This window comes from Panthera uncia, chromosome E1, assembly GCF_023721935.1.
Source record: "Panthera uncia isolate 11264 chromosome E1, Puncia_PCG_1.0, whole genome shotgun sequence".
In the NCBI taxonomy this organism is placed as follows: Eukaryota; Metazoa; Chordata; class Mammalia; order Carnivora; family Felidae; genus Panthera; species Panthera uncia.
The window spans coordinates 20,336,994-20,481,172 of NC_064814.1; the positions used below are offsets into that span (position 1 = coordinate 20,336,994).

The 144,179-nt window shown below is 42.7% G+C and overlaps 1 protein-coding gene across 3 annotated transcripts; it reads right to left on the reverse strand.

Annotated features, from left to right (window-relative positions):
- Positions 1–42,656: 42,656 nt before the first annotated feature.
- Positions 42,657–114,638, reverse strand: LOC125926702 (ABC-type organic anion transporter ABCA8-like). Of its 3 annotated transcripts, XM_049636411.1 has the most exons (39): positions 114,130–114,638; positions 107,084–107,185; positions 105,478–105,682; positions 102,013–102,177; positions 98,209–98,315; positions 97,079–97,305; positions 94,887–95,028; positions 94,396–94,581; positions 93,232–93,379; positions 90,139–90,307; positions 87,976–88,034; positions 86,883–86,993; positions 85,658–85,833; positions 85,093–85,212; positions 84,707–84,845; positions 83,805–83,895; positions 80,492–80,631; positions 77,053–77,172; positions 73,347–73,545; positions 72,471–72,637; positions 68,445–68,578; positions 67,527–67,664; positions 64,479–64,586; positions 60,038–60,211; positions 59,733–59,846; positions 57,364–57,486; positions 56,462–56,527; positions 55,920–56,011; positions 54,150–54,270; positions 53,388–53,505; positions 52,614–52,705; positions 49,415–49,575; positions 48,137–48,212; positions 47,968–48,062; positions 47,194–47,313; positions 46,854–46,994; positions 45,040–45,119; positions 43,210–43,265; positions 42,657–43,078 (listed from the first exon to the last, which is right to left on the reverse strand). In XM_049636411.1, the coding sequence occupies exons 2-39, from the start codon at positions 107,177–107,179 to the stop codon at positions 42,980–42,982; spliced, it is 4,875 nt and encodes a 1,624-aa protein (XP_049492368.1). In that variant the 5' UTR covers positions 107,180–107,185; positions 114,130–114,638; the 3' UTR covers positions 42,657–42,979. The 3 variants fall into 3 exon arrangements, with proteins under 3 accessions (XP_049492368.1, XP_049492369.1, XP_049492370.1); XM_049636412.1 differs by lacking the exon at positions 114,130–114,638 and having other exon boundaries at positions 107,084–109,950; XM_049636413.1 differs by lacking the exons at positions 98,209–98,315; positions 105,478–105,682; positions 107,084–107,185; positions 114,130–114,638 and having other exon boundaries at positions 102,013–102,100.
- Between the last annotated feature and the right edge of the window lie 29,541 nt (positions 114,639–144,179).

Here is a 144,179-nt window from a genome sequence, read left to right on the forward strand (position 1 = left end):
TGGGTGCCAGAACAGCCTGACGGATCGTGGTGTTCCAGCCGTTCGAAAGATACCACTTTCCAGCATCAGCTGTAAGTGTGCCTTCCAAGTCCAACCTATTTCAGATTCCAAACATGCTGTGACTTTTGTTCTGGTGAAAGCTGCTGGTCCCAGGAAAGAATGAAGCATGTTCAAGCATCCTTCTTTCCTTCGCTCCATCAAGATGTGCACCGCACAGGGAGTTCTGGGGGCATCCCAGGGCTGGTTTGGAGGGGCTCCGATCCGGGAGCCCCTCATATAGTGTCTCAGGATGCAAAGTCCTGGGCTCGACTCCTCAAGGATTCGGTCTTCCAGGAAGCTCGAGAAACCTGGTGGACACAGAGATGTCTCCCTCCTGGCTAAACCTGCTTTCTCTCGCCTCAGTGCCACCCTGGGAAGGCCGGAACGGATGATTTAATCTAGATTTTTTTCAACTTCAGGAAGAAACTTTGTTATTTTGGGGACCCTTTCACCCGGGTTCATTTTTCCTTGCCTTCTCTCCACGCACACTGGCTTGAATTAAGATGTGAGTCCAAAGAGGTCATTCGATCTTCTGACTTTTGGGCTCGGGGCAGCGGCACAAATGGAGTCCTGGTGGTTCCTATGTACGAAGGGTTTTACATAGGGGTTTGGACTCAAAGGCTGTGGTGGTAAATGACGGATTTTCTCTAGAATGGCTCTTCTGCATGTGTCCTGGGTCAACCTTCAGTCATAACAGAGATCGCAATAAAGTGAGTCAAATGAGTATTTTTGTTTCCCCGTGCATGAAAGTTATGTTTACACTATACTGTAGCCTATTAAGTGTAAATAGCATTATGTCTTAAAAAACCAATGCTTTATTTATTTATTTATTTATTTATAGTTTATTTATTTATTTTGAGAGAGAGAGAGCATGCATGCAACCATGGGAGGGGCAGAGAGAGGGAGAGAGAGAATCCCAAGCAGGCTCCACACTGTCAGCACAGAGCCCAACGTGGGGCTCGATCCCACAAACCGTGAGATCATGACCTGAGCCGAAATCAAGAGTCGGACATATCCAGCTGAGGCACCTGGGCGCCCCCCGATGCGCGTGTTTTCGTGAAAAAATACTTTATTGCCAAAAAATGCTAACTATCTGAGCTTTCAGTCAGCTGTAATCACTGATTACAGATCACTATAACGCATATTATGATGATGAAACATTTGAGATGTTGCGAGAATTACCAAAATATGACACAGAGACATGAAGTCAGCAGACGCTATTGGAGACATGTCACCAATAAACGTAGACAACGTAGCGTTGCCACAAACTTGCAATTTGTAAAAAATGCCCTATCTGCCAAAGCGCAATAAACAGAAGTGTAATAAAACAAGGTATGCCTGTAAATAGATGGGGAATTTCAGATTCTGGATCCCGGATCCCTGGATCTCTCCTTCTCAGGGACACAACAGTGGTTTTGAGTGGATAAGCCAAAAACAAATGGCTTATTCATCTGATGACGTTGGCAGCCGAGAGCATTTTAGAAGAGTCCCCGTTCAATTTCCCTTTCCAGAGGTTGCACCTACCTCTGAATTTAATGGGTAATTATTTTTCAGTAGGAACATGTACTTGCAAATAAATAAGCACTGAACTTTTGAAACTGTCCCATGGCTTAATTGGAATGCAGTTCAAGCTGTCATCAGCCAAGAGGCCAGAATTAAATTCTAGGGAGATAAGCATTTCCTGTCTGACTTCCCTCATGGAGTAGGCTTCGTGCTGTGGGAACTGCGGGAAGGAACGGGCAATGTTGGTTTCTATGTTTGACCAGGAGATGGCACCATCTGGAAACCTATCTCCACATCTCACTAGAAACAAGGAGTTTCTGTTTTTCACAGGGAGGTCGAAGATGCAAAGCAGAGCTGGAAAAAAACCAAATATCGTAAAAGACCATAATTCATACAGTGAAGATTCTTGCTGTCCCTGGGTGTATTTCTTTGGGAGTCCCGATTGGGGGTTGGGGGTGGGCAGGGGGAACAGGCAAAAAGAAATCTCGTATGAACATTCTGGGTATTGAAGAGACAGTTTCCCAAGTTCTTTTAGAGAAAGGTACAAAAAAACAAAATGCTCTTATGTTGTCGTAAATAACAGACTGGTGTAGGGAGTGGGGGAAGGACTTTTCATTCCTTTTCTAGAAAGAAACTGCTTCACGATTCCAGTTCCATGACCTTTCCTGCTGCCCCAGAGGAATGGAAACTTCCTGACTTGTACAATGAGACCACTTGATGGTTCTTACTCTCATGGTATTTAAGAACTGGGGAGGAGTTTTGAGAACATTCGGTCCAAGTTTTATCCAGCACAGGAATTGATCTCGTAAGTAGATAGTGGAAACACTGTCTATTTGCAAAGCTCACTGGGGTCGATGGTACATTCACACATCTGTCAGTTCATCGTCGGACCCGCAGGTCAGGTTGTTTTAGTTGGACTACGGCCAGCTAACACTCCTAATGCTGTTTCTTGAGTACTTTATTCATTCACAATCCATTCATTAAATGGATAGTCACTTATTTAATTGGTATTTACCCATGGCCAGGCACTGAAAGAAATAGGCTTATATCCCTTACCTTACTAAATGCTACAACCGACACCTGAGACACGTTCCATTATTTCCCGTTCACAGGTAAGGAAACTGAGATCAGGAAGATTAGGCAACTTGTCCAAGGGAACACAGCTAGTAAGTGATGGCGGTCATGGCAGGGAGCTTGCTTTGAACCGTCTGATGAACCCCGAGTTCATACACTGAACTACAACGTTCTCATGCTCCCAAAGTGCATGTGGGTGGCCCCTTAGGGATCCTGTCGTCTCACCCTGCCACCTAAGCATTTTTATTTGAACCCTGATGGGCACATCTGCCTTACAGGGCACTGGGACTGATCTTCAGCTCCTCAATCTCACGTCTGCCCCTTTGTCCACATGATAACCCTGCAAATGTTTGCGTGTTATGAGCCTATCCTAGTACTCGTTCTTAACAATTTTTTTTTAAGCGAAACAGACCCAGTTTTCTAACTTTTCCTTAAAAGAGATAACTTGTACCCTCTTATTACCCTGCTGGTTTTCTCGGTAAGCTCCTCCTTTGTCAATGTTTCTTTTTTTAAAAATGCCTAAAATGGCGTGACCGGGCTAGGACACAGTGGGTGTGATTGCTTTCCTTGGTCCGCACCGTGTTCTGTCCAGAGTGGGAGGATATGGGCTCTGATGATATGTCTAAAGCCAAACCAGCTACCATTTGACCCTGTGTAAACCATTTAATCCCCTCTGGATTCTGTTTCCTTATTTGTAGGTCTCTTCGCATCCGCTGCAACCTTCTGAGACTCTCCATTGTTCATTCATGGGATATCTGCCTTCCCCGTTAGTCTGTCTTCTGTGAGGGCAGAGGCCGGGGCCATTCTGTTCCACCCTTAAAGCCTTGCTCCGTTCCTGGCACCACCCAGCTGTTTAACTGGCAAAATAATGCATCTGCCACATGGGAGTAATTAAACCCTCTCTTCCTCCTTCACGGGATTGTTGTGCAAAACCAATGAGAGAATACACATAAAAGTAGTCTGCTAAAAACAATGCCACGCCCACTGCATACGCTTTGTGTCTGACTCCATTGCATACGCTTTTTGAAAAAGTCATGTGATTGCTTTGCAGGGAATACAAAACTCCCAGGGTATTTTTTTCCTTTCTCTATTCAGCTGTTCATTCATTCTTTCTTTTTTAAGACCCTACTAGGTGCTCAGACAGTGTATTTTAGTTCAAAGTACTATTTATAAAGTCAGTCAGAGAAAGACAGATATCCCATGTTTTCACTCATCTGTGGATCTTGAGCAACTTAACAGAAGACCGTGGGGGGAGGGGAGGGGGCAAAAAAAGAAATAGTGACGAACAGAGAGGGACGGAGGCAAACCATAAGGGACTCTTAAACACAGAGAACAAACTGAGGGCTGATGGGGGGTGACGGAGAGGGGAAAAGGGGTGATGGATTTGAGGAGGGCACTTGCTGGGATGGGCACTGGGTGTTGTAGGTAAGCGATGAACCACGGGAATCTACCCCCAAAACCAAGAGCACACTGTAGACACTGCATGTTGGCCAATTTGACAATAAATTATATGTAAAGAAAAAAGACAAAAAACCGAAGTACTATTTATAAGCTCAGCAAATTCCTTTCATCTCCTCGACTTGCGCTATTTTCCTCGTTTAATCCTGGTGGTCCTTCCATTGTTCCATTGACTTACATCACTTACATGTGTACAGTCTAAACCTATTACTGTTACTGCAGTGTGCAGTGACTGAGCTGGGTTTCTACTGCATTAGTTAGACACAAAAATTCCATGCGTTTGTTTCTTACTTATTTGCTGGAAAAATCATATGGGCAGAATGGGCTCTAGGCGCTGTTTCCAATATACGAAGGTGCTGACGTGTTTTAATTCATTTCTACTGATGGAATAAGAACAATAAAGCATGCCTTAAAGGGATTTAATTACACCAGGGAAAATTTTATCTTGATTGAAGGTTATCAAGTCCCTAGAGTAGCTTGCCCATTTTAGGCTGGAAGGACTCTACGAAGTAAGGAACTTAAGAGAAATTGATACCAGAGATAATAGTGTATTTTTCTTTTCCGCTAGAAGTCTTTTAAAGTCAGTGAAATTCCTTTTTACTTTGTAAGGTTTCCTACCAATGTGTTCCATGGAACTTTCTCTAATTAGATGCCTCACAAAAGACTTGTCCGTGACGAGCCCTTCTGGGAGATTTATAACGTACAGATGGGAGATTTATAACGTACAGAGAGAAACCAACATAACTTCGTTTAACCCAATCTTGTCCAATCTTGACTTTAGAATCCTTTGGTCACAGACCACCCTGTTTATCATCTTGGGAAATGCATGTGTGGAATAACATTGGACAGATCTGCCTCTAGTGGTCTCTGCCTTCTAGACGGTCTGCTTCATTTGTAGACATACGCTCTTTGCACAACCCTCAGCAAATACGAAAGAGTGGAAAAAAGTCTTTCCTTCCTGTAATTTCAGTTTGAGGTGCAAGTATCAGGTGAGGCCTCAGAATTCTCTTGCAATAATTCATAAAGGTCGGTGTAAGACCTGACCAGACTCCAAAGTCTTTCGGTGTCTCAGATACTCCAAGCACATCCCGTAGAGTTGTCTTTGAGCCACGAGGGCTCTATCCTTTATGCTGTGGCCAATATAGTCAAGGGAAAGCCAGCTATGCTGAGAGAAGTGTTCCTTCCATTCCAGACATTGGGCTTTGGTCCTCTCGGAGAGGGTATGGCGCTAGGTGCCATAACCGCCCAAGCCCCAAACCCTGGAGATCTCACTCTATCCAACACTCATGACATTTTAACTAAAGCATCTGGCCAGAGTCATGCCAAAGGAAAAGGGGACTTACCATTGCAATCTGCATCATCTTTGCTATGGGGAACTCTACGATTCTACCCTGCTTCTCCCTTAAGGGATTCTCCCAGCAGGGGCTGGTAGTCCTTTTTCCTGTCTTACAGACTACTCCAGTACCATGATTTTGAGACTCAGCCTACTTTGGGGGGATCTCTACTTCCCAGGTCCTTTTCCCTGCCTGTTGCACCATAGACCCAGGGTCACAGACTCACTCCCTAACTCCTCCAGGATCAGAGCCCAATTTTACCCATCAGCCGATAAGAAAGGTTTTCTTTTTGAGCACACACTGGTGGAAACCGGCTCTTCCTGCTCCTCAGCCAGCAGCCATACAGGTGTCGGTATAACCTTGTACTTAATGTTCCGTTTGAGGCAGATTTGCTAGGTCATGTGGTAACTCTGTGTTTGACATTTTGGGGATATGCCAAACTGTTTTTTACAGTGCCGAGAACTTTTGCATGCCGAACGGGAATGTATGAGGCTTCGGATATCTCCACATTGTCACCAGCACCTGTTACCTTCTGTTTGTTTGTTTCTTTGCCTTTTTAGCTGTAGACATCCTACTGGGTGTAAGGTGCTATCTCATTCTGGTTTTGACTTGCACGTCACTAATGCCTAATAACGTTGAGCATCTTTTTACGCGTCTATTGGCTATTCGTAGATCTTGTTCAGAGAAATGTCTCTTCAAATCTTTGCCTTATTTTAAACTTGGGCATTTTATCTTTTTATGTTGGGTTGCAAGATTTTTTAAATATATACTTTGGATACTAGACTTGTCATGTTTGATTTGCAAGAATTTTCTCCCTTTCTGTGAGTTATCTTTTTACTTTATTTTAATATAATTTTTCTAGCGTTGATTTATTTTTGAGAGAGAGAGAGAGACAGAGCACGAGTGGGAGAGGGGCAGAGAGAGAGAGGGAGACACAGAATCCGAAGCAGGGTCCAGGCTCTGAGCCGTCAGCACAGAACCTGATGTCAGGCTCGAACCCATGAACTGTGAGATTATGACCTGAGCTGAAGTCGGACACTTAACTGACTGAGCCACCCAGGCGTCCCTCTTTTTACTTTCTTGATAGTGTCTTTTGACACACAAAAGTTTTACATTTTGAAGTCCAAATTATTAGTTTTTCCTCACACTTTTTTGCATAGTATCTAAGAAATCATTGGCTGATCCAAAGTTGCTAAGATCTATAGCAAAGACACCTCATTTTATAGCTTTAGGTCTTGTCTTTGGTTTTTGATCCATTTTGGGTTCATTTTTGTATATGGCGTGAAGAAGGGGCCCAGTTTCATTCTTTTGCATGGGAATATCCTAGAATGTACTCTTGAACTTCTGTGTTGGGATAAGACCTAGTAAAGTCTCTGCAATTATGCAATTTCCAGATCAGGAGACTGGCTACTCGATTCCAGTTATGAGTATGTGTAACCGGAACTGTGATTTGGATGCCAACTGTTCGGGGCCAGAACCTCATTCTAACAAACCCCAAGGGACTCTTAAATTATCGTGCTGGCTTTTCTATGGAGAGTGTCTCTACAGACCCATGAGGCTTCAGATTATGTTCCAGTGAAGGGGACCATTTTCCAGGATGGAGACATCTTTTAGGCAGATGGAGATTTGGGTGGTGATAGCATTTGGTTAATGGCATTTGGCTTGCAGGGACCTTGCCACATTGAGTCCTGGGACTGAAGATGGATGACACAATGACAGTGTCAGTTCATGGCCCAATTTCAGGGAAGACAGCAGGATTTTTTCCCAGGGAGTGTTCGCTCTCTCTCTTTCTCTTTTTTTGTCCTGTATGCCATCGGCTTCTCAAAATATTAGACATAACAGGGGCGTCTCGATGGCTCAGTCGGTTAAGCGTCCAACTTCGGCTCAGGTAATGATCTTGCGGTCTGTGTGTTCGAGCCCAGTGTCGGGCTCTGAGCTGACAGCTCAGAGCCTGGAGCCTGCTTCGGATTCTGCATCGCCTTCTCTCTCTGCCCCTCCTCCACTCACTCACTGTCTCCCTCTCTCTCAAAAGTAAATAAACATTAAAAAAAAATATGAGACATACCAGACCCAGAAAAATGCTAAAAATCCCACCCTTTTCATAAAGGAGATTCAGAGACTAAAATGAGTATCATCAAGAATTAAAAATATTTCTTTTAATGTTTATTTATTTTCTAGAGAGAGAGAGAGAGAGCGAGAGAGAGAGACAGCGAGGGAGACAGAATCGGAAGCAGGCTCCAGGCTCTGAGCTGTCAGCACAGAGCCCAACACGGGGTTTGAACTCATGAACTGCGAGATCATGACCCGAGCTAAAGTCGGACGCTTAACCGACTGAACCACCCAGGTGCCCCTCAGCAAGAATTTTTATTTCTGCTCAGCAATGGATAAGCTAGCTTTTTTTTTTTTTTTTTTTTTTTTACCTTTAATGAAAAGTCAGGCTTTGTAATGCTTTCATTGCTGGAATTGGGGTGGGGTAGGTCCTCACTCTTTGAACCATCTCTCTACTCTTGGATTTGATTAATATTAAGTGTTCAGGGGCGCCTGGTTGGCTCAGTCGGTTGAGCGCCGGACTTCGGCTCAGGTCACCATCTCACAGCTCGTGAGTTCGAGCCCTGCGTCGGGCTCTGTGCTGATGGCTGAGCCTGGAGCCTGCTTTGGATTCTGTGTCTCCCTTTCTCTCTGCCCCTAACCCACTCGCATTCTGTCTCTGACTCTCTCAAAAATAAATAAACATTAAAAAAAAAATTAAAAAAAAATATTCAGTGTCCAAAATTTTAATTAGGATCAATGCTTGTGACAAGTTTCCCCAATCTCTCCCAATGAAACAATCACCACTGGAGAGCAATTAAAACGTGAGGCCGCCTTGACCCTGGGTTCAGGCAAAAAGGTCCCACACAGACAGATCGTTTGACTGGGTTCAGGGGTTATTTGGAGCTCAGAGTTGCTGTGTTTCTTGTGAAACAAGCATGGATTGTCATGGCCAGTGTCAAGGGTCTGGAATGGCATGTTGGTTCACCCCTCAGGAGTTGGGCTCCCGTCTGGTGAAGAGCGCCCATCTTTGACCAAAGGCCAGCTCTCAGGATGTAACCTTCCTAGAGAAGGGACGGCTTGTTCTCTTGGCACGAATAAAGCTCATGCTGTGTTTGTGTACCATCATGTGCCAGTTCCCAGCAGCGCAGAAGGGACTGAAACATACCACCGTAGGACAGAATCCAAGATGCCAAGGGCCAAAGTCATGTGACCATCCTGTGAATGCAATGGCTTTAAACACTGGGTGGAAAGGGGACAATAGAACGAAGAGCCAGAGATTGTTTTTTCACACAGGGCGAAAGGAAGCCCCATCCCTCTCAGATGAACTTGTCCCTGTGGCATGAGAACATTGTTTCTACTCTATTTATCTCGCTCACTTATTTGCTCTTTGCAAGTAGCTTAAGCAGAGTAAACATCTGAGTGGAATTTATTCTGATTACACTTTTGAATTCCTGGTGGAAAACACAGAATTATAGCTTTAAGAACCTCCCTGCCATGAAATACATATTCATGATCTTTATTCAAGTTACTGGGTCGTGACATGCAAACGCGCGAATGCTGGTCGCTCCACTGCTTGCCATTTAGAGCAGCAGGAATAATAGTTCTGTTCTCCAACTGAGTACGAACACAATAGCAATTTGGACTAAAACGTACATTCACCACCACCCTCCGCCCCAAAAAGCAAGGTGACTTAAGAAACAACCATGTTCTGAGAAAGGAACACATTCTTTTAGAAACAGGATACTCAGGGCACCCGGGTGGCTCAGTCGGTTAAGCATCCGACTTTGGCTCAGGTCATCATCTCGCGGTTCCTGGGTTCAAGCCCCGCGTCGGGCTCTGTGCTGCCAGCTCAGAGCCTGGACCCTGCTTTGGATTCTGTGTCTCCCTCTCTCTGCCCCACCCCCACTCACGCTCGGTCTCTGTCTCTCTCTCTCTCGAAAATAAGTACACGTTAAAAATTAACAAGAAATAGAAATAAGATACAGAGATAAAAATGTAGACACAGACCGATACTGTAGTTGACATGAAGCAAATCTTCACTGATCACATTAGACCTTTAATCCCCATTCCTGTTAGTTTTTTAACATACAAATCAGAGGGGGTCAGGTTTTTCTCATTTCTCTTTACGATTTAGACTTTTACATTCTGTGCTACAGTTTGCTGCTTTAGAGCTACTAAAGCTAACTAAGGTTAGGGCTAACTAAGATTTACAGTTTGCCCACTTTATTATGTACAGCTTGAAATGCCTGCCTCCCTTCCGTTTCTTCTATTTCCCTCTACTTAACTGAACTAGATTTATTAAATTAAATCAAGGCAAATTACAAGTAGCTGACAATGAAGAGATATAGTGGAGGCAGTCTGCAAGCAGTCATGTCTATGATGACGGTATGTCAACAGTAATGATGTTTCTGTAGTAAAAGCTTTTAAGTGTCCACAAATGGTCATGAATTGTTGTTTCAAATGTGGGGTGATGATGATGGTGGTGCTTTCTCTAACATTTACCGAGTTCTTCTGAGGATGCCAGTATGTGTTTGTAATAGGCTTTCTGCTCATTTCCTCACTTAATCATTGCAATTCGATAACGAGACGGGGGCTCTTATCAACCATTTATTCCACATGAGGAGACCGAGGCTTCATGGCCACAGGAACTTAACCCAAAAAAGCAAGGCAAGTCCGTCATCTGTGAAGGACTATGGCTAATGACAAGCCCCCACCAAGAACAAAGGTCCATGCCAACAGCCAGGGAAAATCCTAGTTCAGTCTTGCATTTGGGTTTAAAGATTTTAAAGCTTATGAACGGAAAGGATAAATGACTGGCAGAGACCATGTTCAAAGACGGGAATACATTTGACAGGGATTCAGACGGGAAATGGGGCTACTACATCGGACACAGTGAACTACAATTTGGTACAGGTGGGGACATTCCCTGTGGATTGAGTCGGTGTGCCTTCCAGTTTTAAAACTTTAAGTCCTATTTTCCTGGGAATCCTATGGCTCAAAAGAGATATCAGCTTATGTAATAACACTGCATGTGGGCCACTGGACCCTACGCTGCAAAGTGGATAATGAAGAAACGAGAAGAAATACTTTTTGGCTATTTATCTCCAAAGACGGCAAAGGTATCAACAGATGCATGAAATCAGCAGCTAATACCAGACCTCACACTTACCTGAAATGTTCAGGCTAGAATTGTGTCCTCAATACTAACTTCTCAGCTTGACGTAGAGAGCCTCGTGGCAAGATACAAAGAAAGTGGACTCGTTTGTGGGTTGCTGGCAAGTTTCTTGAGCTAGTCTTCCTGTGATAGGTAGGGCACATCATTCGTCATTTGTGATTAACATTTTTGAGATTCAGATGAGGCATGGAGCAGTAATACTTAATGTTTGGTGAAGCGAAAGGAAAGCCAACGGCTTCTGACTTTTTTCCATCTCGTCTCCCTCATTTCAAAACAAATATGCTAATATCGCTCCAAGATTTGTGGCAGATGATTGGGTAATGTGAGCCTGGGGGCTGGGGGGTGGAAATAGACTAATATCAGGAAGAAGAGGATTAGGGATTGCCATGCATGGGGAGCCCAGCGAGTGAGAAAACAAATAGGGAGCCCAGCGACGCAGAGGGGTTTAGAATTTATAAACATTGTTCATATTTTTTCTCACAAAGTCAGAAGGAGGGAAAGCGAAAAGCAGATGAAGTAAGGGGTCACGGCAGAGAGGAAAACACTCAAGAAAACGTCCAGTGCCTCATCTACTTGAAACTTACATATATGCCAATTGGAACACTCGGAATCCAAGCAAGAATAAGGAGCAAGGAAAACGCTTTTCCCATTTGCTGAGTGGTCATCAATAAAAGGATATATCTAATTTTGTATTGTTGTTTTCACAAGCATCGCGAACAGAAGGCTTTCATTTGTGAAGAGCAGGTCTGGAAGATTGTGTCTGTACTTCCCTCTTATTTGGTGGTTCCATAGACTGCGGGACAAATTTATCCTTTGGATGAACTCTTGATAAAGCTTGAATAAAAGTCAAAATTTCAGCCATATTCTCTGCTCTCTCTCTCTCTCCTTTCTCTCAGAAACCAGAGTTGACCAAAATCTGACCAAAACTCAGATTTTTAAAAATGTTTATTTATTGAGAAAGAGAGAGAGAGAGTAGGGGAAGAGGAGAGAGAGAGGGAATCCCAAGCAGGCTCTATGCTGTCAGCCCAGAGCCAGACGCAGGGCTGTGAGATCATGACCTGAGCCAAAACCAAGAGTCAGATATTTAACCAACTGAGCCATCCAGGCGCTCCCTCCAAATCATTCAGATTGACCAGAAAGCCAGAGCCTGGGGCTCCACCCGATAGGTCATCTGGCTCATAAATGAGATCCTAGTGTTGAAAGTCTATAGAGTTTAGCTAAAAAAGGAAGACCCCCAACAATGGGCTTGGAAAAGTTTTGGAAGTAAAAATGCTCCTTGACATCCAAAAAACAAAAAAGAAAAAAAAAATCCGAATGGAAAAAGCAAGAGAAAGCAGAAACATGAACAAGGCCATTCTAAGTCACTGGTCTTTGGGTGGATTTGGGTCAGGGTCACAGACCCAGTGGCCAGCCTTGGGCTGTTTGAGAAGTTTCAGGGCTTTGCAAGCAAGCCATTGTAGAAGAATGACTCACCGCTCGGTGAATCATTTGAAGCCTTCGGAACTAGAGATTAACCACCAGGAACCTGGCCCATGTTTGCAAGAAGTGGCCCAGGCCATCCAAACAGAACAGAACCACAACCTTCACCTCCACTGTGGGACATTCCATTTAGTACAGGCCATCACAACCCCTGGAATGTTCCTGTATTCTTTCCCACGGCTTACATAATTCAGGCTTCCACGGGTGAAGAATTTTATTCTGTACTATTTTACTATTTAAATTGAGAACTTTTTCTTGGATATGCTCGGTGGCCGGAAGAGAGCTCAGCGCTAAAGGCTGACAGAAGGGGGAACATTTGTAACTTTGAAATAACAAAAACCACAGTTTCCCCTTTAAATAGTAGAGCTTTGTTTATTTTTAAAAACAGCTCTTTCTACAGCTGCACAGAGCACCAGATGTTCTTGCTGTGAGGTTTGGGCATAGAATGCCCTTGGAGGCGCCAAGCTCACGTTTGTTTCCAGAACGCCCACCTACTCTCTCCCTTTCCATATTGTTTACAGGAAAAATCCATTATTCTTAACCACCAAGCAACTTGGAAGTCTGTTTAATCCCTTAAGGGTAGAGAAAATAAATGTGAGCAAGTTAGAAAGAAGATGGTAGAATAAAGTAGAAGCTGATCAATCCTAAAGCAGGAGAACGGACCTGGGAAGAAGCTGGAAAACAAGGTAGAGGAAATGATGACCTTTTGTGAAGATAATTGGCTGAAAAGTTAATAAAACAAAACAAAAAGACCCCAACTCTCCCAAACCCTAACTATTATGCCTCTTGTTTTCATTATGCAAAACATTGTTTGAGGGACTTTGTTTTTCCATCAGGACAAGTTATTTTCATGCTACAGATGCAAACACAAAGGGAAAATAATAAAATGATGAGGAATCCAAGTGTTAGGTCGTCACAAACTAATTTTTTTTATGTTTATTTATTTTTGAGGGGAAGAGAGAGAGGGAGAGAGAGACAGAACGTGCTGGGGAGGGGCAGAGAGAGAGAGAAAGAGAGAGAGAGAGAGAGAGAGAGACAGAGGACCCAAAGGGGGTTCTGCTCTGACAGCAGAAACTCCCATGCAGGGCTCGAACTCATGAACCTGAACCGTAAGATCACGACCTGAGCTGAAGTTGGACGCCTAATCAACTGAGCCACCCAGGCGCCCCTTGTCACAAACCGATCTTAACCGGTGTGGTTATTACAGGGATTAACTTTCTCCTGGTAAATAGTACAATGAAGACGCTGTCTTGGCCTGTGCCAAATCTGGCCGGTTTTTGTATGGCCCGTGAGCTAAGAATGATTTTTATATTTTTAAAAGGCTGTAGCAAAAAAGAAAGAAGGTGGAACTGAGACCTCATGTGGCCTGCAAAGCCTAGAATATTTATGATCTGATCCTTTACAGAAAGAATGTGTGACCAACAGAGTCCCAGGAACACCTAGTGCCCATACTCCTTTATCTTCCCTTGTCTTGTTGTATTTGATTTTTTGCTCTTATCATGATAATCCCAACCTAGTATCTATTGAGAACAACCATGTGTCAAGCACCATCCTAAAAATGTCTTCGTTAATCTGTTTAACGTTAACGAAATACCGTAAATAGGTATTATCGTTATCGCCATTTACTCAACTGGGAAGCGCTGCAGCGGGTATTGGAGCTCGAGGACCTGACTTTTGCCGACGTAAAATGTCATAGGATTTTTTCTGGTGTGATTTCGGACTTTTGCCACCTATATTCTGACAAATTTCCTGAAGGGCGCCAAGGGCAGGCTGCCCCAACATGGGCCACTTGGCCATACTTTGAAACTAAAAGTAATCGAAACCCAGCAGGTGCAGGAGAAGCTCTCTGCCTCCCCCTCAACTGCCGAAATCTGCACTGGAAAGGAGAGCCTGTGCCAGGAAGAGAGCTGTTAACAGAGACTCCCCTTTACTTAGGAAACTTACCAGCGAAATAGGGCAACGCTGGTTTTCAGACATCTCCTTTCCCCTTCCTGCTAATGGCCTTCCTCTCCTTTGTATCCTCAGGCCCTGCCCTTCTCCTGAGCTCATAGAAGCTTCACGTTGCCTCATTGCCTTTGGAATTTCCAGCCTGTGCGGATTCCCCGCAGGCAGGCCTATTACATTGGACTCTCTCTGTTAGTCTGTCTCACGTCAGTTTGATTCTACGTCCAGCTCAAAGGACAGAGGGAAGTCTGCCTCCCGACACTACATTCTAGTGGTTTGTAAAGCAGGCGCCGAGGCAGGGAGAGCAATTCATTTTCTAAAGCAAGTTAAGTATTTTATTCATTTGCATCTCGGTTGCTCTGCCCGGAAGTATCTTACCGGATGATTAAGTCAGCAGTTGGACAAATATTGATTAGGTGATGATTTTGTCTTAGGTTTTGGGAGCTGTTAGGCTGTTCTGAGAGAAAGAAAGAGAGAGAGAGAGAGAGAGAGAGAGAGAGAATCCTAAACAGGCTCTGTGCCGTCAACAGAGAGCCCGATACGGGGCTCAGACTCACAAACCATGAGATCATGACCTGAGCCGATATGGGAGTCAGACGCTTAACCCACTGAGCCACCTAGGCGCCCCCCAACGTTCTCTCTTCTAATAGACTCATCATTTGTGGGGGTTTTGTGTGTGCGTCTAGCTTTGTAATGAATGCGGGGGTTTTTATCCTGAAAAATACCAGGTGGGGGGTCGGTTTTTACTTTCTCGAGAACGTTTGAAATGAAACTCTGGCTCCAGACCATTTTCCCAGCACCATTTATCAACCATAGTATTTTGTTCCCACAAGCCAAGTGCTCTCATTTGTGTAGAAACGTGTGCGTGAGAAACCGTTCGGAACGGTTGCGTTTGCGGTAATAAAAGACGGACCTTGATTGAAATGTCCGTCACGACCTCGACGTGTTTTCTTGGTACGTGTGCCGCTTTGGCCTCGCGGAGGATCTTGACTCTGTAGCTTAACACTTTAGTCACTTTGGGAGAAATCTCTGTTTGTCTTTGTTCAAATAGTGCTCCTGTCCTCTTCGGTCCCTCCTTGCCTTCTGGGAATTCCAATCCTATGTATGTCAAGCCATTTGACTACCCTACACCTGCTTCTTGTGCTCTTTTCCACGTTTCCTTTCTTCTTCTCTTCCTGTGCTTTAGTTTGGGTATTTTCAGACGACTTGTCTGTGAGTTCCCTCATTCGCTAACAGAGGTGTTCACAAGCCCCTCTGCCTCGTCAGACTTGGCAGAGAGGGCGTGGCTGCTGAAATCCATGAGGAATTTAGTCGACTTCTGCTGTTCCCCACTAGATTTCTTGGAGTGTCCGTCTATACACAGCAGTTAAGGTACCCACCCCCTATTTCAGGACTATTTGTCTGTAGAATTTGGGGCTCACCCTTTGGGTGAGTTCCTTCCTCTCCAGGATTAATTTTCAGTCACTCTCACAGCCATGGATTCTGAATTCTGTCCCCTACATTCAATATGACCGTGACTTTCTGCTCAGCCTCTGTTCCTAGAATTAGAAAGTATTGGAAATTTCCCTGAGGGGGAAGAGCTGGCTAGATAGTGGAGCTTGTCTAATGTTCGTCCCTTTTTTTAAGGGTCACATCCTATGCAGTTTTTGTATGCTTTAATTGTTGTCCACCGCCTTTGAATATCACCCCCACCCCTCCAAGTTTCATAACTTTGTTATTATCGTCAGGAGAGTTACTTTGGCAAAACTCTTCTGTCCTGATTCCAACTGACACGGATAAGGATTTGCGTAACGTTATACATCGCCCTCAGAAGAGTAAGGCAGGACTTTAAAAGTTGACATGATAAATTATTTAGTGACTCAAATAAATGAGTAGAATGATAGGATTTGGGGTTGGCGTTAGCTTCAGATTTCAGGGTTGATGCCATTTTGAATATGTATGAGAGGCTAGAAAGCACATGACTCTTCTGGTTCCTTTAGCAGTAAAGAACAATACAGGGCGGCAAGCTGTCCCCGGCCCAGAGTCTAAGTGCATTTGTGAAACATATGTTGATGCTTAAAAGCTGCCTTCAAATCTGCAGGCATAACATTTTTGCAATCCTCATCCGTTGGAATGCATCTCCAGCCAGTGCTTGCCAAGAAGTTTGGGTCAGATTCTCGGAAGACGGAGACATATGATGCCACCCAGGTGGCTGGAAATAGAAAGCAAATATTTCTCTATTAGTGCAGGGCCGCTGAACAGTAAGCTTCTAGAAGCATTTTGCAATGGGGAGTCTGTGGATATTTCAAAATAGTACCAAAAGGTGGCACCCTTTGAAAATTTAGCTTGGTAAATGAGAAGAAAAAAAAAAATACAAGAAGTATTTATGTCAATTTCAGAAACGTAAGGCAGAGAAAAGAACATTTTATTAATGACCTTAAACAGCATCTTGATGATGGTTTGAGGGATTTTTGTTGTTGTTAAACCCTTTTCAGTTTTGAAAAGTTGGCACAGGAATCTCCTGTATTTTTCTGGGAAAGTTGGAGACATTTTACAATGTTCTAAAGAAAGCGCCAACAAAGCTTTTTTTGTTGATGTAAATAACAGGATGGAGTCTCAGGCTTTTTTTTTTTTTTTTTTTTTTTTTTTTTCTTTTTTTTTTTCGTTTTTTTTTTCTACTAAGTAATAATAGCTACTGGCTAAAGAGGCCGGAAGTAAAATAAGGCTCAAAGCCATGAGCCTTTCTGCACTGATGTTACATGTAGGTGTAGCGAATTGACTTTCTAATGCCTAGTGTGGTAGGGTCCCCTCCTTAAGGAAAGAAAAAACAAACAATCAAAAAACAAACAAACCTGGCTATGCGCGCAGGTAACAACATCCCTCTTGACCTTGTAACCTGAGACCACTTAATCAGACGGCATGTTTGTGTGGGTTACCATATATGGGAGACAAAGAAGAAGAAAATACATTTAAAAAACTGCTCCACATGGGGTTCGGGGCTCAGTTCCTTGGGTACCAACCCAACTGAGCTTGCCCGGCATGAATAAAGTTGCATCCTGGAAAGAAAAGCCTGGGTGTCTTGACCCTCTGTGCGAGAATCCTGCTACACTGGCATTAAGGTTAATTAGTTCTTGCCGTAGTGGGAATTTAATTAAACTCCTGCCACGGTTGGAAGTTGTAATGTGTGGGAATATCTTTTCTTCAGTTCTTTTTTATGAGGCATTCCCCCCAAAGTAGTAATGTTACACTAAGTAGAAGTGGGTTTTAGTTCATTAGCTAGAAGAGGAGGAGAAAAAGTGGTAACCCTGGGGAGCGTGGTGATTTTTTGGTTAGCAAGAAAGCGCTATGGGGAAGGCACCAACCTCCAGAGCACCTCGTGGGGAGACAGACGGGTGGGAAATACTTAGAGAAAGACAGGCAGTTGCCAAGAGAAGACATTGCCTTCTTGGCAGCTTTTCTCAGGGCTGGGTGTGTTTCCTTAATTGCTAAAGATTGGGTTTGTTCTACTCAATTTTTTAAAATTAATTTATTAAAAAAATTTTTTTTTCATGTTTACTTATTTTTGAGAGAAAGAGAGACAGAGCGTGAGCGGGGGAGGAGCAGGGAGAGAGAGGGAGACACAGAATCCGAAGCAGGCTCCGGGCTCTGAGCTGTCTGCACAGAGCCTGCCGCGGGGCTGGAATTCATGAACTGCGAGGTTGTGACCTGAGCCGAAGTCGGATGCTTAACCGACTGAGCCACCCAGGTGCCCCTGTTCTACGCAATTCTTAATCGTAGGAAATACTTTCAGTATCATTTCTTTTCCGTGGAGTATGTACTCACAAACATAAGTGGATGATGTGGATAGGTCTGTCTTTCTGGACACGACAATGATCTACTGTTCATTTGCTATGTTCTTGGAACACGCCTCTGCCCCCTGGGCAAATCGTTCCTGCCGTACCAGACCACAAAAGTTCTTGAATTTGCTCTGTGATTTTCTGCCTCTGCTCCTTACTTCCATCTGTCCTCATGCACCCATTATTCTGCACGTGGGGGTGCAGAGTCCATGAGGATGTTCCAGTTTAATTTTCACAAGACCTTATCCTGGCCTCGCTTTATTCAATCTTTTCTCCTGTAACTACCACCACATGACTCCTCTCCAATGTTCATAGCTTTTTCTTAAGAGTTCTAGACGGTTGTGCCTATAGCACCTGCCAACAAGTGCTAGTAAGATTTCTGATGAAATCTGTGCATTCCCAGCATCTGAGCACTAAGACAGTCTCAACCCCCCCGCCCCCCCCCCGCCATCCTACATAGCCTAGCAAAAGTAGGTCAAGTCCCAGTATAGACACTGGGATGAGATGATCTGATGGCCAATACAAGCAACAACATGGATGGAATTCAATAAAATTCAAAAATTAAATGGTTTAATTTTGGTTTGACTGATGGTTTGACTTGCTGAGCTAAATCTTATTAAAAGGGATCTTATTAGAAATATGTGCTTACTGGTTGCCTGGGTGGCTCAGTCGGTTAAGCATCCAACTTTGGCTCGTGTCGTGATCTCACGGTTTGTGAGTTCGAGTTGTGCTTTGGTGAGCTCAAGCCCTGCTTCGGGTGAGCATGAGCCCAGCTTCTCTCTCTCTTTCTCCCTCCCTCTCTCTCTCTCTCTGTCCCTCATGGGATTCTCTCTCTCTCTCTTTCCTTCTATCTGCCCCTCACTCACTGGCACCCTCTCTTTCAAAAAAAAAATATGTGCTAAAACTTGATCAGAATTCTTGATCTGTTTTATAATCAAAAACCTGTTGGGGCGCCTGGGTGGCTCAGTCGGTTGAGCGTCCGACTTCGGCTCAGGTCATGATCTCACAGCTCGTGGGTTCGAGCCCCGGGTCAGGCTCTGTGCTGATGGCTCGGAGCCTGGAGCCTGCTTCCGATTCTGTGTCTCCCTCTCTCTCTGCCCCTAACCCACTCGCATTCTGTCTCTGTCTTTCTCAAAAAATAAATACACGTTAAAAAAAAAATTAAAATAAAAAAGCCTGTTTATACTTGTATTTTCATCCCATGGGTTTTGAAAGTATTTTGTATTAATGCTGTTCTCATCTCAGTTGATAGACATTGACCTTTGTAAGAAGTTCCAGATGTTTTTAATGACTTTTTAGTGCGATAAAACTTCACTTGAGCACTACAAGGTTTAATTGCTATTACAGTGGTGGAAAATAGTTTGCAGGTCTATCCATTGATTTTGATGTATCATGTGTTAATTATATGCCGATTGCAAGCCCCGCTGTTTAACCACTGTTTCAATCCACAGGCACGGATGTACTTTTCACTATTCGGGAAGAGATCAAGCTTGGAAAAAAAGATGGATCCAGGAACTCTGAAATGCTACTTTGGGGGCTAGGGACTTGCCTAATTGTATTTGAGGTGGGGTGGGGGGGCTCTTTATACAAGATTTCGTGATTTTAGATGCCACCAGTAGCTACGTGCTCTGTCGGGGTTGGAGGTAAACTAGGGTGGCAGTGATCTGCAAAAGTAGATAAATAGGGGTGATTGCCAACTTCTCCCTGCTGGTCTTGAAGGGCCGTGTGTTCCCCCATCTACTTCCCACCACCAGCTAGTATAGTAGGAGTTAGATAGAAAGTTGAGATCAGAAAGTTGGAGAAGGGATTTCAAAGCATTTACAGTGGAGGGGATATATTAATGAGGGCAGGCTGGCGATTATAATACAGATACACAAATCACATTGATTTAACACTCAGGGATTAAGGCCCCTTCCACTTAGCACAGAGATCCTTAGTCAGAGGTCCACGGAACCAAAGAGTTCAGGGATACAATTCGGGGGTCCGTGGGCTTGAGCGAGGGGAAAAAAAATGGCATCTTTTTTTTTTTTTTTTTTTTTGGAATGACATCTTTATTTTTATCAATCCCGGTTAAAAATTAACCCGATTTTCCCAAATGAATGTGGTTTGTCGCCAGGGAGCAAAGAAACATTTGTTCATGGCCTGAAGAGCATGTTGTGGAGATGGTAAGTTATCTTAAGAAGAGACCAAAAAGGAAAGCCAGGCAGATGGTCCAACCTAGTTATTGATCCCCAAAGACAAGGATGGGAAGGGAAATGCAGTTATGAGATAAAAGAGTTCAACGGGTAAGAATGGAAGGCGGAGCTTGGAGGAATTCTCTGGGCTTCAGGAATGCCTTATAGGTTTTGTAAGATGCCTGGAGGCTTGCACAGCGGCAGGAACTTCTTAGGCTCTTGTCTGGCTCAAGGTGGGACGGTTAGAGCGTGACCACAAGATCATTTCACATCCATACTTTACCAGGGTTTATTGTCGAATAGGATTGGGAGGGGAATACGTTCTTTTCTTTCCCATGAATATCAGGCATTTTTCTGAGTCTTTAGTTATTGTCTAATGATTTCAAACTAATTTGACTCCGATCTCAAAGAAATTCAGTTGTCCATTCTGAGACTTGAAGTTATGCCCACTCCACGGGGAGAGAGCTCCTGTCAAAATCTACCCCGCACGCTGTCTCAGGGCTGGGACTCCCCGGGCGAGTTTGCTTCCCGCTCTGGGTGCAAGTGGGAGCACTGCAGACTCCTGCCTCCTCCTGTAATTGTCCTGACCTTAGCTCCTCACCTCTGCCTCCGCTGCTCCCTCGTTTCAGCCCCTCCGGCTGTCTTCTGTTCCTCGCACCTGCCAGGCAGCCTCCCACCCCCACACCCTCGCCCTGCCCTTGATTTTTCTGCCGGGAAGACTTTTCCGTTATGCTTACCTTCCTCACCGTCTTCAAGTCTTGGCCCAGATCACACCAGATGAGAGCTACTCAAACCTCTCTAGTGGAAAGAGCGATTGGGGCGCCTGGGTGGCTCAGCTGGTTGAGTATCCGACTCTTGACTTCGGCTCAGGTCTTGATCTCACGGTTCATGAGTTCGATCCCCGGGAGGCACTCTGTGCTGACAAAATGAGCCTGCTTGGGATTCTCCTTCTCTCTCTCACTCTCTGTCCCTTCCCCACTCGTGCCTGCTCTCTCTTTCAAAATAATACATAAATAAACATTAAAAAGAAAGCATCTGCCTTCGATTTGCCTTTCATTCTCTCTCCCTCTTCCTCCCCTTCATGTTTCCCCAGCAGGCACATCCCCATCTAGTTGTCCTTTACTGTGATTACTCATGGACCGAAATCATGCAAAAATGCTAGCAATAATTATTGTTCATTCCATTGGAAGTAATATTTTTAGGCCATGGGATAACCATTTTTGAAGTTCGTTCTTCTTGACTGTTTACAAGATGGCACAAGGATCCAAAGGGTTTTCCACAACAGAGGAACAGGAAAGGCGGTTCCTGAGTGTCCAGGATCTCTTTGTTATGGAAAACAGAACCTAAGGGTGGGAGCTGGAGAGAATGGTGACTCTCAACATTAAGCAAGCGAGTGTATTTTGGTCCAAGATCCAAAATCATCATCTAGCTTTGAACTGAAAGTGAACTTAGAGATAATGCTACGGTATCATAATTTTTAAAAATTAAGAGATCAGCATGATCCGTCCTCTGCGGTCACATGAGGCAACATGTAGCCTGTGCAACCAGCAGGGACTTTGGGACCGGCCTGTCCTGGGCCGGAATCCTGGCTCTGCTCTTACAAACCCTGTGCAGCGGCAACCGAGGGGACGAGGAGACGTCGCGCTCGCCTCCCAGTGGATTTTGCTTGCTACTGGCTCACAGCTACTCTTTCCTCCCAAGAATTGCCTGCCGTTGGCCGCGTGGGAGCCACCTCTCCACCCCCTGGGGCTGCCAACAATCAATGAGAGGCACTGACACACTGGCCTCCAATGTACCAACTCTTGTGCAATTCATTCTCCAGAGCCCCTCGTGGAAGAGGCTGACAACTATTCTCCAGCCCAGACCACTCCTTGCTTAGTTTCCTCCTCTTCTCTGCCCTACCTCCCTTGCTTCCTGTTGTGGGTCTGGCCAAGCTCCTCCGTGGCATTGCTGCCTTGGCATTGATTTTGTTTGGCCAAGCAGCCACACTGGCCCCCTCCTGCAAGCCAATGTCCTGGGGAATGGCCCGCAGACTCAGAAGCAAATGTGAGTTCCATTTTTAAATTAACATTGACTTATTTATTTTGAGAAAGAGAGAGAGAGAGAGAGAGAGAGAGAGAGAGAGAGAACATGAGCAGGGAGGGGCAAAGACAGGGAATCCCAACCAGGCTCTGTGCAACACTCGAGCCTGGAACTCACAAACCACAAGATTGTGACCTGAGCCCATATCAAGAGTTGGATGCTTAACTGACTGAGCCACCCAGGCGCCCTGCAGATATGAGTTCATAAATATGATTTCCCAACAGATCTTGTGATCAACTGTCTCTCCTGCCACCCAGGGCTTTCCCTTTGGACACCCCTTAGACGAGACATCTTGGAGCTTAACAAAATCCCACCCTTTTGGTCTGAGTCCACCAATCTGGCCTCAGATTGGGGCACTGCTTCTAGGAGCTGGTTTGAGGGGACATGGCTGTGTCTTCTGCCTGTTAATGCCCCACGGAGGATGAGTCCCCACCACGGGTGTTAGCTTTCGGATATATTCGCAGACGCTAAGCACTGACCCCACTGCTGTTGTCAGGTGAATTGGCTAACATTTTCTTAAGGTCTCCTTGCATCTTAGTTAACGCCTGGGACATACGATGCCAGCTCCTGCCCAAATGTGGGCTACCAGATAAAGGTGCTGGCCGGTGCACTTTGAAGGAAGAGACAAGACTCCCCTTTCCTGAGCACTGTGTTTATGGCAATGCCAAGACTCGAAGCCCCAACCTGTCGGATAGCGGCACCCTTGCTGGGGAGGTCAGGACTCCTCACGGTGGCGGCGGTGGCAGCCAAGATCTGCACTCCCTCTGTGGCTGCAGATCTCGCTGCTGTCACACCCTGTCGCCTGACCCTATGAAATATGTAGGGCTCAGCCCTGGCGTAGGGTGGCTTAAGATCTAATGGGCTGATATAAAAGTCTGAGCAGCTAGCACCAACGGCCTCTAAAACACCCAGGAAGTTAGCAAGCTCCTCTCTGAACGTAAAACACCGTAGATATGGCCTGGGCGTCGCTCAGCTCCGAAGTGTGCCGATATGCCGAAGGGTTAGGAGCCAGGCCCGGTGATCCTGCCCCCATCGTGCCAGTGGAGGCTGACCCCAATCCTAGTGAGGTCGATTGGGACATTCTGGACAGACATGCAGCTGCTGAGGAGTTCAGCCACTGAGGACATCCCCTGTAGATCTTCCCTTTTTTTTTTTTTTTTTTTTAATGTTTATTTATTCGGGAGGGAGAGAGAGACAGAGCGGGAGCAGGAGTGGGGTATAGAGAGAGAGGGAGACACTGAATCCGAAGCTGGCTCCAGGTTCCGAGCTGTCAGCACAGAGCCTGACTCGGGGCTCGAACTCACACACCGTGAGATCATGACCTGAGTCAAAGCTGGACGCTTAACCGACTGAGCCACCCAGGCGCCCCACCAAGTTTCATTTTATTTCTCGTTTTGTTTTGTTTTGTTTTCCCCCTGAGGCTCTCTGTGAGAGCTTTTTCACTTGACGCAACTATTTTCCATTGAAATTCATTCTGGAGACTGAAGTCTGAGTTGAGTATCCGTTAAAGTCGCTTGGGCTTTAGTGAGGGTCCTCTTCCCAGCTAGTTCAGTCATCTCTGCGTGTGCCCACATGGCCTTTTCTTGGCACCTGCTCGTGCAGGGAGAGAGAGAGAGAGATCTCTTCTTAAAAGGCCACCAGTCCTGTCTGATTAGGACCCCACCCTCATGACCTCATTTAAACTTAATTCCCTCCTAAAAGCCTTATCTCAAAATACTGGCGGTTAGAGCTTCCAATATGAATTGGGTGAGGGGAGACATAATTCAGCCCACAGCACTGTCTTTTATAATACATGCATTTGGAGATAATAGAGACAGTAAATATCTTGAAAAATAACACTATATTAATTTTGCTCACTTCTCTTAAATGGTGGTATAGATCTGCCAAGGGTCATTAGTTTGAAATTTGGCATACTTTGTGCTGAACTGTTTTTTTTTTCCCCCTTAAAGATCACAACTTCAGTTGTTCTTGAAATTTGCAACAGTAAAACTATATCATTGGCGGAGAGAATAATGCTTATCTTTGTGTTCGTTAGAGCAGAGGTCATGCGTTACAAGTTGCAACATCTGGGCGATGTCCGCAAATCCCAGGAAATGGGAAGGGATTTGAAATTGAATACGTATGTGGTTCTGTCGCTTTACTTTTGAGCATAGGGAAAAGGCTGATGAAACCTTGTTGAGCTGAGCCTCAGTTTACTCATCTTTAAAGGAGGAAAATTACTCTTGCTTATTGGGTGATGTCGGCAAAGTAATATTCGAACGCTCTTAACGTAATATAAAGTATATATCACTTGGTAGGAGTCAGAATCATCTTTCCTGTATCAAGAGGAACTAAAGAAAGTCTTCCACTTGTGTTGTGTTTCCTCACCTTTTTATAAGATTTTTGTCCCTTTCGATATTCAAACACAGAGGCTACATTGCTCTTTGGTATAAAGCTTTGTCACTCGGAAGGTTTAAAGACCAAGTTTCTGGGAACCGGGCCAGTAGCCTAGGCCAACTTTCTTGTACCATACTAGCTCTGTCAGTATTTGCTCAGAGTTTGAGAAGTGAAGAAAGAAATCCTTTTTTTTTTTTAAAGTTTCTTCAGATGCTATCTATATATATATGTATATATATATAATTTATTCAGATATAATTCACATGCTATGAGAGTCAGTGTAACTGCTACCACTGTATAATGTTAGACATTTGCATCACCTCAAAAACAGAGCCCATACCCATTTGCAGTCAATACCCATTCCCAAGGCCCATCCCGACCTTGGAAAACTGCAAATCCATGTTCAGCCTTTATGGTTTTGCTTATACTGAACATTTCATGTAAATGGAACCCTATGGTACGTGAGCCTTTGTGACTCGCTTCATTCGTAGATACAGCACATGCTATGAGTTTCCAGACATCCTCTATGCACACTTAGATGTTTAAATTGTGGGAAAATACAGGTAACAAAATTTGCCGCCTTTTTTTTTTTATTTTAAAGTTTATTATTTATTTTTGAGCGAGAGAGGGAGTGAGAGGGGGAGGGGCAAAGAGAGAGGGGAGAGAGACCATCCCAGGCAGGGTTCACGCTCGGTGCAGAGCCCGACGTGGGGCTTGATCTCCCGACTGGGAGATCATGACCCGAGCCGAAATCAAGAGTTGGATGCTTAACGAACGGAGCCACCCGGGCGCCCCGTAACATAAAATTTGCCGCCTTAACCCTTTTTACACATACGGTTCAGAGATTCCCATGTTGCTGTGCAAGCATCACTGCCTTCCGTGTCCGCAACGAATCGTTCATCTTGCAAAAGTGAAGTTCTGTGACCGTGAAACACCTCACATTCGTCCTCTGCCGGGTCTCAGTCAGTCGAGGGGATTTGGATCCCAGGCGACCGGAGAGTGGCTTCTTTCTAGCTTCGTGACCCCACAACCTTGCCAAATCTTGCTTTTCGTTCCTATCCATTCACCTGCTGGGTTGCCGCAGAACCCAAAGGGCTGCAGCAGCTGCTCTCCTGAATCCGAATCTTCTCTACACTCGGTGTTTGTAGAAGCAGAAGGCGTATGCAGCTGTGTGCGGGGTCTGAAAGGGACCAAACCAAGGCCTTGTCTACCAGAAGCTAAACTTCACTGTCAAACAGGTCACAGCTCACTGTGCATGCAGAGATTTCAGACCCTGATTGACTGGTTGAGTCAATGATTTTTCCAGGATATCAAATCGATATTCAGAGAAGGTTAATGTGTTGACCGAGATCACATAACTGCTAACGAGCCCAGTGGGGATGAAAACCCAGATTGGCCTATCATCAAGCTGGCGGTCTCCCCGCTACCCCGAGCTGCCCGAACACTTGCCAAACCCTGAGTGAGGGGAGAGTGGACCTAGGAAACCTGGGCCTTCTCTTTGCTTTCCTCACAATTTTGTAAAGAAGACAAATGGCAGATACTCAATGCGATCCAAGGAAGAGAGCAGCATAGCAAACCATCAGAAGTGTCCCCTCCCAGGACCAACAAGTGTGCCATCGATGAGAATTTAAGGAAGAAAAATCCATCGTGCGCTAGGCAGAACTGACAAAGCTTTTTATGGGAAGTTACACCCTTGAGCTTGACTTTGGAGAAAATGTACAATTTTGAAGAAAACAAAGAATATCTAGTTAAGGAGAAGTCAAAGAGAGTAAGAGCTGGTAATAAATCTGCAGGAATAGTAGGGAATGTTGTTTGAGCCTGCAACAAAGCTAGAGCAGAGCACCTGGCTATTGTGGAAATAAGGTTATTTTTTAATTTTTTTAAAAATTATTTTAATGTTTATTTATTTTTGAAAGAGAGGGAGTGGGACAGGGGCAGAGAGAGAGGGAGACACAGAATCGGAAGCAGGCTCCAGGCTCCGAGCGGTCAGCGCAGAGCCCGACACGGGGCTCGAACCCACACATCGCGAGATCATGACCTGAGCTGACGTCGGACGCTTGGCTGACTGAGCCACCCAGGTGCCTCCGATGATAATGAGGTTTTAATCCAAGTAAGGAAAGAAAAAATGGTCTTTAAGAAGCAACTCAGGATCCCATTACGTCACTGAATATATTTCTTGGACAAATGAAGCCCATTATTTAGTTGCACCCTTCTGAAAAAAAAAACAAAAAACCCGTTCTGATCCTAGAATAACCTTCTAAACTTAACTATGGCAATAATGCGGTCTCAAGTCCTCCCCAAGATAGATGACACTTTTCTGCCTTTCCTACCTCCATCCTTCTACCACAGCTGCCGGGATGACACTTAGGGTTTCAAATAAGGAAAGACTTCCAAAGTGTCTTGGGTTTGCTGACCTTGGAAGCCCATGTTCTGCATAAGAAAAGGGCAGTCAGAGCTTGAGTGTGACCTGGGGCGGGACTGAGAGACATTATAGAGCAGCAAGGGGTGATGGCCATGGCAACAATATGGCGGAACTGGTAATGATTTTGTACAGTATCATTTTCAGTGCCCCTTTTACTCAGGTTGTTTGCAGTCCTTTTCCCTGTATGTCTTGCCGGGTGTCCATCCTTCAAGAGAGTTGTGATGGCCATGTCTGCTCAAGCAAGTGTCTCCTCCAGTAGTATTTCATATTCATGAAGATTTGCTTGAGACCCAAAGACAAACGAGCCATATCCACAACTTCGGTTGGGTTACACCCAGGCCGCACACGTTTCAAGGAGTCAGTGAAGTTCATTACTGAAAAAAAAAAATTCATGAGTGCCACATATGGAAGAACATCGAACTGTCAAAGGTAGGTAGGGGGCAGTAGGCGCAGAGGATGATGGTGCCAGGAAGGTTGGTCGTCGACATTATAGAACAAAGAGTAGCCAACTGCAAATGAAATGCTTTTCCTTAAGGGATGCTCCAGTGAGCCTTGAGTGCATAACCCGAGGGCTTGAATAAGACCTACTCATATCACGTCCTTCAGACCTTTTAATTTTGTGCCTACGTTCCTCGATAGTCGGATGGCCTGATAGGCCGTATTTTCTCATGTGCAAAGCAAACCTTTCTTACTTTTGAGGCGAAACGGGATGGTTGTTTTGTTCAGCTGCCCCATTTAGTGAGAGTAGTGTAAATTTGGATTTGCAAGCTTCCAAATTGCCCACGTCAGCAGGAGATGTGGATTTACTTATCACCTCCGCACTGTGAAGCAAAATATTAACAAGAAGGCCAGACCTCTGATGTTGCTAGCTGCTGTTAATGACACATTTTTCCATAGCTGCACGGAGTCAACAACTTAATGGGAGACATCAAAAATATTTCATCTTTCCAGGGTGACCGCAACAGTAAATTGCCACATCAGCAGAGAGAGACGAACAGGATGTTCTCTGATTCCAGCAACAGGAATCAAAGCAGACGCCAGCTTCTTCCTTTCAAAGCGATTCAGAAGTTGAGGGTTGCCCGCCATTTTAGTCGGGTGTCAGAGGCCAAGTGGTTCATTTAATACTGTATTAAAATCATAATTGATTTCTGAACCCAATGAGACAGCCGTGGAATCTTGTGTTCTTGTTCCTCCTTCTCCTGAGCAAGCAGTTAATCATACACCAAATCTCACCTCTAACTGGATTCAAATTTTGACGGAGAATCTTAACCGTGGATTGCGTGAGTTGTAGGTATTTCCCATACAACAAAGCATCAGGTGGTATTAGCTTAGAGACACAAAGGAGAAAGAATGTAAGTAGAAGAAAGAAGAAGAAGAAAATGAATAAAATTGGTATTTTAACTGTCTTATAATAATTGAAATAAGAGTATTTTATGGCAGCTGGGAGGTAACTTGTCTGGCAAAAGCTGGAGATAAAATTTAAGGCTGATCATATCTGGTAGTAAGATTATGTTACTTGATCTACCCCTGAATGTTTGGGGAATTTTTTTTAATGCGAGGCTATGGGTTCTCACACATACTTGTCTAAGTAAAACATAACTTTTAAATGCAATTTTTTTCTTTTAATTTAGGTCGAGCATTCAAGAATTGTATTTCATAAGGTAGCGTGTGATGAGATCCATACTCACCTTCAGTAGTATGGCCAGTAAGGAGAGAGGTAGTGGAGGGTGGAGGGTGGAGGGTGGAGGGTGGAGGGTGGAGGGGGAGAGGCCCCCCAGGAAGAACTATTAGCCCCTTCTTTGCTTTCACAACACGTGAGACACATTAATCATAGTAACTAAAGTATTTTATTGGAGTCATCTAGTTTTTTCCCATTTGCCCCATTCAGTTGAGCTTCTTGAGGGCAGAGGGTATGTCTTACTCACCTTCGTGTCTCCCAAATTTACTATGTTAGTGGCACAATACAAATTAATTGAATGGTTGAAATATTGAAGAAGTAAGAGTAATAGTATATGTACATCTAAGCATAAATAGAGCCACAATTTCAGTGAATAAGAAACTCATAAAGATTGCTCAATATATTATGAAGGCTTTCAAGAATTTTTTTTAATGTTTATTTATTTTTGAGAGAGAGAGAGAGAGAATGAGGAGGGATGGACAGAGAGAGAGGGAGACACAGAATCTGAAGCAGGCTCCAGGCTCTGAGCTGTCAGCACAGAGCCCGATGTGGGGCTCGAACCCACAAACTGGGGGATCATGACCTGAGCTGGAGTCAGACAGTCAATGGACTGAGCCACCCAGGTGCCCCTATGAAGGCTTTTATTTATTTTTATTTTTTATCTTGAGAGAGAACGTGCATGCACGCGCACACACACACTCACACACACACACTCATGCACGCAAGTCGGGGAGGGACAGAGTGAGGGAGAGAGAGAATCCTAAGAAGGCTCCATTCTCAGCAAAGAGACTGATACGGGGCTTGATCTCACAACCGTGAGATCATAACCTGAGCCGAAATCAAGAGTTGGATGCTTAACCAACTGAGCCACCTTAACGGTCCAACATGAAGACTTTTAAAATTGTGTTGTGATTTTGCAAAAAATAGCCAAAGTTGAATTTATACATTGTATAAAGACTAAGGCTACTTCACGTGATGTGGTTTTCCATTCCCAGATTTGTTAAGAACCTCCTGAAATTGATTGATTGATTGATTGATTTTTGAGAGAGACAGAGAGAGCACCAGAGAAGGAGGGGCAGAGAGGGAGGGAGAGAGAGAATCCCAAGCAGGCTTCATGTTATCAGCGCAGAGCCCGATGTGGGGCTCAAACTCATGAACAGTGAGATCATGACCTGAGCCGAAACTAAGGGCAGATACTTAGCCAACTGAGCCACCCAGCGACCCCTAATTCCAATCTATTTTTAAAATGTGATAATTGACATACTAACAAAAGTGACCATATTTGATGGAAATACCATGTCTGATATATGGTGTTTTTGTTTTGTTTTGTTACCACAAACAGCTTTCAAATCTATTGCCACCGTTAACAGGAACTACTCATTACTGGTCTATCTGGCTCATTTCTCTCCTGTCTGTATGTCCCAATAGATGCTCTGTTCAAATCTGTGTCCTTGCATTAGTTGTGTCCCCGAGGCATGAAGAATTCCAATAACAGGAAATTCCCTGAGAATTTGTACTTTGGGAGGAAAAGGCAGCCGTAGACACATGGCAGAGAGTGTGAGCCACTGGGGACGCCAGGGCAAGAGACACTCACAGGCAAAGATGGGTAACGTGCTGCATCCACATACCCAGCTTAGGAGGTGATGGATCCTGAGTTGCTTCTTCAGAGAAATCAAGGCCGGAACATCCCTGAGAGACGGAGCCACCCTCGACAAAACAGGACTGATTTGGCTAACAGGGAGGAGAATCAAGCTGGGGAAAGAATTAATGACAAAGCTTAATGACTTCAGTGGGGAAGAATTTATCTCTAATGTCGCATAAACAACCTGCTCATATGGAGAACAGATGTGACTCCATTTAAGTACCAAATGAGGCAAAAAGCTCCCAGAAGATGGAATCGGGACCGGCCTGTTCGAAATGCAGAATGAATCCAAATCCATCCCTGCCCCTCGGTCTTGTTTGGTCTCCCATTGCCCTCTTCTCTCTGATGTTCTGCAGCCACGTGGCCTGAACACTCCTGACCCCCAAAGAGGTTGTTGTGCGGGGCTTTTCTAGAAAATCGTCTGCTCTGTGGCCTCGGGCTCCTGTTACTCTTGGTAGCTCGCTCACTGCTTCTTATACTCTTCTCTGATCTGCATTTTGGGGTAAGTTTCCTTTTTCCAATGTGCTTTTGGTAGCTTTTGTTTTTTTCAGGATTTCATCACAGTTGCCGGTTTACCAGATGTCTCTCTTTTTCCATAGTCACGTTTGGATGCCTTTACCTTTTGCGACTTTTTCATAATCTCTGCGGCTTTGGGGTGGGAGGGAAGCATGTCGTCGTTTATCTTGAAACAGAAATCTTCTATTTAAGATTGAGATAGCAAATATCAAGGGCACCAAGCATCAGCCTCCTCCCGTTCTCCCCTCCCCTCCAAACACACTCCCCACCTTCTAGTGTATTTCAGAAAGAGTGGGCATATTGCTCTACATAAAGACTTCACTGAACAGTTGGAGAAACTGATTGTTGAAAGTAGTGTGAGGCTATGTTGTCCTGTTCAAGCAAAACCTTGACTGCGTGTGTGTGTGTGTGAGGAGTGAGTTCAAGTTCTCCCAAGATGGGATATTGAAAACTGGATTTACTCTGCACCAAAGTCTCAAGAAAAGGGATAAAATGCACTTGATTTTAGTTGATTTTTTGAAAGCTAATTTATGTAAGGGCCCCAGTGGGTTGTTTTCATCCCAGCCTATTTTTCTGACTGTAAAAGACACAACAGTCAGACTCAGTTTTTCATGATATGACTACAGAGTTTCTCGGTTAGTTCCAAAGCAAAACCGTATCAGAAAGATTTTCCTTTGCTGCTTTTAATGATTCCAAAGTGTGTGGAATTTTAGGTTTCTCTCTTGACCTTGAATAGCTGTCTCTTGGCAAACTATCCAAATTGTAGAATATCCCTTGTTTGAAGGAAGAGCTTCATGTTTGGCTCAAAAATATACAGACACTGCAAGTTTGGACTTGAGAAAAGAAGGCGGGAAAGCCCCAGAGTACGGCTTCAGTAACAAGGTGGAATCCAATAAAATTTGGGGGGATTCTGGAAAGTCTCAACTCTATTGTCACTGTGCCATCAAAGAGTGAATCGGAACCAGAACAAAGCGGTCATCAGTCTTGTCAACATGCAGCAAATGACTTGAAATTTTGAGGACGCTTCAAAAGCAACCAGCATAGTGGTTTACAACTACAACAGAGTCGATAGAACCCACCCCTCGCTGAGGTCCTTTGATCAGCGTGTTGGGGACTGTCAGTTCACCTAAGGAACCAACCACTGACAAGTTTTTATTATTCTTGTCTCTGTCATACGAATACATACACAAATGTATTGGCCTCGTAAATTTTCTGAGATTATGAGCCTATGTATGGTGAATTTCTTTTGGTCCAGGATATTTTATTTGGGTATGGAAGAAAATCTCATATGAAGCCCAAATATTCAAAATATTTAAATGGAAGGTGGACAATAATTGATGAGCATCTAGAAAAGTACAGAGATCCTGGAGTAGTTGACAAACAACAACAACAACAACAACAACAACAACACCACAAGAAACAATAGCTCAAGAAAGTTCTGTAACAAATCTAATGCTTTCTGTGCATCCTTGAGTGATGTTTCTCCTCTCCTGCTTTCACAGCTGCTGATCTTCCAGATGTTCTCTCCTATGAAGCTCTATCTTTTAAGGGATACATGTTCCTTCCATGCAAAGTCAGCCTTTTCCTTTACGTGAAGCATTACTTGCTCAGAGAAAGCCATTTTTCTAATCCTTCTGCAACCTTTCTTAAATTTAGGACATCTCTCCCAAACACTAAAATTGATAAAGGTTAAGCTTTGGTGGAAGGCAGAATTTGGCTGTCCACTATGGATGCCAAATGGACCAATCTTCCCTCTCAGTGCATTCAGTAAAATGCTCCTGCTTGAGTCTTTGAACCCAGGGGAACCAAGGTAAAGAACAGGGATAGTAGAGCGGTGCCTGGAGTGCTCAGTCAGTTAAGCATCGACTCTTGGGTTGGCTCAGGTCGTGATCTCATGACTCATGAGTTTGAGCCCTGCATCGGGTTCCGTGCTGCCAGTGCAGAGCCTGCTTGGGATTCTGTCTCTCGCTCTGTCCCTCCCCTGCTCACTCTCTCAAAATAAATAAATAAACTAAAAAGAAAAAGAAAGATAGGCATAGTAGAGACACTCTTCCCGGAGGCAGTGCTGGGAGTCCAGCAGCAGTGACAACATCAAGAATTCAGTGGCTGTGACCATTGCTGTTGGCATCAGCCGTCTCGCGGTGATGGCGCTGGTACTGTGACCTTGAACCAGGTTGCCCCGAAATGTGATATTCTTTGTGTTTTCCTACCGCCTAACTTCTGGTTCCTGACTGCTTTCCGAGACTAGGTGTCTAGCGTTTCCGGCATTTCGGTGAGTTCACCAATATCTTTACAGGAAAGGATTTTACCGCCGCCAGATTTGACTTCTACTACGTCAGCCAAGGCTGCTTTGTAGTCTACAAAACAATTCTTTGAAGTTTTGGCTTGTGTGAGTGGGACCCTTCTTGAGTTGCTGTTGACGACACAAAGCTAGGTATGTACTTATCCACGAGTCATTGTATAGATCAGTTAGCGATGGGAACACCTCTGGGCAAGAATGCTACGTTCACCGTTGTTCTAGCAGGTATAGGAGCACTTCTCCAGGAGGCAAATCTTCATAATTTGTTGTCTTCACCATCATTTTCACTTAAAATCGTTGTTTTGAGCAATTTTATCCAGTTTTATACTTGTTTTCTGTGAAGGAGAATTATCTGATCTGTGAAGCTTTTATTAGAAGTAACTTACAGTCGCTCTTTGGCTTATGAAAGAGGACAAATGAATTTCCACGTGACTTCAAGCTCTCATATACCACTGTCGACGCTTTTGACAGAAAACATAAAGTTTCTTAATAGAATGTCGTCGTTATGGAAGTATTTTCTTACCTATCTACAAGGGCAATTTATTTTCCCCTTTGTTTCGTGGAATGTTCCAGGCTGATACAGCTCACTCTCCCAGAGGTCTTTTGCAGCTGCAGTATTTTCAAGTGTTCCTTTGTTGTGAAATCTGGCTGGCCAGATTAGACGAATTCCTTTGAGATACAGCTGCAGCCATTTTTAATGATGAAAAATTGTTCCGTTCCCTTGTAAGCCCATTTGCAGAAATGGTGTATCATTTTACGTGTGCCTCCATTTTTATCCTTCCGTTTCCTTCTCCTACTGTGTATTTTCTTGGTATTCTGGGTTTTCTTGGTTGTTGTTCTAGCTTTTCTGTTCTTTTACCCTTGTCCTAATAGTCTGATTGTATTTTGTTTAGTGTAAGCAATCTCAACTCCTTTTATCGGTGTGAGATGGTGTGAAAAATAAGTAATAATGCTTGAGAATATGATATTCAACAATTCAATTGTTTTCTTCTAAAAGTTTTGGACATTTAAGAGGCACATTCATTACATGGGTAACTAAAATCTGTTAAATACGGGCATTATGCTTCCTGCATCTGATACGAACCAAAATCTCAACAGCACATATCACTGACAAGGAACAAGTAACCTGTCTTTCAGAGTCTTTTAAAACCAAGTTCCCCTCTTTTTTTTTTAAATGTTTATTTATTTATTGAGGGACAGAAAGAGAGAGAGAGAATCCCAAGCAGGCTCCACGCTGTCAGTATAGAGCCCTACTCAGGGCTCAATCCCACGACCTTGGGATCATGACCTGAGCCAAAATCAAGAGTTGGACACTTAACCAACTGAAGCTTGCTTCGGATTCTGTGTCTCCCTGTCTCTCTGCTCCTTCTCCACTCTCTCTCTCTCTGTCTCAAAAATAAATAAGTGTTACAAAAAAAAAAAAAATTAAAAAAAATCTTGTCTAATTTGAGGATCCATCTATCTACCAGGTTAAATATCTTTGAACTCCAGTGGAGGAGATAGAGTTTTAATATTCTGTTAGAACACTTCTCAACTTCTATTTTAATTCACAAATGTAATTAGATGCTCTGAGAAAAAAAAATAGCTAATTAACTTCATAGCATCAAAGGTCTAAATGTAACATGAATCCATGGGGAAGGGCAGACAGCCCAGATCCCCACCTGCTCAAATGACCTGTGACATTATTACTATTAACTGTATAATCACCTCTTACTGCAACCAGAAGGTACGGGAACAGTATCTGACCAAGCCCTTCTAAAATTCTTGCCCAGAAGTTTAGAGCATACAATTGAGCAGTATTTAATAAAAATAAAAACAAAAGCAGTGTTATTTTTGAAGTTCTGGTAGTCAGAGGTAGCTTGCAAAGTGGCTTTGAGTATGAAAATAATGCTAACATAGTTTTATCTTGAATGAAGATATTTGTGTTAATTGCTGTTTTTCACTAGTCTTTTTTTTAAATTTTTTAAAAAAATGTTTATTCATTTTTGAGAGAGAGACAGAGCAGAGACATGAGCGGGGGAAGGGCAGAGAGAAAGGGAGACACAGAATGTGAAGCAGGCTCCAGGCTCCGAGCTGTCAGCACAGAGCCCGATGTGGGGCTTGAACTCACGGTGAGATCATGACCTGAGGCAAAGTTGGACGCTTAACCTACTGAGCCACCCAGGGCCCCAATCTTGTACTTGAGAATCTTCAGAGGAAATAAAGGAGATGGCCATTTATAAGGGGATCTACAGAATCCCCAACAAGCACAGAGTCAATGTGTCACTGTTTAGACAGCTATCACAAAACTGCTGCAGTTGGCAGGCAGAAAATACATTGAATGGCCACAGACCATGGCCATGGCCATGATATAAAAAATGGTCAAAAGGACCTTGGGTTCAGGGCTCAGGTCTGAAAAAAGTGGCTCTCAGAACTTTTTTGGTCTCCCCTTCTCGATTGCCCTCCTTCAATTCTCTAGGCACCAAAACAATTATCTTACAGGTTATTGGGCTTGGTCTTCTCCAAATTGGAATGGCACCTGGATGAGTCACCTTCATGACTCCCTACCACTCCACCTGCTTTTTATCCTCCCCCTTGAAACTTGGCATAGACCTACCTCCTCATCCATTAGGACCTCACTTCAAGGAAACCTTGAAGTTTTCTTTGCTTCCAACTTTAAACTCACTACCAGGAAGGCCCAAGAGTCAATTACCCTCCTATGCTACCATTTTGGTTTTCAGTAATTATGTTTGCATGGCATCTGTCAGATTCTGTTTGCATTCTAGATACACTGGAATGGGGGCTTTGGAACCAGAAAAACTTGGGTCCAAATTCCAGCTCTACCAAATCGTGTGATTATAGGTGATTTACTCCCACTGCCGATCAGTTTCCTTACTGTAAAATGGTAATAATCAGCCTCTTAAGATTGTAGCCTGAAACAAACAAACAAAACAAAACAAAACAAAAAAGAAAGAAAAGATTGTAGCCTGAATGTCTGGCATAGGAAAGATGACTAATTAATATAAATCCTCTTTCTTCCCTTTCCTGATGGTATTTTACTTATCTTGCTTTTCCTATAAGTGTGTCAGTTAGTGTTTGGCACATAAGGAGCTCATAAGTATCCAGCATTGGAGACACGACTCAGACCTCTCTATGAGAATACATTGTACGTCGTGTATTTTTCATCTTGACAGAAGCAAACCACTCATCTCAACTTTGATCTATTTTCCTAGCCAGTAATTTTGTAATTTTCATTTGTTATTCAATTTTCAAGTGGTTTGGGTCTCAGAAGCTCACAGGTCATAAATAACGAAGAGAATCAGTGACTATTGCTCAAATGTCCATAGCCCTTGGGTCCAGCAACGTTCAGGTTATTTTCAGCCACATATCTTATTCTGAAGTAGGAACACTTTGTCTCCAATAATCTTTCCCTTCCTCTCTCAGATATTCTCTGCTCTTGGAGTACTCATCTGACATTTACTGAGCATCCACCATGTATCAGGAACTGGGGATACCACGACAAACGAGACGTGGCCCTTCCCCTTTGTCAGGGAGCAAAATAAACTACTCCAAAATATGCCTTTGTAATATAGGGATTATTTTGAGCTGCGCATTTTTAAGAAAGAGCTGACACAGAAAAATCTCTGAAAACTAAGAAGTTAGCCTTTCGTAAGGGAAATTTACATTTATAAGGGACATTTCCATGTGTAAGGGTGTCTCCCTTGCTGTACCAGGAAGGTACTCTAAATCTGTAGAAACTGTTGTCAGTGGAGAAGACATGGGCTTAAAGCTACACAACTCCAACCTTCTTTACTGTGCTTTTCCTGAAAATCTCCCATACGTGGCTCTCCCTCACCACCCAACATCTTTTGTTTTTAGCTGGAAATGGCACTTAGGGTGATGGCTTGAGCCATTTCAGGGAGTTACTCAGTTTTTCTGGGTATCTCTCTCTCTCTCTCTCTTTAATATAAGAGATACAGATGTTATGTTTATTTTTCTCCCATGAATCTGTCTTTTTATTACAGAGGGATCTCAGCCAAGAACCTAGAAAGGTAGAGGAAAAATTATTTTTCTTCCCCCACACCTCAAAAAGTGATAGTTTGATGGAAAAAAAAGTTGTGGCCGATGATCGCATTTCACAGTAGTAAATGCTAGAACAGAGAAATGGGACCTCTATTTAGTTAACGAACCCAATAATTGTTTAGTGGTGGCTTATTATGGTATTAGCACGGTTCCAGTCCACGGGGAAACAAGGGTTAACAAGACAGATAAAATGCCTACACTTGCGCAGATTATCTTTAATTGGTGGGAGGAGGGTAGGGAGGAAGGGTGGCGGGTCATCTACAAATAAATAAATAAGCTACCTAATTTCTGAAGAATAGAGCAGGGCAAGTAGTGAGAGTGACTGGGAGCTACTTTAGATTGGGTGGTCAGGGTGATATTTTAGAATAGGGGACATTTGAGCTGAGGCCCGAAGGACAGTCATGAGCCAAGCAGGTGAATGTCTGGGGGAAGGAAGTTTTGGCAGAGGAAAAAGTAGATGCAAAGGTCCTGAAGTAGGAACAATTGTTGGGGAAGCAAGAATTCTTGTCCCTTCAAAGGTGTTTATAGCTAGAGTAAGAATCGAACTGACACGAGGCAGAGTAAGAGGAGAAAATGGAATTTAATAGGCAAACGTACAGGGAATCCACATAGACATGGAAATTCCAAAGACAGGCCAGCAAAATGAGGTATATAGGTCATTCTGAACTGGGGAGAAGGTGGGTAGGGGTCTGGGACTTTGGAGGAAAGAAATGCACCTCACAGGACAATAAGAAGACCAGATGTTTGGTAATTAGACATTTGTCCTGCCAAACAGATGGGTCACTCAGATGAAATTTATCTCTGTTAATAACCCTTGTTCTTGGAAAGACCCCCAGTTTAGATTCTGTGTGGTGAAGGGGAGACAAAATTTCTCCTGAGCCCATGGGGACGCAAGCGCCTCCAGCTCAAAACAATCCACATTCTGATGTGGCCCATTCGGGGAAGAGGGCACATCTGTCCCGAGCCCCACTGTAATCTCGATGTGTATGTGGAACAGAAAGTCTCCATGTGGCCGGAGTCTCAGAGTGGTGGGCAGAGGCCACGTCATACGAGGATCTGTAGGTCTGAACGGGGAGTCTGAATTTTATTTGAGTGCGGTGGTGCGTCATAAAAGATGGGGACACGATAGAATTTGTAGCCACTGTGCAGAAAATGAGATATGGGACGGAAGGCCAGATGCGGGAACGACAACCGGAGGCCGATGCAGAATGCTGGGCGAGAGGCAATGGCAGCTCGTGCAGTGGGTGTAGCAGCACAAGGAAAGAAGAGGATGGACTGGGGTGCAATTTGGGGCTAGAGTCAATAGAACCACCAGCTCAACTGACCCGAAGGAGGACACAGAGCAGTCAAGGGTGGCCCTCTAGGTTGGCAACTGGGATGTTGCTACTATTGAGATGGAGAAGTCCAAGGGAAATGCTAGGAGTTCTGCTTTGGACACATTTTGAGTTTCCAACTGGACACTCAACTGGTTCGTACGTTTGTAAGTTCTCAAAGGAAAGGTGTGGGTGGAGACATTGGAGTGTTTCATTGCATTTGATAGACTGGATTCCAACATCGACCTCACTCTCCTTCCTGGGCACATTCCAGTATCGTAAAGGCTGGAGATCTAAACTGCTATGGCCCCTTGACCTTCCCTTCAGGGCCACCCTGACCAGTGCAGGGAGTCCGATTTCAACTGATTAGGACAATAAGAAATTTGGGCCATTTGTATGCTCTGTCCTCATGAGTTCTCTGACAACACAGCAGCATCGACCTATTTAGGACCCGGGTACAAGCTACCTCTCTCAACCTCCAAAGCGAGACTGAGATCACTCGGGCTTCCACGGGTGAAGACCTCAACTCTACAATCTCTATTTAATTGAGGTCTCGTGTATTTCTTTTCTTGGATGTGAAGAGTAGGAGGAAGACACGAATTGTAAATCACTGGAAAAACAAGGACATTTTGGAATTTATAAGCAGAATACGAAGGTTACCCCCCTTCAAAATGTTGCCATTTCCTGTGTGTGATGTGATGATTCTGCATTAGTCTATCCCTCCAACCCTTTCACAGCTGTGTGTGTTCTCCACGGGTCAAGTAGACAAAGGATGTCTCCTGAGACACTTGGTTCCCACCATCTTCAAGTCATCGTCTATTTTTCCTGACGCCTTTATCATTTGTTGCTCAACATAATGTATCACTTGTCCTCTCTGGGATCTTGGAAGACTGTACATTTTTTTTTTTTTTTAATAGTGGGAAAAATTCTCCCCCCCTCCCAGTTTTACTTCAACATCTCAGGAAAGGCTTTGAAAGTGGCATAGATCTGAGGCACCTGGGTGGCTCAGTCAGTTAAGCGTCTGACGTTGGCCCAGGTCATGATCTCACAGTTTGTGAGTTCGAGCCCCGCGTGGGGCCGTCCGTCTGCTGTCGGCACAGAGCCTGCCTCAGATCCTCTGTCCTCCTCTCTCTCTCTGCCCCTCTCCTGCTTGCGCTCTTTCTCTGTCTCTCTCAAAATAAACAAACAAACTTAAAAGAAAACAGGTGTGGAAAACCCTACAGATCACTAGAGGAGGCGTGGATGCAGGAAAATATATTAAATAAATAAATAAATAAATAAGCATAGACCTGGATAGAAGGAGAGGAAACCAACAAGTGAGCAGGAAAGCAATCAAGCATGGAAACTGGACTAAGACAGAGCCTGGGGCAGGGAGCCATGTCCCCTTGACCTCCTACATCTGATTGGAAAATAGCGATATTGGTCCATTAGCTGGGGTATTGTTTCCACCGTGCTAATCAATTTCCTTGAACCGAATGTTTTTCCCTTGAATATGACTTCGTAGGATCTCTACACAACCAAAAGAGAGGCAAAAACCCCAAACCCTCCAAACCCAAACCAAAGGAGGTTAGAAGACTATTAGAGGATACTAATGAGATTAGAAAAAGGATGGGTAGGGTAAGACTGACCCTAAGTAACAAAGAGAATTATTTTTAGCACAGCAATGCTCCGTGTCCTCCGGGGCCTGTGGATGTAAGGGGCTGCTACAGGTTGGGGGTAAAATGCGCAGAGCTAGTCTGTGACGTTAGGTTCCCTCGATGGCCTCCAAAATGTCAACATCTGCCACGTGGTCATCAGACCCCTCACAGTTCACCAGGCTCCGGGCAGCACCCTGCTGGCGATACGTTGGGTTTCCTCTGCAGATGGATCAGGGGAAGCCAACGCCACACGTGGGTCCCACATGAAGCCACATGAAGAGCGGGCAGGCTTTTCCTGGCAGAATCCGAGGCAGAGTCCAGGCTCCCAGCTGTCAGCGCAGACAAGAGCCCGACGCGGGGCTCGAACCCACGAACCGCGAGATCATGCCCCGAGCGGATGGCGGACGCTTAACTGACTGAGCCCCCCACCCCTACCCCCAGGCGCCCCTGCGTTACTCCCCTGGGCTGCAGCGTGAAGTCCTCCGTGCCAAGAAGTCTGTTCAGGGATTATTTACAGACGCCTCGGCTGGCCCTTAGGAAACGAGGTGACACAGGAGCAGGTTGATGTGCCCTGGAGAACCGAGGGGATAAAAACAAGAGGGAGCCCCCTGGAGTACACCGGATGCTGATCACAGCCAGCAGCTCAGGACTGTTGTTGACTTTTGGTGGTCATGGTAACCTTCGGAGGTGGGTTCTGCTGTCTCGAAGCGAGGGGCACGGCAGACAGTAAATGGTAGATCCCACACTGAACTTAGGCCAAGCTCCAGACTAGTGGTCTGGACATGCAGCAACGGGTTGCTGAAGGCAGGCGCGGAGTTGCGTTCACCCAGTGGCTCCCAGCTGTGGCTCTGTAGACTCTAAGTGGAGGGTGGGAGAGGGCCCAGTGAGGCTGAAGAAATGAGCGGAGACAGCGGTGGAGGTGGTTGGTTGGGGGAACTTACATACCAGGTGTCCAGGAGTGGGGACCGGATCCCCCTGCGTGCGGGGCTCCACACGTAGCAGGTGGACAGAGTAGCAACCGGCCTGGTGACTACCCGTAGCCTCTCCCCTTTCTTGCACGGCCAGCGGTCCAAGGAGATCCGGGCCTGTCATGTGGACCTTCATGGTTACAAAGGACGTGCTCCAGGTTGGGCGCCCCCAGAGCCCCTGATCTGGAACGCTGAGCAGCACGTTTTATGTTATCTTGCTTGATGGGAATACAGAGGGGGAATGCGAGCCCTGCCTTCGAAGACAGTGACTGGCAGGGGATTTGGGGTGTGTTTGCACCGACCGGCCTTCTGGCACATTCCGCGCACCAGAACAAGATGAACAAACGGACCTTGGGAAGGGAGGGGAGGGGTGCCGCCTGGAACAGAACTTTCCGGGCTGCTAAAAAGGATCTGAGTCTGGGAGGGTCAGGGCTTCCCGAGGGAAGAAAAGATAAGGCAGAGAGAACTGGCAGGGAAATCTGCTCAGGGAAGCCTCTCCACAGCTCAGAAAAATCTTGTTTAACTACATGTTATGCATGGTAACCATACCTGGGATTTTTTTTTAAATTTTTTTTAACGCTTATTCATTTTTGAGAGACAGAGAGAGAGCATGAATGGGGAAGGGGCAGAGAGGGAGACACAGAATCCAAAGCAGGCTCCAGGCTCTGAGCCATCAGCACAGAGCCCAACGCAGGGCTCGAACTCACGGACTTCGAGATCGTGACCTGAGCCGAAGTCGGACGCTCAACCGACTGAGCCACCCAGGCGCCCCACCATACCCGGGATTTTTAAAAAAGATTGTTCTAGGAGATGTTTGCCACCACCGTTTACTTCCTTAACCACAGTGTGTTTTTTCTTTCTTTGCATTTAGCAACACGTTGATTATAGCACACCAGCTCTTACGTTAGAATTTTTTTTCAATTTGATTTCAACGAATTTGTAAATAAGCCACTTAGTCAAGAAAGAGACACGCGAGAATCCTTGAAGTAGAAAACATATTTCAGGGCACCTGGGTGGCTCAGTCACTTGAGCGTCCGACTTCGGCTCAGGTCATGATCTCACGGTTGGTGACTTTGAGCCCTGCGTCTTGCTCGCTGCCGACAGCCTGCTTCGGATCCTCTGGCCCTTTCTCTTTCTGCCCCTCCCTTGCTCGTGCTCTCTCTCTCAAAAAATAAATAAATTAAAAAAATAAATTAAAAAAAATTCAAATGGCACATATGAGATTTATTTTATATTTTCCACCAACTTGGTCATTTATCAACTTTCTTAGACCAGGGGCAAATATCTACGAACGATCCGTGGCAAAACGGGCAACTCTGAAGCCTCGATTTTAAAATACAGTGAAAATGGGACTTCAATGGTTTACCAGGATTTAAAAAGTTCAGTAAACTCCTAATCATAAGTACGTGTGTATGCTACTCATAGCATTACCAGTGGATGTGTTTTCAAATATACTGGTATCAGATATTAGAACGAATGATGCCATCATATTTTTAGCCACAAGAATATACAAAAAAAAAATCTATTTCGAAAAGTATGACACCTTTGACATGGTCACTTAAATTCTTATTAAAATATCAGCTTCACAAAGTCTACGTGAGAGAGTATTTTAAGGTTTTGATAAACAAACAAACAAACAATTGAACCCAATGTGTTTATTGTACTCAGAAAATGAAACAGTCTCGTAAGAGTGAGTTTGCTTATTCAGTATTATGCAGAAATAGGGAATCAGGGCCACCTGCAGAGACACAGAGGCTGTGACCAGGAGGCGGGCTCAGCCATGTGCCTCTGTCCACGCGGTCACTGCAATTGCCCAGTGCTTGCTCCTTCTCTCCACCACAGGAAGAATCATGTTGTGTTTACAATATAGTTTCTAGAAATCTGACATTGAAGCTATAAAAATAAATGCCTCAAAAAAAACAACCGCAGGCTTGAAAGGAAATAGAGGTTTTGGCACGTCAAGGGTCCTCCTGGGGGAGGAGCTTCCATCTAACTGAGGGGTCAAGTTCTTCGTCAAAGTCATCCAGCTCCTGCTCCTTGGAGAGCTCCAGGAACACCTGAGAGGGGCAAGAAATGAAGAGACGGGGAGGCCACGCTGCCTCCCGCAGCTCCAAGCGAGTGCAAAGCACGGGCACAGCTTGTACACTTCTGTCCCACGGATGCAACAAAGTCCCTAAAACGGACCCACCTGCTCCAGGGTGGACTGCGAGAGGCTGTACTCCTCCAGGTCGAAGCTCTGTTTAACTGCAGAAGGATGGGTGCACATGAGGAGTTCATAGATACATATTTTAATGTTTACTTATTTTGGAGAGAAACAGAGAGAGTGTGAGCAGGGGAGGGGCAGAGAGAGAGAGGGAGCCACAGAATCCAAAGCAGGCTCCAGGCTCCGAGCCGTCCGCACAGAGCCCGACGCGGGGCTCGTACTCACGAGCTGCGAGATCATGACCTGAGCTGAAGTTGATCACTTAACCGACTGAGCGACCCAAGGCGCCCCAGGAGTTCATATATTTTTATATCCGGACAGTTCAGCATCCAGTACAAACAACTTTTAAAAACTTGTTGAATAAAAAAGTTTCAGTGACAATGTTCCTAGTTTAAGGATTGCATTCAGTTAAAAATATGCCAATGCTGGGGCGCCTGGGTGGCTCAGTCGGCTGAGCGTCCGACTTCAGCTCAGGTCACGATCTGGTGGCTCGTGGGTTCGAGCCCCGCGTCGGGCTCTGTGCCCACAGCTCGGAGCCTGGAGCCTGCTTCGGATTCTGTGTCTCCCTCTCTCTCTCCGCTCCTCCCCTGCTTGCACTCTCTCTCTCTCAAAAATAAACATTAAAAAAAAAAATTAAAAATGAAACACACCAATGCATTCACTTGGGTCTGGGGAGAAGTGCTCACGCAATGCTCATTTAGCACAGTGTTCGCGATGTCTGTTTAATGGAGGAAACGGTGCTGCAAAGGCCTCCTTCTCTGTGTGTGATCCAAGGCTTTTGCACACTCAGCACAGGAAGAAGTGGAAGGAAGACACATTTGGCAAAGGGAAGCATCAGAAGATGATATGGAAAGATGTTTGAGGGTTTCTGGGGAGCAGATATCTTTTGTGGGCCTCTCTCTCCAGTGACAGCTTGCTCCTAATTGAGTTGAAAACCCTTGTCCTTAACCAAAATGGGACTAGTCCCAGCCCCGATGGGAGGGCAGTAGACTGGAAATAGGTCGCCAGCAGAACCTCCAGGCCAGTACTGGCCACAGTGTCGGTCCGGAAGGGACTGCACAAACACATGGTCCAGAGAGTTGGGGTCCTCAGCTCGGAGAATGGAAGGGGGCACTGCCGTGACCATGAATGTTATCGGCAGGAGTAAAAAAAGTCTTCTCGAACCAGGAGCCTTAAATGTCTTCCCTAGGGAAGGTGGCAAGCCAGCAAAAAGATCACTGAGCCGTGACAATGGAAAGCGCATAGGGAGGGAGTTGCGGCTAGCACAGTTCAGAGAAGCAGAGCTAATGAGCTCTGATGGCAAGAAAAACATGGGGCAGTGAGCACAGACGCAGCGTGGTCACTTTTGAAGTGCAACAGACAAGGGAAGATTGTTCTAATGACCAGACAGGGGCCAGTTTCTTAGTACCCAGCCTAAGGCAATAAAATAAGATGCAAGTCCATATAAAAATTGAATTGTAAATATGCATGCGTCAATGTTCCCAAAGAAAGCATCCTCCTTGAATGCATACACAACTGAATTTTGACTTAGGTTGTTCCTGTGTGTGTGTGTGTGTGTGTGTGTGTAGACACACACACAGGAAAACCCCACCAAAGGTAAAATCACTCCCATTAACCCCCTGCCCCTCCTCCAACACCCAACACACACAGAATCTGTCCACCTCTTTGATCCCGTGCCCATAAAATTCAACTGGAGATTTGAACTCTGAAAACGAACACCTTAGGTCACATTCCGTTCTTGTGCCGACGGATTCATCTAGGATCTGGAATTACCTGCTTTCCGGGGGATCTTATTTCAAAGTGTGTCGCTCTTACCCTTCTCTAACATGAAGAAAGCTCGTGCTAAAGGTCGAACATCTTCCACTGGCACTTTATAGACCATCACCGAAGAGAACCTGGGGGGAGAGGGGCGGGGCTGAGGCCGGTACCACCTGTGCAGGTGCCAGCTGGCTGCGACCCTCTCTCCGGTCGCTGTCCTCCTAAGAGTCAGTTTGGGCCAGCGAAATGCCCAGGCTGAGGCCGTCCACAAGGACAACTGGGAGGCAGGAGGGGATCGTGCCCTTGGCTTCTGAGATAAGAGGTGCAGTGCAGGTAAAACGTGGACATGTGCCAGAGTCACCTGTCACCTTATCTTTTCAGCTGAACACTGGCTCCTCAAACATCACCTTCCAGCCAGGGACTGACCCCTGGTAGTTGCTTGACGTCACCCAATTCACGTGGGGACTCTGGGTCTTTTCTCCAGAGAACTCATCTCTCTCTGACCTTGCCCTATGCTCTCCTAATTTGGGATAATATAATTGAATCCTGAATATAAAACTGAAAATATAACTGAAATTGAATTGAATCGCATTTTTTAAAAATAATTTGTTTCTCAGATGAACACTTGTCTTTTTACCATTTGAAAATCAGGAGGATTTAGATTTCATTTTGTTAAGATACTATTTGCGCGGGGCACCTGGGTGGCTCAGTCGGTTGAGCGTCCGACCTCGGCTCAGGGCATGATCTCATGGTTCGTGAGTTCGAGCCCTGCGTGGGGTTCTGTGCTGACAGCTCGGAGCCTGGAGCCTGCTTCGGATTCTGTGTCTCCCTCTGTCTCTCTCTCTCTCAAAATAAATAAACATTTAAACATTTTAAAAAGGATGCTATTAGCTCGCTTTATGGGGCAATCGTTCTCATCTATTCTCATTCCTTGTGACCTCATGACCTATTTCTATTCAGTCGTGGGCTGCACACAAGGTACGGCATTGCTGTGATACTTATACTCCACTGTAGAAATAGTATTTTCCCACCGTATTGTTGTGACTTATCACCCTTTCCTGTTTTCTCCCCCAACTCCTAAATCATCTGTCTTCTGTCATCAAGTCTAGCTGATAAAAATGCCCCTAAAATTAATCTCTTGATTTTTACTGTATTATGCTCCTGAGAACTGTGCCATTACTAGACTGTTTATAAAATAGATTTGAAGTGAAATAATTAGGTTTATATTCTTGTGCCACCTGTTAGCTGTCATGAGACCTCCCTTATCAGTTTCTTATTCTTTTTTTTTTAATGTGCATTTATTTTTGAAAGACAGAGAGACAGAGAGAGAGAGAGAGAGAGAGAAAGCAGGGGAGGGGCAGAGACAGAGGGAGACACAGAATCCGAAGCAGGCTCCAGGCTCCGAGCTGTCAGCGCAAAACCCGACATGGGGCTCGAACCCATGGACGGTGAGATCACGAGCCGAGTTGAAGTCGGATGCTTAACCCTGAGCCACCCAGGCGCCCCTCAGTTTCCTATTCTTAAAGGTAACAATCAATTCCACTCATTAAGGTCCTTGTAGTGGCCAGACTCTCACAATGCTCTTTTGAAACCATCCCAGGAAAAATGGAAAAACGGTGTCTTCCTTGGCAAGTCTCGGGGAGGATGAAGTAGAATAATGCAAGATGAGGACAGTACCGGGCACTTAGCACTTAGTCCCTCTGATTTTACACCAGCTCTTCTCTTCTCCAATTTAGGTTCTTGGGTGTCCAGCAAATAACTTCTTTGAGGTTTCCTTTGGGGCTCACCGTGGACTCCGAGGGCCATGCATCAATGAAACCGGCAAGGAAAAGCTTGGTATCAGATCAAAACCAGCAAGCACCCAGCTTTACCTTTCCTGCCGAGCAGCCTGGGGGAAAACCCTCAGGATTTCGCGGTGGAGGCTTTCCCTTTGCTCGAGGGCCTTCACTTTCATCTCCAGCAGGTAATTCTTGCCAAATTTGCTCTTCAGGTGTTGGATGGAACCGATACACCTGGAGGTGGGAGGAGGATGTGGTCGTAAGAGACAGGGGAACGGGACAGGAAACACCACGCTTGAGACCCTTGGTGTCTAAAGGACCTCACTGGTGGACCCAGATGCAGTAGCTACAGCCGCGCGGAGACCTCCCTCTGTCCACAGACTCCTCCGGCTGTGCACCTGGGCGCCCAGCGCGGGGGTGGACGGGCACCCACCTCAGCCTTCCGGACACCATGATGGCCACGCGGTCACACACGGCCTCCGCCTCTGCCATGTAGTGGGTCGTCAGGAGGGCGCCTCTCTCCGTGTTCTTAAAGGTGGCCCGGATTGCCTGCCTGAATCGTCAAAGGACCATGTGCAATTGCGAAAGGCTTCTCGTTAATCGTAAGTGGGCAGAGAGAAGAATTTGTAACTGGCACGAAGGTTGAGTCATTTGCAAAAAGAGCTTAAGCAAGGGAGGGACCCGTATGGGGGGGTGGGGGGAGGGAGGCAGGTGGGAGGAGGGGGAGGGGGGGAGCCAGGCGTTGGAAGAGGAGCGGGCACAGAATACCGTGTCGATCACGAGGTGGCACTGAAAGAGAAATGCTGAGCAGGAGACTGGTTACGAAAAGGCTGCGCGAAGGAGCAGGGAGAATCCAGCAACAGAGGTGTCACAGCCTCGTAGGAGAAAATGCATTCCTAAGAAATATACAAGGTGACGCGGAGGACCCGATCCCACCTCGACAACCTAATACTGGGCCCTCGCTCTAAAACACCAGCCTGGCGTGGTTATCACCGCGGCGATCAACGATGCCTACTCTTTCTTCAGTGATGGACTATCATCGGGGAGAGGTTTCCTTTTTGGTTTGCCAAATATCGGTGGCCCTAACGATCCTGAGAGGTGTCTCCTTTAAGAGACAGTTTAAGGGGCCATTCTTACAGCAGGAAAGCAATTCACAGATTTCCTACGGGGCAGTGGAGCTGGCCCCGACGGGGTCGTGCCCCCTCACCACATGTGCTGCTGCCCCTCGGGGTCCATCCCCGTGGACGGCTCGTCCAGAAGCACCACCGATGGGTTTCCCAGGATGCTCAGCGCAAAGCACAGCTGGAACGAGAGGAACAGCGTGTCTGGGGCCGACATGTGGAGTGTGCAGAGGAACGCTGAGCCCCCCCTCTTACCTTCCTCTTTATTCCCTCGGATAAGGTCCTCACGGGCAGCTTCAGCTGGTCCTGAAGCTTGAGTGCATCCACCAGCCTGAAGGAGGGAAACACGATGGGGCATCACAGTGAGGAAGTTGGAAGGAGGGCAGACCCGCAGCCCAAGGATGCAGAGCGGAGCTCAGAAATGTGGTTCTGAAAATAGACGCCAGGTGATCTTTTCTTTTTTTTTAAATTTTTAAAAAGTATTTTTATTTATTTTTGAGAGAGAGAGAGAGAGGCCCAGAGTGTGAGCAGGGGGAGAGGCAGAGAGAGAGAGGGAGACACAGAATCCGAAGCAGGCTCCAGGCTCTGAGCCATCAGCACAGAGCCCGACATGGGGCTCGAACTCACAGACCGCGAGATCATGACCTGAGCTGAAGTCAGATGCCCAACCGACTGAGCCACTCAGGCGGCCCTACATGCCAGGCAATTTTAAACTGGTTGGTCTGATCCCCTCAGAGAGATAGTTTTCTCTTTTAAAAGAATAGAAGCACATTTCATGATTTCTAAATAGTTGTGCCAAAATAAATACTTTATACTGAATTGTACTTATATTTTGCTTTTAAAAAATATTTATTAAAAAAATTTTTTTTTAATGTTTATCTACTTTTGAGAGAGACAGAGACAGAATGCAAGTGGGTTGGGGCAGAGAGAGAGGGAGGCACAGAATCTGAAGCAGGGTCCCGGCTCTGAGCTGTCAGCACAGAGCCTGATGTGGGGCTCGAACCCACGAGCTGGGAGATCATTACCTGAGCTGAAGTCAGACGCTCAACCAACTGAGCCACCCAGGCGCCCCCAAAAAATGTTTATTTATTTTTGAGAGAGAGAGAGAGAGAGAGAGAGAGAGAGAGAGAGAGAGAAGCCTAAGCAGGATCCGTGCTGTCAGCAGAGTCTGATACAGGGCTCGAACTCACGAACTGTGAGATCATGATCTGAGCCGAAGTTGGGCGCTTAACTGAGGCAGGTGCCCTATGCTTAATTTTAGTATTTTTGGTAACTTTCACTGATGGTTACTTTTTAATTTTCATATTCAGTATGAGAGGAAAATGAACACTTTGAAATACAGGAAACGGGTTTCTAGTGGGGAATCTACCCAGTGTGGTCTGGGTCAGGGGTTGATCGCTCGCTCTCCCTCTCGCTCTCCCTCTCTCTCTCTTCCTCTCGAGAGAGGAGTCTTCTGTCCAGAATGACAGTGAAGCTCGTCACTCCCAACTGTCCCGCACCCTCAGGCATAGAACACCTGTGGCTCCCGCCTACCTTGTGATGGTGACTGCCGCATCGGCTTTCCTGAGCCCTTTCACGGCAGCGAACACCTCCAAGTGCTCCTTCGTGGTGAGGTTGGGCCACAGCACGTTCTCCTGAGGACAGTACCCTAGGAAACCCAGGGAGTCCTCTTCACGGCTCCCTTTTAGTAGCACCTGCAGAGGAAAGTTCACACTCAGAGCCTGCCCTCTGGGTTTGTTTGCTTCCCCTGCATATTTCAATGGCATCTTTCTCCTTACAAACCTAGAAAAACTAGAGACTCTCTAAGTCCTAATCGGGTTGACCAATCTGTCCTCAATCTGCATTGGAGAAAGGTCGTCAGAGAGCAAGCCCATGAAAACAAGTGAGTGCCCCACCTAACCGAAGCCGAAAAATCAAAAATCTCACCAACGGGACCGTCTTGCCATCGTGGCCAACAGTTGATATACAATTTCCTCGTCGCAGTCAGGAAGAAAGTATATGAATTGGTGAGTAATTTAATTACTCACTATTGGATCCGTGATCCAATGTTTTTTGAGAGCCACCCATGTAACAGCCAGCACCCCTCTTATTTTGGGGGTTTTCCTGCTACCAAGTGAATCGGGCAATAAAGAACTAGAAGAATGAATGGATGGAATACAGGCAGCTCGAAAGGTACCGTAGTGGGAGCAGTCCGGAAGCTGGGTTGGGGAATACCAGCGGAGATGAGTAGGTAGGGTCATCAGAGAAAGCCTGTTTGCTGAGGGGCCATTGTGGGGGGGAGAGCAAGAGGGCACCTGCCATGGAAAAGCCCAGAGGAAAGGAATCTGGAGCAGAGGAAAGAGCCAGAGCAAAGCCCTGCGCCATAATGAAGCTTGATATGTTCTTCGACCCTAGACAAAGCTGGGGGCCTGGGGCCGAGTGAGAAAGGAAAGAAAGGCGAATGGAGAAGGAACATGATGATCGGTCCCTGCAGCTGCCAGCAGGTGGGGGGTCTGGGGTGGGGGTGGGGGGGTCCTTCAGCCTTAGTGCAGTAAGAGGTTGTTGAAAATATTTAAGTAGGACAATGACATTGTTTATAAAGATCACACTGGCTGATCTGATGACAGCTAATTTCATGACACCCAAATAGCTGACTTTGTAACTCAGATCTTACTTTAAAAAAAAATGCTTAGTATGTTTTATTCTCAGGATTTTTATTTTATTATACTTTTTAAAGTTTATTTATTTATTTGGAGAATGCGGGAGAGCGAGAGCAGGGAAGGGGCAGAGAGAGAGGGAGAAAGAATCCCAGGCAGGCTCCGCACCGTCAGCACAGAGCCTGATGCGGGGCTCAAACCCATGAACCGCGAGATCATGACCCGAGCTGAAATCAAGAGTTGGATGCTTAACCGACTGAGCCACCCAGGCGCCCCTATCCTTTTTAAGTAATCTCTACACCCAACGTGGGGCTCGAACTCACAACCTGAGATCAGGAGTTGCACGCTCTACCGACTGAGCCAGCCAGGTGCCCCAGAACGTACCTACCTTTGAAAATATTTCATCGCCATGTATCTATGAACAGTTGCTTCCTCCTTTTGTACTCATGTGTGATGAGAAATAAAATAATGATTTAGGGTCCAGGTGGTGACTGAATTGAAGCGTGGTCTCAACTGAAGGAGTCCAGTTAGAGTTGACCAAGCCACCAACCTCCCTGAGTGGCCCCCTTCACAGACACCTGCTCTCAGCTCGGCTTCGGAGGGATTGTGGATATGTTTTCTCTTCTGTCTTTAGTGGGTTGTCAATCACTTTACAGGAGGTCTTTTCCATCCAGGCTGACCACCAACCCCTTTCCCACGGTGCAATCCCCTAGACCTCTGCGTTATATTCTGTTCTCTACAACCCTGGACATACTTTCCAAAGGAGCGAGCTCTTAAAGTTTTCTTTTTTTCTGCCAAGGAGTTTGGGGGGAAATGTTTTCTCTATACGTCATGTTGTCTCTCTCTTTGATAAATCTGAGCCCCTTTGTTTTTTCAGACCACTTTATACGGTTCAATTGCATGTACAATTCAAGTTGACTTCATATCCCTCAACTTTGAGCCATTCCTTACAAATACTCCCAAGAAATAGTGGATCTGTGCAAAAATACACGTTCCAGTGTCCAAGCACGTTGTGCAGGACAATGAATATAATTACTTAATAAAGTTGTTTTTTTTTTCAACATTTTAATTTGAGGTTAAAGCATTACATGCAGGGAAAACAATTGTTCATTGAATGTGCAAATCCTGTATGTCTACTATATTTCAATTTAAAAAAGTCTAAAACAGAGGCACCTCGGATGGCTCAGCCGGTTGGGCATCTGACTTGGGCTAAGGTCATGATCTCGCGGTTTGTGGGTTCAAGCCCCACATCGGGCTCACTGCTGTCAGCGCAGAGCCCTCTTGGGATCCTCTGTCCCCCTCTCTCTGCCCCTCCCCTGCTCGTGCTCTCTCAAAAATAAATAAAACATGAAAAATAAATACATAAAAATTTTAAAACTCTAAAACAAAAAAGTAATGCGTTACACTGCACTCGCTGTTAGTAAATGGAAGCAAATAGTTTGTCAAGAAAAACAAAGTGCAAATGCGTGTGTTTTATGATATTGTAAATAAGACTTGTACGGATTCTGATATTGATTTCTGATCGGATACTGAACATTCCCTCTAAATGTCTCTGAAGGCATAAGTAATTGCTCCCTGGCAGCGATTAATTTTTCTGTGTATGAACACGTTAATTTGTGAATGTATTATTCTGCTAGTTTACTTCAATCATCTAATGATTAAATGATATTTGCTGTTTACAAAGTTTTAACATCTTATAAATTAAAAAAAATTAATGTTTATTTATTTTTGGGAGAGAGAGACAGAAGGCAAGCAGGGGGAGGGCAGATAGAGAGGGAGACACAGAATCTACAGCAGGCTCTAGGCTCTGAGCTGTCAGCACGGAGCGTGATGCGGGGCTCGAACTCACGAGATCGTGACCCGAGCCAAAGTTGGATACTTAATCGAGCCACCCACGTGCCCCAACATCTTATAAATTTATTAGCATAATTATATTATAACATATTATAATTATATAAAACATAATACATTATAATTATATGTGGTATATAACCATATATTATAATTATATTAAAATATGATACATTAAAATATATCATAATTATAACTATAATATGTATTAAAATTAATGTAAATTATTAGCCTAATTCACTTACCTGTCCAGCAGTTGGTTTTGTGTCTCCAGTTATCACCTTAATGGATGTACTTTTACCAGCTCCATTGTGTCCTAATAATCCTAAAACCTCACCTGAAAAAAAATGGTTACACTTAATATTGACTTTCTCTCTCAAAATAAATAAATAAACAAAAAAATTAAAAAAAAAATGTAACAGAGTCTGAAGTCTTGCTATGTGACAAGTATCGTGCTATGTGCTTTATACACAGTATCTCATGTACTTGTCAACCCTGAGAAGTTACCATAATCCCTTCTTACGTATCTGGGGCCGGCTCTCAGAGATTAGGTTAGCTGCCCACGGTCACACTGATAGGAAGGGGTAAAGCCACTCTTGGAAACCAGTGTATCATACTCTTGTCTCCTGCGACCCTAAGCACTCCATGACAATGACACAAAATGAGGTCATCTGACAGCTGCTGGTCAAATCTTCTGACTGGATGGGTACAACCCCAGTTAGTTCTCTTGTGAAGAAGAACACTAGGAAATCAATCATGTTCGTTACGTAGAAATGTCACAGCTCCAGTGGTTCATTTTAATAGACTGCTCATGGTTTCCATGTAGATGTGACTGTGCCCCATCCGTGGGGTGAGTTAATTAATTTCACTTAGAAATGGAACAGGTCAAAGGAGCTGTCACAGTCACCTGCTGATGAGTCTGTGTGTGAAACCAAGAGATGATGCATCAGATTCTCATCAGGAACCATAAAGCTAATGAGGGCCCCAAGCCAACAGGGGATGAGCCATTGGGGGCAAACCTTTTCTAACACAGAAAGAGACATTTCTCGTGACGATTTTCTTCTTCCTCTTGGAAAAGCAGTGCTTCCTCTTCTCTGCATACTCCTTGCGTAGACAGCTGGCAATAATGACCGGTCTCTGTAAATAACAAATAAATCACATCAGACCTTAATTCTCTCCGTTAACTTTGAAGAAACTCTGTCTTCCCACTGGGTTGGTGTCTTCCCACTGGGTTGGTTGGCACAAGCCACGCATCACAGAAGACCTTCTCCTAGGTGACATGTTTACTGGCCATTCTCCAATCCTAGTCTTTATTTTCGGTCACGTTAACCCCTGACAAAGGCAGTTACTCAGCAGCACGTTATTTTTTGCAGAACAGGAGCAAAGAAACTTGGAGAAGTACCGAGTCGTCCTTAAACATCCAAAACAACAAGCTGTGGACCAGACTTTGCCTTGAAGTCCGCACCGTGCACTTTCTCCAAGAAGCAATGCCACCCTATCGCTTTATTCCGGTTCTAAAGTTCACTAGGTCTTTCTTGGCTTTTGCAATTTTCATTGTTCTCTACTGGTTCTTTAAACCGTGAATGACAAACTGAGGTGACATGACTCTTAATCTGCTTCTTTAGATGTAATCACATGACCACTTCCTAAACTGGAGTTGTGGTCTTTGCCTGTATGTATTAGAGAAACTCAAAATTCTGTGAGCATTAGACTCGTAGCCTGACCACTTTGACCGACAAACGTTTGTGGTTTCGATGGAATCATTACCACGTATGTTTTACCTCATCAAAGTTCGTGGAATTCAAGGCATCTGCTGTTCTCACTCTTTCCATTTGGACATCTTCATCCTCCCCTTCTGGATCTTCTGGATTTTGATATGCGTTGTTGCTTCTTGGAGAAATTCTAGAGTCGAAAGCCACCCATTAATCACTGATTGGCAGCTTCATTCTTGTATTCAGAATACTGCATTCTTTAAACCTGATGCTTTGAGTAGTAGGCTGGGTACTTAATAAATTGTCCCACTCTCCTTTTAGTACCATGACTCCTCCGCCCTTCCTCACCTTATTCCTGTCCATGGTACTGCTATATTTAGTGACCATTGCTTCTCACGTATCTTTCGCTCTACTTACCTATGGGACGTTATTTTTTCATTATCGCTGGGCAACTTAGTATCTATTGTCTAACATAGGACTTTAGTATCCTAGTTTAGTGATGCAATTTTTCTAGAAACCCTATCTTTACCACTACCTCCATGTTGGCATTATTGCATTTCCATGAGGAGAATGAGTTGACATATTTGGAGTCAGGATGGTCTCAGAAAATACAAGTTAGATGCTTGGTCTCCTACTGAGCCTGGCCATTTCTTGGGAATATGTGCCAGATTCACTTTCTCCTCTATTTTAAGTCTGGTCCTTCATAGCTAGCCAGCTAGCTAGCTAGTTATGTCATTTTAGTCTCTCTTACCTCTGCCCTAATCCCACATACCGATCTTAGATTTCTTTTTTTTTTTTAAGTATGTTTATTTATTATTTATTTTGAGAGAGAGCATGAGCGGGGGAGGGGCAGAGAGAGAGGGAGAGACAGAATCCCAAGCAGGCTCCATGTTATCTGTGCAGAGCCCGACTCGGGGCTCGAACTCATGAGCCATGAGATCGTGACCTGAGCCAAAGCAAAGTGGGATGCTTAACTGACAGGGCCACCCAGGCGCCTCGACCTTAGATTTCCTAAAGGTCATCTTTTACCTTGTGAGTCACCCACTCAACTGTCTGTCATAGTTAAAGATGAAACCAATGTGGCATGGAAGACAGGGAATAAGATGCTTATGGACGTGTCCTTGTATGCCACAAAAAGACAATCTCAGCTTCTAAGTCCCATTATGATCGGACCAGTCTGCGATCGACCAGCTGGGCTTCTCGGCACCACAGGAAAGGAGCATAATTATTGCGGTCTTTGGCTTATTCATCATTCTAATCTTCCTCCCTAGACTGGTAGCATTCCTTCAACTACCAATCTATTTAAACTGATTGTTGTTTAAACTGAACCAGCCACCCGAGCCTGGGTGGCTCGGGTGGTTAAGCACCTGGCTTCTGATTTCAGTTCAGGTCATGATCTCGCTGGTTCATGAGTTTGAATCCTGCATCAAGCTCTGTGCTGACAGTGCAGATCCTACTCGGGGTTCTCTCTCCCTCTCACCCTCTGCCTCTCCCCTGCTCGTTGTCTCTGTCTCTCTGTCTCTCTCTCTCAAAATAAAGAAATAAACATTAAAAAGCAAACAAAAAAACCTGAACTAGCAGCAGATAACTTTTCCCACCCTCTCACTTCACATCATGTCAGACAGAGCCCTTAACAGTGAGTGTTTCAGATCTCTTTTCCTCCTCTACTTATAATCCTCTGATTTAGGTACTCCGATCTCTATATTTTGTCTTGGCATATAGCTGCGACCCCAGCCTGTTCCAGGACTTGGCAGTTCTTTGCTAAATCGTTACTTTATGCATGAAAAAAATTAACCACTGATAACTGAAATGAAAGAATCCAATTTGATTTCTCCCAACCTAAAGAAAGGATCTTTCCTCGTTGATGTCTTTCCGAACTTCCATTCCAGACACCGAAGAATAAAAAGGAAGATGATAAAATGAAGGAAAGGCTAGGAATAAAGAGAGAGATGCATGGTTAGAAGCACTCAAAGAGAAATGTTTCACATCAGAAATGAACTAGGAATGGTCGGACTTCTCCAAAGGTATGGTTGGAAAAACCATTTCAAATTTCCAATAATCTATCTGTCAAATCGTGCCACTATCAAGTTCGTTTTCAATCTTGCTTATGGAAACATTAGAAGCAAATACAATTAGGTAATACCATTACTTTAGGTCATTTCGTCTAAATACTGGTATAGTGTTTTCAAAATTTGGGAAGCATATTATCTAATCAGTGAATCTTTATAGAAAAATGTGTTCCATATTTTACTAATATTTTATCTCCATGGGCTACACATACCCATATATCTACCTTAATAAAAAGCTTCACCCTGTATACAGGAATTAAAATGGTTCGTATAGGAAAAGACAACAGTTTTGAAAGACAGGTGTGTTCTTACAATTAAGAATACCAGAAATGGCTCTGCCCTTGTTGGTTCTTGAGTCCAAAGAGAAGACTCGACTTGCTGCAAAAGGAAAAACAATGGTTACATAGGAAGGTTTTTGGTTTCGTGCATTTTTATCCGTATAAACGTGAATTGGCCCACTGAACAGCCCTACTGGTATGTCCCCTGATTTCGCCATGAGTATTGGGTAGGTGTCCATTCCGAAATGTGTATCAAAGGGCTGTATTCCTTCCTCCCAAGGTCTAAGAGGCACTGTGTTTTTATTTGAAGCAATAGGACTTAGCAAGTACTCACCACCTGGTGAGAGGAACTTGGGCATGCGTTAGCCTCTCCAAGGAAGGAGAGAGAAACAGGGTTTATCCTTATCCCGCAGAGCTTCGCACACCTTCCTGTGCCCGTTGATCCTTCATAAGCCCCTCCCCTCCCTTCCCTTCCCTTCCCCTCCCCTTCCCTCCCCTCCCCTCCCATTCTCTTCCCTTCCCTTTCCCCATCTTCATGCATGCACTGTATCTTTCTTCCTTTTGTAGAAGTCGATTAGCTAGAAGAAAAGGATTTTATTCCTATGGAGTGCCTCTCGAGAATCGCAAGATCCCAAAGATCGGGGGTATTTCATTTGCCTTCTTCTAAAGCTGAGCATGCCTACGAGCATGTAAAGACTGCTCTGTTTCCCACCACCTGTTACCCCCCCTCCCCATGCACGGACCGGGGGCAGGTTTTCTAATGCAGTTCGGCTGGAGCACACGGGCCTATCTGGGAGGAATTCAGCTGGTATCCATGCGGTAGAAATATTTCAATGTCATGTATACTCAACATGATGTAGAACCCCAACCCCCAGCATAGCATTCACAATTGGCCAAGAGTTCTAGGACACTGGGGCAGATGGTGGCACTACTTACATAAAGAAACAAGAACATGCAGCCAATTAAGGTGGCTTGTGGTATTAAAAAGGTGATGTAATACAGCACACCATATCCAAAGTAATCCAATAGCATAAATAAAAACAAAGAGAAGGTGGAGATCTAAAGAAGATAACAGACACGCATATTAACACTTCGAATTTCAACATATATTCCAAACTGAGATGGCTCATCTTGAAGATAACCCTAATTTCAGCCCCAGCTTCAGAAACCCAACTGAAATCAGCATTATTGCTACTGACCTGTTCTCTTAGTGACTTAGCCAAATTCCTTTCACCTAGAGTATCATGAGTGAGACACGACTGGGTAAATCTAACGTATGGAATATTTTCGTTACGGAAAAGGAAGAAAGTTGGCCTTCTTTTCGGAGGTAAAACGGGTAGAAAAGCAATGATCATGGGGAACACAAACTGATATCTAGTAGGATTGACATAACAACAACAGAGAGAGAGAGAGAGACTTCTGTTAGTTATACTGATGGAGAGACAGAGGCACAGAAAAACCCAGAGTGGCTTCAGGAGAATTCAATAGAATTCAGGGATAAGAGATGGTGAGAGGTCCAACAGACACATTCAGACTTTTTCTTCTAAAACACTGCAATGATAAAAGTTCCCTGAAAGTTTTTGTACTTCCGGCTTCTTTGTGTTACAAGCTACCATTTTTATGGCACTGGGCATGTTCCTCCTAAAAGTATATTTCGGATCACATTTCATGTCTATACTAGAAGCTTCCATAGCTTCCCACAGCCTGTAGACTCAATTCTGGAGCACATCACCAAAGGCCAGCATGGTTCCAACCAATATTTTTACCATAACTAAGGCCACGCCCATGCTGCACGGTGTTTTCTTCCCTTCCCTAAGCCAGATTATTATCAGTTCCTAGGATAAGCCTGGACTTTCTCCCCTCTGGGTTTCTCTTTCTTCACTGCATCATTCTTCTTCAGCTAGTAAAATCTTATTCTCCAGGTTTCAATTCCTAAAGGAAATTTCTGCTCTCATTTTCATGAGTTCATCTTTCCCTTCTCTGGTTTTCACAGAGGCAATCTTTTAAAAAGAGATCATCTTTAGTATAGTAAAAGAAGTCTGAGCTGCTATTTGTCATTTGATTGTAGCTAATGCCAAGGATTTTAGTGCTCATTTAACAGACCTATGCCTATCATGAAATAGACAAAATATGAATTCCTTTAAAGTACCTTGGAATTTTGTCAAAAGTGGTTATTACGAAAACCCTAAAAAAAGGCAATAAATAAAAATTTGTAAATTAAAAAAAAAAAAAGAGATCATCTTTTCCTTGTCACTTTGTTCTCGTAAGTGACTGTTTACTTCTCTTTTACCCTCTGAGTGCCCTTTCAGGGTTGAAACTATTTTTTATTTATTATCAGTCTTACTTTTTGACATATTGTTGGAAGGCAACTAATACACATTTTTTTAAAGCCGATTTATTTATTTTGAGATAGAGAGAGTGAGCAGGGGAGGGGCAGAGAGAGAAAGAGAGACAGAGAATCCTAAGCAGGCTCTGCACTCTTAATGCAGAGCCTGGCATTGGGCTCAAATTCACGAACTGTGAGATCATGACCTGAGTCGAAATCGGGAACAGGACGCTTAACTGACTGAGCTACCCAGGTGTCCTGAAGCCAACTAGTATTTGTTGAATTAATAATTTACTTTTTGGCAGCCAGAATGACAGGAAATTAGAATAGGTAATAGGAGATAACATGTACTTTTCCTTCCTAATTTCGATAAAATAAATGTTGCTTTTGTGGAATTAACTCTAGTAGAATTTGGAGCAGTAGTTTCTAGTTTTAACCAGGCTAGCAACAACATTCGTAATCTCGTGGAGGTCTGTGGGCTTCTTTGTTTTTCAGTAAAGAAGATACAAATGGTTTCCTGGCTTCCTTCTAGCAAATACTTTATGGTTCTAGAAACAATTTGGCTACTTTTAAAAGAGAGGAGGGTAGGGGTGCCTGCGGGTAGGGGTGCCTGCGGATCTGCGGTGGCTCAGTTGGTTAAGCGTCTTGACTTCAGCTCAGGTCACGATCTCACGGTTTGTGAGTTCGAGCCCTGTGTTGGGCTCTGTGCTGACGGTGTGGAGCCTGGAGCCTGCTTTGGATTCTGCGTCTCCCTCTCTCTCTGCCGCCCTCCCCCTGCTCTCTCTCAAAAATAAATAAACATTAAAAAGAGAGAGAGAGAGAGACAAGGCTAGAAATTAGGAAGAGAAAAACATGCAGAGTTTGAAAAGGATCATGCATAAAGAAAACAAAATATTTTAGATTATGATATTAATTTACCATTCTACTGAGGGCAAACTTTAAGTACTGGCTCAGAATTGTACACAAAAAATATACTTACCATAAAGAAGGAAAAAGACCAAATGCCACTATTTTTCCTCCCCTTGCGAAAAATGAACGAAATCACGTATGTCAAGAAGATAAGTGAGAAGGCATAGCCAATAGAACAGGGGATCTGAAATCAACAGGAACGTGACGTTCAGTCAAAGGCAAATGCAATCCGAGAAACACATCAGGAGCCAAAAGAGTGTTGTAGCACAGAGTTTTACAGCGATTTAATTTATGACAATACAAATATCATTTGCATCTTCAATTTTTTTCATGAAATCATTCAACGGTATTTGTTCTATGAATATCATCACTTACTTGTATAGTCTGATTTACAGTTACAAACGCAGACTCTTGGAAGTTTAAGCCGTAGTCTAATAAATACATAAGCAGTAAGATCAGGGAGTACATTGGGACATCCACCAGCGCCTGCCCAAACCAGTAAGCAGAAGGGAAGAGGCCTGAAATCCGGAGCTGGGACTGAGCTTTGTTCTGATTACAAAACAGCAAAGACACAAAGTGCTAGTTCAGTTGGAGCTTCCAGAAAATGTGGATTATGTAAGAAAACATTTGATCAGCATTTTCCTTTGTAATAATTCTGCATCATGGCCAGAAGCATTATGGGGACCAAGGGATACGGATAGTTCCAAACACAGATGGTCAATTTGTTGCTTTCATGAACAATATTGATGTTCGTCATGCACCCAGTGGAAATACGTGTAAGAAGGTCTCAGTGTAATTAAGGTATTAACACTGCAGTAAACAAAACAGTGATTAATAATCTACGGGAACAGGGTGGTTTATTTAAGCAGCTAGCCTTCCATCAGGGTGATTCTGCTTTGACTCACTGTGAAGTCTTGTGCTGTCTCTCTCTACACATGTCTATATACATATCAAGGTTATACATAAAATATTATGTTTTAGTTACCATTATACATAAATACATAACACGATATGTACCTTATATACATATGAAATGGCTTTATTCCTTTCATTCTAACTAAAGGATACATTAGGGTAGTTTTGGCATAGCACACATGCAAATATTTATTACCCATCCAAATATTTATGCCCACGTACATGAATATTATTACATTCGTAAATACTACGTGTCTTGCATTCCTGCCCGTCTCTGAATAAGCACACTAAATTACATATTTTAAAACTACTTATCCAGTGATGAGGGGTTGGGCCCCAATGAAGCAATCGCAATAAATGGTTAAGCAATTTTGAATATGTTTCTTTTCTTTCAAAAATAGTTCATTTGCTGATGGTCTCCGGTTGGCTAAAATAGGCCCCTGTCAGAGATGGAATTTGACCTAAGGATGCGTGTCAAAATCTCTGAGCACCGGCCCAGTCAGTTGGCACGACTGAAAAGGATTTGGCGATGGACGGATCTGTGGTGAAGCCCGGAGAGGGGTGAATGGTGGTTTTAGATTACTGACCGAGTGAGTGCCCAGCACTGCCAGCTCTGGAGGGCAGGAAATGCGGAGAGGGGGTACACGCGTTCAACAATATCATAAATTCAGCTTTGGAGATGTGGTTAAGTTGGGAGAGTCTGTGATTCTCCCACTGGCAACCCCGGAGAAGGGAGTTTGGATCCGCACTGGAGGTAACGTGAGAAATTAGAGATCTTGGGGCGCCTGGGTGACTCCGTCAGTTAAGCGTCTGACTCTTGATTTCGGCTCCGGTCATGATCCTACGGCGGTGGGACTGGCCCTGCACTGGGCTCTGTGCTGATGGCACTGGGCCTGCTTGGGATTCTCTCTCTTCTCTCTGTCCCCTTCCCCCACCCCCGCACAGGCACACTCTTTCTCTCTCTCTCTCAAACTAAAAAAAAAAAAAAAAAGAAGAAGAAGAAAGAAATTAGAGATCAAGTCTGTTGAGTGATAGGTAGGTAAAAGGGGTTTGAAGCCATAAGGTTAGATGAGTTTGCCTAGGACAGAATGACATCAAGAATGATGAGAGAGCCTAGGACTGAGATGTAAGGAGTTCAGAATTTAGAGACAATGGAGAAGAATGAGGAGTTCCAAAGGAGACAGACAGTGGCCAAAGGGTTGGGAGGAACATGGTGGGATTGAGGCATTTCACAGACCAGAGAAAGAAAATGTCCGCATTTCCTACGGGAGGCATTTTTTTTTTTTTTAAGTTTATTTATTTATTTTGAGAGGGAGAGAGAGAGAGAGAGAGAATGAGTCCCAAGCAGGCTCTGTTCAGGGCAGAGCCCAATGTGGGGCTCCATCCCACGAAACGGGAGATCAGGACCTGAGCCGATACCAAGAGTCTGAGGCTTAACTGACTGAGCCACCCAGGTGCCCCTGGGAGTCATTTTAAGTTAGGACAGTGTTAACTACGAGATGCCTGACAGTTACCTCAGGCCAGCAAATGGTGTTTCCCAAGATTCCCCGGAGGTTCTACACTAGGAAGAGAACAGAACAGCCAGCGCTCCCTTCCCTTGGACAACAGAATCACTTTGGAGAGGAACAGATAAAGATCCTTACGCAGGGTCACTCTGTGCAGTCAAGTTACAAAAATGGAGCCATTAAAAGGCATTCTATTGAGATTTGCAAGTAAAGCTAATGCGAGTTGGCCTGGGTTGACGAGTCATATGAATCCATCACCCTATGACTGCCACTCAAAATCTGTCTCTACTCCAGAACTACTGAATCAGTCTTCATCTTAAAAGATGCTCCAAATATCTGTAGGTACATCAAAAATGCATGGCAATTAACGAAAGAGTGTCTGTGAATGAAAATGTATAGTCAGTTAAACATTAAATATTTTTTTGTTCTCATGTTTTCAACATACCATGTTCCTTTATTTCAATTCTCTCTCTCTAACTTTTTTGAAATGTGATTTTGAAACCATAAAAAACGTCCCTATGAAGTATTCAGTTGCGTGGGGTTTGACACATGCATGGATTCCTGTATCACAATCATAATCAGAGTATAGAGCATTTACATTACCCCGCCCCCCAATTTCCCATGCTCCTTTGCAGTTAATAGCCTTTATCAGGGGTTACAAGAAACCACAGGTCTCCTTTCTGTCACTGCGAATTTATTTTACTTTTCTGAGAATTTCATATAAATGAAATCATTCAGTATTTACTCTTTACTGTCTTCATTGCCTCAGTGTAATGGTTATGACCCGTATCCATGCTGATGCATTTATCAGTTGTTCCTTCTTTTGTACTGCTCAGTAACATCCCCTGGTCTGGCCACCCAAGGATTTCTATCAATTCACAGCTTGATGGAAATCTGGGCTGTTTCAGAGAGTTGGCTATCAGGAATAAAGCTGCCAAGAACGTGAATGTACCAGCCTGTATGTGGAAAGAGGTTTTCTTTTCTCCCAGGTAAATGCTTAGGAGAGACATTCCGGGCTGCACCATAAGTGTATTTTTCACTTTGTAAGACAGCGTCGAATGGCTTAGCAAAGTGACTGTGCATTTTATGTTCCTGCCGATGACGCATTACAGTTCCAGTTTCTCCATATCCTCCCAAACGTGGTATTTTCAGTCATGTTCATTTACTCATTTTCGTTCGTGTGTAGAGCTATCTCATGGGGGCTCTTTTCCTGATTACCCATGATATTAGCCATCTTTTCATGGGAGCATTTTCCTTCCACATATCTTCAGTGAAGTATTTGTTCAAATATTTTGCCCATCTTTAAATTTTAGGCTATCTTTTACTACTGAGCTGTAAGAGTTCTTTATCTTCTTAGTACAAAAAAAATTTTTTTTTAATATGGAATGCTTCACAAATTTTTGTCTTTTCCTTGTGCAGGGACCATGCAACCCTCCAATTCTCGTTTATGTGCGATAACAAATGTTTTGTTAGATGTACGAGTGTTGTGGATATTTTTTCTTCCCAGCCCGAAGCTTTTTATTTTCTTATTGGTGCTTTACAAAGAGCAAAGGGTTTTAACTTTGACGAATTTCAAGTTCTCATTTTCCTTTATGGTATATATGCTCATTCTGCCCCATCTAAGCAAGAAATAATTGCTTACCACAAAACCGACGATTCATGTCAAATAAAATTTGTGTATGGTGGGGGGTGAGTGTTGAGAACACTATTTTTTTTCCTCATACCAATATCAAGTCGTTCCGGTACAATTTGCTGAATTCTCTGGCAGATTTTACTGAAAATCAACTGATAATCTCTGAAATGTCTATTTTGTTTCCTACGCCTATATGACGATCCTAAATAAATACAACACATTCTCCACTCCTATAACTTTGTAGTAAGCCTTGAGGGCAGAAACATAACCCTTCCAACTTTGTCTTTTCTTTTTCAAATTTATTTGGTCTATTCTAGGTGCTGCACATCCATGCAACTTTTAGAATCTTCTCTATCTGTAACCTCTTTATTTATCTCTGTATTTATAAAGACATCAAACAAAATTTCTATATGTTAGGATTTATTGCTGAATTGGCTGCTCTATGAAGCATGTATAAATGGACGGGAGGGTGGTACCTGGGTAGCTCAGTCGGTGAAGCATCCGACTTCAGCTCACGTCACGATCTGACGGTTCATGAGTTCAAGCCCTACGTCGGGCTCTCCGCTGTCAGCGTGGAGCCCGTTTTGGATCCTCTGTCTCCCTCTCTCTGCCCCTCCCTGTTCGTATGCTTTCTCTCTCAAAAATAAATAAGCATTTAAGAAATGTATAAATAGCCTTGTGAAAAGGCTTGTATAAAAGCCGTGTGGAAGGACTTTCACCTTCACCTTCTAGTTATACAAAGTAATGAAGTTTTCATTATTACCTTATAATCATCGAAGCTGCTCATTGCAATATAAGGAGTACAAGAGGATGCCAAAATCGCCCATAATATGGTATGTTCCCAAAATACAAACGAATTTCTCTGTGACTCCTGAAAATGCAAATATAACGAGCTGAGCAACAAATTCAAAATTTGCTTTCTGGAACACATTAAAAAAAATATTAAACTGATGACATATACTCCCTCCTTAGGTCCCCACTGAGGTTCCCAAACTCTTTCATTATCCATCCAATTATGAAGCATGACTCTTGGCTTTATACCCAGTTACAGGGATAAGGAAAGTGACTCCAAGCATGAGGCTGAACTGATAAGTATTACACCGTTGGGAAACAAAAGAGGAGAAACATTTTACATTTTCTTATTTTAGGATTCTAAAATGTATTCTGATGTGAAAACAGTAAATAATGACAAGTCACAGTTGGAACATCTCATTTTTCACGGGTATTTAATTATGTCAAATGCGACAGCCTGACTCAAAAATCCTCTCGGATGTTCTGTGGGCACAGTGATGGTAAGTGTCTTTCTAGGTACACCGTGAGACCAGAAAAATATTGGTTGAGGCTTCCAAAGTAGAGATAAAGCACAGTACTAGAAAGGGAAGTGGAATCTCCATGAAAAACCTTGGCACTTGCTCACACACAATGTCGCTCCTGTTTGGAACAGTCTTTAGCGACAGAAGATGCACTGACTGCCCTGAAAACAGTTTCCACGTTACTTTCGTGATCCACAAAGGTGTTTAGTTACACACATTGCTGAGAAAAGTTACAACCAGGGGTGTCTGGGTGGCTCAGTTGGTTGGGCGGCCAACTTCGGCTCAGGTCATGATCTCATGGTCCACGAGTCTGTGAGCTCGAGCCCCGCATAGGGCTCTGTGCTGACAGCTTGGAGCCTGGAGCCTGCTTCGAGTTCTGTGTCTCCCTCTCTCTCTGCCCTTCCCATGCTCACGCTCTCTCTGTCTCTCTCTCTCAGAAATAAACGTTAAAAAAAAATTTTTTTTAAAGTTATAACCAGAGTCTGGTTATCTTCAGCTTGGCCATCAGAGACAACCTTTCTCATGACAGAAAGGTGAGATTTAAGGTTATTGACAGAATCTTTTAAGAACACCTTGCATGCGGGGTGGGTTCAGTACTCAGTGGTAAATCCTTTGACTTGAGCAGGACAGAAGCAAGGTCTGAAACTCCCAAAAACTCTTACCTGAGCAACGAACAGGTAAATCCAAATAGAGTATAACCTGAGTTGCTGGAGATATTAAAGTTCGGATGCTGAGCACGTGAAACAAGGTCAAGTAAGGTAGTTAGTTGGTATCGAACTCATCATAGCTAAAACGGAATGTTTCTATTGATGGAAATTTGCTCAACTATGGTATCCTCCCTCAGAAACCAGAAAATGGATAGGAGGTTAATTAAATGAACCATAGCATAGTCTAAAATTAGTACTTGATGAATGACTAAAACTTTTTGCTTTAGGGATTAAGCTTCTTACACACCCTTACCGAAAGGAATTTTTATTTGCTGAACGCACCATGAGGTACGTCGTGAGAAGTCAACTCAAAATCCTACAGGAGTGTGTGAAAATGATGGATACAAGGTCCATTTATATACACATGGGTAAATGGTCTTTAGCCATATATATATTATTCTAAAACCCTAGATTTGAATGGAATATAGATAATTTGGTGACCTCTGACTTTCATTTATACATTTAACAAGTAAGTTACTTGGTGCTTATCATGTCCTCAGCCTTATCTCAAGGTATAAAATATTCTGTAGGGTTAAAAATACACGGTCTCTGGGTTCAAAGAACTCTCTAAGTGGAAGCAATATATTTAGGAAATCATCGAAAAGGAACAATTACAAACTCTAATCTGTATTCTGGTTTCCAAACTTACAAGGCTGTGTACACAATCCAATCACATGGGCCTTTTTTTTAGAAATAGGGATTTTTTTTTTTCCTTTTGCCCCAGGTATGAAAAAGCTGGCAGGCCCAAATAATGAATATTTATTACAAGGAACTGGAATAATTCTAGTGTAACCAGCCTGCAGTGTTGGTCTGAACTTTGTCCTAAATTTTTTTCTCTGTAGTGTTTCTAAAAGTAATCATAAGACTTCAGTTTCTTCCTTTCCCTTCCCTCCCCTCCCCTCCCCTTCTCTTTCCTTTTCTTCTTTCTGTCTCTCTCCCTCCTTCCTACTTTTGTTATTTTTGTGTTAGTCTCAGTGCTTCCTGACTTCACTTTCATTACCTCACATTCCCTTTGAAAAAGAGTTCTGTTTCGGGGGCGCCTGGGTGGCTTGGTCGGTTGGGTGTCCGACTTCGGCTCAGGTCATGATCTCACGGTCCGTGAGTTTGAGCGCCGCGTCGGGCTCTGTGCTGACAGCTCAGAGCCTGGAGCCTGTTTCAGATTCTGTGTCTCCCTCTCTCTCTGCCCCTCCCCTGTTCATGCTCTCTCTCTCTGTCTCAAAAATAAATAAACGTAAAAAAAAAAAAAAAAAAAAAAGAGTTCTGTTTTGCATTTAAAAAATTAAAGCTCTGGGCACCTGGGTGGCTCAGTCCCTTAAGCATCCGACGTCGGATCAGGTCATGATTTTGCAGTTCATGAGTTCGAGCCCCGTGTTGGGCTCTGAGCTGTCAGAGCCTGGGGCCTGTTTCAGATTCTGTGTCTCCCTCTCTCTCTGCACCTCCCCATGCTCATTCTCTGTCTCTGTCTGTCTCTCAAAAATAAATAAAACGTTAAAAAAAGTTAAAAAAAAAATAAAGCTCCAGGGGCCCCTGGGTGGCTCAGTAGGTAGAGCGTGCGACTCTTGGGGTTGCGAATTTGAGCCCCATGCTGGGTATAGAGATTACTGAAAACACTGGAGCTCTAAAAAGTGTACTGATTTCTGAAAACCAGAGAGCTAGCATGAACCAAGTCGTGATTTATTATGCAGCTATTTACTCAATAAGAACGAGATTGCAGCACTTAAAAGAGTGACCTGGGACATTCTTGGTGCAGGAGAGACCAGATTCCTGATGGAAGAGAGTCAGTATACTTACGCTTGAAAATGTACTTCTATCAGTTTGGATGTGTGCTGATGGCTTAACCATTCCAAGCAGTGCATTGCTAATAATATCCATGAGAACTGGGAAGCAATTTAGTCTTTTTGTATTGCATACTAATGAAAATCTGTAACACTAAAATATAAAAAGCAAAATTATAAATTCTCAAAGTTCTTTTTTTTTTTTTTTTTTTTTTTATAAAAAAGGAAAAATTTAATTAATAAAATTTAAAAAATTCTTTTTTTAAAATGGTGCCAAATAGGGGCGCCTGGGTGGCTCGGTCGGTGAAGCATCGGACTTCGGCTCAGGTCATGATCTCGCGGTCCGTGGGTTCGAGCCCCACGTCGGGCTCTGTGCTGACAGCTCGGAGCCTGGAGCCTGTTTCAGATTCTGTGTCTCCCTCTCTCTCTGCCCCTCCCTCACTTGTGCTCTATCTCTCTCTATCAAAAATAAATAAATGTAAAAAAAAATTTTTTTTAAATGGTGTCAAATAAAGCAAAACACAAACACTGTGTAAGTAAAACAGAGCAAGCATATAGACTGAATCTAATTTTCAGGACACCAGACATCTGGGTGAAGGCTAGCATCAAGTATTATTGTTTAAGAATAAAACAGAAGTTTCAGAAAATATGTATTCTAAAATCCTTGAGAGGAAATCTGAGTTCTTTGGACTTAAATATGCACTCGACGGGGGGTATTATATAGTGTTTATTTTGCTAATACACACAGATTGTGTTGGTAGACAATGATTAAAATATGAATTATTCATCACGTTAATGACTACAATTCACTGAGTAATAAATGCAAGCATTCTTTGTTTTTCATTTCACATCCTGAAATGGAAAGCTGAGTACATCGATATCGTATTGGTTTTCCACATCTTGGGGAAAAATTATGAAACAGAGACCAACATACCTTTTCATTACCAGACACTATGATGGCTCCATTATAAGATGGGTCATCTACGGCATTTTTAGTTCCAAATGCATCCACTTCCAAAGCTATGTTTTGATGCTCCACAGAATGTATAAAGCCATCAATGCTTGCCCCTGCGTTGCAGTTAAATATATTAGGTGTGTCATAAAACTAAGAAAATCAATGTCAAGTTGTACAATAAAATTTTAATTAATGTCATTATGTGATCCTTACTGCCATATGGACTGTCAGGATAGCTTTCCACGTAAGAACATACTTGTTACTGTGAATTAAAAATCTATTCACTTGTGATGGAGTTTAGTTCATAATATATTTATTCGCTTCTGATTACTGCTAACGTGAAAGGTGAAAGTCTTTTTTTGAGCACCATATGGCATTTGGAATGATGTTTTTATCTAGAATATTGCAATCAGAGGCCATAAACATTAAGGGTTTAATGACACGGGTAATCGCTACTAATCAACTACGGAAATCGCTAAATCTCACTTCACTACTGCTAGATTATTAATTGACTTTCAAAATGTGTCTCGATAACAGCTGTTTGAATGAGGGTAGGAGGAGCTTCATGGACCTTCTCCCAGAAAAGCAACCATAACTTGTAAAAATTACTAAAAATCCAACAAGTTAAAAATCTCTTGATTGTCTTAATGGCACACAGAAAGTGGAAAAAAAATTTAAGAACATCTAGTAAGTTTGGGTAAGAACACTAAAAAACTGGCATTTGAGCTAAAAATCCATACCGTTAGTCCCTATCCTCAATTAGCTTGATAGAAGCTTCACTCTGGATATAGCCAAGAACTCAAGAATCCTTCATCAAGCCACGTCTAGGGCTATAGTATCTTCTTGGGAAGAACTGGGATAAGGATGATTTGGCCTTATTTTTGGCCTCACGTGCCTACGATAGAGCTTTCATCTCATAAGTAGGGAGTGGATGGACCGGGACTCCAGTCCTCTCACTACCTGGGGGGATGGAGTTTATGCAACATGGGACTGAAAGGAATAAGAAAGGTTGGTGGCCACTCAGTCCCCTGAAGAGAACTGAATAGCCATTGAAGTTGTGTCCCTTCCTCACACCATACACAAAAATTACTCAAACTGGATCACAGACCTACATGGAAGAACTAAGAGTAAAAACACCTTAGAAGAAAATATAGAAGTAAATCCTTGTGATCTTGGGTTACGTAAAGCTTACCTAGATATGAGACCAAAAGCACAAGCCAGGGAAAAAAATAAGTTGGACCTTGTAAGAATTAAAACATTATAGAGTGTCTGGGTGGCTCAGTTCGTTGAGCATCCAACTCTTGATTTCGGCTCAGGTCACGATCTCAATGGTTGGTGAGTTCAAGGCCCACAACGGGCTCTACGCTGACAGTGCAAAGTCTGCTTGGGATTCTCTCTCTCCCTCTCTCTGCCCCTCCGCCACTCACACTGCTTTTGTCTCAGAAAAAAAAAAAAAGAACTTAAAAAAATTAAAACATTATGCTTCAAAGGACACTAATGAGAAAATGAAAAGGCAATCTACAGGACGAAGCAAAATTTTTGCAGAAAACTTGCAACTGACTCTTATTATTCATGGTACATATATTCTATAAAGTCACCACAAACACTGAATTAGTGAATTCTTTATTTTTTAAATTTTTTTAATGTTTATTCATTTTTTTTTTAATTTTTTTTTTCAACGTTTTTTATTTATTTTTGGGACAGAGAGAGACAGAGCATGAACGGGGGAGGGGCAGAGAGAGAGGGAGACACAGAATCGGAAACAGGCTCCAGGCTCCGAGCCATCAGCCCAGAGCCTGACGCGGGGCTCGAACTCACGGACCGCGAGATCGTGACCTGGCTGAAGTCGGACGCTTAACCGACTGCGCCACCCAGGCGCCCCTAATGTTTATTCATTTTTGAAAGACAGAGAGAGACAGAGCACAAGCAGAGGTGGGGCAGAGAGAAAGGGGGACACAGAATCTGAAGCAGGCTCCGGGCTCTGAGCTGTCAGCAACAGAGCCCGATGTGGGGCTCAAACTCATGAACCGCGAGATCATGACCTGAGCCGAAGTCGGACACTCAGACGACTGAGCCACCCAGGCGCCCCAAGTGAATTCTTAATTATGGCTTAGGTTCCTGTGAGCCTCTGGTTGCAAAAATTTCTTTGACCAATCAAGAGATTGCCATATCTTATATATGTTTTGGTATATATATTGTTGACTTGTAACAGCAATCTCAAAGCCAATGACACTAATGTATATCTGAACGAAGCTTATTTAACACACATATTTACTCTGGAAGGTATCTCATGGCCTTCTTGACTCAGGGACACTAGAAAGCACTTGTGCACTCTACTTGGGTGGAAAACGTAGCATTCAATAGACTACAGAAAGGATATTTAGTTACAGTATGAGAGCTGAACAAGGAAACAGAGTATCACCTCAGCTGGAAAGTGTGTATCAGGTGACTCAAACTGCCCACTGATCTGAGCATGTGTGTGAATGATTACAAAAGAACCATGAGTATTGGTTTTGGGGTCACAAATAAGTTTTACTGACTAGAGAAGTCTGCAAGTACATAACCTGTGAATGATGAGGATCTATTGCATGCGATAAGGGACTTGTATCTAGAATATTTAAAGAACACTTGGGATTCAATAAGAAGGACATATGATTCATTGTTTAAATAGGAAGAAAAAAGGCACTTCTGCAAAGACTGATATACAACCGGCCAGTAAGCACATGGGCAGATGCCTAAGGTCAGTAGCTATTAGCAAAATGCAAATCAAACTACAAGATACTACTTGATTCATATGAAGATGAGTATGACAAAAAAAAAAAAGTCAGGAAATAACAAGTTTGGGTGAAAATGTGTAGAAATTGGAACCCTCACAAATTGCTGGCATAAACGTAAATCGGGGCAGCCCGTTCAAAGAACTTTGGCCTTTCCTCAAAAGGTTAAATATAGTCACCATATGACCCAACAATTCCATTTCTGGGTTTTATACCCCAAAGAAGTGAAAAAAATATGTATGTTCATACAAAAACCTGTACATGGACATTTATAGCAGCATTACTCATAATAACCAATAATTTGGAGAAACTATCCATCATATAATGAAAAATAAAATGTAGCATATTCACACAATGGAATTCTTCCACAATTAAAAAAATACTGAAACATGCTACAACATAGACGAACCTGGAAAACATCACACTAAGTGAACGAAGTCGGTCATAAAAGATCATCTGTTGTGTAATTCTACTTACATTAAATGTCCAGGGTAACACAGATCTGTAGAAACAGAAATTTTGTGGTTTCTCAGAGCTGGGGAAGAGTAAATGGCAATGAGTACTCATGAGCATGGGATTTCTTTTTGAGATAAAAATATTCTTTAAAAAATTTTTTTAAAAAAAGTTTTGAGATAAAAAGATTCCAAAAAAAATGAGTTGTACTGAGAGTTACACAATTCTGTGAAATACACTGAAAACCACTGGACTGTATCCTTGGAATAAATGGAATAGCACATGAATTCTAGCTCCAGCTGTTACAAATGTGTCTTTTTTAATGTTTATTTCTTTATTCTGAGAGAGAAAGATAAAGGTTGAGCAGGGGAGGGGCAGAGAGAGAGAGAGAGAGAGAGAAACAGAGAATCCCAAGCAGGCTCCGCGCTGTCAGCACAGAACCCAACACGGGGCTTGAACTCATGAACTGTGAGATCATGACCTGAGCTGAAATCAAGAGTTGGATGCTTTACTGACTGAGCCATCCAGGCGCCCCACAAACGTGTTTTTTTTTTGATACAAATGCTTTCATTTTGCCCACAGCCACCAGAAAGTTTATGTCTCCTTGGCAAGTCCTTTCCTAGTCCCCTTTACCTTCCTGGACTTGCATTCACCCTCCTCAAGCCTCATAAACAGTTTTATACGGAGGAAGTCAAAAGTTTCTTTTTCTCTCTCACATGCTTTATGTTTCTCTTAACCGTGAATGCACTTGGGAACGGAGTATTCGCCACATTATTACCTGTTTTGTTGATGATCAGTAATCCTGTGAGAGGATCACGTGGCTGTTGTCCAGGAGCCAGGAAGTACAAACGAGGAGAAAGTTCCCAAGCGTAGCTCTGTTGATACACTTTCATGGTGATGATCTCTGTGAGAAGAGGGCAAACTCCAAATCCGAGAATCAAGAGCCTACCCAGAAGAAAAGTGCCAGTGTGAATGCACAGTCATTTCTTAACCTTTAAAGCTGCCTGAGCAGATTAGAACGTGATACCATCAAGAATTTATGGAAATTCAACACAGAGCTCTTGGACTCTTTTCTTGAGTATTTTGCCCTTTGCCTACCCCTAAAATTACATTTTTTTAACGTTTTTTTATTTATTTTTGAGACAGAGAGAGACAGAGCATGAACGGAGGAGGGGCAGAGAGAGAGGGAGACACAGAATCGGAAGCAGGCTCCAGGCTCTGAGCCATCAGGCCAGAGCCCGACGCGGGGCTCGAACTCACGGACCGCGAGGTCGTGACCCGAGCTGAAGTCGGCCGCTCAACCGACTGAGCCACCCAGGCGCCCCTAAAATTACATTTTTTAAAAGGTTTATTCATTTTTCAGAGACAGAGAGAGACAAAGCGTGAGTGGGGGAGGGGCAGAGCGAGAGGGAGACCCAGAATCCAAAGCAGGCTCCAGGCTCTGAGCTGTCAGCACAGAGCCTGAAGTGAGGCTCGAACCCACAAACCGTGAGATGGTGACCTGAGCCAAAGTCGGACCCTTAACCGACTGAGCCACCCAGGCGCCCCCCCACCTTATTTTTATTTTTTGATGGTCTCCTCTCGCTTTTACATCTTAGATTTGTTTTCTTAATGTATCGACTGAAAACCCCCCCCGTGGCACTCTGACACTCACAGTGATAAAAGAGCTTTCCTTTCATGCTTTAATTTCAAGAAGCGAACCCTTGCGATCGCACAGATTTGCTGTCTCCAAAGAGCCATTCCGCCTATGGTCTGGCTTATCTCATTAAGTGAACTGAGAACTTGCTCTGTCTCAACAAGCCTCTCTGTATCTCCAGCTCTTTCTGACGGGGCTTCTCCCCACGTGGCAATATCTGCAAAATACGAAAAAACGCAATTCATAAAACTGGGCTCCAGCTGGACGTTATGGAGCCTACTGCATGTAGGAGCTTGTGTCGTCCACACTGCTAGAGTCTTCTGCGTAACTGTGGGCGTTTTGTGGTGCTATTGGCAGCCGCCATGAGCGAGAAACATGAATGGAAGTTTGATGCCTTGAACAAAAGGAGTAGAAAGGAGATCTTCGATCATTTGGCTACAGACAACACGTTCGAGAGGTCAGGGCAAACACGCGAGATCATAGCGTGCCTAGAGGTGTCACTTGCAAGGGAAAAATAACCTCAGGTGTTCGCCTAGAGAAACAACCTACGAATTGACATGCTACAAATGGGATTAACCGTTAATTGTTGGCACTGGTGGGATTTCAAATCTGTTCGCACCACTGGAGGCTGCACTCTTGTATATGCCCGACAGTCTTTGGAGACTCGGGATGCTGTCCATTGTATGGTGTTAAAACAAGCCTGATATCAAACCTCAGAAAGCACACGCCCAAAAATGTTCAACCACAGACACAAAAACACACCATTCCAGTTACTATTGAAGAAGATGTAAAGATCTTATGGGTAGGGGTCAACAGTATATTAAAAGAATAATTCAGGGATCTCCTGCTTCCAAGAGACTGTCACCTCTCTTACCGAGAGAATATACCCGTTATTTTTAACCCATCAGATACGAGCATAAAGAAAGTAAAAAAAAAAAAAAATTTTTTTTTTCCATAAAGGGAAGACTCATTCCGAGGGAGATGATACCCATGGCTCCTTTCATCCTAGGGGCAAGGGAAAAGGAAAGAACCACTTTAGATATGAATAAGGAGAGGGCATTGAACAAACTCTTATGGTCACGTATGGGCTGGTAGGACAGACTAGAGTCACGTGGTACTCACGTCCCCAAATGAATTTACATCATTTACCAACCCTTTCCCATGAGAACTTCACCAAATACATGGGAACAGCACACCAAAGGCTGGAGATGGGAAGGAAAAGCTGAGAAAGATCCACGCTAAAGTGCAGAGACTCTTTACTTGTGGAAGACATCGTCAAGGTACATGGGGCCTTCCTCTGTGAAGGAAATCCACCAGGGGCTGGCTACAGGACACATGAGCAGAAAGAGATCTACTGAGGCAGAATGGATCTTGGCTGGGTACAATACACTGGCATGCTGACATCTGGGTGTAGGGTGGAAAGGTGGAGCGATCTCCCAAGGCGTGGTAAGCCATGGTCAAGGATGGAGAGTCAGGTTGACTCCCCAGTAGCAGAAAAGCCGAACCCCCCCCAAAACAAGTAAACAAAAAGTGATAGCAAGCTGAAAATCAGGTAGGTATCATTTCTTGTTGAGAAATTTGGGGCTGTATAACAGAGGGAGCTCTAGAATTTTGCCTGTGCTGGAATATGATCTGTGTGTCAACAGCAATAACATCTAGGAAATCCACAAATGTTCGTACATCGAACGACGCATTTATAAATCACCAAGTACAGGAAAACCTGGACTGCAAGTAACTTGTTTAGTGAGACAAGCAAACGTTTCCAATAAATTTTAACTTGATACATGAGTGGTGCCTTGCAGTACGAATAGAATGTGGTGCCAAGCGTCACATGATCACAACTGAGCCAATGGTTCCTGAAATTCGCTTTGATAGATGAGTGCTTTGGATTACAAGTACGTTTCCGAAACAAATTATGCTCACAAAGCAAAGTTTTACTGTATTTCAATAATGTCTCATCAAATAGGGGATATAATTAGAGATGTAAAAATTATTTAAGATAACCAAATAGAGATTTGAGCTGAAAAGTGCATGAACCGATTTTAAAAGTTCACTGAAGGGGCACCTGGGTGGCTCGGTCGGTTAAGCGGCCGACTTCGGCTCGGGTCATGATCTCACGGTCCGTGAGTTCAAGCCCCGCGTCGGGCTCTGTGCTGACAGCTCGGAGCCTGGAGCCTGTTTCGGATTCTGTGTCTCCCTCTCTCTCTGCCCCTCCCCTGTTCATGCTCTGTCTCTCTCTGTCTCAAAAATAAATAAACGTTAAAAAAAAAAAATTTAAAAGTTCACTGAAGGGGCCCCTGGGTGGCTCAGTCGGTTAAGCGTCCGACTTCGGCTCAGGCCGTGATCTCACGGTTTGTGAGTTGGAGCCCCACGTCGGGCTCTGTGCTGACAGCTCAGAGCCTGGAGCTTGCTTCGGATTCTGTGTCTCCCTCTCTCTCTCTGACCCTTCCCCGTTCTCTCTCTGTCTCAAAAATAAACAAACATTAAAAAAAAAAAAAAGTTCACTGAAAAAAATAAAGGCTCCACAGATTTCTTTCGGCGGAAGAAAGAAATCAGTGAACATGACTCAAAAGAAGTGAGATAATTTAGTTTAAAGAACAGAAAGAAAACATAATGAAAAAAAAAAAGTCTCAGAGAGATGGGAGACACGATCAAGCATTCTAATATGCACGACCACATATACTGGGTTAATGGGAGTTCCAGATGCAGAGTTTAGAGAAAAAGGGTCAGAAATTATAGTTGAAAAAATAATGGCTAACAACTTCCCACATTTTAGGAAAAACATTCACTACACATATAAGAAACTCACTAAACTCCCAGTGGGATAAATGTGAGATCGACACCTAAAGACATCACAGTCAAGGTGTCAAAAGCCAAGGACAAAAAAAAAAAAAAAAAGGATCTTGAAAGCAGCAGGGGGAAAAAACAAGTTATCGCCCACAAGATATTCTCTGTAAAATCTAAAGCTGGCTTCTCATCAGAAACCAGGGAGGCCATATTCAGAATGCTTGAAGAGAGGGATTTCAAATAAATACATTTAAAATAAATTTAATAAATTTAAAGTAAATAAAATAAACGTGCTGACAGCTCAGAGGCTGGAGCCTGCTTCGGATTCTGTGTCTCCCTCTCTCTGCTTCTCCCCTGCTGATGCTGTGTCTCTCTTTCTCTCTCAAAAATAAATAAACATTGGGGCACCTGGGTGGCTCAGTTGGTTAAGCGTCCGACTTCGGCTCAGGGTATGATCTCGCGGTTTGTGAGTTCGAGCCCCGCATCAGGCTCTGTGCTGACAGCTCGGAGCCTGGAGCCTGTTTCGGATTCTGTGTCTCCCTCTCTCTCTGCCCTTCCCCCACTCACGCTCTATCTCTCTCTGTCTCTCAGAAATAAATAAATGTAAAAAAAAAAAATTAAAAAAAACATTAAAAACAAAGTTTTAAAAAATAATACATGTTTTGTCTGAAATTGCTCTTGGGAAATGGGATGAAGGCAGCAGTGAGCCTTGGATAGAAGAAAATGGGCCAGCTTTAATGATAAGGCAATATTGGCAGGAAAGGTATAATGTGACAGGAATGCAGTCTGGCTCCATGTATCCTTGTCTAGGAAAGGACCTGATCATCACGGAACCCCACATTTTGTAATCACATCTATGTAACAGTGTTTTACGGAAATATATACTGCACTAGGTGCTGTGAATACCTTGACATGATCAGTCACGCATTTTATTTACCTGATTCATCAACAGCTGATTTTCCTTCTAGTTTCAGGAACACTTCGTTCAAGGTTGTCATGGAAACACCGTAATTCTCGATTCCAAGGCCAGGACACCTATCCAGATCCTCGTAAAGCGCTAAAGAACACGTACAGTAGCAAATCCAAACTATGAAAATCACAAGTGAAGACAACTTTTCATGCAACAAAGCACAAAGGTATGAAATAAAAGTATACATTTTAAAAGCTAACATTTCATAGTACGTACTTACTCTTCAAATACTGTATTTTAAAATTTATATTGTGACAGCTCATATATTAACCTCCTTTGATCAAATAATAATTTATAGTCATTTATATTTATGTTAAAATTTCATTTTAGGGGTGCCCGGGTTGGTCAGTTGAGCATCCGACTTTGGCTCAGGTCGTGATCTTGTGGTTTTTGAGTTCGAGTCCCGGCGTCAGGGTCTGTGCTGAGAGCTCAGAGCCTGGATGGAGCCTGCTTCAGATCCTGTGTCTCCCTCTCTCTCTGCCCCTCTGCTGTTCATGCTCTGTCTCTCTTTCTCTCTCTCTCTCAAAACTAAATAAACATTAAAAAATTAAAAAAAAATTTTTTAAGTTTGTTTTTAACTTAATTATGGTAACTTTTAACATTTAATGAACAGGGGACCTTTGGGTTTTTTCAACTCTAATTAACTGAAGACTCTTTTCAGGGCCATTTGTGCTTTAGCCAACAAAACGGAGAGAACTAATTTTTTGAGGATTGGTACGATGGTACAGAACCTTCTTCAGTTCCAAAAAACTATATTAAAGGAAGGACACGAATAATAAATCTTTTATTTTTTTTAAATTTTTTCTATTTCTGCTTTTGACTGTGGAAGAAACAATTCACAAGATGTCATCAAGAATGCAGAATGGACTCAGGGCATCTTGTCGTAGTGGAAAACTGGAGGTTGGTACCTCCTCCCGCGATGCTCTGTCCCTGTACCCTTTAGTTCGTTGACCAAAGCCACTTTTGCATCGGCCACTGTTCTTAACATAATGAACACTGTCTCTGCCTGTCTGGATCTGAATAATAGCAGCTAATTAAATGAAGCCTGAATTGAAACCTAATTTTAAATCCTAGCAGGATTATAGAAGTCCTGAGCCTTCCACCTATATTTTCTCCCTGGGCAAAAGGAGAAGTTAAAAGCTTTCTGTCTTGGGGCACCTGGGTGGCTCAGTCGGTTAAGCGGCCGACTTCGGCTCAGGTCACGATCTCACGGTCCGTGGGTTCGAGCCCCGCGTCGGGCTCTGTGCTGACAGCTCGGAGCCTGGAGCCTGTTTCGGATTCTGTGTCTCCCTCTCTCTCTGACCCTCCCCGGTTCATGCTCTGTCTCTCTCTGTCTCAAAAATAAATAAATGTTAAAAAAAATTAAAAAAAAAAAAAAAGCTTTCTGTCTTGATCAGAGTCCTATGTATGGAAAGGCAGGAAAGAGGTGAGATTCAAACTGCTAATGAGTGGTTTGTGTCATTCTTCACTTTCCTAAAATTGGACAAACCTCCTCCAAATTGTAACGACTGTGAAAACACATTAATCAGGATTTGATTAACATCTCGCCCCATGGCTCTAAGGAACGCCTGTGCTGTCGCCATAAAATGTATATGTGAATGACTTTGTGGGGTTAATCTATGTGTCTGTTAACCACACGTATGGCCCAGTTAATTTCTTCCACCATCCAGTGTGGCCCTCCTAGAGGGCCTCTCTACCAGGGAGCAGGTTTTCTGAATGACATACATAATAAGTGCACTTTTTCTTTCTCTTTTAATTCAACTTGTTATGTTGAGCTCATTTTAGATTCCCAAGCAGTTGTAAAAAAAAAAATAATACAGAGAGATCTGTACCCTTCACTCTGTTTCCCCCGACGGTAATATCTTAAAAAGCCACAGTACAATGATCACAACCACCCTAGTGAAAATACAATCAAGATACAGCACATTTCCAGGGTGCCTGGGGGGCTCCGTTGGTTAAGTGTCCGACTCTCGGTTTTGGCTCAGGTCACGATCTCACGGTTCGCGGGTTTGAGCCGCACGTCAGGCCCTGTCTGCACGGACGGTGCAGAGCCTGCTTGGGATTCTCTCTCTCTCTGCCCCTCCCCTGCTCGTGCTCGATATCTCTCCCTCTCAAAATAAATAAATAGACATTTAAGAAAAAGATACAGAATATTCCCATCCCCACAAAGATCATGCTACCCATTTACAGCTGCAACCATCTCTCCTGATTCCTTCTTTTCCCAACCCTATGGCAACTATTAATCCCTTCTCCATTTTTTTTTTTAATTTTTTTTTTAACGTTTATTTATTTTTCAGACAGAGAGAGACACAGCATGAACGGGGGAGGGTCAGAGAGAGGGAGACACAGAATCTGAAACAGGCTCCAGGCTCTGAGCCGTCAGCACAGAGCCCGACGCGGGGCTTGAACTCACGGACCGCGAGATCACGACCTGAGCCGAGGTCGGCCGCTTAACCGACTGAGCCACCCGGGTGCCCCTAAGGTAGAAGATTTAGATAAAGGTTCACGTTTATGCCTGTGGGTCCACTTGCTCCATTTGTTGAAAAGGTTATCTTTCCTCCATTGAATTGCTTTCCCACTTCTGTCGAAAATTGGCCTGGCGTATCTCTGTGGGTCTGTTTCTGGATTCTCTATTTCGTTCTGTCTACGTGTCTATCACTCTGCCAATATCACACAAACCTGATTATTATAGTTTATGTGGTGCCATTAGTCACTCTCTGGCCCAGCACAGACAAAAACCACAGCTGCCTGCTTCAAAAGAGTTGATGGCAGCCCTCCGAATCTCTGACCAGGCTGATCGCCGGTGTCCCCTTTCCTGCAGAAAGCCAGCCTGTGAAGCCTGGGAGAGGTGCCCGCTTTACGTAATGTGCAGACATCAACACAGAGTGTGAAGGAAGAGGAGACATCAGTGGGAGCTGCTCCCAACAAAGAAACAAGACAAACTTCCAGAAACAGACCTTCGTAAATGAAGCTTTATGATTTACCCGACAAAGAATTCAAAATGGTGGTCCTAAAGTAGTAAACTTTTATGTGTTGGCATAAAAACCCCAAAGCTATCACAAAAATCCTGTCGAGAACGAAAAGGACCAATCACGGGGCTGTTTAACGTAATGGCTAAGCCAGACGTTTTCAACCACTTGTGTTCATTCAGTTACGAACACTAGAAGATTCTGCTATGCACCACAGAGGGAATGAATGACTTAAAGAGTTCCCTAAAATGCCCAGACATTACAATGCAACTACTGAAATATAATATTTCCTACAATTGATAAAATCATCCAACCACTGTCTTATTTGCATCATGTTTCAAATGCCTGAACACATTGTAAGCTCTCAATACATGCTGTAAGAATTATCATTATGATTATAAATTTTATTTACACATTTCATTTCACAGTGTGCTTACCTGGAAATTTACTTGTTCTTTCCAAGGGCAATGTGTAGACAAGTTTTCCTTCACTTTCTGCTGATAATTTGGCATCGGGGATGTGCTGTTTAACCAGCGATGTTATTTTTTCCTGAACACACATTTCATTCAACTGCAAACTGGTGTTTGAAAAATAAAAAAGAAAGATATATGTTATTTGACACAGTCTTCAATAGCATGAAGACAATGACTTCTATGCAAGAGATTGGCCATTCAAACATGAAATAAAGGGGAAAAAATCTCAGATCGTATAAATGTAATAGGAGAAGGCAGAGGGAGCTAATCAGAACCACTGGTCAGGTTATTTAGAGATGATGCCCAGAGCAAGTTAATATTGACTCAAGTCCTTAAAAGGAGAACAGTGGCACAGTAGAGACAGCAGGGACACAGCAGGACTACACAAAGTGGAAAATGGTGAAGATTTTTCAAAGGGAGTTTAATTTGGCTGAATAGGATTACTGTATTGGGAAAACAGAAGGGGATTTTGATAGGCAGGGACAAAACAGTTTCCGTTATTCAACTGGCTCTTCCATACAGATTTATTAAGTTCTTAGTATGTGACAAAAACTTCCCTAAATGCTGAGGATACAGCGGTGAATAAAAGTGCTGCCCTGTTCTTATGGAGTTTACTGTCTGGTGGGGAGACAGGGAGAAAACAAGTAAACAGACAGAAAAATAAATGATTAGTAGTAAATGCAATAGGAGTAAATGCTCTGAAGGAAATGGGGTACAGACAGAAATGAATTGTGGATGAATGTGGGTGTGAGTTGTTGAGATCACTAATTTTTGCTCTCTTTGCAGTGCTAACCCCAGAACTTTGACCAAGAACACAGAATCATAGAGAAGAACAGTCTACCCATTAAAAAATACCATGGGTATTTCCGTAACGTAGAAAAACAAACAAAAACGTATGAATCCAGGCTTTAAAGTATACAATAGACAAATACCAGTAGTGACTTGGCTTCTAAACTCGGTTTTGCCGTTTGAAGTGTGCTGCTTGCCCTATCTGGACAGTCTGCTCATTAGCAAAATGGAATAACGATTCCTGACGTTTAAGGCTGTCCGAAGAACTGGGTAATAGTGATGTCTGTACTTAGTAAGTCCTTTAAACAAGGCTTCTTTAGGGGCACCTTGGTGGCTCAGTCGGTCGAGCATCCAACTCTCGATTTCGGCTCAGGTCATGGTCTCACGGTTTGTGGGTTTGAGCCCCGCACCAAGTTCTGCGCTGACGGCACGGAGCCTGCTTGGGCTTCTGTTTCTCCTCTCTGCCCCTCACCTGCCTGTGTTCTCTCTATCTCAACATAAACAAATAAACTTTCTTTTTAAAAAAATGGCTATTTTATTTGATCAAATGCTTACATCGAAACTACGCTTACTGGTGCGTATTAAGAACAAATGAGAATCCCTTTCATTTTTAGCGGCAGTGAAACTCACTGAGAGAATGAAGCAAAAAAAAAAAAACAAAAAAAACAAAACTAAATAACACCCCCCAAATCGTAACTGTTCTCCATGGTGCTGCTGCCCCCTGAAATAAAAACAATTTAATAGATACTTCTTGGTTACTTACAACAACTTGTGCTGGGCACCAGAGAGGACTGAGGGAGCAGAAAATGTACCCTCCTCCGGGAGCCTATAGCTCAGAAATGGAGGGCAGTAGGCTCGTTTCTGAAAACGGAATACGTGGTAAATGTTTTAGGCTTTGCGGCCAGTGGGTCTCTACTGCAAATCTTCAACATTGCTGCTGCAACGTGGAAGCAGGCCACGGGCGATACCTAAATACCTGGGTATGCAGGGATCCTGACCATCGTTTTTTACTTAGAGAACACGTTCTGTTTCGATGCTCTGTACGAGGCGCGACGTCATTCGCTCTTCTCTAACCTTTACTTGCAACTGGGAATTGTTATGCCCACTTTGTCAGCGAGGAAACCGAGTTGCAGAGAGCTTAATTCATTTCCAAGAAGCAACTCAAACAATGTGCCTGGGGAAATGAAACACCGGGACGATACACGGAGCTGGAAGATTAGCAAAAGCTACACGAGACAGCATTCAAATAACTCCACAGGACGAAAACAGGAGGGAATCGACCCAAGAAAACTGCCAGCCTCTGGAAATAACCTCGGACAAGGGGAAATGTAGGTCACGACAGGCGTGTGCAATGAACAATGTGTATTTTTTTCTTTTTTTCTTGAGAGACAGGGAGAGAACAGGAGTGGGGGAGGGGCAGAGGGAGGCAGAGAGAAAATCTTAAGCAGGCTCCATCCACCCTCAGTGCCGGGCCAGACATGGGGCTCGATCCCACGACCGTGAGATCAGTCTGAGCCAAAATAAAGAGTCAGATGCTCAACCAACTGAGCCACCCAGGCGCCCTGCATATTTAATTTTTAACTAAAGGCGAGTAATATGGAAGTCACAATAGGGTGGGCCACACCAGTTTCATATGACAACAAAATTTGGATTATGATAGATAAAATGGAGCCATTAATTTTTTTTGTTATGTAAATATATATATATGTAAATATATATATATATATATATATATATTTTAAAATTTATATCTTTAAGTTACAGATGCCATAAGTTAGAGCTATAGTTTTGACAAACTGACCAATTCATGAATAAATAAACATTAATTTAAAATACAGATCTGGATATTAGCCTTCAAAGTTAAAAATATCCAGATTCAATTCCTGGCTCTCTCACTTACGAACCTAGGGGCACTCTACGTTTATCTATAGAATAAAAATAGCAATAGTTTCTATCTCAAAAGTCTCAAGATTTAAATAAAACGATGGTACGCATCTTCTCTCTGAATGACTCCATCAACCCCAGTTGATTGAAAATAATGATAAAAATAAAACGAAGAGGACGGAGAGAAGAGCAAGCACATGAACAGCACCACTGAGAGATCAAGTAGAAGCAAGGAGCCTACTCAAGAAACGATGTTAACACATGGGTGAGGGGGGAGAAGGGTGGATAATACCATGTGTCAGCCGTGAAAGTTCCCTCAATCCAAACCTTCCTTAACAGTGTGCTGTGGATGGATTTTCTATCACATTTTTCTCGGCTTTTTTGTTACCTTGTATTTTCAGTCTCTAAAATCTACCCGTCAACCTCTCTCCTATATACAGACCAATTCCATATATGTGTGTAAATATCTCCACATATGCACATGCAAATATCGGTGTGGGACAAATCAAGAGTTTCACCTGTGCTGTAATGTATTCATTCCATCAAACATCGTGCTTACATAATGTGCCTTTCTCAGTTTCCCAGCCTCCTCATGTGGCTCTACCTTAAGTGATATCCAATGCCCCATTTCTTCTTGAGGAACAGAGAAGAGCCTGCACACTTCAGCTTCCCACTGGAGAGAAACACTTTCCGATCTGAAAAGGAAGAAGCAAAGAAGAAAGTTTCGTAAGAAGTCGTCCCCTCTTTCCCAAGAGGTAACCATGATTCTACTCTAATTTAGGAGCTTCCACATTTTCTTTATTGTGTGTGTTTGAAGTTTATTTGTTTATTTGTTTGTTGGTTTGTTGGTTTAGAGAGCATGGGAGTGACAGCAAGAGAGGGAGAGAATCCCAAGCAGGTTCCACACTGTTAGAGCAGAGCCTGAAGCAGGGTTTGACCTCATGAACCGTGAGATCATGACCTGCGCTGAAATCAAGAGTCGGACGCTTAACGGACTGAGCCACCCAGGCACCCCTGCATTTTCAAATACAGTGCTTCATAAAAACTCATTGAAACAGGCACACTTTAATCTTACTTGTAGACTTTAGCCTATTGTTTTGCCATCTAACCACTCCGGGAGGTTATGTGAATACGTCTTCTAATATAGACTGTTGTGGCACTATCTATTTTAATGGACCAAACCATTATTCGAATATGTCAAGTCAGTGTACCTTAACTTTGAGTAAAAGGATTAATGTATTAGAATACAGACTCTCTCTTCACAATAATTGAGTTTCCTGGCAGATTATGCCCTTGTAACATCAAATGATAGAAAATTCTAGGAGACACATGGAAAAGGTTGGGAGTGAGACTCGTCGGGCCCAGTTCATATCATTACCAGCTGTTCGGACTGCTAGGTACAACTAGATGACCAGATTATAAAATACAGCTGCTCAGGACACAAATCCATATTTCCCAAGTCTCATAAAGACCTCATGATGACACTTAAAGGAAATCGGCAGTTACCAGCCAGGATGTCAGCCTCATCCATGAACTGGGTACTAAAGAGGACCACACGGTCTGCTTTCCACTCCTTCAGGAGGTTCCACACAAGGTGCCTTGAAAAGGGATCCAGTCCCGCAGTTGGTTCGTCCAATAGGAAAACCTACCGAGGAGGGATGTATATAAAGTGTGTTTCCAGTAAAGCTCGGTTCTTCCAGAAAACACGCAGAAACCACATTACTTACATAAATTTAAAAGGACACGGTAGTTAAGATTTTGTTCTTATATTTCATGTTCTATCATCAATCCCTTGGCACAGACGTCCTTTGCAAATAAAAGGTTTGGACCACTACCAAAGTTTCATTTTTGAAATTTTGAATTCATCTCCAAATTTAGTCTGACTTACTTACCTGAGGATCTCCTAAAATGGCAATCGCAAAGCTGAGTTTTCTTTTCTGTCCGCCACTTAAGTTTTGAGCAAGGACGTTCTGGATGTTTTTCATCTCCAACTCCAGCAAAACTCTTTGTATCTAACCAAATAAGAAGCTTTATGTCACAAATCAAGATTTTGTTTCTTTTCTTGTTAAATTTGAAAACGCAAGGCTGTAAGGTGTAATGGCTCAAAGCACGGAACCTGAGGCAGGCTGCCTGGATTTGAATACAACTCCACTTTAACTAGCTGCATAATCTTGATCCTGAACCTCAGTTTCCACGTGTATAAAATGGGGATGGTAACAGTACTTATTTCTTAGAGTGGTTGTGAAGAATCGGCCAATTATTCTCTTTGAAGTTAAGGATACTGCTTGGCACACTGTAAGTTACACATAAATGTTAGATGTTATCTAAGTTCGATTTCGTCGAACACTTATACGTGATTTGCACCAATATGATTTAATGAAAGCATAAAGAACTCAGTACAAATAGAGTTCACAATCTCTTTTTGACCCATACATTAATTCTAACATGTTTCTGTACCTCTTTGTCCAGTTCATGCGGCCGAATTCCTTTTATTTTAGCAAACAGCCTGAGATTTTCTTTCACGGTGAGGAAATCAAAGTGCACGTTGGATTGCGGACAAATCCCAGTGAGCTTGCTGATATTATCGAGGTCAGCCATTTCTGAAAGCTTATTATTATAAATGGTGACTGAACCTATAATAAAGGTTAAGAGTTAATATCAGAGGAATGCTTGAATTGAGATCTTTCTAGACAGACTCTTAATTATAGAGAACAAACTGATGGTTACCAGAGGGGAGGTGGGGGGGAATGGGTGAAACAGGTGATGGGGATTCAGGGGTGCAGCTGCCGTGAGGAGTACTGGGTGTTGTATGAAGTGTCGAATCACTATATTGTATACCTGAAACTCACTTTACACTGTATGTGAACTAACTGGAAATGAAACAAAAACTTAAGAAAAGAAAGATCTATCTAGATGAAAAATCACTATATATTTATCAATTACATTTTAGATACACGATTTTCTCTCCAAGGTTTATATAACGTAGGCATTATGAACTTCTGTTTTGGTCGTGTGGTATACTGGAAGAAAACAGAAAGTCCCATCTGCAGCTTTATCATCAAGATGTTATCTATTTTTTCACCCTTCACATTTAGGCTTGGCGATATAATAAACGATCTTAGGAAATGTGATCCAGGCAGAGGCTGTGAATTTGCCTCCACCCTGGGATGTATTTGCCCTCTCTTGGCTTCTGGGCTCATGGACCCCCGGCTGAAGAATCCTGACCAGACTCCTGGAAGATGAAAGTCCGTGTAAACAGAGAAGAGCAGCATTCTTAACTGAAGCCCCACATACGTGAGTGAGGCTATGCCAAAACATCCGGCACCAGACAACTCAGTCCAGGCGGAAACACGAGCCAGTCAACCCACCGAATCGTGAGAAATGATAAAACATCTTTATATTAAGCCATTCATTTTGAGGATGCTTGTTATGCAGCAAAAGCTAACAGGTACAAGTTCGAATGCCAAAGGGTAACTTACGATCAAGAAACTGATTCTCACGAAAGACTCAAATTTCATATATGTATCAATCCAGTATCGCATACCTCTGTAGACTAACACTATGAACTAACTTCCATTTGTCCACAGTTATTTGTGTTTGTGATTAACGATCAGAAGGACTTCATAGTAAGAGCTGATATCTATATATATACGTCGACCTGACTTTGGGAAAAACCTCTTACCTTTGGTGGGAACTGATAGCCCACTAAGAATGTTTAACAGTGTTGATTTCCCGGCTCCACTGTGACCAAGTATTGCAGTGATCTGGCCTTCATATATGTCTAATACCAGACCTAGATAGAAAAAAGAAAGGGAAAAAGAATGGGAGAAAGGAAGGAAGGGAAAAAAGTAGGGCGACAGGAAGGAAAATAAAATTACAAACAAAACTATATTATGGAACTAATGGACTGCCTTTTTATTTCCTTGAATGGCCATGTTTTCTAAATATGAATGCTCTGGGTTGTTACATTCAAAATAAAAATAATAAAAGATGCATTTGGAAGTTTATAGGCCTACCCTGTTCTGAAATTTTGAAATTACTTGGTTTCACAGCAGGAAACATGTCTCATACTCCTAGGTTTATTGACATTGCCTGGCATAAAGTAGGTGGATGTGAATATTTATGGACTAAACAACAGGTTAATCATTCAGTCGATCACTATGTGACTAATGTTCCTCTGAGATACATTGCTTTTTTGTTTGCACAGCAGAAGAATATATAATCCCTGCAACAGCTTTGGAATTACATTAGAAACGTTTGGATTTGTAGGAAAAAAAACCCCCAGGATTTCCTTAGAGTACCTCAGTATTACACAATACATCTTTCAAGTACATATATTCTAACGTATCATCAATCTTTTTTCTAACTTTTATGCAAAGTAATGTGTTAGAAGGGAAATTTTATCGTGTGGCTCAAATGACTCATTACATTTTTTTTTTTTTTTTACATTTTATTTATTTTTGAGACAGAGAGAGACAGAGCGCAAGTGAGGGAGGGGCAGAGAGAGGGAGACACAGAATCCGAAGCAGGCTCCAGGCTCTGAGCTGTCAGCACAGAGCCCGACGCAGGGCTCGAACCCATGAACCATGAGATCGTGACCTGAGCCGAAGTCAGTTGCTTAACCGACTGAGCCACCCCGGGCACCCCTCAAATGACTCATTTCAAATCTGAAATGCCACCAGTGATTGCCCACCACCACCACCACAACCAACAAAACTGAATTAAAAGGAGGAAATCAGTATCAACATTATAACGAAGCCTTCTTCTTTTCTTACCCTTCAAAGCCTCTATTTTACCCGACTTTCCTTTATATTCTTTGGTAACATTTCTGATTCTGGAAAAACAAAAAAGAAAAGAAAAGATATTTCAAGGTGTGACAATTTTCTTCAGCTTGTCATTCTTGGTTTGGTTGCCGGGACTGGATGAATCTTATCTTCAGGGTACAGGAAGGTATGAGATTTCACCCTCATAAAGTCATGCTTGTGTGAGAGAGAATCGGCTAGAATACTGCTTCCCAGTCCTGGCTTCACATGAGCCTCACCTGAGCAGTTTTATACATTTACCTATGCTTGGATCCCATTACCAGTCCTTCTGATTTCAAAGATCAGGGTATGGCCTGACATTAGTACTGAAAACAGGGATCATCTCCAAACTGCAAAGCCAAGGAAGCTAGACTGACAGGTAACAGGGGCATCTGATACTGAAAGGTTCATTATGCAATACTGGCACAGGTTATAGGTATCTTTGGTTATCTGAGGTCAAGGTCTCCAGGAGTAGGTTAAGAGGCACAAGGGTGGAGGAAGGAAGACAGGCAAAGATTGTAACAGTGATGGCATGGGCTTTACAGTCTTATACAGAATTTAGTAGCTGTTGCCTTAGTCAACGTACTTGTTCCAGGTAAGTTTCAGCTTTTGCAACCTCAAACTTTTGAGTGTTTTAGGGTTGTGGTGGAGGCTGAGTAACATAGTTCATCTTGCATGCATTGTGCTTGGTTCATGGTAAACGGTCAATAAGCATAAAATGATATCAGTTAGATTATGTTGATTATGATAATAGGAAGGAATAGAATCAACATATTCTGGGTGCTATTACAGATCTGGAATGCTAGGCACTTTATCTGTTTTATTCTAGTGGGTAGTAAATATATAATCCATCAACTCAATGAAATTTATGTTTCTTATTGTATCATCTACGATTCTTCAAGTGACTCGGGTTCCATTCATATTGAATTGTTTGATTAGCTTCTTCATGTCTATTTTCACCCCATTTACTATCACTCCACAGCACTTGTAGTTGGGTGAGATGCCAAAGAGATAGAAGAAATACAAAAAGAAATTGAATAAAGATTAAACAAATAGAAAACAGATTAAATTAAGCAGATTAAATAAAGCCATTGCTCTGCTCCCTCCCAGCTGCTCTGCTGGAAGTTCAACCCAGCTTAAACCATAGGACAGACGTAAGGATAGAAGATAAAAATGGAACAGGCTGAAATAAAAACTGGAACAGGTTCTAGAAGCTCTGTAGGCTGAGGTCATCTGAGACCATTCACGAAGGACTGACAGGTGGGGGGTCACTGACGGACGAGTAAGATATGAACAGTCAGGGATCTGGAGGACTTTCTTCCTATTTTATTATTTGGAAAGAAAAGTTGCTAGCACCAAGCAAAACACACATTGGGAATGAAGACGTGTAGGATGCTCTAAGGCACATCTTCCTCAATTCTCCTTGGGTCTATCTCCAGATCCTTTCTCCCTACCTCTCCCCTACTCTTCCATTCTCTTTGAAAAGGCCATACGTAGAAGAGGAAAGAAGTTTAAACAAGAAAAAAGAACAGAGAAAAACATAAGGAGTATAAAAAATGAGGTAGGGCAAAGTGTGAATAAATGAGACCGGGCAAAGAAATGAGAGAGGCTACAGATGGAGGGGAGAAACAACAGATAAAAGATGGAGAATACAGGCAGGGTTTTCGTTGAATTATCTGTTGGTGCAATCTAAATTTGAATTTATTAATTTTTTAAGTTTATTTACTTATTTTTTGAGAGAGAGAGAGAGAGCGTGCATGCACACTAGCAAGAGTATAGGGGGGGCAGAGAGAGATAGGGAGCGAGAGAATCCCAAGCAGGTTCCACGCTCAGCACGGAGCCCAACGCGAGGCTTGAACTGAGGGACCGTGAGATCATGACCTGGGCCGAAATCAAGAGTCGGACGCTTAACCAACTGAGCCACCCAGGCGCCCCCTAAGTTAGTATTTGATGTAAAAGCCAACGATATAAGATAAAAAGGGTTAAAGGAATTTTTCTTTAAACGTGAACTGGGAAATGACGAAGGTAGCGTGGAGGTTAGGTCGGAGCTATCTAGAGGGCACAAAAGAGAACTGTGCTTGCTTCAGGTGCTGTTAGTGTCTTCGTCTTGGCCCTGTTCATTTGCATCCTTGTTACCTGATGGCTTCTTTGCCATGGAATTCTGGAGACACTGGCTCAAAAGAGTCATTAGATGAAGGATCAGAACGTATTTCATCTTCAAGGGCCACACAATCAGCTTTTGGTTGCCGTGACCAGATGGAAGACTTCAGGAAAAACAAGGGGGGATATTGATGTCCATATTTATCTACATGGCCAGGAGACAATTAAATATTGGGTCAGTCATCAGTTTAAGGGAAAGGGTCACCCTAATAAAGCAGAGCAATAGGACCCCTTTGCCCATAAACCTGAACGTGTCATCAACACAGGTAATGAACATATTTTCCTTGACATGTGTAGTTTCGTCAGGAGAAGAAAATCACAAAGATGTCTCTATTATGATAATTGTTCCCATCAGAGAAAATGAAACTGGGATTTGAAAAAGTCCAGGAGGAATTTAAGTAAATGTGAGGACTTTTCTTAATCCCCAGAAAGCCAGATATTAGAATACAAATGCGAGATATGCTAAGCATCCTGAATGTTATGTTAAGAGTCCAGGTATCGTGCCCCCCATGCCCCCCACAAAGGGAGAAGAGATTCGGAAGCCACTACTGGATACAAATATTCCAAGAGAAAACAGAACAGGATTATAGGAATTAATGAAAATAAGGGACACACTGTAAGAAAGGGCGAGAAAAGGGGCAAAACAATTTATTGAAATTTAACAGAGTGGAATTTTTCAAAAAGCTACTTTGGGTTTATCCTCTATTTCATCCCCAGATAATAACTTTCCTCTGAAGCAAATTTACTATTCACGAACCTCTTTCTGGAAATTAATCCACAGTGTATTTGCATTTAATTATCACCTCTGTTTCCCTACGTGTTAGGAGACATTATGAAATACAAAAATTGTATTTCCCTAATATTCTGCAAGTGACCTCCAGTGTAATGATGATGGGCTTTCAAATTATGTGTACTTTTCATGTGTTGTCATTCATTCGTTCCTTCAATATTGACCAAACAAACACTCTCTATTCACCTGCCATCTGATATATAATTAATCGTATCTCTTTCCTTTGATTAGGAAATCTAACCAACGAAAACACTTAGCTGTATTGGGTTCGTTCTCCCACCAGATTTACTATTACAGAATTCTGTCATTTTAGCCAGTTAGTTTTCCTTTCTCTCATTCATATTTCTTATCTTTAAAAGAATTTTGAACAAAGTCACCATTTGGATTCAGGCTTACATTCAGGCTTAATGAATGATGATGCAAATAATTCTAACCATATAACAAATGTTTTAGCCAAAATTGTAGATCCTGGCATCTACTATTCTGGACTCTTCTAAAGGGCAGAGCCAGTTATTGTTATTAAGGGATTATCTAAGAGCAACAACATGATCAATTCACTGCCTCAAGATGTTTCTCTGCACCTTTGCCCTCATTCTTTCCCCTTTGTCCCTTTGTACAAGTGATTAATCCTGGGCTTTTTAAAAGAGAGAGACAGTGCATGCGGGGGAGGGGCAGAGAGAGGGAGAGAGAGAATCCCAAGCAGGCCCCTCACTGTTAGTGCAGAGCCCGACCCGGGGCTCGAACCCATGAAACCACGAGATCATGACCTGAGCCCAAATTAAGAGTTGGACGCTTCACTTACTGAGCCTCCCAGGCAACCCCCTTGACTTTTTAAAAACCTATTCGATGTGTTGATTTCATTAGTAACTTTCATAATTTTTGCAGCTTTATTGAAGTATGATTGACAAATAAAAATTGTATACATATACAATGTGATGTTTTGATATATGCATACATTGTGAGGTATTACCACCATCGAGCTAATTAACATATCATCACGTCACATGGTTATCATTTTTTCTGCGTGCTTGTGTGTGTGTGTGTGTCCTGAAAATACTTGAGACCTATTATCTTAGCAAATTCCAAGCATACAATACATTATTATTAACTACAGTCACCACACTGTATGTTAGGTGTCCAGAACTTAGTCATGTTATACCTGAGAGTTTGTACCCCGTGACTATCATCTCCCATTCCTCCTACTCCCCCCGCCCTCGGTAACCATCATTCCATTCTCTGGTACCATTCCTTTGACTTCTTTAGATGTCACGTATAAGTTAGATCATGCAGCGTTTGTCTTTCTGTGTCTGGTTTCTTTCACTGAGCATAATGTCCTCCATAAGTTTCATCCACGTTGCTGCAAATGGCAGAATTTCCTTCTTTCCTAAAGACTAAATAAGATTCCCTGTATCTCACATTTTCTTTATCCATTCCCCCGCTGATGGATACTTAGGTTATTTCCATATCTTGGTTACTGTGAATAATGGCCAAAATGTGTGCAGGAGTGCAGAGAGTGATTTTCTTTCCTTTGGATATGTAACCACAAGTGGGAATGCTGGATTATGTAGGGTGAAGAAAGCCTTGGCATTCGGTTTTGAACAGCAGATGCACAGGTGCAGACACAAACCCCGCCTGTGACTGACTATAAAAGGAGGGAGAAGAAAATGAGCTAGCATTTCGACCCCAACTATTTATGAGTCCCCTGTGTGCGTCAGATACTGGGGTGGGTGCTTTGCTGCCTCTGTGAATAACACAGATCACTGCTTTTATGAACTCATATTCTTTTAACTTGCAAGGTGATAAAAATAAAAATTTACGACCTACTGACTTCCCTATTGTGACACCCTGGGCAGATTTTTAAAAATATAGATGCCCTGGTCCCACCACTGGTGAACTGAATCAGAATCTCTCAGAGTTGAATTGTGCTTGGTATTTTTTAAGTTCTCAAGGTCCTTTTTACATACAGCCAGGGCTAAGAACTGCTGAGCTAAGTGAGTATCACGCCAGACCCATTTAGGAAATAGCCTTCTAAGCAAGTCTTTAAAAAGAAACAAACTATAAGCTTAAACCATAGTGGAGTTCAAAGATCAGTGATCCTATAAACAAAATTTAAGCTGTAGTTCTGACCAGTCAAGTAGCAAGAAATAACTAATTGGGACATTGGCAATGACCTTGTTTATTTCCTTCCTGTTGATGCCCCAAATAGTTTTTCAAATATAAATAACACGTGTGTTAGGAGATTTGTTTTAGGAAACAATGTTCGTTGTGTCACTACTCACTTGGCAAAATTTTCTCAAAATAAATCGTCAGTGCCATATAGAGGAAAAGATCAAAAGCCAACATGAAATCTGTTGCTATGATCGGATTTGAATAGTCTGATGGATCAGGAAATGCATTAGAATTCAAGTCATTCTCCAAACGTAAGAGCTGAAAATTAAAAAGAAATTAATTTAAGGAACTTAGGTTGATGATAAATTTTGAACAGTTCAGTTTGGCAGAAATATAAAATAGCTACTTTTTGCCCTATCCTGGGAGTACAAAGTTGAATGAAACTGCATACGTTAAAATTCTCAAATCTTTGGAAGGTACAGGCGTGTGACCAAGTAAAACGAAATTTAGTAATTACTGCGATTCAACTATGTACCAAGTGAAAATGGAGCATTAGGAGGAGGAAGGGAAGTATGGGAAAAAATGACATTTGAGCTTAACCTTAGATAAATTTTTACCAAATAGGACAAAGGTGTGGTCCTGCTCGAAAATTACTACATGAGAAGGAGTTCATGCTCTTGGGGGGAAAAAAAAAGAAACCCACACAAAAAAATTGGTGTGTTTAAGGAGAACCAGTGGAAAAAGTGGGCTTGTCTATAATGTTCAAGTTAATGGGTCTTCTATAATTAATAATCCTTTCCTTAAGAATTATGTATGTAATGATCAACATTGCCATTTAATTGGAGGGACAGCAAAGTGAGTTCACGGTGAGGATCAGATAAAGACAAAGGACATTTGATGAGCAGAAACGTAATTCAGTGGTCAATTCATGTATTTTCAAGAGGTTTTTAACTTTTAATTTTCTTTTACATGGTGCTTTGGACCATCAATCACTAAGCTATTCAATTACTAAGTCAAAGTACAAATTGGAATAATGATTTAGACTTAGATTTGCAGCATCAGATACATATTTAATTAATAGTCAAAGGAAATGCTTTAGATTGTCTCTAATCAATTATATATTGATCTTCCATTTTCTCACTCACCAAATGGCTTATTTTGCTGAGCTCAGTGTATCCAAAGCTTTACAAGTTCACCTTTGCAATTTCCAAGTGTTGTGCACTGGGGCTTTAAATCTTACAATGCTCATCATAGAGACGACGATAGACAACTGAATTCCAGAGGGGAAAGATGCTTAGGAAATGCCATCAATAAACAATTAGACTGTTTCTCACCTGGGCCATTCCAAGCGTGAAGGCAAAGGGGCTCAGAAAACTTAAAATCCACTCCAAGGATGTAGGAAGGTGCCTGTACAATGCCGTAAATCCCAAACTCCCCCAAAAGACGGTAAGAAGGAACACGACCAGACCAGTGAGGAAAGATTTCTTTACCAAGACACTCACGAGAAAAGCCAAAGCTATCTAAAATGAGAGAAGATCCATTTGCTTGATATTTCTCTAAGGATTATCATTAGCAAAAACAAAATAAGGGATTTAATACACAAAATTAGAGTTACATCTTTTTTGTCTATAATACAAAACTATTCTCTACAAATTGCACTATAAGCTGGCATTACAAAACACTATAAATCACATATATAGATGTTCTCAGGCAAATAGCCGACAGTGATGAAAAGGGATAGGGAGAATAATTAACCTAATTGGAAACCAACACTTGATCCTTAGGGTCAGAGTTGAATGGAAAGCAATTTAATTCACCAACTCACCAGAGACAGTCCATAGAGGAAAAAAAGGATAAAGATCGCCACGAAGCCAGTCAGAATGACAAACTGGACAGATTTTATAACAAGTGTCAAGAAAAGCGCCATAATGAAGATGAAGACGGCATAGAGTAAACCCCAGGAGAGCCTAATGTGGAAACAAGATTTTATTTTAGTATTTCCTGTTTCATTGAAAGGAGGACCTGGGATCGATCCTAACATTATTCATCGATTCACTCATCCTTTCGGTAGATATTTATTGAGTTTTAGGATATGTAAATACAAGGAAAATGTTTTGGGGAGAATTCTCTAGGAATCAGGAATATTCGTCTTCCTAAAATTAATTTGGTAAATACACACCCATAAATACATGCACACACACGTAGCATTGTGGAGAAAAGGAGAAAATAGTCTTCCAGTCTGACTGATTTTGGTTCAAACATTTTTCTCTGCTGTACTCATACTCTGTGACCTCGGGCAAACTTTGTAACCCCTCATTGTTTTGTTATTGCTCTAGACAATAGGAATAATATTACAGTATTAGATCAATGAAGTCATGTCTATGTGGGACCCTGTCCTAGTACAGAGTAACCCCTCCATGCATCTCCGATCTTTTTTTTTTTTTTTTTTTAGTTTTAGTTTATTTATTTACTTTGAGAAAGAGAGGGAGAGACAGAATCCCAAGCAGGCTCTGCGCTGTCAGCACAGAACCCAACACGGGGCTTGAACTCATGAACTGTGAGATCATGACCTGACCCGAAATCAGGAGCTGGATGCTTAACTGACTGAGCCACCCAGGCGCCCTGAGTCTCAGATCTTTTCTCCTCTCTGGGGCCTGTCTAGGGGTGAGGAGCTTTATGAATTTCCTCAGAGTTAAAAAAAATTCCTCCTTATGTGTAGTGCTGTCACTTTCTCTCTTGGCGGAAGCTTTCTTCTTTCTCTGGATGCATACACCAAAAAGTCTACATACTAGGTCTCTAACTCCATCCATTTACTGTTAAGATAGGATAGTTCAGTTTCCTTTCTTCAATTCTTTTCTCATGTGGATTAATATTCTTTGAAGGATATAATGAAATAATAAAAGACAAAGATAGCAGCAAAACCAACAAAATAATAGCCCACACATAGAGCAATTACTCCATGCTGGACCGTGTTTTACAAACTTAGCAAATATCAAATCACGTTATGCCCACCACAGCTCTATGCAGAAACACCATTATTTCCTTCATTTTATACACAAAGAACTTACTGAACAAAGATGTTAAGTAACTATGTTTCAAGTCCAGGCATCGGGCTCTAGAGTCATCAGATTTCACTGCTTGGCCATACTTCCCTCCAATATTAACTCAATAAAGAGTTCAATAGGGGTGCCTGGGTGGCTCGGTTAAGCATCAGACTCTTGGTTTCGGCTCAGGTCATGATCTCACGGTATGGAGTTCAAGCCCGGCATCAGGCTCGCTCTCTCTCTCTCTCTCTCTCTCTCTCTCCTCCTCCCCTGCTCGCATGCTCTCTTTCTCTCAAAATAAACAAACTTATTTAAAAAAGAGTTCAATATTAATCTATAGGATTTTCTTCCAGATTCCAAATTTGTCGCCCTTCCCGTATTCCGCCTGGCCTCCTAGTGTCTCTGTTATTTTACCTTCTCCTCATGATGAACATCACGTCTATGCTTTTTCAGTCATGCTCAGGTTCTCTCTCAACACAGGGCTTTGTCCATCCTTGGAATTACCCAGCTTCCAAGATTTTAAATTCAAACTACACAGCCCCTATTCACCATCTCATACAGCTGACTTGTTCCCTCAAATATATCGATCATGCTAGATCTTTAGTCTCAAGAGAGCTCCTAATCCTTGACTTTTTTCCCCTTTCAGTACCATCCTGGCTTGAATTCCACTGCCGCCTCGCTTAGATACCCAAATCTACCATTATCTACCTCGAGTCTCTTACCAGTAGACTCAACGGCCATCCCTCACTATTTCTACGTCACGGCCACCTCACAAACCCAACCCTGATGTTTCTTCTTCAGTCCAAAAAGCCTAGTAATCCACAGCCTTATCCTGACAAGCGTTACATCAAGGAGAATTTACCCCATTCATAGGGAAGAGCTGGAAAATCATTAAGTGTGAATACTGATGCTTTGAAGAAGCCCCCTTTCCCCGAATCCCAACATTTACTCATTTGTGCTACCCTTTACTCACCAGAAGGCCGAATCTCGAAGACCCATCATCCTCATCAAGCCCTTCATCTTCTTCCTCTCCCTTGTAACGTTAATAGATGCATAATAAATGAAGGAGGAAAAGGAAATGATGCAGAAGAAAATGAAGAAATCAGTGGCAACACCTCCTTGATAAACAAAAGGATGTATCTTCATATTTTTTCCAGTGACAGACATCAGTTCCTCCATTACTGAATGATTTGTTGTGGTCTGAGGAAATACGTCAGTAAACAAAATCTGTATTTTAATGGATAGCATGTTCGTTTCCTTTTCAATCGTCTGTTTTCCTCTGAATACGTAACCGGTCCGTCTGGCTGTGATGCTAGCCTAACTTTTTACTCCCTTCTTCCACCACTGGCCCACTTGGAGCCTTGATTCCGGGCATTCTGAGGTTCGCACAGTTCTCCAAATTTACTGTGTGTTTTATCACCTCCCCGCCTAACACTGCCCTACAATGTGCTTGAAGTGCCTTTATGACCTTACGTACTTGGCAAATCTTACCTTAAGCTTCAGTTTTAATGTTACTTCGATTAGGAATTCTTCCATGGCATTCTAGGCTGAGAAGTTTTGCTTGTTTACTTACAGGGACTTTCTTTATATCTCCTTCTCCCATTCTACCAAGATTCTTATTAAATGCCTGGCTTCCTGACAAGGTTGAGTCCTTGGGAGAGAAAATTTCTCTTCCATGTATGTCTATTGCCCCCATGGCATATCAACTTAAATAAACTTCGATCTAAAGAAACCAGTGATCAGAGCACCTGGGTGGCTCAGTCTAGTTGAGCATCAGGCTCTTGATTTCGGCTCAGGTCATGAGCTCACAGCTTGCGGGTTCGAGTCCCTCATTGGGCTCCATGCTGTTAGTGTGGGCTTCTCTCCTGGGTTTCTCGGGATTCTCTCAGTCTCACTGTCTCTCTGCCCCTCCCCCCGCTTGCACACACATACTCTGTCTCAAAAATAAATAAATAAAACTTAGGAAAAAAAAAAGAAAACGAAACCAGTGATCAAGCGAAAGAATAAGGCTACCCATTTCTGTATTCTTCCATGAAATTTTTGAGGCTTCTCATACCGTTAATCTGCATGGAACGTTAGTTAGCTGGGAACATTCGTACTCACTTCTATAATAGCAGCATTGATAGCGGCTTGAAGAGCCAGAAAACCTTTTTCCCAGTATTGTGAAACTTGGCAGCTAACCTCTTCAGTACCCATTTCAAAACAATGACCTTTAAGGAAAAAAGATGATGGATGGTTTCAGCTCTGATCGCGGGAGACAGTGCACTTTACAATGGCTACAGATTCCAAATGTTATTTTGACTCAAAGCCTAAGAAAATATAAATGGGGGGGGGGAGCGCCTGGGTGGCTCAGTCGGTTAAGTGTCTGACTTCGGCTCAGGTCACGATCTCGTGGTTTGTGAGTTCAAGCCCTGCATCAGCTCTGTACTGACATCTCAGAGCCTTGAGCCTGTTTCAGATTCTGTGTCTCCCTCTGTCTCTCTGCCCCTCCCCTGCGCTCTCTCTTTCTCTCTCTCCCTCTCTCTCAAAACTAAACATTAAAAAATTAAAAAAAAAAAAAAAGAATCTTGTTGAGCTCTTCTCTTCACGATTTTGTATTGTCAAAACAAAATCTTTTTGGGTTTCCAAAGATTAGTAGGTCTCATACGGATTGAGAACTAAAGCTTTGCCTAGCATTAAATACACCACAGGCAGTAATGAGCAACTGGGCGTTTGGAGGGCATGACCTACTATGTTTAAATCATGTCAGTCGGAACATCTTTTGAAGAAAAAACTCTTACCAAAAAAAAAAAAAGAAAAAGAAAAAGAAAAAAAAGCCTATCAGTCCATTGAGTATGAAACTGCATTAAAGAGACACTATTCATGGGGCACCTGGGTGGCTTAGTCACTTAAGCGTCTGACTTCGGCTTGGGTCATGATCTCACAGTTTGTGAGTTTGAACCCTGCATTGGGTTCTGCGCTGAGAGCTTAGAGCCTAGAGCGTGGAGCCTACTTTGGATTTTGTGTCTTTCTCTGTCAAAACTAAATAAACATTTAAAAAAAGAGACATTATTTAATATGAAAAATTAAAATTGAATATTGGAATTATGTGTAAGTTTCATTAAAATTTTAACCCTTTAAAAATCATTTCAAAATAGCTCAGGCCCAAAAAAGCTCAGGGTACATATGTACCCATGGCCAAATTTTAAAAATAAATAAATCATTACAAATACAATTGCAAACCCCAGTATATTGCCTAGGATCTCATTGCTTTTCCTAGCACCAAGTTTCTAATTGGCTCACTGCTTTCCTGAACTTTGTGTTCACGTATGCTTTTAAGCTTTTACAATGTATCTCAAAACTATACATGTAATTTAAAACTTTTGGGGCATCTGGGTGGCACAGTCGGTTAAATGTCTGACTTCTGCTCAGGTCATGATCTCATGACCCGTGAGTTCAAGCCCTGCATTGGGCTCTATGCTGGCAGCCAGAGCCTGGAGCCTGCTTCCGATTCTGGGTCTCCCCCCCTCTCTCTCTGCCCCTTCCCTACTAGCAATCTGTCTCTCTCTCTCTCAAAAAAAAATATTAAAATTTTAAAAAATTATTTATATCTTGCATCTCATTACAGCGATCGTTCTTTATTTTGTTTCATTTATTCTATATTATGATTTTGAAATTTATGGCCTTATTTTTTCTTCTTATGATTGTGTAGAACCACATTGAAAGAAAATAATTCAATGTATTTATCCATTCTCTTATTGATAATTTGGTTAGGTTTTTTTTTTTTTCTTTTTACTATTGTGAAGAAAAAACAAGGTTACTGCTATGAAAGTCCTTATATATGTCTTCTCATAATATGTGTGTATCAGTCAGGATAGTCTACAATATGCCTAGTAACAAACAACCCTCAGATCTCAATGTCTTTTCACAGCAAAAGTTTACTTCTCAGACTATAGATTCAGCACAGATCTTTGGAAGGAGGGGTGCAAGGTCCTCTGTTTCACATCTAAGGGTCCCAAGGTGACAGGGTTTCTATCTAGCTTGCAGAAGTATGTGAGGAAAGGTTGTAGAGAACTCACATCTGCTTTTCAATGTCTTGAGTCTAGGTATCTAATTATAGCTAAAAACAATTATTCTATGCCCTCAGGAAGGAGAGGAGAATAGGCTGCAAATCTTCAATAGGCATGAGATTTTCCCTAATAAAATTCCTATGATGCTGGGTTACAGGTTATACACATCTTCAAAGTAAAAATAAAATTTCTCAATTTTTGTGGAATTCAAATACTTTATAACAATTGGATTTTCTTTGTTACAGATCCTTGTCAATACTTTGTATTGTTCTATTTACTGTTCTTTGCCAATCTGGTTGAACGTGGTTTCAAAATGCATTTGCCTGAATGCTAATGCAGGCAAACATCTGTCCATGTGTTTATTCTGGATCTGTGTTTTTCCTTCTACAAAGTTCCTATTTATATCTTTCACTTCTTTCCTATTTCTACGTTTTTTCCCCCTTATTTATCCAAAGAAAATCTTTCTATATTCTGGTTATTGACCTTTTGTTAGTTTTATTTGTTTTTTAAAAAAAATTTTTTTAACGTTTTATTTATTATTGAGAGATAGACACAGAGCGTGAGCAGGGGAGGGGCAGAGAGAGAGGGAGACACAGAATCTGAAGCAGGCTCTAGGCTCCGAGCTGTCAGCACAGAGCCCGACGCAAGGCTCGAACTCAAAAACCACAAGATCATGACCTGAGCGGAAGTCAGATGCTTAACCTACGGAGCCACCCAGGCGCCCCATTGTTAGTTTTATTTGTATAAACATTTCATCACAAGTTTTGCCTTTACTTTTCACTCTCTCTCTGAGGTCTTTTGGTGAAGGTAATTCTTTAATTTTTCTCTAGTTGGATTTAGCCGTCTTTTGTAGTTGATGCATTTTTTGCTTTAAGAATTCTATTTTATCCAACAGTTATAAATATACTCTCCTATATTGACTTCTAGACAGTTTATAGTAATTTGTTTTCCATTGAGTTCCGTACTTGGAACTGGCTGTTAAGTATAAGATAATTTCATTTTCTTCTTTATGGAGAGAGAATTTTCCCAGCACTGATCACAACGTCTTCTCAGTCATATGTTAGTTTGCATGTTTAGGTGAGAGTTTTCCAGGTTTCCTTCTGTTTCATTGGTCTTTTACTACGGCAATAGCATACTGTGTTAATTACTTATAATTTCACTCTTTTTAAAGACCATCTTGGCTTTTTTTCTTGTCCACTTCTTCGCTGAGTATATAGTCTCCTCAAGTTCCACATTAATATAGAAATTTTCATCTCATTTAAACCCCAGATCTTCTCACTTGTCCTCATGCAGCTAAAACCTAAATCTCTTCGTTACTGAGACTGGCAAAATCATACAGCATTAATAATAATCAATCGGTTTGGATTTGGTGACTTCTTCATTTTGGGCCCTCAGGAATAAACTTACTCAGACACTTGAAGAGAAGTTTATTCTATTTTATCCATAAACAAATATACTTTCCTTTAAAATTAATATATTACAACTGCATATTGCATATAATAGATATGTATACATATACATGCATGTGTATACATATACATGTATCTGTGTAAATATATGTATATTATATATGTACATATAATACATGTGTATAATACATGTATAAATATATGTACATATGTATAACCATATATAATAACCATCTAATACAGTATGTTGATAAACCCCAAAACCACTATACATTTTTAAAATGTGTTGATTATCCTACTGACATCACACCACAGGCAAGGGTTTTTACATTTGTTGTGCTAACATATGTTCCCATGTACACTATAACATAATTGTTATAACATAACATAACATAGCCTATAACATAATTGTAATAGAGAGCAGTGGAACTGGGTAGCTAGCTAGTTACCTGTATGGTCCCTGTGTTCCTTGATCGTTGGGATTCTGTATCCCAGTGAGAATTTCAAATGATACGAGAATGTATTAGAAAAGCTGACTTGTATTATTTCTGCAAGATAATGTGTCCTTAATTCTTGAATATCTTCTTCACTGGACAGTCCCAAGACTTCTCTACCTGCCATTACAAGAAAGGAATATATTTATTAGTAAATTACAAGAGATCAACTTTAGGAGGCCATGTTAAATTGCTTATTAGAGCTTTCACTGGAAATAAAATAAAATCAAATATCACTGTTGAGTAAGTCAGGAGGAGTAAAATTTGGGAACAGACATTGCTAACGTTCATCTAGACACATTCGGAAGGACTCCATGAAAATTAGTTATTTTATTTTCATTTGTAGTTCTTGAACCAATTTCAATCACATATAATATTACTCCATTCCAATTAAACTATTCACATAAGAATTAGCTTTGCAATAAATCTCCAATGGTAGTAAGCACATGCATATATCTTTTTTTTAAATCACAGTTAGTCTCTGGCTTAGTCTCTGGTTTACAGCAGGTAGAAATGATTATAAAAATTCTTTTTTCCTTTAATAATCCTGACAGTATGCTAAATAGACTAAAAACAAGAGTGAGAAATTTAAAAAATATGTCGACTATGTTGACATCACTAAAATAATCTCTCTTTTCTGCAGATAGTGTATTCAACGCCATACAGATGTCTCATTAAGACTGAAAAGATGAGAAGGAATACAAAGCAAGTCCTGGGTTGGATGGGAGTGTTGAAGATGAAGGCAAAAAAGAAGGCAGCATGTATTTTGATAAAATTACTTTTTTTTTCCTGGAATCTATTCCTTAAATCCATGTGATCCTGAGCAAGTCACATAACCTTTATTACTCAATCTCACTGTTTGTAAAATAAACATAATAATATCTATTTTTAGTAGTACAGAATATTACTAGAGTATAAAAAAGTAAAATACATAATAACAATATGATAGAATCATATTCTATTACTACAGAATAAAGTCTCTATAAAAATCTAGCACACGATAGCATTTAACGAATATTTACAATTTTAGTTACATTATTTATGACACAAAGATAACAACGCGTTCATTGTAAAGATAAACTTGATGTAAAGATCCTGTGCGCAGTAGTCATTTAATGAATATGTATTAACTGTTGCAGGGGACTTTGAACTAGGGTGTTGCTGAGAGGCACATTTTCATAGCGTTGTGACTTCCTAGGAGGACATCTGTGAACCAAGGCAAACATGTGTTGGGATAGACAAGGAGACTACACCTTAGGTGGAGAGCGATCAGGCTACGATCTTGAATCAGAAGTGGGGTCAGTGTTTGCAGGTAAGATGCACAGTGTAAACATTCCAATTTGGAAGGAAGTACGGCGGAGGTGGTTGGTGAGGCGTGATGGGAAAACAAGTTGGGCTGTAAACCATCCACCTGTCCTGGAAGTGTGCAGCGAAGCATGGACAGGAAGGAAAAGCCCAACATAATCTGGGAACTGTGACCACAGAACCTCCAAATATAGATTACAGACAGGTGGACTTCTGGATACTCAATACAGTTAAGGAGTCAGAATCCAAGCACAAAATTAATGGTTACATAAGCTGTACTAGCATCATGGACATAAGGTGACAAAGAGAAGAGACATTTTATGGATTTCCAGGGACTGGGCAGAAAAAGATCCAAAAGTTCTCCTCACAGTAATACTCGTGGTGGAGAGTTATGGTGTTCAAAATTAACATGAAGTACCTTCCAAGGCACATTTTTATGTTCTTTTTAAAAATTGAGATATAATTCATAGAACATAAAATTCATCCTTTAAACTGTACAACTTCATGATTTCTAGCATATTCACAAAGTTGTGCAAGCTCTAATCCATTTTTAAATTATAACTCAACTCACAATTATAGGGCAATCACCATAGATTCCCCTTGGAGGTATGCATTTATATTTGCAAAGAATTGTTTTTAGTTGCCTGACATTCAGTCCCCCTTCTAGTAAACACTCCAAAATTCATCTGGGATACTGCCACTCTCCCACTCACATACCACGTGGTTTGGATGTGGTTTGCAAAGTGACGTAGGAACTCAGCCAACGGGCAATGACAATAGTATATTCTTCTATCCAATGAGATTAGTTCTTGGTGGACCGAGACCAACATTAATCCACAGTAGACCATTTTTCCAACGGGTCTAATCTCTGAAATTATTTTGAACTGTTCTGTACGCTTTTCACAGGGGTTGTTTGTGGTAGGGCTTAAATCTGGAGATTCTACAGACTAAGTCAGCTTCTGTTTGGGGGGAGCCAACCTGAGAATGAGGCCAGCACATAATACTACAGACCTAAGAACTGGAGACGTATTTCTTCCTTTGTTGTTGACACATCTCTATCCATACTCTTTTCCTTTAAGTGTCTAGCACCCCCTTTTTTTTGAGACAAGCTGAATTGGGATTCTCTCATTCTCAACTGAAATAGTCATGAAAACCATAGCATTGTTTATCGTATCTTGACTATGGTGATAATGTGGCTCAGAGAAGTTGATGACTTGCAAAACGCAATGCAAACCCAGTCATAGAAACACTTTTAGTCAAGCGTTCTTTGACTCTAAGACTAGTTCTCTTGCCTCTGCACCAGGCTGCTTCTCCTCTGATTTAAAAAAATTAGTTTTCAGGGAAGTGATCCTGACAGTAATAATACTCTTATTTTTCTTTTTTTCTTTTTTTAATATACGAAATTTATCGCCAAATTGGTTTCCATACAACACCCAGTGCTCATCCCAAAAGGTGCCCTCTTCAATACCCATCACCTACCCTCCCCTCCCTCCCACCCCCCATCAACCCTCAGTTTGTTCTCAGTTTTTAAGAGTCTCTTATGCTTTGACTCTCTCCCACTCTAACCTCTTTTTTTTCCCTTCCCCTCCCCCATGGGTTTCTGTTAAGTTTCTCAGGATCCACATATTTACTCTTATTTTTCATTGATAAGTATCTTAACACGGAAGCGTGGAAATCTGAAACACACAATGAATACTCACTCCTCCATAGAATCCTCAAATATAGTAAAGCTGTTTTTTGGTAGTAAAACGGTGGAGAAAGAATTCCTATAATCAAACTCAAGGAGAGACTAGCTGTTTTTGTCACTCATCACAAGCAAACGCTGGAGGGAGAGCCTCATCTTAGTAATAATGCTTCCACGGCAATGTCAACGATTTCCTTAACACTCCTGCTTTTCAAAGTCTGCCAAACTCTATATTCCATGCTTCCCCAAATCCTATGCGAGATCAAGAGTTCTCTCTTGAGAGACTGTGCACTCCAATTTCACATAACCTAGAAAATCTGACAAGTAACGTGGTTTATCCACTGAAATGCAAATTAAATGCATGCATCTAAAGTCACTTGAACCAAATATTGCCATCAGAAATATTTCTCTTTGGCTGCCAGAAAACTCACCTTTCATGAAGGAGGCCAAGGCTACTTTGTCCATGATCTGCTGGGTTACGTTGGTGACCGGTGTGAATGCAATAGCAAATGTAGTATCATTGAATGAATCTACCGGTCCCAGGTCCATGGCGGGCAGTGAAGAAAAATCATGAGCTTCATGATAAATAGGATATTCATACAAAAAAAGCAGTAGGAGCAATGAGCTTAGCCATTCCTACACAATCCGAGACAAAGAATAAAGAAAATTATGAGTTTGAATCAGTTATCCACAATCATTTGGGCATACAGTTTGTCTCATTCATCTTTCTGATCTCAATGTATGCCACATTAGGAACTGTTTAAAATATGTACCTTACAAATGTCAGCAGTCTAATTCCAATGAGTTATTCGTAGGAATTCAAATGTATCGATCCACAGCACCAGTCTAAAGCATGCACTGATCACGGACGTATGAGAGACAACAGTGGCGACCTATCATAAATTATTACCAGTGGGCAGGAACTACTCACGCTGTATCTGATTCTGCTCAAAGCCTAGCGTTACATGAGACAGTTCGAGGACACCTCTTCCTTAGCAATAATACATTGGCTACAAGGCAAGAGTCTGGTATTGGAAACTCCATACGATTCAGGCAACCGGAGAAGCTGTAACTACCTGATTTTAAAAAGACCCTGGAGTTTAACCAGGATTTTGGTTGTATGGTAGAATTATAGGGGCTAATACTAATTTTGTTCTTGGCACTAATGGCATTTCCAAGTTTTCCACTTGTTTGAAGAGAATAATGTATTTTTAAATGTTTTTTTTTTTTTAACATTTATTTATTTTTGAGACAGAGAGAGAGACAGAGCATGAATGGGGGAGGAGCAGAGAGAGAGGGAGACACAGAATCGGAAGCTGTCTCCAGGCTCTGAGCCATCAGCCCAGAGCCCGACGCGGGGCTCGAACTCACGGACCGTGAGATCGTGACCTGAGCTGAAGTCGGACGCTTAAGAGACTGAGCCACCCAGGCGCCCCAAGAATAATGTATTTTTAAAAAGAGAAAGAGATTCAAAACCGAAAATACCTGCCAGCTACTTCCGGGGGTTGATTTACCATGCCTTCAGAATCTCAGCATCTAGACCTGATGACTCATGACTAGGAACACTAGCAAAAATGTGACCACTGACTTAAAAATTTTTTTTTAATTTTTTTTTTTTTGAGACAGACAGCATGAGTGGGGGAAGGGCAGAGAAATAGGGAGACACAGAATCCGAAGCAGGCTCCAGGTTCCGAGCTGTCTGCACAGAGCCTGACGCGGGGCTCGAACCCACAGACCGTGAGATCATGACCTGAGCCGAAGTCGGACGCTCAACCGACTGAGCCACCCAGGCGCCCCGTGACCGTTGACTTTTAAAACATTTATTGGATTTTGTATTGTTGGCCAGCTTCAGTGCTTTAAGACCTCAATTTAGGGTCTATGTCAAGTGAAATGTCTGCAGACAGATTGCAGTTTGAGGAACAGCTTCTTCTGCAACAGAAAGGTTGTTGTGTTTTGTTTTTGGGAGGGGAGATAAAGTATAGCTATTTCCCAAAGAATATACATTTTCGTCCTGTAAATGCAAAGGGACAGGCATACCATTAAGGGCTCTCTCTTCATTCTCCATTTTTTAAGAAGGTTCTTGCATAATAATGCGCATGTTTGTTGACACACACTTATCTCCCTCTTAATCATTTTGCCCTGTTTAATAAGAAAGACAAGATGATCATGTAAATGCAATGGCCTTAATGAGAAGAAATCTCCCCACAAACAAACAATCAAAACAGAGCAGGCTGATCGTTGCAGTGCTAGACATAAGCACTAGGAATTGAGAGTTCCGAAGTTAGCTTTTCATAACCCGCTGCCCTGGCTTTCTTTTCCTCCCACGTCCAAACTCTTTACTCCCTCATTTGTTCATCATGCATTGTGTCGATCATCATTTTTTCGCCTCTCAGCTCAAAAGTCATCCTTTGCAGCCCGCTCTGTGAAAGCAGATCTGGGCCCCAGACATATTTTCCTTTGCCAGCCGCCATGATGTAAAACTGTCAGGAGAAAGGACTGAAGAGGCATTTCGGGAAGAAGAGACTCTTCTTTTTGGTGTCAGAGGGGTTCATTTTCCTTCCCACCCCCCCACTGCTCAGAGGAAATGATTTCCTTCAGCACAAAGCATCTGGATGGTACAGGTTTCACTGGGGGTTTCCAACAGCTCTTGACCACACAGCGGTAATGCATCTGGGAGCCTGAGACAGCTGGAGCCTTTCCCCCAGACTTTTGTTTCCTTCTGCTCTCCACTGCAAAGACAGAGCACTCCAGTCCTTGTGCCCATAGCTTGACATTCAGGCTTCCCTGTCATCCCGTGGGCTGCAACAACATCCATCCAAACACACCTTATTTGGCACAACACGACCCTTGCATGGAGTTAGCAATGGCCATCTACCATCAAGAATGCGGTGGGAAACCTCTCTGCCCCCGTTCTTAAGCAAAGGTGAGTTATTGCTGAGGTTTGCTTGGGAATCCAGCACTGATACAAAGCAGAGACAGGCTATCATCCAAGGAGGAGAGAGGATGCTTTCACATATCCAAGACCTCCCAACAGATACAAGGATAGATCGTACAACAAGCAACAAACCAAGTCTCAACAAACTGAAATTATACTAAGTTTCTTCTCTGACCATGAGAATAGGAAACTAGAGATGAGTAACAAAAGAAAAGCTGGAAGGACTTCGAATTAGTGATCAAAAACCTTCCAACAGGGGTGCCTTCGTGGCTCTGTTGGTTAAGCATCTAACTTTTAATTTTGGCTCAGGTCATGATCCCACGATTGTGGGATCAAGCCCCACAGTGGGCTCTGCACTGAGCATGGGGCCTGCTTGAGATTCTCTCTCTCTCTCTCTCTCTCTCTCTCTCTCTTTTTCCCTCTGCCCCTCACTCGCTCATGTGCACACACTCTCCCTCTCTCCCTCAAATAAAAAAATAAAAAATTAAAATTAAACAACCTCCCAAAAAAGAAAAGCCCAGGACCACACAGCTTCACTGAATTCTACCAATCAGAAAAGAATGAATGCCAGTCCTTCTCAAAGACTTCAAAAACCTGAAGGTGAGGGTATACTTGTAGAATCATTCTATGAGGTCAGCATTACCCCAAGGCCAATGCCAGATATGGATACTATAAGAAGAGAAAATTACAGACCAATATCCCTAAGGAACATAGATGTAAAAACCCTCAACAAGATTTTAGCAAACTGAACACAACCACACATGATACACCACAACCAAATGGGATTCACCCCCAAGATGCAAGGATGGTTCAATATATGCAAATCAATGAATGTAATACAGCACACGAGTAGAACGGTAAAAATCATACGGTCATCTCAATAGATGCAAAGCATTTCACAGAATACACATCCTTTCATGATAAAAACTTTCAAAAAAGTAAGCATAGAAAGAATAAACCTCAGCACGATAAAGGCCATATACCACAAGCCCGTGGCTGACATCATACTCAATGGTGAAAGGTTGAAAGCTTTTCCTCTAAGATCGGGAACAAGACAAGGGCACTCACTCCTACCACTCCTATTCAACATAGAAGTTCCAATTCTTCACCTCTACTTTTGTCCATACCTTTTGTCTGAGAACTCTGGAGTTCCTTCCTTGAGGGCAGACGATAACTTTGACTGTAGAGAGGGATGGGAGCACTCTGTTACCAGAATTGTGCCAGTTCTGAGCCTAGACCTTATGAGACCTTGAATCTATCTTCTTGTTCCTGTGGCTCTGCCATTGCTATCAGAGCATACCTGGGCTAGCCTCTGGGATGAAAAGCACATGAAACAGCGGACTCATCCCAGTCATCCGAGTATAGAGTAGCCGACATCAAAGGACGGCCAGCCAGACCCCAGAGATCTGAGAAAACTTATCCAAGATCAGCAGAACCACCTAAAAACTACCCCACACATCCCAGCCGTAAATGTTTATTGATGTGTGTTATTTGTTGCCTTTTTTTTTTTTAGTTTTGCTATGAAATGTAAATACAGCTACAGACAAGATATGTTACTTAGGATCCCCTACTTAGCCCCTACAATATTGCATTTCTTTGGTTTTAGTGGTTTTTTAATATTTGGTCCCTAACTTGATCATGCTGTAGTCTGAGGAAGTGCTGCTCTGTAAGATATTGTTTCATTGAAATTCCTTGAGACTTCCTTGGTGGTTCAGCATATTTTAATATTTGGAAATACTCCATGTATGCTTGAAATAGCCATATGTCACCCTTTAGTTTGTTTTGTACGTATCTTTCATAATTGTGTTCTTCGAACCTTCAGCACCCTTTTGAATGTTATTTGCTAGAGCAATCATTTTATGATGGAATTCTATTAAATTTTTCCACCGATCATGGACTTGCCAATTTTTTATTGTGTCTCTGTTACATTAAAAAAATTTTTTTTAATGTTTACTTATTTTTGAGAGAGAGAGAGAGAGAGAGAGAGAGCAGGGAAGGGGCAGAGAGAGAAGGAGACAGAGTATCCAAAGCAGGCTTTGTGCTGATAGCAGAGAGCCTGATGTGGGGCTCAAACTCATGAACCTTGAGATCATGACCTGAGCTGAAGTTGGATGCTTAATTGACTGAGCCACCCAGGTGCCCCTCTGTTACTTTTTACTGTGTGTATTTATTTATTATTTTGTTTATTAAACTTTTAAAAAATTGTTTATTTTTATTTATTTATTTAAAAAAAATTTTTTTAACATTTTATTTATTTTTGAGACAGAGACAGAGCATGAACGGGGGAGGGGCAGAGAGAGAGGGAGACACAGAATCGGAAGTAGGCTCCAGGCTCGGAGCCATCAGCCCAGAGCCCGACATGGGGCTCAAACTCACGGACCGCGAGATCGTGACCTGAGCTGAAGTCGGACGCTTAACCGACTGAGCCACCCAGGCGCCCCTATTTATTTATTTTTTTGAGAGAGAGGACAAGCAGGGAGGGTCAGAGAGAAAGAGAGGGAGACAGGGGTGCCTGGGTGAGTCAGTCGGTTAAGCGTGCGACTTTAGCTCAGGTCATGATCTCATTATTCATGAGTTCAAGCCCCGTGTTGGGCTCTGTGCTGACAGCTCAGAGCCTGAAGCCTGCTTCACATTCTGTGTCTCCCTCTCTCTCTGCCCCTACCCAGCTCATGCTCTGTCTCTTTCTCTCTTAAAAATATATAATAAATACTTTAAAAAGTTTAAGAAAAAAAGAGAGGGAGACAGAATTGAAATTGAAAGCAGGCTCCAGGAACTGAGCTGTCAGCACAAAGCCCAGGCTTGAATATACAAACTGGGGCTCAAATACACAGACTGTTGGATCATGACCTGAACCGAAGTCCAATTTTTAACTGACTGAGCCACTCAGGCGCCCCTATTTATTTAGTATTTTAGAGAGCAAGAGAGAGCAAGTGTGAGTGGGGGAGAGGGACAGGGAGAGGGGAGAAGGAGGGAGGGAGGGGGAGAGAGAGAGAGAAAGAGAGAGAGAGAATCTTGAGCAGGCTCTGCACTGAACGTGGAGCCCGACCCAGGGCTCAATTCCCTGGCCCCGGCATCATGACCTGAGTCAAAATCAAGTCAGACAGATGCTCAACTGACTGAACCACCGAGGTGCCCCTAGTCAGTGCATTTAAAGGCTAAGTGGTTAGGTGCATAAAACCTTGCTCTATTGATCTTTTTATTTTATCTTTTTAATTTTTTTATGTTTATTTACTTTCGAGAGACAGAGAGAAACACAGCATGAGCAGGGGTGAGGCTGAGAGAGAGGGAGACCCAGAATCCGAAGCAGGCTCCAAGCTCCAAGCTGTCTGCACAGAGCCCGACACGGGGCTTAAACTCACGAACCGTGAAATTGTGACCTGGGCTGAAGTCAGACTCTCAACCAACTGAGCCACCCAGGTGCCCCTGCTCTTATTTTAATGGTAGGTTGTTTTTACTTCTGACAGCAGCATAGGGACATGAAGTTTCTTTAGCTTAATATTTTGCCTCATGTCGCTTTATCCTTCTCTTTATTTTAGCCTTTTGCTAAATTTTAAGATGTGTGATTAAGGTAGGAAAGATTCATCATTTTTTTTTTGAAATTCAAACTCATAGATACTATATTTTTAAGAGGTGAATTTAGTCACGTATGAATGTTTGTTTTGGATGATCTTCCATTGTGTTTTATTGTCTGATTCTAGTTCTGTCTCAATAACTTTCTATTGAAGTTTATCAAGGTACCCCCCCCCACCATGTTTCCTTTCCTGTCCCAAAGATATAAAAGATATTTATATTCTTTTAATGATGACTATTAATTTTTGGACTTTCCTAGGAAAATATCTTTCATTTTCAAGTGGAAACTCCACATCATTTATTATCACGACCCTCTTACAAACAGAGACTTTCCAGACAATTATCTCTCAGCTGAATTTCAAACCCTATCATTCTGGTTACTGCTATAGAAATTTGGTTCAATTTTTAATATAAAGAATACATATAATTTAAAGGATACATAAAGTGGATTGAGTTTAGCCACCCAGAGTTAATTAAAGCTGCCAATGGATTGCATAAGGTTACTATGGGAAGGCTGTGATGTATTTGAACTTATTCTTGAGGTGGGGGATAGAAACTCCACCTGAATGAGGCTTGGATAGACTTTAGCCAGATTAAGAACCCAGGGCTCTGACTTGTACGTGGGCTAGTTCACTGTGAAAACAGCCCATGGACTCTACCTAAAACTGCCTGCAGAGGGCAGTATTCTTCCCGACATACCCTATCAGCAACCAGAGAACAGTATAGCATTACACCAGGCTGTTCCCCTGGGCAAAGAGCATATATGAAAGTGTACGTGTGTGTGTGCACCTGTGTGCATATGTGAGAGCTAGTGGTGGTGGTGAGGATTAGGCAGGGAAATTTATGCTTTTTTTTTTTTTTTTGCAGTGACCCAAAATACCTCCCAGAAGGAAGCTTCTCAGTGCATAATAGTAATACCACATCGTTCCAGAGCCCTAATCAGCCAATACTACACAAATACGATTTGCTGAGGTTCTCCCGAAAACCGTGGAAACTGAGGGCTTTCAAAAGGTCCTCACTGTAGGGGCAAGCAGTATATCTAAGCTGGATTAAAGAGAGTAAAGATATTCTGGAATGATCATCAGTTTTCTGGAAAGCATGCCAGGGACGTGACTTGGGAGAATGAGTCGAGACTTTTGAGAACACAGAGTCAGCACCTCCACCTTGAATTTGGCTCTTAAGTCCTGAATTTGGTGCATTTTCCTCCTCCCATGTGCATCTCATGCCGGCCAGGGACAGAAACCACACGGTTGCCATGAACTTCTCCACAGTGATGAGGAATGGTTGTGCCTTTGCCCGAAGCTGTCATTCCATTCATGCCACGGGATGACGCTTAAGGCTGTGCTATTTCCTAGAGACCAAACTCATAGAAGATGTCCAGAAGCCAGTTCCAATGGGAGGCCAAGAAAGCCTCAGAGAGCCCCGGGGTTAAACCCTACACATCAGGCTAATGAGCCTGAGGGGCTAGTCTAGGTGGAAGCAGGTTGGGTGAAGAGGTTAGAAAGCCCAGGGAATGGCAGGTGATGGGAGGAAGACAGTTCCCGAGGTGGGGCGGGGGGGCTGGGGGAAGCATTAGGTCAGGTATCCAGTGATAACAGGAATGAGGATCCCATAGGCTGTCCCTAGTGCAGAGAATTCAGTGTGGACACTTTTAAGGGGACTGTGCATGGCTGCGTAGGAGGGTAAGCTGGCCAAAAAGTGATCTCGCTGTGGAATCAGCTGCAGCCCAATTCAGCCTGGAAACGTCAGTGTGGCTCCAATCCCTTAGATTTTCCACTGGAAATTAGTATTGCCTACTTCCCTCCCCCCCCCCCCCCCCCACCGCCCCGATTCACGTATGTTCTGTAGTTTATCAAAAGACTAACAATAACATGAATTCCTCATTATACATGCAGTAGATAGTTTCATTTTGTAAGGGCTCTAATTTTCCTCCTTTTATACGGTTGTTAAATTCAGGGCAAAACGCTTATACCAGAGCAGCTTGAAATCTCTGTTTACAGAAGTAATGCACATTTGAAATAATACTGTGATAAGGAAATGCTGCAGTCAATTTTGATTCAACACACCGTGTGCACAGAAAGCATCTTCCGCTTCCAAAATTCTCACAGCGTAAGAGAGCCAGAGACAATAAAAATATTTCTGTAAATGCTTTTGGTCAACAGTCTAAAAGTCATGGAACAGTTTATCCACAATAGCCCCAAATTATTATGCAATAAAAGCAAAGAACCATCACTTCAAAAACAATTCAGGTTTACCAATCCGTTCTCAAGATCCCTACTTCTTCCCGATCAACATGTTAAGCAAAGTTCAGCTTATTTCCACACTCAGTTTCTGGTGAAAAATCATATTAAGAGTTGTATGATTTTTACAACTTTGTGTTTTAACTCAATGCCGTTGCTTCCATCATGTTAAACACGGAGTACTCAAAACATCAAAACAGCCCATTAATTTTCAAAATAATTTCTCCACAGAGGGGTAGCATCCAAATTTATAAATTTGTGATAAGGAGAAAAGAAAAAAGAAAGAAAGAAAACCCCGAAACACAAGTCACAGACCAGAAAAAATAAAACGAACTTACTCTTGAGAAATCTGAACCAAGGAATCCAGAATCACACTTTATCCACTGACGTCCTTGTTTAGAAGAAAACAGTTCACATGTTCCCCCACACCCCCGGTCTCTACCACCTCTCTGCAATTTGCTTTAACTGTTTGACTTCTGTGAAAAGTTCCTGCGAAGACAGCCTTCAGAAGTTCTGACCTCAGTCCCGCAGGTCCTGCCAAACCTCACGTTCACATGATCTCTCTTGGACTGTTGGGGTGTTTTCACTTCTTTTCAGCCAGTTCCTGTAGAGCAGGGAGTAACATTTACACTTTGTTTCCTGGACATATCATATTATGAACAGCAATCTTATCAAGGAGGTCCGATATTTCTAAGCTTTCGTCTGGTATGGCCAAGATAACTGTGGGTTAATATCAAAATCTAAAGCAGTGCCTTTGAAGAGAAAGTCAACCGTTTAATCAGAGAAAAGCTCCTCTCTACACGGCTCTATGCTGCCTGATTGACATCATCACTTGGATAATCAGGGTTTTCATTTCTCTGTGCCTCATTTTTATTCGGTTCAGAATATTTCTAGTCTCCCTGACGATTTACTCTTTGACCTGTGAATCATCTCAAAGTGTGTTAATTTCCAAATGCCTGGAGATGTTCCTATTATCTTTTGGTTACTGATTTCTGGTTTCATTCTTTTTTTGTTTCTAAACTTTTTTTAATGTTTATTTTTGAGAGAGAGAGAGAGAGAGAGAGAGCAGGAGTGGGGAGGGGCAGAGAGAGAGAGAGGGAGACATAGAATCCGAAGCAGGCTCCAGGCTCTGAGCTGTCAGCACAGAGCCCGACGTGGGGCTCGAACTGACAACCTGTGAGGTCATGACTTGAACTGAAGTCAGACGCGTAACCGACTGAGCCACGCAGGCACCCTGATTTCCAGTTTAATTCTACTGCGGTCAGAAAAGTTACTGTGTATGTCAAATTTGTTAGGACTTGTTTTATGACCCAGGATATGATTTATCTTGGTGAATATTCCTTATGCACTTGAAGAGAGGTGCGTTCTGTTGAGTGGGGTATTACATAAATATCTATGAGATCTAGTAGGTCGATGGTGTTTTTCAGTTTTTCTATATTTTTGTTGGTTTTCTGTTTACTGGGTCTGTTGATTACTGAGAGAGGAGTACTGACGATTTTAACAACAATCATGGACTCTTCCGTTTTTCCTTTCAGGTCTAACTAGTCTTGTGTCATGCACTTTGAAGCTGTCGTGTTTGGTGCATACATAGTTAGGACTGGTATGTCTTCCTTGCAAATTGGCTTTTTATCATTATGTAATAACGCCCATCTTCATTCCTGGTGACTTTCCGTGTTCTGAAGTCTACCTTGCCTGCTTTTAATAGGACCATTCCCACTTCCTTTTGATTAGTGTTTCCATGGTATATTTTTCCCATTTTTTAATTTTCAATTATCTATATCATTATATTTGAAGTGACCTTCTTTTAGACAGCTCAAGTGAGGTCCTTTTTGTTCATTTGTTTGTTTAATTCCAACCTGATAATATATGTCTTTTAATGGGTGTCTTTAGAGCAGTTACATTTCATCTAACTACTACTATTTTAGGATTCAGGTCTCCCGTTTTGTTATTTGTTTTCTCTGACTTTCATCCTTCTGTTTCCCATTTCCTGCCTTCTTTTGTCTTCTCTGAACATTTTTAGTTTTCCAATTTACCCACTGCGATGGCAAACTACATATATTTGTATACTTATTTCAGTGATTGCCCTAGGGATTATAAAAGACACATTTAACTTTACACAGTCTACTTAGAAGAAGCAATATTTTACCACTTTAAGTAGAATATACAAGTCTTACCATCACATAGGGGCAAAACAGGTAGGCAGCCAACAGGGTGTTGCTTAATAGCTAAAACCGGGAGTCAAGAATGGAGAGTAAGAGGCTAAGGGCAGTCACTATCACCCCAGGAAAAAGTTCTTATCACTTGTGTAGTTCCCGGCTCTGAGCTAATCTTAAGGTCCAGAATCTATTGTCTGAAGAAGCAGTCAGAAGAATCCCAAAACATCTTGACAAGTATATACTCTGATGATTTCCCCTGGGCCTTACTCAAAGGGACCTACAGCCATTTACTTGGATGACTGTGCACTGGAGAAAGAAAAATCCTCAGACACTTCAAGAGCTATTGGGCATAGGGCCTAAATGGACATTGATACTTAGAAAACCAAAATGTCACTATGGCCCCATTGTTAGAATCGGTGCATGAAATTAAGGTAATATGTGGAGTTGCGGTTAAAACCCAGCTTTATGGGGTCCCACTGAGTCTATGAACACAAACACACACAGTGGCCAGTTCTCTAACACCAGGTATGGCATCAGAACTAATATATTTGGTATTTGGAATAATCCCCATGTTGGGTCCTTGGCCTATGGGTAAGAAGTCTCATAACGGGGTAGAGAAAGTGGATACTTCTGATAATTCCTTCAACCCCACTCCCAGCCAAGACACTGAATCAAGAACAATACTGTATCCTGAGGAGGGGGCAAGTAGAGACCATTAATGACATAAAGGATACAAAGAGGGCTTCTGGGTGGCTCAGTCGTTAAGCATCTGCTCAGGTCGTGATCTCACGGTTTGTGAGTTCAAGTTCCACGAGACTTGCTTCCAGTGAGTCCTGCTTCTCTCTCTCTCTCTGTCCCTCTCTCTCTTCCTCTCTCTCTTTCTCTGACTTTCTCTCACTTGTCCCCCCCCCCCCAAAAAAAAAAAAAAATACAAAAAGAGTGTATCTATCTTCATTTAATTTGCCAGTCTCATCCCTCCAGAAACCAGATGGGTCCTGAACAACAACCAGATTGTTGTAAACTCAAACAGGTAGTGACAGCTGCTCTGTCAGACATGGTATCTGTTTCTAGAACAGGTCCATGACATTCAGCTGGTGACTAACCAGATGCCTTGTTTTCTATTCTGATTAGAAAAGAGTTCACACTCAGGTGAATTACACAATAATATTCCTTTATAGTTTTGCCTCAGGGCTATGTTAACTCTCTCGCTTCTGTTATAGTCGTAAGAGACCTAGAGTGTCTCACAGAACATCATATTGATACATCGATAAATGATCTATCAGGCCGAAAGATGACATGGGTAAGACACAAATGCTCCAGAGAGTAGGGGACAAATCCCGTGGAGGATAAGGAACCCATCACCCATGACCCATCACTTGAAGGCTTGATGGCTCCAGTGATCAGGGGCGCTCTACATATCTCCTCCAAAGTAAAAGACAATTTGACATATCTTGTATCCCCTACCGATAGAAGACCAGCACCTAGTATGTCTCTTTGGATTCTGGAGGCAACACATTCAACACCTAGTAATACTTCTCTGGCCCGTACACTGCCTGACAGGGAAGGATGCCATCTTTGAGTGAGGCCTGGAGTAGGAATGGACTTTCCAGCAGGCACGTAGTGTCCTGCAAATTGTTGCCATTCTGTCACGTGATCTACAGGCCCTATGGTATGAGAGGGGTCAAGGGCGGGAAAATTCTGTTAAAATGAGAAAGTTCCATTGTGTGGGCTTCCGGTCCTTGGGGAATACATCAGAGACTTACCAGTCTGTGACCTCTTTACCAATGAAGATTTTAGGAGTCAGTGGAAATCATTTTGCTCAGTCAACTTCGCACATTGTATGAACGTGCATTCTGCTTCTGTAGATAATTTGCATAAAGAGCCTTATGGGTTTATAAAAGCTCCCACCTGCAGCTCCCCATTTGACTTCCATACAACCTAGCGTGTAAACAGGACTAAGAGGCCCCTAGGCTCGGTAAGGTTACGGGATTTACTCTCAACCACGCATCTCCGGAGAAGCCAATGCAGTCTCAGATGACCTGGGATTCCAAATTCCAACCTCTTTCCCAAATGGCACAAAGGCATATTAGATGCTTAATCTTCTGCATTAGCAAATAGATCACTGAGGGTTGTACTCAAAACTGATCACCGTTCATTTTATTTTTGCTTTTATCATAAACCAAAAGGGTGTCCAGGAAATAACCAGAATTGGTGTTTAGTTTTTATATTTGGCACAGAGTATAACAATCAGGCCAAGATCCAACATTGCCCTAAATGAGAGCTGCAATGCTTTTACAGTCCAGTCCCTGTACATTTCCCAGTTTAACATGTTATCAAAGATACATACTATATATAAAGGTATAACTATCTGTTATCTGTCTGTCTGTTAGCTCTCTTTCTCTCTCTCCCCACCCATCCATGTCTATCCATCTTGGCTATGCCCCGGAAATCTTCTCAATGTCATCACTGACTTTACTTCTGGACTTGCCCTTCTTCTACCATGAAGACTCATTCCAGCATTTCCATGTAAAATTCTAACATGAGTTCCATGATAGTTTATACCAAATAATTGGTATGACTGTTAAACATTAAGGCATGATATTAAAGCTACGGAAACAACTCTCCTAGAAAATGGCAGAGACTTAAACAAAACCATAGGGTACATGGGCTTTATGGGTTTTCCTACGGGAGCTTCCCCTTCACCAAGCAATCAACTTCCTCATCAAAATTAGCCAAGTCCTGCTATGTGGAGAGCTCTGTCCCTGCTGTCCTCTTCCAGGTTGAATTTCTAACTCCAAAAGGGTAGAATTATTGTACGTCTTGGTACATTCTTACATCCAGATGGTCTGAAAAATCGACCAAGTACAAGTAACAAAGTCAAGGAACAAGATAAAGTAATAAACATTCATGGACTGAGTTTGTCCCAGGGTTGAAATGTATAATGCGTTTGCTTACGTTTGAGAAAACAATAAGTGCTTACCCACTGCACATCAAGGGAAGGAAATACTGCTTAGGGAGCTCCTTCCCTGTACATGACCCAGTGTTTTTAACACATTCAGCACAGCAGCAGGAAACAGTAGGAAGCAGGAGGAAGGGACATTTGGAAAAGTTTACATCAGAAGATCATACAGCTGGATATCTTTGGTTTTCTAGGGAACAGATACCCTTCTCTGTCTCTTTCGAGAAACCACTACCCTAAGCTGGGTTGAACACCCTTGTTGTTGACCAAAATACTGGCTCGGTAGGGCAGTGAGAACCCAAAGTGGAGCCCAACAGACCAAAAAGACACCACCAACAGTGGTGGGCCAGTCCTAGCCACAGTGCCAGTCGGAGAGTGACCAATGACCACGTCACTGAGAAAGTCGAGGTGCTCAGCTTAATTAAAGAATGAAGACAAGATGTGTCACTGTGACACCAGCTGCTGTCAACAGGAGTCATCAGAGTCTCCCAGGACCAGGAAACCTGAACATTTTCCTTGGAATAGGTGACAAGCAAGGATTCCACCGAACAACGAGAAGGAAAACAGCACAAGGAGGAAGTCGTGAACAGCAAAGCTCGTGAGCTCGAGGAGCAAGAAACACAAAAAAGCAGAAGACTGAGCTGGAGGGAATGATGCAGGATGTCCAGATGTAAAGTGCGACCAACCAAAGGAGAATGTGTTATTCACGCTTAGATGAATGGCCTGTTTCTTAATCCATAGTGTAAACCAATAAAATAATATCGGGAACAAAGGGATGTATCTTATATTTTGTCCTTAATGTGTGTGTGTCTATGCTCTAAAAAAGATAATCTCCTCTGAAAAAAATACATACAGGTATGTAATTGGGTTTTGTCTTATCTTGGACCAAAAAAATACGCAAAACAATGAAAAATCAAATTCAAAACAAAAAGCACAAAGCAAGAGACAAAGCCATCCCAATGACAACGTACACATGGATGAACAGAATACCTCACCTCCTTGATTCACGCTCTTGAATTTCAATTTAAGGTTTTTTGTTTTTTTTTTTAATGTTTATCTGTTTTTGAGAGAGGGAGAGAGACGGAGACAGAGAGACAGGGTGTGAGAGGGGGAGGGGCAGAGACAGAGGGAGACACAGAATCTGAAGCAGGCTCCAGGCTCTGAGCTGTCAACACAGCCCTGACGCGGGGCTCAAACTCACGAACCGTGAGACCATGACCTGAGCCGAAGTCAGACACCCAACTGAGCCACCCAGGCACCCCTCAATTTGAGGTTTTAACATTTGCCGTATGATGGTCAAATCCAATAGATCATATACATGGATTATTTTAATGCTTGAAATTCTCTGCTTCCCAAAGTCTAATTTCAACATTCCATTACTTATTTTTTTTTTTTTAATGTTTATTTATGTTTGAGAGAGAGGGAGAGAAAGAGAGAGAGGATGGGTGGGACAGGGGCAGAGAGAGAAGGAGACAGATAATCTAAAGCGGGCTCTGAGCTGCTTCGGCTGCCAGTTCCTTCTGGATCTGCTTTTGCTGCACAAGGTCACCTTCTTCCTCGGGGCCACATGCATCCAGTGGCGATTGAGTGAGGCTAGGCTACAAAGCCCAACTGTCCCAACCTGATATGGACAACCCTGGATGGCAGAACTTGTCTAGAGCTTTCCCCCAGGTTGCCTGAGGCTTTCTTGCTCTTACATCACCACTCCCACCCTCTTTCTTCTAAGAGATATTCGTCTCTTATTATCTTGCCCTCAAAATTCCAATGTCGTGCACCAGAGAGTCTAACATTTAATAGCAGAAATGGTCCCAGAAAAGAAATGCACTGGTGGAAACGAAGGCACTAGCAAGTACATATCTATGAGACATTTGAGATTATGGTGTCTCAGCAAGTAAATATGAGAATGACGATATCGGATGGCTATCGCTGAACACCGTTAACGCACCAGAGCTGGGGCCCAGCAATACACAACTGGAAACCAGGCCTGGAAGCCCCAAGGACGCTTCAATTACACACAAGAGCCCACGCCTGTAATAAAGGTCTCCCTGTTCTCACACATGCAGATAAGTTTCTTCACGTGTAAAGTTAGCCAATGATGGTATGACGTCTACGGACAATTTCAGGTCTGCATACAATGACTATATTCTAATACTGGCTAAAATGCACTCTTAACCGTTAGGTGAGGAGTTTGTATTTAATCAGGCTACCAAAGGGGCGCCTGGGTGGCTCCGTCGGTAAAGTGTCCAACTTCGGCTCAGGTCATGACCCCATGGCGGGCTCTGTGTTGACAGCTTGGAGGCTGGAGCCCGCTTCTGATTCTGGGTCCCTCTCTCGCTCTGCCCCTCCCCTGCTCGGGCTGTCTCTCTCCCTCTCTCTCAAGAATAAATAAAACATTTTTAAAAAATTAAAAAAAAAATCAGGCTACTAAAATCAGGTGCATTATCTCACAGTAAACACCTGATAACTTTTCAATAATTCTTTTTCTGGCTAAACTATTGAAAGGAGAACCTTCTGCAGCTGTTCATGGAGTAGCTCCTGCTGACCACATGACTCCTCCATGTTTTCCATTCTTTGCTGCAATTCAATTTTCAGAGATCACACAAATAGCATATGCCACTATTCGTTTGTTTTGGTTCTTTCCTTTCTCATGCGTGAATGATTTACAGGTGATCGAGCCACTCAGTTCTGAGTCCTGTGCCCTTTTGCAAATACTCGTGGGCTCACGAACTTCAAGCAGAAGTTTGCTGGACCCATCTGATTTTAGACAGGAAGCAGGAGACTGTCGGAGAACTGTTTCTACTACAACTCTGCAAAAAAGGCAGGTTAATTTCTTATCAGAAACCATGAAACCATTGCAAAACAAAAATGAAAAGTACATAATGTCAGCCCTAGAACAGCCACTAAAAATAAATAAATAGATAAATATAACTAATACGACAAGTGTGTAGAGAAAGTGGAATACCAAAGGTATAAAATCAGTAAAAAAAAAAAAAAAAGTAGGAGTAGTAACAAATGGACCTAGTGACTGATGTGGAAAACAAAGACAGAAGGAAATGGTAGAAAATCAAATTTCCTGGGGTGCCTGGGTGGCTCAGTCAGTTAAGCATCTGACTTTGGCTCAGGTCACAATCTTGTGGCTCAGGGGTTCGAGCCCTGTGTTGTGGGCTCTGTGCTGACAGGTCAGGGCCCGGAGCCTTCTTCGGATTCTGTGTGTCCCCCTCTCTTTGCCCCTCCCCTGCTCGTGCTCTGTCTCTCTCATTCTCTCTCAAAAATAAATAAACATTAAAAACTTCAAAAATAAAAACAAAAGAAAATAAATTTCCTTATAACCTGCAGCCCATTGACAAATACTTGGGGCAGGCCGAGTATAACTTTTCTCTAGGAACTCCCTACTGTCTTAATATTAATGCTTTGCTGGAGGGAAAAACAACCTTGGCTTGACAACAGCTGGGCCTCCAGGATCCTGGGAGTCTTCTTTAGCATGTGAAAATCTTTTTGGAAACTTCCCCTTACCTTTATCTACCCCAACTCCCAAGTATATAATCAGTAACTTCTCACAATTCCCCAGGCAGCTCTTTCTGGCCACGGGTCCTGTCCCCGTGCTTTACTAAAGCCATCTTTTTGCACCCAAGACGTCTCGAGAATTCTTTCTTGGCCTTTGGCTCCAAATTCCCATCATCACCCCGAAACCACATCAGTGAGTAGATAGGAAATACAAAATCATGGTAGCTTGAATTCAACCAATGTCAATAATGACACCAAATACAAATTATGAAAACATTCCAATTATAAGAGAGTTTTCCGGACTTAATTTGAAAAGTCTGCCATAAATACATGCGATCCGCAAAGAACGAAAACACACTTTAAAGACCCAAAGATGAAAACTCAAACACTGGGAAAGAAACACCATGGGAAGACTCATCACAGAAAACTGGTGTGGCCCTACTAACTTCAAGACAAGAATTATTGCTGGTGAGGGAGGGGTCTTTCCTAATCATGCAGAGGTCAATTCATTAAAAGACATGAAAAACTAAGTGTATATAGACCTAAGAGCAGAGCTTAAAAACTCATGAATGAAAAAAAAACAGGACTACTAGCAGCCATATTTATTTAATAAAAAAATGAGTGGAAAGAGAAAAAAAGAAGAAAAGAAAAAAAACAGAACAGAAAAGGCCAACAAACAAGCCCATAGTTAAAGCTGCAGATTTCAACAGCTGTAGCTCAGTAGCTGATAAAATCATTAGATAAAAAGTAACTATATAGGAAATTTGAATACAACCAAGCTTCTTAAACTAACTGACTCTTGTTGAGCACTCCAGGCAAAAAAAAAAAAAAAAAAAAAAAGAACAGATTTCAAAAAGATTTTTTTTTTATCGTTTTATTTATTTTTAAGAGAGAGAGACTGAGTGCGAGCAGAGGTGGGGCAGAGGAAGAGGGAGACATAGAATCCAAAGCAGGTTCCAGGCTCTGAGCTGTCAGCACAGAGCCCGACGTGGGGCTCAAACCCACGAGCTATGAGATCATGACCTAAGCCGAAGTCGGATGCTTAACTGACTGAGCCACCCAGGTGCCCCCAGAACATTTAAAAAAAAAAAAATAAATGCACATCGACTATTCATCATAGTAGATATATATTAAACACAAAACAAATCTCAATAAGCTTGATAAATTAAAAATATCTTACAAGTGCACTTTGACCAAAAGGGAATTAAATGGAAAATAATAATAGCAATATACCTGGAAAATCCCCAAATAATTGGAAATTAAACAACATACTTATAATAATGCATTTTTCAAAGAATATATTAAAAAGAAAAATATTTTGAAGAGGTAAGAATGAAATGCAATATATCAAAATTTGTGAGAAGCAGCTAAAACAGTACTTAGAGGACAATTTATAGTTTTGGTGACTAGAATAAAATAGGAAAATAATAAAGAAATTCAATGAAACTAGAATTTGTAGTCTTCGCGAAGACTGATAACATCGTTGAGCTCTAGCTAACCTAACCATTAATAAACACACAAACACGCAAATTGTCACTAGCAAGAATGAAAGATTGGCAAAAATACACCGGGTGATTAGTAATAAGAAATCCTATGTAGGTGGGCACCTGGGTGGCTCAGTCGGTTGAGTGTCTGACTTTGACCCAGGTCGTGATCCTGTGCTTTGTGGGCTCCAGTCCAGCATAGGGCTCTGTGCTGACAGCTCAGAGCCTGGATGGAGTCTGCTTCAGGTTCTATGTCTCCCTCTCTCTCTACCACTCCCCCACTCTATCTCCCCAAAATAAACATTAAAAAAATTATTAAGAAATCCTATGTAGGAATACTGATATCAAGCAAAATACAACTCAAGGAAAAAAACTGAACATGACAATTAATTTGTAATAATTATGATTTTTAAAAAATATTTATTTTGGGGAGAGCGCCAACAGGTGAGGGGCAGAGAGAGAGAGGGACATAGGATCGGAAGTGGGCAATGGGCTGACAGGCTGACAGCAGTGAGCCCGAGGTGGGGCTCGAACTCACGGAACAGTGGGATCATGACCTGACTTTAAGTCGGACGCTTAACTGACTGAGCCACTCGGACGCCCCGTATAATAATTATGATATTTATTCACCAAAAACCCAGCAACCAATTTTATAAAATAAAAATTACAGAGATGCAAAGGAGACAGCAACAGGGCATCACAATAGTAGAATACTTTAACACACCACCTTGAGCACAAGACAGAGGAAATGGACAAAACATAGGAAGGATCCAGAAGATGGGAACACCATAATTAAAAAGGTACTATATATAGGGGTGCCTGGGTGGCTGAGTCGCTTGAGACTGGACTTTGGCTCAGGTCATGATCTCCTGGTTCATGAATTGGAGCCCCGCATCGGGCTTACTGTTGCCAATACGGAGCCCGCTTTGCTCCTCTGACCCTCTCTCAGCCCCCCCCCCAAAAAAGAAATACACATTTTATATTGATATATAGATATCAATGCATAAAACTACAGTCATTCCTATACAAAGTTCTATCTGTTTTAAAAATCACAATGAACAAGTTACTGCATGTACTATGTATGTACGTATGCATGTATGGCTGGGCTCGTGTTTGTGTATTTTGCATGTGTGAAAATATTCCTGCAGCCTTTCCGTAAATCTGAATTAATGTCAAAATGTATCCTACGTCAATATAAGTAACTTTACACCCTGATTACAGAGAATACAGCTTCACCTCTCATGCACAGGAACCAGTCACATACAGTGATCCTCCACTGGATCACAAAAATCAGTCACCAAGTTCTATATCAAATAGAAATATTATATAAACAACATTCTCAAAAAGCGATGTGATAAAACTAAGAATTAGCAGCAGAATTTAAAAGGCATTCCACATGGAAACTGCCCAACCTTTTATTAAACATCTCTTGAGTGGAAAGGGAAATAAAAATTGAAGTTAAACATTTTATAAAATGAAATGATAACAAAACACTACGTATCAGAATCGGTGGCATATATTAGGTTTAAGAAACAAAGGGACTTACTTATAAGGCTTGTGTCCCACACCTCCAGACGAGTAGATGTCTGCACCCAGGCCAGAATCTTAAATGTTTACCCTGAGTCCTTAACGGGGTTCGATCACGTAAACCCTCCAAATGGTCTCAGTAGCACATTGCTCTCTCAAGGTTGTGACCTTCAAAATGGCTCTGGTGGGGGGGTCGGAGGGAAGATGGCGGCATAAGAGGACGCTGGGCTCACCGCGCGTCCTGCTGATCACTTAGATTCCACCTACACCTGCCTGAATAACCCAGAAAACCGCCAGAAGACTAGCAGAACGGAGTCTCCGGAGCCAAGCGCAGACGAGAGGCCCACGGAAGAGGGTAGGAAGGGCAGCGAGGCGGTGCGCGCTCCACGGACTGCCGGGAGGGAGCCGGGGCGGAGGGGCGGCTCGCCGGCCAAGCGGAGCCCCCGAGTCTGGCTGGCAAAAGCGGAGGGGCCGGACGGACTGTGTTCCGACAGCAAGCGCGACTTAGCGTCTGGGAGGTCATAAGTTAACAGCTCTGCTCGGAAAGCGGGAAGGCTGGAGGACAAAGGGAGGGAGAGCTGCTGAGCCCCCGGACGGCAGAGCGCAGCTTGGCGGGGAACAAAGGCGCCAGCGCCATCTCCCCCGCCCATCCCCCAGCCAAAATCCCAAAGGGAACCAGTTCCTGCCAGGGAACTTGCTCGCTCCGCGCAAACACCCAACTCTGTGCTTCTGCGGAGCCAAACCTCCGGCAGCGGATCTGACTCCCTCCCGCTGCCACAGGGCCCCTCCTGGAGTGGATCACCTAAGGAGAAGCGAGCTAAGCCCGCCCCTCCACCCCCCGTGCACCTTGCCTACCCACCCCAGCCAATACGCCAGATCCCCAGCAACACAAGCCTGGCAGTGTGCAAGTAGCCCAGACGGGCCACGCCACCCCACAGTGAATCCCGCCCCTAGGAGAGGGGAAGAGAAGGCACACACCAGTGTGACTGTGGCCCCGCCCACCAACTCCAGTTATACACCACAGCACAGGGGAAGTGCCCTGCAGGTCCTCACCACTCCAGGGACTATCCAAAATGACCAAACGGAAGAATTCCCCTCAGAAGAATCTCCAGGAAATAACAACAGCTAATGAACTGATCAAAAAGGATTTAAATAATATAACAGAAAGTGAATTTAGAATAATAGTCATAAAATTAATCGCTGGGCTTGAAAACAGTATACAGGACAGCAGAGAATCTCTTGCCACAGAGATCAAGGGACTAAGGAACAGTCACGAGGAGCTGAAAAGCGCTTTAAACGAAATGCAAAACAAAATGGAAATGACGACGGCTCGGATTGAAGAGGCAGAGGAGAGAATAGGTGAACTAGAAGATAAAGTTATGGAAAAAGAGGAAGCTGAGAGAAAGAGAGATCAAAAAAATCCAGGAGTATGAGGGAAAAATTAGAGAACTAAGTGATACACTAAAAAGAAATGATATACGCATAATTGGTATCCCAGAGGAGGAAGAGAGAGGGAAAGGTGCTGAAGGGGTACTTGAAGAAATTATAGCTGAGAACTTCCCTGAACTGGGGAAGGAAAAAGGCATTGAAATCCAAGAGGCACAGAGAACTCCCTTCAGACATAACCTGAATCGATCTTCTGCACGACATATCATAGTGAAACTGGCAAAATACAAGGATAAAGAGAAAATTCTGAAAGCAGCAAGGGATAAACGTGCCCTCACATATAAAGGGAGACCTATAAGACTCATGACTGATCTCTCTTTTGAAGCTTGGCAGGCCAGAAAGGCTTGGCACGATATCTTCAGTGTGCTAAACAGAAAAAATATGCAGCCGAGAATCCTTTATCCAGCAAGTCTGTCATTTAGAATAGAAGGAGAGATAAAGGTCTTCCCAAACAAACAAAAACTGAAGGAATTTGTCACCACTAAACCAGCCCTACAAGAGATCCTAAGGGGGATCCTGTGAGACAAAGTACCAGAGACATCACTACAAGCATAAAACATACAGACGTCACAATGACTCTAAACCCGTATCTTTCTATAGTAACACTGAATGTAAAAGGATTAAATGCGCCAACCAAAAGACATAGGGTATCAGAATGGATAAAAAAACAAGACCCATCTATTTGCTGTCTACAAGAGACTCATTTTAGATCTGAGGACACCTTTAGATTGAGAATGAGGGGATGGAGAACTATTTATCATGCTACTGGAAGCCAAAAGAAAGCTGGAGTAGCCATACTTATATCAGACAAACTAGACTTTAAATTAAAGGCTGAACAAGAGATGAAGAAGGGGATTATATAATAATCACAGGGTCTATCCATCAGGAAGAGCTAACAATTATAAATGTCTATGCGCCGAATACCGGAGCCCCCAAATATATAAAACAATTACTCATAAACATAAGCAACCTTATTGATAAGAATGTGGTCATTGCAGGGGACTTTAACACCCCACTTACAGAAATGGATAGATCATCTAGACACACAATCAATAAAGAAACAAGGGCCCTGAATGATACATTGGATCAGATGGACTTGACAGATATATTTAGAACTCTGCATCCCAAAGCAACAGAATATACTTTCTTCTCGAGTGCGCATGGAACATTCTCCAGGATAGATCATATACTGGGTCACAAAACAGCCCTTCATAAGTTTACAAGAATTGAAATTATACCATGCATACTTTCAGACCACAATGCTATGAAGCTTGAAATCAACCACAGGAAAAAGTCTGGAAAACCTCCAAAAGCATGGAGGTTAAAGAACACCCTACTAACGAATGAGTGGGTCAACCAGGCAATTAGAGAAGAAATTAAAAAATATATGGAAACAAACGAAAATGAAAATACAACAATCCAAACGCTTTGGGACGCAGTGAAGGCAGTCCTGAGAGGAAAATACATTGCAATCCAGGCCTATCTCAAGAAACAAGAAAAATCCCAAATACAAAATCTAACAGCACACCTAAAGGAAATAGAAGCAGAACAGCAAAGGCAGCCTAAACCCAGCAGAAGAAGAGAAATAATAAAGATCAGAGCAGATATAAACAATATAGAATCTAAAAAAAACTGTAGAGGGGCGCCTGGGTGGCGCAGTCGGTTAAGCGTCCGACTTCAGCCAGGTCACGATCTCGCGGTCCGTGAGTTCGAGCCCCACATCAGGCTCTGGGCTGATGGCTCGGAGCCTGGAGCCTGTTTCCGATTCTGTGTCTCCCTCTCTCTCTGCCCCTCCCCGTTCATGCTCTGTCTCTCTCTGTCCCAAAAATAAATAAAAAACGTTGAAAAAAAAAAAAAAAACTGTAGAGCAGATGAACGAAACCAAGTGTTGGTTTTTTGAAAAAATAAACAAAATTGACAAACTTCTAGCCAGGCTTCTCAAAAAGAAAAGGGAGATGACCCAAATAGATAAAGCCATGAATGAAAATGGAATTATTACAACCAATCCCTCAGAGATACAAACAATTATCAGGGAATACTATGAAAAATTATATGCCAACAAATTGGACAACCTGGAAGAAATGGACAAATTCCTAAACACCCACACTCTTCCAAAACTCAATCAGGAGGAAATACAAAGCTTGAACAGACCCATAACCAGCGAAGAAATTGAATCGGTTATCAAAAATCTCCCAACAAATAAGAGTCCAGGACCAGATGGCTTCCCAGGGGAGTTCTACCAGACATTTAAAGCAGAGATAATACCTATCCTTCTCAAGCTATTCCAAGAAATAAAAGGGAAGGAAAACTTCCAGACTCATTCTATGAAGCCAGTATTACTTTGATTCCTAAACCAGACAGAGACCTAGTAAAAAAAGAAAACTACAGGCCAATATCCCTGATGAATATGGATGCAAAAATTCTCAATAAGATACTAGCAAATCGAATTCAACAGCATATAAAAAGAATTATTCACCATGATCAAGTGGGATTCATTCCTGGGATGCAGGGCTGGTTCAACATTCGCAAATCGATCAACGTGATACATCACATTAACAAAAAAAAAGAGAAGAACCATATGAATCCTGTCAATCGATGCAGAAAAGGCCTTTGACAAAATCCAGCACCCTTTCTTAATAAAAACCCTTGAGAAAGTCGGGATAGAAGGAACATACTTAAGGATCATAAAAGCCATTTATGAAAAGCCCACAGCTAATATCATCCTCATTGGGGAAAAACTGAGAGCTTTTTCCCTGAGATCAGGAACATGACAGGGATGCCCACTCTCACCGCTGTTGTTTAATATAGTGTTGGAAGTTCTAGCATCAGCAGTCAGACAACAAAAGGAAATCAAAGGCATCAAAATTGGCAAAGAAGAAGTCAAGCTTTCGCTTTTTGCAGATGACATGATATTATACATGGAAAATCCGATAGACTCCACCAAAAGTCTGCTAGAACTGATACATGAATTCAGCAAAGTTGCAGGATACAAAATCAATGTGCAGAAATCAGTTGCATTCTTATACACTAACAATGAAGCAACAGAAAGACAAATGAAGAAACTGATCCCATTCACAATTGCACCAAGAAGCATAAAATACCTAGGAATAAATCTAACCAAAGATGTAAAAGATCTGTATGCTGAAAACTATAGAAAGCTTATGCAGGTAATTGAAGAAGATATAAAGAAATGGAAAGACATTCCCTGCTCATGGATTGGAAGAATAAATATTGTCAAAATGTCAATACTACCCAAAGCTGTCTACACATTCAATGCAATCCCAATCAAAATCGCACCAGCATTCTTCTCGAAACTAGAACAAGCAATCCTAAAATTCATATGGAACCACAAAAGGCCCCGAATAGCCAAAGTAATTTTGAAGAAGAAGACCAAAGCAGGAGGCATCACAATCCCAGACTTTAGCCTCTACTACAAAGCTGTAATCATCAAGACAGCATGTTATTGGCATAAAAACAGACACATAGACCAATGGAATAGAATAGAAACCCCAGAACTAGACCCACAAACGTATGGCCAACTCATCTTTGACAAAGCAGGAAAGAACATCCAATGGAAAAAAGACAGTCTCTTTAACAAATGGTGCTGGGAGAACTGGACAACAACATGCAGAAGGTTGAAACTAGACCACTTTCTCAACCATTCACAAAAATAAACTCAAAATGGATAAAGGACCTGAATGTGAGACAGGAAACCATCAAAACCCTAGAGGAGAAAGCAGGAAAAGACCTCTCTGACCTCAGCCGTAGCAATCTCTTACTCGGCACATCCCCAAAGGCAAGGGAATTAAAAGCAAAAGTGAATTACTGGGACCTTATGAAGATAAAAAGCTTCTGCACAGCAAAGGAAACAACCAACAAAACTAAAAGGCAACCAACGGAATGGGAGAAGATATTTGCAAATGACATATCGGACAAAGGGCTAGTATCCAAAATCTATAAAGAGCTCATCAAACTCCACACCCGAAAAACAAATAACCCAGTGAAGAAATGGGCAGAAAACATGAATAGACACTTCTCTAAAGAAGACATCCGGATGGCCAACAGGCACATGAAAAGATGTTCAACGTCGCTCCTCATCAGGGAAATACAAATCAAAACCACACTCAGATATCACCTCACGCCAGTCAGAGTGGCCAAAATGAAGAAATCAGGAGACTATAGATGCTGGAGAGGATGTGGAGAAATGGGAACCCTCTTGCACTGTTGGTGGGAATGCAAATTGGTGCAGCCGCTCTGGAAAGCAGTGTGGAGGTTCCTCAGAAAATTAAAAATAGACCTACCCTATGACCCAGCAATAGCACTGCTAGGAATTTATCCAAGGGATACAGGAGTACTGATGCATAGGGGCACTTGTACCCCAATGTTTATAGCAGCACTCTCAACAATAGCCAAATTATGGAAAGAGCCTAAATGTCCATCAACTGATGAATGGATAAAGAAATTGTGGTTTATATACACAATGGAATACTACGTGGCAATGAGAAAAAATGAAATATGGCCTTTTGTAGCAACGTGGATGGAACTGGAGAGTGTGATGCTAAGTGAAATAAGCCATACAGAGAAAGACAGATACCATATGGTTTCACTCTTATGTGGATCCTGAGAAACGTAACAGAAACCCATGGGGGAGGGGAAGGAAAAAAAAAAAAAGAGGTTAGAGTGGGAGACAGCCAAAGCATAAGAGACTCTTAAAAACTGAAAACAAACTGAGGGTTAATGGGGGGTGGGAGGGAGGGGAGGGTGGGTGATGGGTATTGAAGAGGGCACCTTTTGGGATGAGCACTGGGTGTTGTATGGAAACCAATTTGACAGTAAATTTCATATATTAAAAAAATAAATAAATAAAAAATAAACATTAAAAAATAAATAATAATAAAAAAAAAACAAAAAAACAAAAAAACAAAAACAAAATGGCTTTGGTGGATGGGGCCTACGTTCCAGGGACATGGGAGGGGTGAGCAGCCTCTGACTGCTGCGGCCAATCCCGGGGTCTTCCTGATAGCCCCCTCCAACAAATATTCCTATATGAAAAAAAAATAAAATAAAATACAAATTTAATGTCCAGCACAGAAAGTCAGAAAAAATAACAACAAAACAAACGAAAAAGAAAGCCAAATCAAAGAGCCAAAAAAACAAAAGTAAAAATTAATAAGGCCACAACAGGAGGACAGTAGATCTCACTAATTAACCGAAACTTTTAAATAAATAAATATTTAAAAATATGTTGAGGCTCCTGGGTGGCTCAGTTGGTTGAGTGTCTGACTTCGGCTCAGGTCATGATCTCCCGGTTCATGGGTTCTACCCCTGCTTGGGGCTCTGGGCTGACAGCTCAGAGCCTGGAGCCTGCCTCAGATTCTGTGTCTCCCTCTCTCTCTGCTCCTGCCCCACTCGCATTCTGTCTCTCTCTCAAAAATAAAAACATTAAAAAAAATTTTTTTAAAGATGTAAACCACTAACTAACTTAATTATTTGGGGGGGCCTGAAAGAAAATATAGATTAAAATGAAATATTTTCTAAAATATAATAGTAATGTGTGCACATGTGTATATGTACATGTATGTGTTTGCACAAATGTAATTCTAAATGTAAATGTAATGCAATTCTAAATAAGAAATGGTACCAAAAAAAAAATCAAAGTGTTACTGAAAAAGATATCAAAATGAAAAATTAGAAAACATTATTTCTTTAAAATTTTTTTAATGTTTATTTATTTTTGAGAGACAGAGACAGAGCACAAGTGGGGGAGGGGCAGAGAGAGAGAGGGAGACACAGAATCTGAGGCAGGCTCCAGGCTCTGAACTCTCAGCAAAGAGCCTGATGTGGGGCTCAAACCCACAAACCGCGAGATCATGACCTGAGCTGAAGTTGGATGTTTAACTGACTGAGCCACCCAGGTGCCCCAACGTTATTTCTCAATGATAATGAAAATACAACATATCAGACTTGTGACTATATCCACTTGTGACTATATCCTAAGTAATGATTAGGGGGCAATTTGTAGCTCTAAATGGATATATTAGAAAAGAAAAAGTTTGAAAATCAGTGATTGAAGCTTCAGTCTTAAGAAGCCAGAAATACAACAGTAAGTTCAACCCGACAGAGAAGTTTAGTTGCCCCAAAGAGAAAGACCGACAAAGTCAGCATTTGATTCTTGAAAAATAATAATAAAATTTTATAATCTACTAGGTCGACTAAGAAAATAAGAGACAAATTACTTATCAGGAATGAAAAGGAAAGTTTCTTTATCAATCCTGCTAATATAGAAAAGGAACAAGGGGGCGCCCAATGGCTCAGTTGGTTAAGCATCTGACTCTCCATTTTGGCTCAGGTCATGACCTCACGGTTCATGCGTTCGAGCCCCGAATGGGGCTCTGCACTGACAGTGTCCAGTCAGCTCGAGATTCTCTCTCTCCCTCTCTCTGCCCCTCACCCACTTGCACTGTCTGTCTCTCTCTCAAAACAAATAAACAAACTCCATTAAAAAAAAAAGGAACAGGGTTGTTATAAACTACCATATCTTAATAAATTTGAAAATTTGGATTAAATGAGAAATCCTTTAAAAAACACACACACGCACACTTACCCAAAGTAACGCAAGAAGATATTTTCAAAATTGAATCATTCTTTCACAATGTAAGGAGTTGAATGTATCACCACAAACCTTTCCCTGGAGGAGAAGAGGGACACATCCAGGTCTCGATGGAAAATTTTTCTAAGAAGTTAACTACTGACACTTGGCCAAGAGAACACTAGAAGGGCCAGCTAGTAATTTACAATGTGCCGCTTAAAGTGTGAAACGCCCCTGCCAGTACCTGGGGCCACCTTGTCTTCATTGTATAGCGATGTTGGGTTGATAGTTTACTTCTAATTTAACCAGTTACACAGCCTGGTTTGGATAAATCACCAGTGGGGGTGGGGGGTGGGGGGGTGGGGGGGGTACACATGCCTCTGTTTACTTTTACCTGGGCTTTCCTGGAACAAGTATTCCTTGCACATTATCTTGGTGGCTGATGATTCAAATACAAACAGTTACCTGTGTGATTGAAAAAGGACGATGGGGATCTACTTCTGGAATTTTCTCAGGCCCCCGATAGTTTCCCTGCCCCTCCTTTATTTTCTCCTGCTGTACCTTACAGAAATACACACCCCAAAGGGTCTTGTGAGTCCTTTCAATTATCTGCCTCTATACAATTTATGGAATTAGCACCATGGTAGAAGATTTTTTAAAGTCTCTCTGGCTCCACGGTTTTAATAATGGCCGTGGCTCTGTTTGGGAGAGAGACAAATACAAAAGTTTGCAGAAGAAAGACCTGTTGAAGAACTACCGTTGCCAGCTGGGTTTTGTAACCATCCCTGGGGGTTGTCGCTAAAGCACCGTAGCCATGGACAAAAGGAAAAGTTTATCTGGGGTTTTGGTGTTGGTATATCTCTATGAATTACAAGTACATTACAAAAGAAATTCTGGCTGAGGTCAGCCAAGAAAATGGTACCCTGGCTGCTTTGGGTTCATTCACCAAAAATGAAAGTAACGAAGAAATACTGTGGGCCACCAGAATTGCTGAGTTACGGCTGGCGATTCAGTCTGTAAGAAAGGGACATAACATCGTAAGGAGTTTGGGGGAAATCTGTTTTGATGGCTTGGGTCCCTGTCCCATCAATGATCACCAAAAAGATTATATAGGTAGCAGGACAATCAAGACTACCCAAACATGGGGAGATGTGGTCAAAGAGTTAGGGTGTTCTGAGTTCTTAAGGAACTCCCTCTTTTTATTTGTTTATTTATTTATATTTATTTATTTAGAGAAAGAGAGCATGAACACTGAAGAGGCAGAGACAGAGGGAGGGAGAGAGAATCCCAAGCAGGCTCTGCGCCATCAGCACAGAGCCCGATGCAGAGCTCGGTCCCCCGAAGTGTGAGATCATGACCTGAGCTGAAATCAAGAGTCAGATGCTTAACCAGCTGAGCCACCCAGGGGCCCCAAGGAACTCCTTGGACCCTCTACTGAAGCGGATTTTACACACGAATGTCAAAGATACACCCAAGTGGAAGGGAAGGTTAGGGTCTCAACCAGACCGTCAGGTCGCAGCAGCTTTTGCAGAGATTTGTATAAAGGGACAGACTCCCCATCCCCAGCTTATTAGCCAGGGTAAATGTGGGGTTGTATAACGCATAATGAAAAAAGAATTGTACAACGCCAGTCATACATAGGAAGTGGAAGACTCCTTCTGAGGCCGTCGACCGTGTAGAAGCTTAATTAAAAATGACTTTTTTTAATTAAACCATCCCTGAAGAAATGAATAGAGTAATTGCTAACATTTTAGCGGAAAACTAAAGAGAGTAGATGATCCAGATGTTCCACCAACCTGTAGAGCTGCAACTGAACCGGTGAAGGTTCCTCTTTATGCTGCCATCAGGGACTTTTTCAATATTTGATGAGTAGTCAAAGGAGGAATCTACAGTTCCTGCAAAGCCAGAGTCAGCTGATATGGTGGGAGACAAAGGAGAGAATTATGATCCGGACCGATGGGAGGGCCAGGGTCTCCTGGCCCAACTCCTGAAGATAGCTTGGCGTCATGAGCAGTGAGGTATAGACCATCTTGCTGGAAACTTTTTCCCAGACTTCCCTGATGTCACATTTCTTGCACACATCTTGGTGGATCTTCAGGCCAAGAAGCATATTCCATGTGATTGAGAAAGAAGCCTAGGGCACTATTTCCAGAGCCCAATGCTTGCCAATGCTTTTCTCTGATCTAGCATATCCTTTACCTTTAACAGCTTATGTGAGGAGTCTGAGCGTCCCTTCCGACATCTGACCTGGTGTGATCCACCCAAGTTTCCGACGTGTTTTAGGAGGCCAGCACTATTTGCATACCAAGTCGGACAAGGGCATGTCAAGAAATGAAAATGATATAGCAACATGCCTCATAAGCATGGATGCAAAGTCCTAACCAAATGTTACCAGATCAAATCCAGGTAACCATGGCTTAATTGGCCATGAACTGGTCCAAGAAGGCTGGCTAGCATTCCAAAATCCAACCATTTAATTAATCATCATAGCCACTAGTGATGAATGATTATTTCACTAGAAGAAAAAAATCATTTCGTAACGTTACCTATGCATTCATAATAAAAACTATCTGCGGATTAAGAAAAGAAGGGAATCTTTCAATACGATGAAGGATTTAAAAAAAAAAAACAACACAGCTAATATCGCTCTTCATGGTGAAATAGAGAATGCTTTACCTCTGTGAGTGGGAAAAAGAAGGAAGTCCACAATCAATATAGGCATTCAGCATTGTTGTCTTAGCAGTTCACAAATGGAGAAAAATGACTTAGAAGTCATAATTTTTAGAAAGGAAAAGTTAAAACTTATTCAGAGGAATATTTTCATAACCTTGGGAAAAACAAAGTATTTTTCAAGCAGGACCATTTAGGGGTGCCTGGGTGGCCCAGTCAGTTGAGCGTCCGACTCTGGCTCAGGTCATGATCTCACAGTTTGTGAGTTCGAGCCCCGCGTTGGGCTTGCTGGTGTCGGCACAGAGCCCACTTCGGATCCTCTGTCCCCACCCCACCCCCGCCCCTCCCCTTCTTGCACTGTCTCTCAAAAATAAAACATTAAAAAAAATAAAGCAGGACTATCCACAAATGAAATTCCATTTGTGAAAAGGAAGAGTGAGAAACTAAAAATCACAAAATAAGAGAACACATCCATTGTGTACTTCCACCGTAGATCTATCTATCTATTCAGCAAAGGACTCATATTAATAATATATGTGAAATACCACAAGTCAATAAACGAAAAGCATACAATTTGATTTGTTTAATGGGTAAAAGATCTCAATAGGTATTCCAGCAAAAGAACTTCCAAATGGCCAATACGTATGAAAAGATGTTTAACGTCACTAGTCGTCTGGAAACGTAAATTAAAATCATGTACATGCACCAGAATGCCTGTTATTAAACCGAGGACAATGTGGGCGGCTCAGAATTCTCACATACTATTGAGACGACTGTAAAGTTGTACGACCACTTTTCATAACTGTTTGATAGTATCTACTACAGGTAGGGAAGTGCCTACTCTAAGACCGGCACTTGGGAGTGTAGGCATAGATACACAGAAATGAGTGCCGCCGTCCATCGAAAGACCTATAAAAGGATGTTCACAGCAGGTTTAGTCATAATAGCCTGAATGGATACATAAATTATGGTGTATTTACACAGTGGAATACCACACGACAACAAACAAAAGTGACCCATTGCCATGCCAATTTCACAGATAATGTTGAGTTAAAAAAAAAGAAGGAAAAATATGATGTGCAGAGACACAACACAGAGGCTGTGACCCTGGGGCGGGCTCAGCCATGTGCCTCTGTTCACGTGGTCACTGCCATTGCCCAGCCCTTGCTCTGCCTCTCCACTACAGGAAGAACTATGCTGTGTTTCTCGAGGAACTTATAACATTATAATTATAATATTGCAGCTTTATCATTCCAAAACATTTTCAGTAAGTTAAAACAGCATAATTCTTTTTTAGAAACAGAGGGTATTTGAGGCTTCCGGGCTGTTCCAGCAGAAGCTTGCACTTGGCTGAGGGCTGAAGTTCCTCCTCCAAATCATCCAGTTCCTGCTCTTTGGAGAGGTCCAAGAAAACCTCTTCTGGAAACGAATAGAATAGAAGGAGGCCACACGGCCTCCAGTAGCTCTGGACTGAGTGCAGTGTCTACTCACAGACGGTACTTTAATATTCACGGCTGATATAAAATCACAAATCCTGGGGCACGTGGGTGGCTCAGTCAGTTGAGCGTTCAACTTGGGCTCAGGTCACGATCTCGAGGTTCGTGAGTTTGAGCCTCGTGTTGGGCTCGCTGCTCTCAGACAGTCAGTGCAGAGCTCGCCTCGGATCCTCTGACCCTCTCTTTCTGCCCCTCCCCTGCGTGCACGCTCCCCGAAATAAAACTAAACGCTTAAAAATTAATAAGCAAATAAATGAAATCACGAAGACCGACCCACCTGCTCCAGGGTGGGCTGCGAGAGGCCGTACTCCTCCAGGCTGAAGCTCCGTTGAACTGCGGAAGGGTGGGCACGCTTTGGGAGTTTGTATATTTTAAATCTGGATGGTTTACTACATCACCTTAGGACACAAACAGAAAATACGGGCAAATCTTAAATGAGGTGAGGCGACTGACCCCATCTTTCAAAGTTTACTGTTTTTAATGTATTTGGTGTTTTTTTTTTTAAGTTTGTTTATTTTGAGGGAGACAGAGAGGGTGCAGGTGGGGGAGAGAGAGAGAGAGAGAGAGGGAGAGAGAGAATCCCAAGCAGGCTCCACACTGTCAGTGCAGGGCCCGACGCGGGGCTTGAGCCCACGGACCCGTGAGATAGTGCCCTGAGCCGAAATCAAGGGCATGCTGATTTGCTTAGCCAACGGAGCCACCCACATACCCCGGTAGTGAGCACATCTTCTAGCTAACAGACACAGGTCTGCTTAGGTCTGGGGGATGGAAGGCACTTGTGTTATGCTTGTGTGGTGCCCACTTTTTGAGATCTCTAAGGGGGGAAAGAGCCCCAAGGTTTCCGTCCCCACACGTGAGCCAGTGCTTAGCAGAGCTGACTCGGCAGCCAGAAGGAAGGAAGGGGGGAAACGACACCTAGAAAAGGGAAGCGTCAGAAGATTGCAGAGAGGGTGGCTCAGTCGGTTGAGCCTCCGACTTTGGCTTAGGTCATGATCTCGTGGTTGGTGAGTTCGAGCCCCACGTCGGGCCCTGTGCAGAGCCTGCTTCGGATTCTGTGTCTCCCTGCCTCTGTCCCTCCCCCTCCCCCACTCACACTCTATTTTTCCTCAAAAATAAACATTAAAAAATAAATAAATACATAAATAAATAAGTTTATAAAAGACCGCTATGGCTATCGAAGGAACAGATAGATGACTCTCGGGCTTTTTTTTTTTTTTTTCCCCAAAAGCCATTACAACTTGCCCCTAATCGAGTTGAAATATCCTTGGAGTTTAACAAAATAGACAGGCAAGTGCAGGTACGGTCCCTCTAGGAGCCCAGCAGATCGGAAATGTGCCGCCACACGTCCCAGGCCAAGAGTGGTCTCAGCGTCAATCTGGGGAGTGCTGTGAATGACCACATGGCCCAGAAAGTCGGGGTGCTCAGTTTGGAGAAGACAATGGTGTCACAGCGACCACAGATACTGTCCCCAGAGGTGAGAAGAGTATCTCTCTTCCCGCCGGATGGGATGCTGCCCAGTAAAGCCAATTAGATCTCCAAATTTACCCTTGCATTTTGTTTTTTAACAAGGGGAAAAATATGTTGTCTCTGTCCTGTGATCTCTGTCCCTCTGGCAACCCTGAGCTTTCTGATGGTTTGGCCTCATTGCCTTTTTTTCTTTTTATGTTTATTTATTTTGAGAGAGAGAGGGAGAGAGAGGGAGGGAGAGGGAGAGGGAGAGAGAGAAAGAGTAGGGGAGGGGCAGAGAAAGAGGGAGACACAGAATCCGAAGCAGGCTCCAGGCCCTGATCTGTCAGTACAGAGCCCGACGCCGGGCTCGAACTCACAAGCCGTGAGATCATGACCTGAGCCAAAGTCAGACGCTCAACCGACTAAGCCACCCAGGTGCCCGAGTGGCAACATTGTTTTAGAGTGTCATATCTTATAAACTTATCCTGGGTGTTGTTAGATTACATATTATTTATCTCATCCATCTACCTGTCCTGCACTTGGTTTGTGTCTCCAGTTAACATTCCAATGGATGTGCTTTTACTGGCTCTGTTATGTCCTAATAACCCTAAAAGCTCACCTGGAAAAAAATATGTTAATGATAATGGAAAGATTAGAAGTCTCAGTATGTGGCAAGAGCTATGTTACGTGCTTTATATACAGTATCTCATTTAGTTCTCAAGCTGAGAGGTGTAATTATGATCTCCTCTCTCTCTCTCCCTTTCTTTGTTTCTTTGTTTCTTTCTTTCTCCCTTTCTCCCTTTCTTTCTTTCTTTCTTTCTTTCTTTCTTTCCTAATAACCCTAAAAGCTCTCCTGGAAAAAATATATTGATAATTTAAAGATTACAAGTCTCAGTATGTGGCAAATGCCGTTAGTATCTCATATAGTTGTCAAGCTGAGAGGTAAGATTCCGATCCTTCCTTCTTTTCTCTCTCTTTCTCTCCTTCTTTCTTTCCTTATTTACTACTTATTTTAAGTAGGCTTCATGCCCAGCATGGAGCCCAATGCGGGGCTCAGACTCACAACCCCAAGATCAAGAGTCAGATGCTTAACAAACTAAGTCACCCAGGCGCCCGTATGATCCCTTCTTTACAGATTCGGGGACAGAAGCTCTCAGGGTTAGGATTACTTTCCCAAGTTTGCACACTTGGGGAATGACAGCCACATTTGCAAAGCCAGCTTTGTTGAACAGAGGAAGGCAGAAGTCAGCAAAATAGGCTCTTTCTTCTTGTAACGGTTGGTCAACATTTCAGCACGTACTCGCAAGGCCTCAAGGCAATTTCCTCGTGAACAGTGCCAAGAAGAAAACCACAGGCCCCACATAGTGCCCCTTAGGGCATGTACAGAAAACCAGGCTTTTTCTCTTAATTAATTTTTAAATTTAAATCCAAGTGAGTTAACATATAGCATAATCATGATTTCAGGAATAGAATTCAGGGATTCATCACTTACTCGCAACACCCAGTGCTCAGCCCAACAAGTGCCCTCCCGAATGCCCATCCCCCATTTAGCTCATCCCTCCCCCCCACACCCTCCCACCCCCACCTCCCCTCCAGCAACCCTCATTTTGTTCTCTGTATTTAAGAGTCTCTGATGGTTTGTCTCCCAGTAAACCAGACTTAATCCGTAACCTACCTGCAGTTTCAACTTGCCCGGAATGTAACCTTTAAGCAGTCAACGTAGAATTTCTCGGTCCGGGCTCGGAAATTTACTGACAGGCCCCTTCCCCTCTCCTTAAGAGGGCAGCCTCTCCTAAGCAAGGCATTCCTTGCTACTAAATTCCTTTGTTTGCTTTTTTCTTCCTTCCTTCTTTTCTTTCTTTTCTTGATGTCCCCTCTCTGCCTTTGAAAGCTTTCTTTCTTTTAGCTCAGCAGAAGGCTCCTTCCCCCTCCCCCCCCACTTGTTCGATGATTCCAATTCATGAATTGTTTAATAAGGCCAATTAGACTTTCACATTTACCCACTGAATTTAGTTTTTTAATGGCAGTACTGACCATTAGGGAGTCAATTGCGTTAGTGAAGTCGAAAGGCTGTGGTTTCCATGGTTTCTTTTAAAAGAAAGCTTGTGGTTTTGGTGTCGACGGTAACTAGGTCCCTGGTCGAGGAGACAATTTCCCTGGAAAAGAAACAGTCGGTGACAGGCTTGCACATTACATGAGAGATTGCAGTAGCTTCTGAGAGCGTGGAGCTCTTTGTTCAAGGACCTTAACTCGCAGAGGAAATTTCTAGCCAAAAGTGGAAGCGACAAGAAATATCTTCCGGTGCTGGAAAATATCGTTCTGGTCGGTATGCTCCTTTGCAGGCAGCTGGCAAGAATGACCAGTGTCTGTAAATGACAAGCACATCGTACGAAGGGGTGATTTTTAGGGACGTGCTCTGAAAAAACACAACATATATGTGTTTTAGAAATTAATCACTTTGTCCTTAGCACTAACTCTGTGTCTTCACTAGCTGCCTTCGGTTATATCGTCTATAAGCCCCATAACCTCATTACTGTCCAGTGAGGTGATTTTGAACCCCCAGAGCTTTCCCTGCACCTGCGTGAAAACATAGTGCGAGATAATTGTTCTCACTTGTTAAAAAAGTTTGGAAAACTCATCTAAACTTCCACTTTTATAAAATTTCTTATTCTTTTAGAGTTTAATGGTATTTTATTCCAAAATGAGAAATATTCGTAATTTTGAAAATATTTTTATGTTTAAAAAAGGGAGATTAACCTTGCTTTCTCACCTCATAGCTAAGCTCCTTGATTGGCGGGTGGGAAGAATCTACTTTAAAAACACCAAAGTAGGGGCACCTGGGTGGCTCAGTCAGTTGTGCCTCTGACTTTGGCTCAGGTCATGGTCTCACGGTCCATGAGTTCGAGCCCTGCGTTGAGCTCTGTGCTGACAGCTTAGAGCCTGGAACCTGCTTCGGATTCTGTGTCTCCCTCTCTCTCTCTCTGCCCGTCCCCCGCTCACACTCTGTCTCTCTCTCTCAAAAATAAACGTTAAAAAAAAAATTTTTTTTAAACGCACAAATTAAAAACAGCTGAAGGAAGCTTTTCTTAAGAAACAAAGTATAACAAAGGCTATCTTTCCCGCTGGGCTCTGTGTTTTTCTTATTGTGCCTTATCCTGAAGAACATTTTTAAGAGAATTCAGGTGCCAGGCAAGCGATGGTATCTTTCTGAGAACAATCATCTAGAGCTTAAAGGAAAATAATCCCGTGTTTTAAACATAGACGCCACAAGCAGTTTAAAATCTAAAAACCGTGGCAGCTTTTTCCACAACAAAGGAAAAATCCACCCAGGACAGTTTTGAGTCAACCTTTTATGAATGGGGTTTGCCCAATTCACCTTGTTTTCCTGGATACCACAGCAGATGACTGAGCCAACAGGTGGGCGGGTCTGCTTCTTGAAATCACCGCTGGAGCAGAGATATCCGTGGGCCAGAAATAGCCACCTGGGATTCTTTTGTGAGGAAGAATAATCTCGTTTGTTTGAGCCATTCTACTCTTCTGGGTTGATCCCATATCGCAGCGAAACTTGTCCTAATATACCTTTCCACATCTTCCAGATCTTAACATCTCAGAAACCTTCTTCGACAAGAAAAATCTTAGGAACATTTCGGTAATGAATCATCTCATTCCTTCAGTGTTGAATCCTGACATTTTGGAATGTTCCTTCACACCTGTAACTTGTTCTATCAAAGCCTGACATTACTTACTGTCTTTGTCATCTTGTTGTACAAGAAAGCAACTCCAACATACCTTAACTCTTTGTGGAAGTTCCAATCACCATCATCCGTGCTATTGCTGCATGGAATTTGAGTCCCACCTTTTCTGTTTATAATACACAAGAGGAGATGGTTTGTTAAAATCAGAAGCTGAGTTGATGCGTGAATGGACGTCACCGGTGGCCATGGGAAGGCCGTGATATACTTGAGGGAATGGGAATTCTCCCCCCGAAATGGAGATTTAGACACATTTTAGCTGGATTCAATACCCAAGACCTGTTGATCTGTCTCCTGAAGCTTCCTGTCTTTGATCATCTGGGAGAATCACAATGGCGTGGTTATAAAGTGGGTGATTATAATCTGAGTCTGGAAGGCATACTAAAGATAATCGAGTTGAGCATGCTTGGGCAGGAGAAACTGGATGTGGGGAGAAATGTTATTTACTATTTTGGAGTCTTGGTTAGTAGCAAGACTGGGGATGAAGGTATGATATGAGCCAGACTAAGGCATATATGCTCCTTTATAATGTTCCTTGATGAGGGGTGCTTTTTGCTATAGACACCATCCTCAAGCACTGTATGTCATGCACTTAGGCGATACTACTCAAGGTCAAAATAGCAAAGGATGTGAGAGTATGCTTTAGAAGCTTTTATAGAAATTTAACATTTCTACAACCTCTCATAACATGTTTTGGTATTTCGGAAAGTATTGATCTGTAGTCGGTTTCAATTACTGCCTTTGAGTGGACTGTCTTAGGTATCTCGTGGCAGTAGAGTAATGACACCACAGCAACAGCGTTGACCTGCAGCACATGTGACTCCAGAGGCGTTCTTAAAATTCCCTATGGTCTCGGTCTTCCTTCGGGTAGAAGTGGGGCATATTTTCTATTTCTTCGTTATCTTACTGTTCATAAACGTAGCACGTGGGCATTAAGAATACCAGCCTTCTGGGGTGCCTGGGTGGCTCAGTCGGTTAAAGTGCCCAATTCTTGATTTTGGCTCAGGTCATGATCTCACGGTCATGAGACTGAGCCCCACATCAGGCTCTGCACTGAACATGGGGCCTGCTTCGGATTCTCTCTCCTTCTCCTTTTCCCCCCCCCCCCCCCCCCCCCCCTCTCTCTCTCCCTCAAAAAAAAAAAAAATATATATATATATATATAGGGTATCAGTCTTCTAATCAGGAACATAGAACACCTTAGAGTATTGAGAAAGATTTTAAATTCGAGTAATAGATCCAAATTTCAATCAAAGTCCTGGTTGAGAAACATGTACCCATGAGGAGTTTTTACAAGATTTTAAGGTCTATTTTTTCGACGCTAAAACAACAAGAAAATATGCAATTTTCTTACAT

Excerpts from the sequence above, each read along its gene's own strand:
- LOC125926702 (XM_049636411.1), bottom strand. The coding sequence starts at position 107,179 with ATGATTAAGAGGGAGATAAGTGTGTGTCAACAAACATGCGCATTATTA. Across the intron at positions 60,212-64,478 it reads GCAGCTTCGATGATTATAAG|AACAAAGCTCAGTCCCAGCT; the intron begins GTAATAATGAAA and ends TTTTGTAATCAG. Across the intron at positions 53,506-54,149 it reads ATTCCACGAACTTTGATGAG|AGACCGGTCATTATTGCCAG; the intron begins GTAAAACATACG and ends TGTTATTTACAG.